The sequence below is a fragment of the Dasypus novemcinctus genome, chromosome 4, assembly GCF_030445035.2.
Source record: "Dasypus novemcinctus isolate mDasNov1 chromosome 4, mDasNov1.1.hap2, whole genome shotgun sequence".
NCBI lineage: Eukaryota > Metazoa > Chordata > Mammalia > Cingulata > Dasypodidae > Dasypus > Dasypus novemcinctus.
The window spans coordinates 15,347,191-15,491,369 of NC_080676.1; the positions used below are offsets into that span (position 1 = coordinate 15,347,191).

The window sequence follows — 144,179 nt, forward strand, 5'->3', positions numbered from 1 at the left end:
ATATTTAGTAACCATATATCTGATAGGAGACTAATATTCAGCATATATAAAGAAATCCTCTATCTCAAAAATGCAAAGACAACCCATTTAAAAAATGGGCAAGAGATATGAACAGACACTTCTTCAAAGAAGAAATATAAATGGCTAAAAAGCACATGAAAAGATGCTCAACATCACTAGCTATTAGGAAAATGCAAATCAAAACTACAATGAGATAACATTTTACACCTATTAGACTGGCAGCTATTAAAATAGCAAAGGACTACAAGTGTTAGAGAGGATGTGGAGGAATGGGAACCCTCATCCACTGCTGGAGGGAATGTAGAAGGATCCAGCCATTGTGGAGGGCAGTTTGGAAGTTCCTCAAAAAACTAGCTATAGATTTGCCATATGACCCAGCAATTCCACTGCTGCATATATACCCAGAAGAACTGAAAACAAGGACATAAACCAATATATGCAAACCAATGTTCATAGAAGCATTATTCACTATTGCCAAAACTTGGAATCAACCCAAATGCCCATCAACAGATGAATGGATAAACAAAATGTGATATATACATACAATGGAATACTACTCAGCTGTAAGAAGGAATACAGTGCTAACACACGGGAAAACATGGATGAATCTTAAGGATCTTATGTTGAGTGGAGCAAGCCAGTCATCAAAGATAAATACTACATGACCTCTCTGATATGATTTAAGCAAATCAGTCTGTCTCAGAGAGCTAGAGACTGGAAGATAGGCTTACAGGAAATAAGCAGGGAGAAGAAGGTTGTGAGCCAATGCCCATAGGGGCAAAATCTATGATGAAGTGGAGGCAAGTAGTTGTGCAGTGAAGGGATAAGACGGAGATCTAGGGATACTATTGGGTTGGGTTTTGTAGGCTTGAGGGGGGCTAGGGTTGGAAGAATGGGTCAGATGGTCCATGGAATTTGGGGGAGGGTTGAGGAGGAGCAGGTTTTATTGGGAGATTGTCTTGTATGTGGTTGAAATTATAATGTTGAGAAATCTCTTTAGCAAATATAAGAAGGAAGGGTTACTGGTTTAAGGTGTTTGATGGTGGTCATCTGGCATAGGGTGCACGTAGGCAGATTTCTAATGAATATGTGAGTGCTCATCTTTTCATAGCATGTTATATCAGTGGGTGGAGACCCATACAATGAGTGGGAAGGTATTGTACCCCCCATCCTTGGAAGGCCTGATGTTCTCAAAGAGAGGGGAAGGTGTCTCTGGAGAACATGGGTGGCTCCCAATGGAGGAAGACAGACTAGTATGAGCCCCCAGCATTGTTACAAGTATCTATGAATCTTGTCCTTCAAGCAGTGAAGCTTGGTTGTCACTGTGGGCACCGAGGGGATGGGGAGAGAGGAATAGAGTAGATGGAAAAGGGGGTAACTGGCGGGGCAATGGAGATGTTCTGCATGATTGTGCAATGATGGATACAGTCTATGTTAAATTTCACCAAAAATTTATAAAAGTGTACAGTCTAAAATGTAAACCAGAATGTAAATCATAATGTAACCATGGTTAGTAGCTCCATTTCACTATTTGTACATCAGTTGCAGCAAATGTAACATCCAGATGTAAAAAGATCATTGCAGGGAGCAGGGGGAAAAAGAGGGGGATGTTGGGCATTTAAGAGTCCCTTACATTCTATATGGGACTTTACTGTGACCTAAAACTTCCTTGAAGATAATTTTTAAAAATGATGTAAGATTCTGAGGAAGAAATGGAAGAGATTGCCTTGTCATTGCACATACAGGGCAACACCTATTACACTGATTGAAGGCAAAATGTAAAAAAAAAAATTTTAATGATTATTTCATTTTTTTTTTTTAAGATTTATTTATTTAATTCCCCCCCTCCCCCGGTTGTCTGTTCTCTGTGTCTATTTGCTGCATCTTGTTTCTTCGTCTGCTTCTGTTGTCGTCAGCGGCATGGAAAGTGTGGGCGGCGCCATTCCTGGGCAGGCTGCACTTTTCTTTTGCCCTGGGCGGCTCTCCTTACGGGTGCACTCCTTGCGCGTGGGGCTCCCCTCCACAGGGGACACCCCTGCGTGGCAGGGCACTCCTTGCGCGCATCAGCACTGCACATGGGCCAGCTCCACACGGATCAAGGAGGCCCGGGGTTTGAACCGGGGACCTCCCATGTGGTAGATGGACGCCCTAACCACTGGGCCAAGTCCGTTTCCCTCATTTTTTTAATACCCCAATTTATTTTTTACTTTATTTTGGTTTTTCTACATTATTACATATTTTATTTCTAATCTTTAAACCTATCATTACTATTGCATTTTCCTATTAGTTGAATTTGGCAATATATTAGGCTTAATTTTTTAAGAAATTTTTGATCACAGAGGGGTTTGACTATGGCAGGGGAGGACCATTGGTGTGGGGGGTCATTGATGGGGGATGCATGGGTGGGAGGGAGTTCACCAGGGCCCACATATAGGGTATATAGATATGTTCAGATGCTTGTTGGGACTTGGAGTTGTCCTGAATGATATTGCAGGGTCAGCTACAGGACATTATATAACCTGCCAAAACCCACTGAATGGATTGGGAGAGCATGTAAACTACAATATAAACTATAATCCATGCTGTGTAGCAGTGCTCCAAAATGAATTCATCAAATGCAATAAATGTATGACATACGGAGGAAAGAAGATGTTGATGTGGAAGGAGTGGGGGGTGTGGGGAGTGGGGTATATGGGAGCCTCTTATATTTTTTAATGTTACATTTTGTGTGATCTTGTATCTTTAAAAATAAGATAATAAAAAATTTTTAAGAATTAAAAAATGAATTATAGTTATATAACATTCCTGAGACTGCCATAATCACAAAAGGTGAGAATTAAAATATGGATATAAATATTGAAAATAACTTTGTTGTGCAATGTTTAAAAACATATAAAATGATACATTAAATATTCATGTAATCTGCATCTATTTGAGGAAATGAAACTTTACTATATGATGCTTTTTTCAATGAAAGTTTCAAATTAAATATTGAGGTAGTGACTGATTCCTTAATTTTTCAATGGGTGAATGTCCTATACTTATAGAATTTTGCTACAACTCCTTGTTAAAAAGTGTTTCATAGCATGAATATATTTCTTTCTCTTTCTATCAAAAATATTTTATACATGTATAACCAACATGATTTCAGACAATAAAGCAATACCTAGCTACTTTATGAAAGCCCTCTAAGACTTCTAGAAGCAAAAGATTTTGTGGTTGCAGGTCAAATAACTTTTATGCACACAATATAGAAAGGAAATATTCTAAGTTGAATGATAATCTTGTTAAGAATGTTTCTTAGTGACATGGAAATACAAAATGTTATATAGAGTAAAATTTAAAAGTTTGCTTACGAAATAATTTAAATATTTTCCAAAACTTCTCATGAAGAGGTGATATGGAACCTCTGGCTCTTTAAAAGTTCCTCTAGTTTGATGTTAGTCCATGTGGCTTTAATGAATATGCAAGTTTGTATTACCAGCCTACATACCGTGTGTACTGTGGGACTCTACTTTGTGGTTCTACCTGATAGTCTTGTGATAGATGGAGTAAGATAATAAAATTTATGCATACAATGGTTGTATAATGGAGCCACTACATCTTGAAACTAATTATGTAAAACAATATGACTAACACATTTCCTAGATAGTACATCGTTTATAGCTGCATTTGTTTATTCAGAAATCTTTCAGCATTTTTAAATTGTTTTAAACCTGAATTGTGTATAGCATATACATTTGCAACTAGCAGAAGTAAGTTTTCATTAATCTAAACCTAATCCAATATCTTTCCTGCTTTAGGAATCCTCTCTCTGTTAAGATAATTAAGAGAGAGTTAATACTCAACGGCATATCAAACAAGAAGCCCAGATCAAAATGAGCTGTGGGGACCTGGGCTGATGTAATGAGCTTAAATCCTGATGCAGGAGAGACGGTCCACACAGCATTTGCTATTTCGTTTAACCTTTATATAATTTGAGAAAATACATCATGAAAATAGATAAAAGTCTAGGTTCCAGATTTGACTAAGAAACTGAAATGCATATTCCAGTTGTAAAATAACCACGTGCATGACCTGAAGGTCTATAGTAAAGCAATATTGAAATAGAGGTAATTGTAGATGCTTAGAGCACTAATTGCATGAGTTATCATTAAGACAATCTAAGTCAATATTGTACTGTTTGTTAATTGTTGCTGAGACTTCCACATGTCCACCTATACAAGGAATCATATGTGGCTTTTTATGGGGTCATTTAAAGAAAGTTCGATTTTGGTATTGTGACAATGTGAAGAGGTTGTCATTGATTATGAGGCCCAGGCTTTAAATTGGGTTTCCCTGAATCATCACAAGGTTTGGCTAATAGAGTATGAATCACTGATGATGTCACTAATCTCTTTGTGCATTCCAGCAATAAAATATTTAGCTTGTTTTATAAGGGTATAACTCATTGTGAAAAAATAAGATAATTCAATCACAATATACAAGGTCAGCTTTTGTTACTTGAGATTGCCCCTCTTCCAGCAAGTGCTCATCACAGAGCATCTTCTCTGATCCCTTGAGCCTCTGAAACCCTGCAGGCCCAGAGCTACACCTAGGCCTTCCACTGCTTTGCCAGTCTGAACACTAACTCCAACTAGCCGCCCCTATGAGAACATTTTTAATCAAACTGAATTATAAGTTAAGTTGTCACAGCATTATCGATGTTTTCCCAGAATTTTCTGAGCTAAGTCACCAGGGTAGAGCCCGAAGCATATTTTTAAAGTTACATCAGTGAAATTCTGTTTTCAGGAACTTTTGATGCTAGTTTCACAGAGACATTTTTTATCAAGTGTGAGTTTCAAATCTTAAAAATGGTATAACTCTTACTCTATCCTTTTAAGTCATGTGTTGCATTTGAAATAGTCACTGCTTTTAATCAATAATTAACTTGCAAGGAGAATATGGTTAGTGACTTTTCTAAATAGGAAAAAAATCCTTTAATTTTTGAATTTTAACTTGAAGTTGTCTAAATCTAAGAAATTATTATTAACATTTTTCTGACAACCTTTTCTTAATTTTTTGCTTCTCTCATGAGCTAAGCAGGATCTGAATAGACAACAGTCAACAAGAACAACAACAAACTGTTAAAAATATTACATGTTAACTTAAATAATATATTTTATGAGAATAACTGTATTTCCAAAACAAAAAAAAATAGTAATAAGAGTGGCAGGTTTGCAAATCTCTTTAATACCCAGCTTAATAGAATACAGTCGGGTTTTCATATATTGTATACTTAATCTATTGTGATATGCTTCTTCTGTTTGGTTGAAAGTATATGAAGAAAACATGGTCTTGTACAACTATGTAATAGGAAAAGAGAGAAGTATTTCAATAACCTTTTCAGGTAATTATGGATATCCTTTTTGCGACCACATCAAAATTTGTAAGTTGTAGTATCTTAAAGTGTGGGAGGAAGGGCGCCCGGCTTGCCACAGTAGCAAACGGTGCGGCAAGAGGTGATACCGCCTCTGCCCACTGGGCCTAGATAAGGTGACCACGCCTGACTAGGCCTTTGCTGCTAGCGGCTGGCCGGCGCTGCCTTCCCCCTTTCTATCTCCCGCCTAGCCCAACATCCGGCCAGCTCTCACTCCCCCTTTCCCCTCCCCTATTCCAAACCTCTCAGCCAGCCCTCTGCCTAGCAACCGCTTACAATCACCTATCAGGAAGCAGTACCCGCCCGCACCTATCAAATCCCTCCACGCAGTCCCTAACCCTATAAAGCTGTGTCCCCTTCCGCAATAAACCGGACTTGCGCACAGACCTGGTCTCCGCGGCTTTCTTCCTCCCCTTGCCGTGCGTCCTCTACGCCTGAGAGCCCCTCTGAGGCTGTCTGCCGTAGCCTCAGACGCCACTGCGGTCTAGCCTGACCCTCCAGAACCCCCCGTCAGCGTCGGGGTTAAACAAACCCCAGCCGCAACTGGCGCCCAACGTGGTAGCGGTTCAAGTCCGGTCCGGCGTGACCGCTGCCTCACCCCCGTGGGACCTCGCTCCCACCCCTTCGCCCCGCTCTCAAGGTAAGGACCCCGGTTATCGGCCCCCGGCAAAAAAATGGGCGGGCGTCTATCTTCCCGCCAAGCGCCGCAAGTCAGAGCGCTTGCTGGCCTACTAGCCTGTCACCAATGTAAAGTTTCGGGCAGGCAACTCCAGGCTTACTGGGATCTACTGGTCCCCTTCAACCCCTGGCTTTCTACTGCCAATCTCTCGGACCCTGATACCTATCTGAAATTGGCCCCGCCTATCAACAAGGCCAGCCACAAGCCCGAAAATCCACACAAGCTTATAAGGTAATCAACTCTGTTCCAGCAAACGCCCGCCCACCCTTTTCACAACTCCTCAAGCTCCCTACTATCTACATGACAATGTAGCTCTGGGCTAGTAAAGGCTAATAATAGTTAATCCACTGGTATGAGAGAAAAACATGGCAACATTGGTGTTCTGTTTTATTTCCATGCTAATTCTAATTGGACTTCTTTAACCAAGATATTAAAATTAGTACAAAAATTTTATCAAGGTTTAAAAAGAAATTTTCAGTTTTAAATCAATAGTTTACTCCTGAACTTCAAGTCTCACTATAGTCTTACAGTAATTATCCAAAAATGTGTGCTAATGGTCTGCCTAACTGCTGCTCGGGTTATTTTAGCTGATTGCTGATAACTGATAGGAATGTTTCCGAGCACAAGCTTGCATGTTACAGGCAACATGGATTCCAGAGGAAATCTTAATAAGAACTTAAAAGCAGCTATACCAAGAAAGTAAGAATTATGAGTTAATTGTAAACTGTATGTTTCTGTTACTGTGTTGTGATTGTTCTGTGTTTGTCTGTTCGTTCAATGTCAGTGTATATTTTGATACCTCCGGATGGTAAATATAAATTAATAAAAATTTATAAAAGAGCTCTATACAAATGGCCAAAAATTAAATAAGCGCTTATATTAATACTTAAGTTTATTATATCAATACATGAGCTTAAATGTTAATAAAATATCTACAATAATAGAAATCGTAAGTCTTGATTGACAAGATTAACTGTACGTGTTCATAAAAGGTTGTTCTTGCCCAGATTAAAATGAATAACTTATTTTTCTTCACAGGATAATATAAAGAATGTAAAGCTTAAATGAATATTAAAAAAGGTTAAAAGTTTGTGAAAATGCTAACTGAAATGTAATAAGTTTTGCAAAAAGGCGTATTTTGTCCTAAAGTAAAATAGCTAATTTTTCATGAACTCTTGAAACTTAATTTGCAGATGGCAAGCTGTAAAAGGTATTGTGATAACTTTAAGTAAGGGAATGTGTTCTATAAACATAAAATTTGTCTTCAATAGTCTATATGGTTATAAATAAAAGGTTTAATAAAGCATTGTTTACATTAAAGTATTAAATGGCTAATTCCAAAAGGTCATTCTTAAATATATATAAAACTGAATTGATGATGATAATAATAAAAGGTAATTTTATAACAGGAAAGATTGGCAGCAACCAGCCTTCCCTGCCAACTTGCTTCTAGGAAACTGTTTCTAATATTGCATGTTACTAAGTATTTAAAGAAAAGTTCATTATTTTAACAAGCTTGTTTAATGTTCACAGTATTGTTATAAGAGGTTTGCTTGATAACTTTGATGTAGGCTATATGGAATGTGTTTTTATTATTAAGGAAACAGAAGATGATTTTGTCCTGAGATAAAATGATTGATTATTGGAAAGAGTAGAGTGTGGGACAAAACCTGACTGAATACTGAAAGTGCAGAAGGTTGGTGGAAAAGGAATTTTTACAGTTAAAGTTAAATAAAATTTAATGGGTCTATCTATAAAATTTTACAGGCTTTAGTGTTGGGTAGTATGCTGATGCAAAGTTGAAAATTTTTGTTCTTTCTCAAGGCCTCTCACCATTAATCTGTTTTAGTAAAAGTTCTTATCCTCAGTCAGTATACAAAGAGAGTCTGTCTTATGTTTCTTGTGCTTATCGTTTCCTCGATGTTCCAAGAAAGAAAGCTTTATCTCTTAAAGGAACATAACGTTCAAAACTGCTTTCTCAAGACCTAATCCTGAACAGTGGCCTTTTGTTCCAAACTAATTATAAGAGATTTGTTCTTTTACCTTGAAAGAAAAATTAAAGTAATAATTAAGTTCATTTAATATGTTATAAGCTAAATAAAGGTGTTTTACAGTGTTATAAAATTAACAACTTTTTCTTCCCTTAAACCCTCTATTAATTAAAGTCATATGGATAAAAAGTTTCTATGAATGCTTAAAAGTGTATAAAGTTACCAATATTTCAGCATAATATTAAAGAAAAGTACAATATGGTTAATTATAGTTTTAATTATTATAAAAGAGTATATGTCACAAAAACAACCCCTTACCATAGATTAAAGTAACAACACTAGTATGCAGCAATCCCAAATACTGCTAGTTTGTTGCAAAAAGTTAAAGTCCAGCTGTATGGCTATCACTTTGTTTTAAAACTTCCTAAGACTTTCTTTAATGTCTTCTTGAACAAATCAAGCCAGCTGCATTCCTTTATCTGTAAAGAACCCAACAATAAACTTTTGCAGTGCTTTTCAAGGCTATGTGCATAGCCCAACCATCTTGTACAGTATTTACTAATAGTAATAGTAATGAAAAAGCAGCATAAAAAAAAAAAAACAGCATGTGTTACTTTCCAAAAAGAACAGGTTTAGCCAACTCCTTATTCATCTGCTCAATGCACAGAGCTTTGAGCCATCATTAAAGTTTTACAAATGTTTTAAGAGTCCTTGAATATTGTCTCTGATTCTGAATATGTATGCCTTACTGATAAGCACACCACTGCCCTTTTCTCCGAAAACCCCCGTGCTCAAATTCTTCTAGAAATCTTCCACGGGACCTTTAACTGCCATTACCCCCCCCCACACAAGTTGCTCCAGGGCCTCACAAGGCTCCCCCTCTCCCCACTATACCACCCTTTCCCTGGCTCCAAGCCTCTCTCCAACTCCACTACTGTCTTCACGGACGCCTCTAAGACCAAGTTTGCTTATATTGCCTACTCTCCCAGCCGTGACTTGCCAACCATTTACTGCCAAACCCATCCCGGATCGGTTCAGGTGGGCGAGCTACTAGCCATCCTCACTGCCTTCCAACACCACGGCAATGAGCCCGTCAACATCTTCACTGATAGTCAGTATGCCCTGCAAGTTTGTTCAGTTATTGCCCACGCTGTTTTCTTTCCACGTGACACGCCCATTGATCAAGCACTCCGTGCCTTGCAGCGAGAGCTCGAGCTCCACACACAGCCATGGTACATTTCTCATATTCACAGCCATTCAGGGCTACCCGGGCCTCTGCTGCCGACCAAACCGTCTCCACCCATACAATAGCCACTGTTGGAGACTTGGTCAATCAAGCCAAACTTCTCCATTCTAAGTTCCACTTTTCAGCAGCCTCACTTCAACGTCTTTTGCCGGGCCTCCCCAAGGAAACGTGCAAGCATTTGGTGCGCGCCTGTAAAACATACGCCCCCTTCTTGCCGCTTGGACCGTTGCAGCCACAAGGGGTCAACCCCCGCGGCCTCAAGCCAAACTCCCAATGGCAAATAGACGTCACCCATGTGCCATCATTTGGGCGCCTCAAGTATGTCCATGTCACAGTCGACACCTTTTCTCACCTTTGCTATGCTGTCCCCTTACCGGGAGAAACAGCCAAGCATTGCATTAAAGCATTGCGGCAAGCCATCTTATTCATGGGGGTTCCTTGGGATGTTAAAACCAATAATAGGCCTAGGTATCGCAGCTCCTCATTCGCTGCATTTCTCCAGCTCTACAACATTACTCACCACTTCGGCATTCCATACAACCCCCAGGGGCAGGCTATAGTAGAATGCATCCACCGCCAGCTCAAAGTGCAAATTCAATAAGAGAAGGATCTACGCCCACATAGTCAACCAGGCGACATTATCACTGCCTGCCTCATTCACATAAACCTCCTCTCCTTTGATAAAAACGGTCTTTCCCCCCTCCATAAGCATTGGGGCCCCTCCTACGCACCAACAGTTGCCCCGATGGTGTTTTGGAAGGACCCAGAAACAAACAATTGGCAGGGACCCAGTCCCCTTCTCACCCAAGGCAGAGGGTTTGCTTGTGTCTTTCCAGAAAATGCCTCCCAGCCGCTCTGGATCCCCGGGAGAAACGTCAAACCCGCCACCGGCCAGCAGCAGGTTCCAACGACGGATGATGAGAGCACTCGCCCATCGGATGGAGAGGCTAAATATGGCCGCAGATCTAGCTCATGACACCCTCCTCCTTGGACAGCTAGTACAGCTTGCTGTCCGCGCCTTAGCTTCAAACAAAAAACCTAAAAATCTACACTCTCTCCTGCTTTTCATGTTAGCTCTGCTCCCCTCCACTACGGACCAGGCTAGTATAAGCCATCGGCCCTTTAACTGGACACTCTCTCTTTGGCAGCAGGAAAAGCTCCTCGCTAATAACATTACTGCGGGTGCTCCCTCCTTCACAGTGCACATATGTAATCTTGCCAACCTTCCTGTCATCAGTTCCCTTGTAAACGTTACACACAAGACTCACCGGTGTTGATACAGCTCACTTACAGGCCTTGATGGCCCCTATAATCATGAAGTCTCAGGCTTCTATATTTGTCCTTCCACGGCCAGAGGCTGCTATGACCCAGCGCACTATTACTGCCCCTCCTGGGGGTGCAAAACCATAGCCCACGGATGGTCGGGAGCTCCCAATAGGGACCCCTACCTCTCCCTTTCTTTTAAGGATAAAAGTCACAGGAGCAGCATTAAGCCCTACTGGAGCAGCATTACGCTCACTGTCAAAAACCCTAAAAATGCAGGCTGGCTACAGGGCCACACCTGGGGAGCCCGACTTTACATGAGCAACTATGATTACGGTGCCTTTTTCATTATAAAGAAAAATTCAATCCGCACACAATCCGCCGCCATGGGCCCAAATCAAGTTCTCAATCCTCCCCACACACGGCCTCCCCCTCCTCCCTCTGTTTCTCCTTCTCCTCCCGCTACCACCTTAAATCCTTCCATCACTAGGTATCCTCCCCACCGCCAAACCCTGCCACCCCCCAACCCTCTTGTAGCCCTCCTCAACGCATCATTTATCTCCTTAAACTTATCCCAGCCCAACCTTACACAACGTTGCTGGCTCTGCTTCTCCGCCGCGGCTCCCTTCTATGAAGCCATAGCTACCAACAGCGCCTATCGCGCCTCCCCAGACTCCACTGGTACCTCTTGCAATTGGAACCAAACAAAAAGAGGACTCACCCTCTGATCAGTTTCCCAGACTGGACTCTGTATAATAAAAATCAGCGGCAAAGTTCTCCCCTCCATGCAGTCCCTCTGCAGCCTAACTCACACCCCTAATGCAGCCGCTAAGTTCCTAATTCCCCCTAATAATACCAAATGGCTATGTTCTTCCTCCAGCCTCACTCCATGTCTCAATGTTCAAACCCTTAACTCCACCAGCGACACCTGTGTGCTCATACTCATTGCCCCCCCCCCCCCCCCCCCCGCATTCTCTTTTATACTGATAACCAATTCTTTGACTCTTGGCAGCACTTCAGCTCCCCGCAGCATGAGCAGAAACAGGAAGTCTTCACCGCCATCACAATTGCCACCCTTCTAGGTCTTGCCGGCGCAGCCACTGGAGCTGCAGCTCTCAGCCTCCAAGATAATTCCTTTTCAACCCTTAGGCAAGCTGTCGATGCAGACATCGCCCTCCTTGAGACTTCCATGGCCCACCTTGAAACATCTCTCAACTCCCTGTCCGAGGTCGTTCTCCAAAACCACAGGGGCCTAAACCTCCTCCTCCTAAAAGAGGGGGGCTCTGCGCAGCATTAGGAGAAAAATGCTGCTTCTATGCTAACCACTCTGGCCTCATTCAAGATAACCTTGCACAAGTTAGGGAGGGCCTCCACAAGAGAAAGCAGGAACGTGAAGCCGAATGGTCTTTCTCTTGGGGGCTGCCCAATGGAATCCTTTCTTACTTTCTCCCCTTTCTAGGCCTGCTCCTCACCCTTGTCCTCCTATTAGCCCTAGGACTTTGGGTCATCAGGCGAATTGTCCGGCTCGTCAAAGATCAAATTAACACTGTTCTCAGTAAACCCATTCAAGTCCAGTACCAGCAAATCCACACCACCGAAGAAGAGGCGTCGAGAGTCTCCACCTACCATCTCCCCCTCTGAATGGCCAGCCGCCCTGCAGCGCGCTCAAGCTCCAAGCCCCTTACCTATGCCCCTTCTCACCGCCCATCCTAACCCCTTACCTTTACCCTTTCCCCTCCCCCGCCCTGTTTATCTAAGGCCGCCAACATTCCATCGAGGCGCTGGACTGGTTAGCCAATGACGGGCAACGGGATCGGCCCGCCAGTCAACCTAAGGCAGGAACACGGCCTTTTGCTGCCACGCTTCCCCATGACGGGTAAGACTGGCCACCTGTGTGGCACGGGCATTGCCCGGCTGGGCGCAATCCCGACCTAAGACAGGCACAGTCCCCCTCCCTCCTCAAATCAAGCTTTTCGGAGGAGCTTAATAAAAACAAAGGGGGAAATGTGGGAGGAAGGGCGTCCGGCTTGTCACAGTAGCAAACGGTGCGGCAAGAAGTGATACCGCCTCTGCCCACTGGGCCTAGATAAGGTGACCACGCCTGACTAGGCCTTTGCTGCTAGCGGCTGGCCGGCGCTGCCCTCCCCCTTTCTATCTCCCGCCTAGCCCAACATCCGGCCAGCTCTCACTCCCCCTTTCCCCTCCCCTATTCCAAACCTCTCAGCCAGCCCTCTGCCTAGCAACCGCTTACAATCACCTATCAGGAAGCAGTACCCGCCCGCACCTATCAAATCCCTCCACGCAGTCCCTAACCCTATAAAGCTGTGTCCCCTTCCACAATAAACCGGACTTGCGCACAGACCTGGTCTCCGCGGCTTTCTTCCTCCCCTTGCCGTGCGTCCTCCACTCCTGAGAGCCCCTCTGAGGCTGTCTGCCGCAGCCTCAGACGCCGCTGCGGTCTAGCCTGATCCCTCCAGACCCCCCCGTCAGCGTCGGGGTTAAACAAACCCCAGCCGCATTAAAGATTAATTGCAATGTGGAATCTAACATGTTATCAATGACTTTTTAGTACTCTATTTACTACATTCCATGCTGTATCTTGCACTTTGCATGGATTTTTTACCAATATATGATTTTGTACATGGTACATTGGACATTTACAATATATTGGTTCCTGCATTAAACAAGTTTTCCAAAGATACAGTGGAAACTTCCCCGTACACTAATGAGAGACTGAGAATGAAAAAAAAGGCAAACAACAACAACAGAAAACAAATACCACAAACTACTTAATATTATTCAAAAATAATTTTGACTTTGTGGAACTTGGTGTGCATAGCATAGTGTAGTGGTTAAGAGAGCAGGATCCAGGGCCCATCCCCTGGTTATGAATACAGCTCTTCCCACACTGGGAAAAATTGTGCATCCTTTTATTATGGGGTAATAGAATACCTGTATCACTAGGACTCCTGTTATATTGAAATGGCATAACAAACGTAACATATAGAACAGAGTCAATCACCAAGGATTATAGTTCTTTCTGCATTTCCTTTGGCTCCTAATGTTCTTCTGTGTTTGCAATTGACATCCCTGCTCTCTATTTTTATATTGTTTCCTCTGACATTCAGGGCATGTGAGGCTCTAGGTCCTGACTAAAATTTTCTTCAGAGATTAAGATCATCAGCTAAATCCAAATTGGAGGGTCAGGAAACAGCTGATGCACGCTTTGTAGAAAGAGAGTTTTGTAGAATTTGGGAGCTAGAGGAAATGAGTCTGTATATTCCAGGAAGCCAAAAGTTTCAGAAATGAAGGATATGACCTATTAAGAAATGGATATGTCTTACTAAGAGGAGTTTCTGTTCTTAGGTGTTCCTTAGTCATCTCTGTAATAGGAAGCAAAGTTTCTCCTTCATGCTGCTTGGGTTGATGGAACATTTTGTAAAAGTATCTCTTTAGCCTGGGACAGTGGTTCTGTTTGCTTCTCAGGCCCTAGAAAAATAGCTGACCTCAGCCCTTTGCAAGGAGAAGTCTGGCTCAGGGAACAGATGTGACTCAAGCGGTTGAGCACACACCCACCACATGGGAGGTTCCAGGTTTGGTTCCTGATGCCTTGATGCCTCCTGAAAAAGGAAAAGCAAACAACAAGCAAAACAAATGAAAAGGCCAACTCAGGGAAGCTGATGTGGCTCAGTGGTTGAGCTCTGGCTTCCTACATATGAGGTCCCAGGTTCAATCTCTGGCCCTGGTAGCTCAAAAAAAAAAAAAGAAGAAGAAGTCTGGTTCAAGCTGGGTTCTGGTTTCCTGTACTGATTACTATTGCTGTGTAACAAATCACCCCAAAATTGAGCAGGGCAGCTTAAAACAAACATTTTGTTGAGTTCACAGATTCTGTACCTCAGGAATTCAGACAGGGTGGAGTAGAAAGACCTGGACTCTGTTCCTTGGTGTCTGGGACCACCGCTGGGAAGCTTCACAGGCTGCAGGAGAAACTTGACAGAGCTGGAATCATCCGAGGCCTCATTCATTCATATGTCTGGGCTCAGCGCCTACACATGGCCTTCCCAAACGGATTGAGTTGACTCATACCATGGTAGTCTTTACGTGGTCAGACTTTTTACATGGCAGTTTAGAGCTACAAGCACTATTGTTCCAGAACACGGGATAGAAACTGCATTCTTCTCCTGTTTGCTGCAGTTAGTGCTGCTCTTTCTTCAACCTGCCCACAGCTCACTAGCCATGGCAAGAAGAGGCAGTCATGGTCTGCGGGTGGCAATGACTTCCAGTGGTGCTGCTTTCAGGTCCAGGGGGTCATCAACAAGATCATGGCCAAAGAATGAAAACCACCTTTATTCTAGGAGAGAATATAGTACTTTCAGGACCTTTCAATGTTGACTATTTTAAAAGTCTAGAAATTGAGGGAGCTGGTACAGCTCAGTGGTTGAGCACCTGCTCCACATATTCAAGGCCCTGGGTTCAATCGCTGGTACCTCCTAAGAGAAACAGTCTATAAATTTAGGGAGGAAAATCAAGAAAATTAGGTGGTTACTCAAACAGAATGCTGGTCATTTCTATTATCTAAAAATGATAAAGACAACTAATCATGAGAAATAAGTGAATGGGATAAAGGAGAGAAAGATATAACTTGAAAGATGAATATGGACAATTTCAAGATCTATTTAGAAATACAGAATTATGGGCCTCTGTATTGAAGTCAGTAGACCTTATGGTAGAAGCAAGGTCAGACAGATTTTTGCAAACCCTCACGCATATAATATAAATTCCATTTCAATAAATAGTGATCATGAAACACATCTTTATTCAGATAATCTGAGAATTAACCTGTGGCATTTAAAAATCAAAGACAGATGTTTTAACATCACAGACATTAAACAGGTCGACATGGAAGAGCTGAAGGAAGAGGTTGCCACAGCCACATTCTACCCACACCAATGCAACCTGTTTGTCTAAAGCAGCAGGCTTTGTGGGATGGGCTCTTCAGCCCTGTATACGGACTTTCAAAGTGTTCTGAAGAACCTGAAGAGCCCAGCAGTGGGTCTTCCTTTTCAGAAATAATTTCTTCCATATCTGATGTGAAATGTAGTCATGGTGCTTGGTACATGATAACCCTAGACAATGAAAGCGCGGGATCTCAACATGACAGCGGGCAGTGAAGGGTACCAGATTCATGAATGTCATCCAAGCAAGCTCTGCTCTTTGCATGAAAACGACAGCATCTTTGACAAGTTTGAATATTGCCTGTTGCTGGAACTGTTCTGATAATGCTATTATGACTGGATCCTACAACTTCTGTAGAAAATTTGATAGAAATAACAGAGACGGATGTTACACTGGAAGATTCAAGAGAGAGCAGCAAACATCCAGCCAGCTTAAAGGCTGGAAAATATGGTCAGGTGGTAAGAGAAAGAAAGAGGAGGTTACTGTTGTCGTGCTGGACTTTGTAAGAAGATTCCTCACACAACCTGGTACCTCCTGAAGAAAATTATTGCTGTAGCTACAACCAATAATTTGTATGTATTCTAGGACAAAATCAACTAGAGGCTATTTGGAGACCAAGTCTTATCTTGCACAGGTAAGCCCAGTTGTTTTTTCTGTGGGAGAAAATGCATGTATCCTCCTCTCTGTTCAGAACACTGAGGACCCAGGAGAGCTGCTGGCCTCGACTGGCATCCATGGCGTGGTTCTGTCTTCAGTGGGTGTCACTGCTCATGGGAACAATCAACCAGAAGCAGAAGCCATGGAAAGTGCTCAATAAAGGCCATTATTTATAAAAATATATTTACTTAAGTCTGAGACTTCCTTTCCAGTTTAGAGACCAAAAAATTAACCTTCAGTAGGAAAGTCAAATATAACATTTCTCTCTTTCTCTCCAAATTTTTCCTTCTTTCTCTGCTGTCATATTTGGGTCTTCACACATCTGTCCACACCCTCCCTGTCCTTTCTCTGCTACCATGGATGACAAGGGATCTGAGAGGGCCTGCTGGGATAATCCCTTAAAAAAAAACAACCTATAGGAAGGGTGTTTAAATCTGAAAAAGAAATCAACTGCATTGCCCTTTATGGCCCAGCTTTGTAAGTCACAGTGTCATTCCCACCGTACTCAATGGATTGACACAGCCACAGTCAGGCAGTCAGGACTCAAGGGGAGGGGGCGAGGCCCCATCCCTCAGTAGGAGGAGTGTCAAAGAACTTTGTTCCCGAGTTTTAAAATCCCCAGTGTTCCAGACAAGGAAACCATTCCTTATAGCATCTGTTAAAAAACAGTCTATTTACTCTCATTTTACTTACCTCAGTTTTGGAAATGTCTGAAAATGCTCAAGTATACTCTACCTAATAATAATTTTGATCTTTCCATCTGAGATAGTGTTTTAGTTTGTCAAAGGGATGCTAATGCAAAGTACCAGAAATGTGTTGGCTTTTATAAAGGGGATTTGTTTGAGGTAAATGCTTGTAGTTTCAAGACCATAGAAAGTCTAAATTGAGGCACCATCAAAGTCAACTGCCACGTGTTGAAATAAGGTGGTCTCTGACCTCTGCCCAGGTGTCAGCCTTTCTCTCTGAGCTCACCACCTCCTCTTGAGCTGCTCTGAGGGCCAAGCCTCTTGGGGTTCCATGCTTAAGTGACCAATTCCCTAGTTCGCTCTCTTACATGGCAGGATCTTCCTTTTCCTGTGTCTCTCTGTGTCTTTGCATCCCCCTTTATATCAGACCCAGCAAGGGGTGGAGACTTAACCTGAGTCCCACCTCACTGACATAGCCTATTCAAAAGTCCTAAAGGGATCTTATCAGTAATCTAATCGAGTGAAAGTAGTAAGCCCCTCAACTGAGTTTATAGCACTCAAGGGGTGCCACACCCAGAGGAATAGATTAGATTGCAAACCTCCTCTTTCTCTTTTGGGGATTCATAAAATAATCCCCTCAAATTGCCACAGATAGAAAATCATAAATAATTTTAAGTAATCTTAATATTTCACCTTCTGAGTGGCATCTCACAACTCAGAAATATATGAAACATGTAACATGCCAATAAAGAGAAACTGTCATTACATTTGAAATTGGAGTATGACCTTCCAAACTATTGTAAATTTAAAGTTGGGGATTTCCCGATCATTATGGAGAGAGCATATTTCAGTTATGACTTAGAGACTGGGTCACTCTTATATCAGCTTGCATTGATTGACGTACCAAACTCTTAAATCTTTCTTAAATATCTTTTAAAAATATTGTTTAAGAATGTTCTTAAACTTTTAAACAGCAGAGAAGCTCTTGGAAAATCCATCAGTGGGTTCTATATATTCTTGGCATGAGGGATTGTCTTGCAATAAGAGCATATCCAGGGCCTCCTGACTCGTGTGGTAAGCTGGCCCATGCACAGTGCTGCCGTGTTCAAGGAGTGCCCTGCCACGCAGGGGCAGCCCACGTGCAAGAAGTGCCCCGCAAGGAGAGCCACGCCGCATGGAAAAAGTGTAGCCCTCCCAGGAGTGCTGCCACATACAAGGAGAGCTGACACAGCAAGATGACGCAATAAAGAGACACAGTTTCCCAGTGCTGCCTGATAATGCTAGCAGACGCAGAACCCACAGTGAATGGACACAGAGAGCAGAGAACTGGGGAGAAGGCGAGAGAAATAAATAAAATAAATCTTAAAAAAAAAAAAAAAGGACCGTCTATAACATCTATAACTGGCACATCACAGCAACCAGGTGTCAGGAGAGGGAAGTGAGCACAGGACTGAGGATGCCATATGGGAAAGCAAAGGAAGAAGGGGTGACCGAGCACCTCAGAGTCACTAGGAATACTGTTGGGACCTACTGTTTAATTTCTTCGGCACTTGGAATTTTGTGGTTGACCTGTCCCAGCAGAGGTCCAAGAACATGTTAGTTAAATTATGCTAATACGGTGAAAAGTTGTCTTTTCAATTCTGGATTTTATACAGACACTTACCCAGTTCTCTATGTTCAGAGGGGCACAAATATTTTACTGTGAATTAAAGATATTATTTTTCTAGCATTTGAATATCACAAAATACAATTCGTTAAATCCTAATTTTATCTCATTCATAACTTCTATAACATGTGAAGTTGATCTTAAAAGAAGAAAAGAATAGTATCTGGAAATTGATCAGGGAGTTTTAGGCATAGTTACAGGTGGGAAAATGTAAATAAAAATTCAAAGAGTTTGACCGTGATAATACGTAGTATTTAAAAATGCAATTCATGTTCTGATTAGTATAGTTTTTGCATTTGGGAATCATACAATAATCCATATTTCTCTATTATTTGTACAATGTGTGTAACAGGAAAGGCTGTATCTTGGAGCACAAAGTAATTATCAATTAAAAGTTTTTTCATAACAAAAAAACCCAACAGTCTAATCCTGTGAACTTGGTCTCTGGAATGAGCCGCCAACAGAAGCAATGAAAGTGTTCAGAGCCCAGTGAGGCAGCGGCAGACTTGGACAGTTTGGGGACTTGGTTGGACTGGGCATCAGAAGGATCAAAGGTTCTTCAGGAGCCTTGGAGAAGGTGCTATATGGTGCATTGTGGGACACAGGCTCAAGAACAACAGAAACTGTCATCAAATGACAACTTACTACTTTTGCAGCCCAGCACAAAGGGTCCAAAAGAGAAGGGGAAGAGACACCATTGTGGCTGGTCTCCAGAGGAGACTAACTGCTGGGGTCAGGGTTGGTGGATGGCAGCTTTGCCCAGCCAACTTCCAAGGCAAGTCTATGCTTCTGCGGTTGAGGTATTTACACAATCAGGGGGAGGCGGTCCTACCACTGAGAAGCCCTGCCCTGATAAGCACTGGTGCTGCTTGCTCCTGGTCCAGGTTTAAGATCTGGTCAGGCTTTTTCACTAGATCTAGTGATCTAGTCTCCCCGAGGCTGTTAAATGTAAACATATTGAAACAGCTCCACCCAATAGAAAAGGTGGCATGGATGAGAGGAGGGGAGGGCTATGAGGAAAATGGGAAAATACAGTAGAAGTAAATTACATAAAATACGTATAATTCAACCATCCAGAAGTAACCAGAATTTATGTTTCAATGTATTTCTTTTAGTGTTGTGCCTGCACACATGTGAGTGAGAATGTTTGTGGTTTATGTGTGGAGTGTGTGTGTATGATAAGCAACATTGTGACCATTCAATGAAACAGTTTTGTTATTGTGACCATTCAATGAAACACTTTTATTTTTGTCTTTCAACCCCAAAATTAGCTTGCATTTTAGTGTAAATCTATTCTAAAGAGATTTACATTTCAGCTTTATTCACTTCTGGCGTGTTGGCTGAAGTTGGCCTTCACAGAGTTTCTTTGTGCCTAAGTCTTCCTGGGTCAGTGCCACCTGCCTGCCACTGAGTTTTGTTTTTAAAAATTTACCAAGTTTGGGAAGCAGATGTGGCTCAACTGATAGAGCATCTGCCTACCATATAGGAGGTCCAGGATTCAAACCCAGGGTCTCCTGACCCATTGCAGCTGGCTCACGCACAGTGCTGATGTGCACAAGGAGTGCCATGCCATACAGGGGTGTCCCCCACGTAGGGTAGCCCCACATGCAAGGAGTGCACCCCACAAGGAGAGCTACCCTGCATGAAAAAAGCACAGCCTGCCCAGGAGTGGCACCACACACCGAGAGCTGGCACAGCAAGATGACACAACAAAACGAGACACAGATTCCCAGCGCCGCCGAGAATGAAAGCGGACACAGAAGAATGCACAGTGAATAGACACAAGAGAGCAGACAAGGGTGGGGGTGGGGGGTGGGAAGGGGAGAGAAATAAATAAATAAATAAATCTTAAAAAAATTTTTTCTTTACCAAGTTGGAGAGGTCTTCTCAATGTCTAAATGAACAAAGTAACTAATTACTTCTGTCTATAAACCTAAAGGCCAAAGCTCGGTTATAATAACGCTTCTGCCCTGTGAACCAGTCCCTGCCATCTTCTGTCAATGTGCCACTCCTTGTGCAGTAGCAAAGCAGCAAAGAATACAAGGAAAAGTTACTATAATCAACCATCAGTCATCATTTATAGAAACTATTGACATGTCCGCAGATTGCCCGTTTGTCCACTGGAGAGTACCTCTTGCTTTCTCCTTGGAACAAATGTCAGAAATAATGTAATGGATTCTTCTCCCCTCAGCTGGGAATTTTACCTAACTGCAACTGGAAAAGAGGCCAACAAACATATCCCTTGGCTCCTATGCCTACTTCTGAGACATCTGTAGGATTCTGTTAGGAATCTCTCTTGGCAGATCCTCTTTGTCAGAATCCAACTCCCTAACTCCGACCACTTCATGGGGCCTAAGCAGGAAGCCTCTGCAGACCAAATTGTTGAGGAAAAAATTATTCCCAGATCTATACCCTAGGGCAAAGCTACAGCCAAGAGTAAAATGTATCCTGCTAACGGCCTTAGAAGAGCACAAAAACAAAACAAAACAAAACAGGGAGACAGGTGGAATATGCAACATGTCAGATTTTTAAACAAAAATTAACTTTTTTTCTTATGACCAATTGATACTTCCTAATAGCATTGTCTCCTTTAAAGTAGTCATCACAGCTAGAGACACAATTATTCAATGGTGCAGTTCCTACCCACACCCTCTTCACTCCTCTTTTGAAATTATCTTTACAGAGGTCATCATAATGCTTTGCTTATATTCAATGGCATGCTTTGCTTATATTCAATGGCATCAATTCCAAATTTATTTAGTCCCTGTTCTTGTTAGTCATTGTTGCAGGCAGTGAGGACATAGTGGTAAACATGAGTGGCAAATCCCCTGCCATCTTAGAATTTACTTTAAAAAAACAACAACTGATAAATAATATTCCTGATGGCTTTAAGTGCTGAGAAGAAGGAGAAAGTCACTTGGGGGAATGGAAATATTTTAGATAGTCAGGGCCTGCCTTTCTGAGGAAGTGACATACGAAGAGAAGGAATTAACTACCTTATTAATTAAGCTACCTTATTAAGTAACAATCTAGTAAATCTTCTAGAAGGTAGATTTGAGATAAGTGAGTGAATGTGGTAAGTGATGCTACTGAGTTACAGAGTTTATGGCGCAAACTGCATTTTGTGGTTTGGGGATTGATTTCCAAAAGATGATTTCCAAAACTGCTTGAGCAAAGGAGGTCTTAGAAGATCCCCTGAGGCTGGCCTCACCCCAGCTGTACTGTTACTAAGAGGAAATACTGTGCTAACAATGCATGTATGTGGGGAGCCATGGTAATGGACCACAGGGGATCTCAGCGAGCGTGCGCGAGGCACACCGCTCACCTTATGAACGGAGAGACCATGCCTGTCAACATGGCGACCGTCCCTCTCTTCTTCCTCTTCCTTGTTCTTCTTCCACTATAATCTCCTGGGCAAAAAGCGTCGCGCCTGCGCAGTACTACTCCAGGGCCACAATCGGCGTGAAGATGAATACACTGTCATACCTCTTTGCCTAGTTCTATGACAGCAAGTAATGCTCAAGCTGATTTATTAGTAGGGTGTTTACAAAGTGCTCATGATTACCATGCTCTCTTGTCCCCCCAGTTCCCACTCCCTTTTTCAGGTCTTGGTTCGATTGGCCCGTGGGACGGGTCACATGTATATGTGAGGGCAGTTAAGCTTGCAAACAATTTACTTTCTCTGGGAATTGAACATGAATTGTGTGTGGGTAGATGATATGGTTTTACACTGTTTTTAAATTTATTTTCTTTCCTTTTTCTTTTTCCTTTGTTTGGTTAGATATGCTGTACAAACTTAAGTATACTTCAGCCTAGAGCCTGTCTGAATGATGACATATTCAAACTTAGAGGAGGATGAAGTAACAAAGCCTCATAGAGATCTAGAAACATGGTTTCTTATTCATAAAGAGGACTTTAACTTATCTAGACATATGGAAACATGGCATCCATACACATTTTTTCCATTTCATTTACTTTACCACTCAGTTTTTGAGGATCTTCCCGTAAGTTTCTGACTCAACTTTCATTGCAGATGACTTAATCTTCCATCTAACCAAAGAGAGGGAACATGATAATTTAACAAATCCGCGATCCCTGGGTAGGATGCCAGGAGCCTCAAAAGGGATTAGTTTTGTGGGTTGGCGCTTTTCATCTTTTCTTTGTCTTTAGAAAATCAGTGTTTACATATGGCCTGCTAACTAGGCATGTCTTTTATCCCTTGAGGGTATTTCTGGGTCAGTTTGCTTTGCTAGCTCGTAAGAGACTGTGGAAAAGCCCGGCTTAGCTACCTTGTATTGAGCAAACCAAGTTCAGTTCCCATTCTTCCTTCTTTTATTTTACCTGGTAAAAAAGCTAATGTTTGGATAGTTCAATTTTACCCAACTATATTATCTCATTTTAATTCTCATAATAAAGCTGTGCAAACCAAGGCAGGAATTGCCCACTTAATTTTGCAGATGGAGAAGAAAAGGAGCAAGGGCTTAATTTCTAGCCTAATATCACTTAGCAAGAGCAGCGGCTGGACTCAATCCACAGGCTGCCCCAGCACGTCTACTACATCCTTTCTAATCCATTACAATTCCTCTGCAGGAAACATCCACTACTTACCACATAACCACTTTCCCACTCCTAACTAAATATTAGACACATAAAATGTAAGCATCTGTTTTTCTCTGGTATATATCAGTATTGACAATTAGTGTGGTTAATGGAGTTTACTATTTGGCAGAGGTTAAAAGTCTTATTTCTCTTCAGGAGACCCTTGACACTAGGAGGCTTTATGGTTTATGTATGAAACTGACACTGAAGCAGCAGTCAGGAGATAAATTTACCTGAATTCCTAATTTTTAATTCAACAGATTAGCTGTATCCTAAAGCTTACATTCCCACATGAAAGCAAGATGATACAGAGAGAAAGTTTCAAAATAGTTCTACAAACTCACATACACACTCCCAGACAAACCCTGGCCAGCCCATCTGTGGTTCACTTGATTTAGAACTTTTTTCTGTGGTCCAAAAAAGAAATTAGTCAAACAGCAAAAACTGAAAGTAGGTTTAATCGGTGGAAAGCAGGGAAACTCGAGGGCAGGGCTGGGAGACATGGGAACAGAGTTTTGGAGTTATTTATTTTGTTGAGTGGGGGAATCCAAAAAAAGAAGCTGAGCCAGTTATAAAGCCTAAGATGACTGGGGAAGGGAGATGAATAAACACTTTTACAACATTTTATTAGGTATTAACCTCTCTACTTCCTCCTCAAGTATTCCATCTCCTTAAAGCTCCTTTGCTTACAGTGAAGAATTACATTAATCTTCAGTGATTTTGGGGAGTATCACTTGCATTTCATGTGTAGGGCTGCCAGATTTAACAAATAAAAACACAGAAAGCCCAAGTAAATTTGAGTTTTAGATAAGCAACGAATGTTTGTTTTTATATAAGCCATTCTCAAATATTGCATGAAACACACTTTTATTAAAAAGTTATATCTGAAATTCATATCTAACTTGTACCCTGTATTACATCTGGTAGCACTGTTCATTTGGCTCAGACATAGATAAAAACAACAAAGTTTACTTTTTTGGATTTCATGCACATTGGAGGAACGCTTACTGGAGGCCTTCAGACAATAGCATCTCTTCCCAGCTTCACCTGCACGTTGGAATTCCTGAGGAACTCCTGATTTTGAGGTAGCTGCTCTGGGATTCTTTGGGGGCATAGGAAATTTTCAAGGCATTGCTGGTGGCACTAATGTGCGACAGGGAGGAAATGGTGGCTAATAATCCAAACAAGTGGTTCTAAACCTGCACTGCATTTAACAAACACCTCGGCAGGGGGGAGTTGGGGAGGGAGGTTGACTTTCAAAAAACACCCATGCCCTGCTGCCACCCCAGAGCAATGAAATCAATTTCTGAAGGTCAGGCCCCTACTTTTCTCTTATGAAAAACTTCATAGTAAATGTTAATGTGTTGGCAGGATAAGAAGCAGTAAATTCTAAGCTAAAATTAACATCTAATACAGATTCAACCATCAGAAACTTTTAAGTTTATCTTCAATTTTTAAAATTATGAAATTAATATTTATTATACTAAATTCAAACAATGCAGAAATATCTTAAATAAAGATGAACTTCCCCAATTCTACGTGCCAGAGGCATCCAGTCTTAGAAACTTTATCCGTGTCTTTCATTTCTCAAGCATATTTTTTAACTTCCTGTTTTTATATTTTTTTCACCTCCCACCTAATGGCTTTATTATCATTACTATTATTTTTCTCTGCATGCGGTAACATATATGCAGCACAAAATTTCCCAGTCCAACCAACTTTGAGCATACATGTTCCTTTTCAGATTGTCCATTTATGGTGTTCAGTAACACTACTGAATTTTGCATGTTGGTTTTGTATGTCCCTACTTTTCTGAGTTCATTTATTAGCTCTAATAGTGATGTGGGCTATGGGTGAGAGGCTCTTTGTCTCTTCAGAGATAACCTTAACCTAGGCTGCCTGTCCTGACTTGTGGGTGTGGGATGGTGAGAGGCTGCTGTCCTGCCCTTGGTGACCGTAGCAACGACTCCAGTCCCAGGAAACAGTTTATCAATGCAAAGTCCATAAACTTTAAATATTCAGGGAAAATGCAAACCAAATGGGCTAAAAGCTTATCTAGAATGTATGAAGTCCATGCTAAAAGCTTACCTTGGATGTGGAAGATATATGCTAATTCAAGCCTATTGAGAACTGAAACAAAAGGACCATTTGGCCTTTCCTCTCTGTATAAAAGGGACTCAAAAATCTTGTTCCAGGCTCGGAATTGAAACAGAAAGCTCCCGAATTTGGCCAGCTGTCAATAAACCATTTTTCCTTCTCAAAATCATTCCTGAGTCCTGGCCTCTCTATACGCAAATAATTGAACCTCTCTCAAATTCTACAACAGTAGCTTGTCAATTCTTTGGGATTTTCTACATGTAGAACCAGGTCATCTGCAGATAGAGGTAGTTTTACTTTCTCCTCTCCAAATTAGATACCTTTTATTTCTTTTTCTTGCATAATTGCTCTAGTCAGAATTTCCAGTATACTGTTGAACAGCAGTGATAAAAGTGGCATCCTGGTCTTAGTGGGGAAAGCTTTCAGGCTTTCATTGTTGAGTGTAATGTTGTGTGTTTTTTCATACATGCTTTTTATCACATTGAGGAAGTTTCTCCATTTTGTTTTAACTTCTTATTAAAAATTTTTTCAAACAAATACAATAGGGAGAATTTTATACTGAAGCCCCCTGAATCCTTTATTCAGCTTCAACAAATATCAATATATGAGAAGACAAATTCTTTTAACATTTTAAAAGTGAGCCTTAATTTATATACAGTAATGTGTACAAATCTTAAGTGAGCTGGCCAATTTTTTTCAGTATTATGCTGACTCATGCATACATGACCAGATGTATACAGAAAACTTCTTTCTCCCAGAATGTTGCCTTCTGAGTCAACCACAGAGGTGACTAACCACTATTCTAACTTCTATCACTATAGATTACTTTGCCTGATCTTGAACTTCATATAAACGGAATTATCCAGTATGTTTTTTTTTTTTTTTTTCCCAGTTTGGCTTGTTTTATACAAGATAATCTGTTTGCTTTTGGGGGCTATTGTGAATGCAGTAGCTATGAAAATTTCCTTTAGTAAACATAGTGTCTTAATTAGCCTGAGCTGCTATCAGAACCACACAATGGGTTGGTTTAAACAATGGCAATATATTGCCTCATGGTTTGCTGAGAAATTTGTGTGGATTATTGGACTCCACTCTGCTTGCATGTGCTTAAAAATTATTTAGGACTTCAGAAAAATTTGAGAGTGGGCTTTTGCATATTTTATTACTTAAAATATCAGTGTTATAAAAGATGCTGCATTAAAATGTTTTAAATCTCTGCTAAAAACTGGAATAAAAAAGGAACAGATATATGAAATTTTAGTTCTGCTTTTATAAGTAATTCTCAATGTAATTTTGTACACATGGACTGGACCTCTCTCAGTTTCCTCATCTGTATATTAAAGCTAAGAGTAGGAAGTCCTTAACACTCCCGATAAGTATAAAATCCTTTTATTCTATTCATTGAAACTTATAAATTAGTACTGAAATATTTTTGCCTGAAATAAATGGGCATATTTTAGTAAAGAAATCCATGAGCTGATGCTGCCCTCTATTGTAGACTGTTTTATTCAGTTTTTTGACCTAGAGGGAAAAAGACTGCAAAACTAGATAAATACTTTGTTATTCTAATTACTTTTCTCTCACTTTCCTTATTGGCCTACTTCTGCATAATCAAGACTTTCTAAAGCTGCCTAACTTCTGTTTGCTTCCATACATTATAAAGAAAAAAATTAAAACTCAAATTATGTTTAGCAGCAAATCATCTGAACAAATGTTGTTTCAAAATTTTCAAGAAAAAGATTGTTTTCTATAAATTCCTCCAAAACATTTATCTGTGTCCAAATTGCAGAACAGCTTCCACCATATTAAATGAATGTCTTTAACCTTCAACACAGTATTATAAACATTAAATTTATTTTCAAAGACTCTGGAATTCAATAATGTGATGATGAAAATGTCGTATATGTCCTCTCAATAGAAAACAAAATATTTAGTTACAACTTAGAGCCAATAACTAGTATTAATTTCTAATTTCAAAACTATTTTAATTGTTTTGTTTGTTAAAGCATTTTCTCCTGTGTATTTCAAACAAAAAAATTGTGTGTAGTTTTAACAAATATGTTATTTCCATTTCTGGCAATATTGCAAACTAGATAATCTTGAAACTCTTGCTGTAAAACACCTAGAAAGTCTGGCTATTTGTATTTATTTATAAATAAAAGCTATTTAAAGGCAAAGCTGAGCTCTGAGGAAAGGAAAATAATTCTGTAGAGGTTAAAAGAAAAAAAAAGGAACAATCTGAGGCAACAATCTGAGTGTTTAGCATAGACGGGCTTTGTTTGGCTTCCCAGAAGGAAGGCTGTCACCACTTTTCATTAGCAAGGTGATTTGATTACAGCAAGCAGGAGGCCTTGGGCCTAAGCAAGGTGGAGTATTGGAACAGAGATGTCCAGTAAAGGTAACACCCTCAGAAGGACACACTGCAGGATAAAAGGTAAATCGGAAAAAAAATCACCCATTGGTAAACAGAAATTAAAGGAAAGCCTGACTGTTTTGAGTTGTTTTAGAGGCAGGAAAAATTGTTCACTGAGAACTCATAATCGAGATCTGTCCTAATTGTTTTGGAGTTCATATAAATAGTCAAGCACTACTTAGAAAACATACCAGGTGGTTTTCAGTTGGTGACACCACTGGAGCATCAGCAGAAGCAAAACAAACCACTCTGGAGAGAGCACATCCTCAGATAAGACCTGGCTGGAGCCTCATGGGTTTCCTAGCCATAACCCTAGACACATGAGGTAGTATGCCATCATTTCCATTTCTGTTCCTCTGTATTTCTGTACTAACAAAAACAAAAAAAACCAAGTATCACAACAAGGTCAAAGGTGCACATGGCATAGTGGCTTAGGGTGCAGTCTTTGGACCCAGCTTCACATAAAGGCTTTGAGGACTTGTATCTAGCTGGGTGACCTTGTGAGAGATACCTAACCTCAGTTTTCTCATTTGAAAATGGGAATTATAGTAGTAATCCATCTCAAATGAGTATTATGAGAGTTAAGTGAATTTATACATGGAAAGAAAGTATAACAAGAACCGTGCCTGGAATATAGGCAGCCCTAAATTGATCTCATTCTCTCTCTCTCACTCTCTGACTCAATCTCGAGGAATACCTAGCAACAACACATTTCCAAATTTTATAATTTTACATGACTAGCTCCTTTGAGAAGCAGCAGCACTGAGAAAGATCAAGCAAACAAAATGGGCAACGATTAAGTCATCTAATTACAATGCATGCTTTAGAATTACTTGTTTTTAGCTATTCCTTTTTTTAAAGATTTATTTATTTCTCTCCCCTTCTCCCCATTGTCTGCTCTGTGTCCATTTGCTGTGTATTCTTCTTGCATTCTTGTCATGTGACCTGGGAAAGTGTCATTTTTTTATTGCATGATCTTGCTGCGTCAGGTCTCCATATGTGTGGCGCCACTCCTGAGTGGGCTGTGCTTTTTCGCGTGGGGTGGCTTTCTTTGCGGGGTGCACTCCTTGTGCATGGGGCACCCCTATGTGGGCGACACCCTTGCATGGCACAGCACTCCTTGCGTGCATCAGCACTGCATGTGGACCAGCTCACCACAGGGGTCAAGAGGCCCTAGGTACTGAACACTGGACCTCCTATATGGTAGGCGGATGTTCTGTCAGTAGAACCACAACCACTTCCCTTTAGTTATTCTTATAAGCAGATGCCCCATTCTCATCATAGCTGACCTCACCCACCCCAGGAAACACTCAGCACCAGCCTACTCTGCGTAACCGTAACTGGGAAACAGGGTTAGGGCAGTTCGCTGCCTCATCAGCTTTCCAACTGGAACCTTGAGACTGGCCAGCTCTACAAGCTCTTCTATTAGCTAAATTCCACTGTCACTCTTCCAGATTTCAATGTGTCTCACCCTTGTTCCAACCCTTGTTTTCCTCCATTACAATTATAGCAGGGGGAAGAAATTCCTTAGTACCACAACTCTTTCTTACTCTCCCCTTTTGATAAACTTTATTTTTTTCTCTACACAATGTGATTGACATTTACCTCCTTATGCAGCTATGAGAATCAAGTAATACACTCTTTCACATAAGGTAATTTCCATTTGTATTATAGCATTAATACTTCAGCTTTTTGCTACAATTATATATTACTTGGTTTATACTTGATAATGGATAGAGGACTATTTCACCTTCTGTTTCTCAAACATATATTTTTTATATTATATTACACATATTATGACTTTCACTCAATTATTTATTCAACACACATACATGAGCATCTTAGATGTACCAGAAACTGTATGCCGGGCTCTAGGTGTACGGGAATAAATACTCAACCCTTGCTTTACTTGATGAAAAATGTAGTAAATTGACCTTTCCATTGCATTCACCATATATTTAGCTGAAAGACATGATTGTAGAATACTTCATACCTCAAGGAGTGCCAGGAAGTTCACCTGGGAGAATGACACAATATTCCAAGTGTAATTGTCTGATTCAAAGGGACAAAGATGTATTCTACAGCACTGGAGATGGTGCTAGTAATTTGCCTCTACTGAATTGTCAACAGCCCATTGAACTCATTTCCATCATGATCCTCAAGGATGTGGATTTTGTTGGCTAGCCTGTCTCATCCACTAGACTGAGAACCTCTAGAAGCAGTAACTGGGTATTTTGCATCTTTGTATTCCCCTCTGTATTCAAAAATAGTGCAATGCTTCAATTTAGTAGCTGTTCAGTAAAGTACATATTGATAGAATGAAGTACTTGAGTGGATAGTGAAACTTTTTTGCTACTATAATTAATATTTTAAAAATATATCCACTTGCTATATTTGTATTCATTTACCAGATACTGATTGAATGCCTATGGTGTACTGTGTTCTTCACCTGCTAAGTGTTATCATGTAGCATACAATTCTGGCTAACTTTGACCATACTTGGAAGGTATCAGTTTGTTTTTTCTCTTTTCTCAGATTTACAATTTAAAAGGCCTACTGACAAATGGTAAAGACATTCTGTATAGGTCAACCAAGTTATGGGGAAAGATCCATTCTAGACATTAGCTATCATTACCCAGGGGTAAATTTGATACTAGTTTATTAACCCCAACCTATCATGCTTGCATGATTCAATATAAAATTAACCATGAACATTGGGTGAAAAAGACTGAAGAGTAGCTAGCTGTTAAGTTCCAGTAGGGGCAGGATGTCATATCTTGGAATCACTTTGCCTATTCTGTATTTTGACTTAATTTAACATCCAGTTGTTGGAAAATTAAGGTAGTGAATTAGTCTAGATAATCAGCTTTTTATAGTTTCTGGAAAATCTGTTCATTAAAGACATTAAAAAAATGCATCCTTCACTCACAGAAATTGCAAGATATACTGAAACTGAGGTTCATAGTCGATACTTAAATGCATCTTAAATAGGTAATTTAATAATAAAAATTTATAAATAACTTCGGTATATCAGAAAGCAATTCACTACTATACGACACTACAGAAATGGCATTATTTATATTAAATTTAAATAGGAAACCAAGACCCCTGAATAAGCTTGATAAGAAATTACTTCAGAAATTCCTTTCAAGAAAAGTATTCAGGTTCAATTACATGTCAAAAAATAGAAGTCTTTTACTATTAATCAATTATATTTATTTAAAAGCCAAAAACTATATGATGTAACATGAAAACGCACAAACACCAGAAAATAGCTTGCTTGTTTTTAATCATCCTGATCAATTTTGCACATAGAAATACATCACAATACAAAGTATACTATAAAAATATAAGACATTATTTCTAAATAAATGATAATCATAATGGTAATAGATATGTTAATACCACAAAAACTTGAAACAGACATTTTAAATGTCATGTCCCATGTGAAATACAGTTTTATTTAATGTTATTGCAGCAGGTTTTGAGTGGAGGCAAGTAAAAATGAAAAGTTCATATAGCTAAACTTTCTGAATACTATTTGTCTTATTTTCTACATAAAATGTCAGACATCATTACAGGAAATAATATATAGGTCTAAGATTGCAATTGCATTTTCAAATATAAGGCAGAATTAGTTAAATCGACTGCTTTTAAATTTTTGTGGACATTAATAGCAGCATGTAAAAATGAACATTACAACAAAGTAACACTTTTACCATGAAAGGATGAATATAATAAAAAATGAGGCACATTCACTTTAAAAGAACTGTGAGCTAAGGCCCCCATCTCAGTAAAAACACATCTAAAAACACTTAGACATTTTTATTTAACTGAGAGCAGAATACATTTCTATTCCACATATTGGCCAAATTGAAAGAATACAGTCAATGTCCAGATAGAAAACTAAAGTGCAACAGAGGTAAGCTGAGTAATTAGAGTATATTCACTTATACACTATGACTTTCATTAATTACTGCAAACAAGCACAACTGATGTGGTTCTTTGTAGCCATTTGACCCTATACAATCTTTACTGATGGAGGTGGATTACAGAGAAGTAGCAAGCTTGTGTGTTTTATCATTTTCTTTGGGTAGATACAGGTTTTCCTACCATGTAAATAAAAAGCAGTAAGGCACTAACAAGCAATGCCAGAACTTGTAGCTTCACTTTTATAAAGTAACACAAAATGTCACATTTCAAAATATGAAAACAACATTTTAACTCTTGCCATTAGAAAAGCTTGGTGATTATCTGGGGTCTTCTTGGGGAAAAAAAATCTCCTCCTCTTTACACCAAATGAGATACAAAGATTCAACAGGCAATCACAGAGACTAGGACAAGCTTCTTATTTTATACATAAGGCATCTGTGATCAAAAGAGGTTAAATGTATTAAATGCAAGTTTCTTGTAAGGGCACTGAGGTTCCTAAGCTACTCAGAGATCTTGTTTGACTGTGGCCTGGGTCAGCTCTTTTCCCAAAAGCCTGATCCTATTTTCATTTATAGACAGCTCTTGATTGTCAATAATAAAGAAAGAAAAGTACAAACCGTAGAGTAAAAAAAATAATAATACATCTTATCTTGTAGAAGAGTCGAAGTTCCTACCGAAAGTTGGCAGAACGAGGCTTTGATTCCTGCGCACAATTTTTCTTGCACAATAAAAAATAACCTGTCTGCCTTTCTGTTTTTCATAATGAAGAAATCATTATTATCATCTGGAACTAAGAATTTGCCTTTGGTAATAGGACATGTTCATGGGGAGGGGAAGGTATGAGAAAGTTCACATAGAAACTACATTACTCTATCTCCCAATAAAGATTGCTCTAAGAAGCCAATCTTTTTACTACCAATCAATATAAGAGCTCTGGGATTCATTTTCCCATATCACACGTTTCCAGTGTTTTCAAACCTATGGAGTCTACGTTTACTTAGTTAATGAGTCATAGGTTTTTCAGATACCAAATAGACCCTCACTAAATTAAAGAGCACATTTAGATTGTGTTCTTGCACTCACAATCTCAGCCTTTCAAAGCCAACACTCAATAGAAGTAATCTGCAAGCAGAGAAATGTACTTGCAAATAATTGAGTGTTGACTCTAAGCCCAATTCAGCTTTTCTAAAATACTTTTTATTAACCAGAATTGCTGATTTCCTGTGTTGGTCTAGTTTGATGAACGTCGGTGTGAAGATCTTTCGAAATACATGAAGTCCTGGAATTGAAAACAAAATTACATAAACGTTGTCAATGCAGAAAACTGCTAATCGTTTTTATTAATAGGAAGTTTTTAAAAGCTTTGTAATTTATATTTACTTTTACAGGGAAACTTGACTAGAGTAAAATAATTTTTAAAAGAGTGAACAAATTTAAAGAAATACTAAAAGATTATTGAAATCAACAGGAGATTTGCGTAACTATATTTATGTAAAGTAATATATTTTAAGTATATTTAAAATAATGTATGTAATATTGTAATACTGAAGTGGAGGTCATTTATTTGATGGCAATTTGTAAAACAGAAAAGTACCACAAAAACAAAACATGTGTTTATTGTTAGTATTATATAAAAGTTCAGAATATTATTCTTTATAGTTTATCAGGGGATCTCCTAGTTCATTAAAAAAAAAAATACATCTAACAGAATCTTTAAGAGGACCTAATATGAAGAGCAGCAATTACAAGCTTGGAAATGTTGGTAGTTAATAAAAGAGCCATTTCAGATACCATTTAATTATATTATCATTGTTAAAAGGATGAAAAATTTGATAATCAAGTATTAAATATTCTAAATTTATTATTTTAATTCTGTATTTTAGATAAATATTATCAATGTTATTTATGCACTTTACCTAGGAATATTGACCCTATCTGTCAGGAAAAGGCCAACGCATTTTTACCTAACAAACTAATCTAAGGAAAGTATAACACTAAGGAGTACACTGGAAGTTGACAGGCAGCAAGGAGGATGGAAAGGACATTAGCTTTGGCGTTATTTTATTTCATTAATATATCAAAGGACAGGCATTTTTAAGCAGTGAGAGTGAGAAATAACATGCAGTGAAGACAGGTGCTGTCCACTGTGTACGCAGTATGTCCCAAGCACTCTGCTGGCCACTTTTCACATAGGAGAGCTAATTTCCACAACCCCGAGGACAGAGAGGGTTACACGTGTTAAACACTTTGCAAAAGTCACAGAATGAGTTTGTGGAACTGCCAGAAGGCGTTGTAGTTCCGAAGCTTATTTATTCCCTTTCTGGTACACTATACTGACTCTCAACAGAAAGAAAAGTTCTCTCAGTATAACTCAAAAGTGAGAGGCTTACAATGAGGAAGCAAGCTCCAAAAATCATGGCCTTCATCTTCACGTCCAGGTCTAGGGGGAAGTGGATGTCGAAGTGGTCAGCGTCTGCCATGGCTGACAGCAAGCCATTCCACTTCCTGACGATGCTGCCCACACCGGTTACGCCATCCAGGGATGTGACCTGGGGAGACGAGAATGTCCCGTTACCACATTGTTTGATTCTATTTAGGAGGTGTTTACAAGGAAACAGCATAAATGAAGGGCTGGAAACAAATTCGGTAGCTACGTAATTTCAAATGAGGAAATTCAGTTAAGTGACTTGCCCCTGGTGAATACCTGAGCTGGGGGATGACCCGCGATGCTCAGGCTGGTGTGCTTTCTTCATCCTCAGTGAGGCATGAGAGGGAGCTTGCTGCAGGAGGCATGATTTAAATGGTCTCTTTAATGTCTCACTGTGGAAAAGGGTTGGGATTGGTGACAGGGATTGAGTCTCTTCCAGTCTAGAGAGTCACATGAGCAAAAAAGCAGGGAGAAATGGAACTGTCACCTCACAATCTCCATGCATCACTCTGCAAAAATTCTTTAAAGTATCTGAGGACACCGAAAGGCTTCAGCTTCTGGAATGGAAGCCTCGGCACCTGCCGCAGGGCAGACGCCTACATGCTGACGCTGATGTTTACTGTGATGGGAGTGATTCTCCCTATCCCTAGGCTTATCTGGATCATCTTTTTCTTTACAATGGCCTTTTATTAAATGAGCAGTATCTGAGGATTTAGTAAAATAAAATGAGAACTAGGAAATGTTTATTGGATATTATAGGAAATATCTGAATGTGCAGTTGTATTAATAGTACACGATGTGTCTTGCTGGGTGCAATGCGTTCAAAAAGGAACCTTTAAGAAGTAGAGGAAATATTACTAGAAATTTCTTTTTTCAGATTTGGGATAATAAATATTTCTAGAAATTTCTTTTTTCAGATTTGGGATAATAAGGTATCAATTTATAGCCACTGAGATAGGGCAAACCCGAACCTTTTTTCTTTTTTCCTGAAAATGCTATAAGATGACTTAATATGCATTTTATTAATGTTATCAGATTGCCCTTTTTCTTGAGTACATAAACAGATTTCTATCTGGCAAGTAGGCAATTTGCATTATCTCAGGAGAGCTCTGTAGGTTGTATGACAAAGTACTGGGCAGTTAGATTATTTAGGACCTGTATTTCCACACTGAAAATTTTTTGGAAAAAAAATGGTAAATTAAATGCACCTAAGTATAGAATAAATGGATTTGTTTAGGCTGTTTACTCTCAAAAGGTAAAATGTTCTGGAAAGTTTCTTACTCTTTTTATTTTTAATCAAGCAATGAAATCATGAAAAATGAGCTTACATTTTGGAAAAGATCAAGCAATCCACTAACAATAACTTGAAAAGTATTGGATATCAACTGGTTAACAAACATTTCGTCATACAACCGTGTTCGTTTATAAGTGATTTTACAAACCTCATTCCATTCACATGAAAAAACGTCTAAAACCAGATCATTCCTAGGTTTGTTAGCACTATAAAGAAAACACTGTAAGCATGCTTTCAACATTGGGCTACCTCAAAAACAGAATCTGAACCACAGCCATAGGTTAAGCACGGCCCACGCACGCTCAACACATTTTCTTTCTTCTCGTTTTGGATGCTGTAAATGGCCCTGCAGAGGTTCCAGTGTTCCGCCACAAAGCCAATGGTTACGCCAGGAGGACACTGCACTTCCAGCTGCAAATGAAGCAGTGACAGAGCACAGGCTGTTACACACATCATTTACATACACCCAGATACATACACAGCCTAGATGTGTTCTCAAAGCAGGCCAGGACTAGGGGAATTTTTTTTTCTGGAGACAGTCCTCCATGGGCTTCTCTCACTCCTACATGTCTCACTGGGTTTGCCAGAAATGCAAGGTCCTGACCACTTTTTACCCAGGCCATTCCTGACAGTTGTGTTTGCAGCAAGCAACCTTAAGGGATGAAGCCCTGTTTCCTTTTAGGACAACAGAGAAGGCTTCTTACTGCTTGGCATGAAAGTGGTAGATTCTCCCAACTGTGATGCTGCATACATATCATCTGCCTGGCCTCCATGTCGACCCCCTAGGACCTGGGAGAGGGGAGAAGGGGACACAATGAGGGGAACTGATGCAAACATGCTGCTGCTCATGCTCCTTGCTGTGCTTTTAATAAAGTCTCTTGTCTCTGATCTAAAAGATCTGACAGAATTCCTGAAACAGCAACAGGTTAACTTACCATCTTTTAAGTTAGGTAAAACTCAAATCTTAGTAGCAACAATCTTAACAGAAAACAGAAGAGAACAGAAAATCCCATGTCATGAAACTAAAAGTGCATGTGAACATGCAATTAAGCCATTTTGAGAATTATTTTAAAATATTGTGGACTAGCCTTTTTTACCTTATCTTTAAAATATTCCTTTCTAAAGAACTCGGAGCTTCTTACTAATAATGACAAAAGGGTTAGAAAGATTAAATTATTTGGTATAAGCCCAAAGTAAAAATTCTCGTAATTATTTCTATGGTTTCATATCCACTTTCCAAAGAATTTTGTGTCTTCTAGTGTCACCATGAAGCAGGACCACTCGGCTTCATGGGTTGTCAAATCCACCTGCTACTATTCATAATACATTCATACATGCACATTTGATAGCTTCCTGGAGCTGGGTTCTCATATGAGTTTAGGTTTAAGAAATTAAAAATAATGACTTTACAAAAGTCACTTAATTTTTAAAAATCCATCCTATGATATGGTATTTAACCACACAATTGATTGAACTATTGACACGTACAACTTGGATGAATCACAAGGAAATTACACTGACTGAAAAAAGCCAATTCTAAAAGGTCATCGACTATATGAATTCATTTATATGATATTCTTGCAATGTGATTAGATTAGTGGTTTCCCGGGGTCAAGGACTGGGGTGGGGACAGAGATAGGGAAGTGGGCATGGTTTTAGAGGGGGATCCTGGTGATGATGGAACTGCTCTGTATCTGGATTGTGTTGGCAGATACAAGTATGCATATCCACACCATACAAGGGCACAGAACTAAAAACAAAAACAAAAACAAAACACACTCATGAGTACAAGGAACACTAAAAAAACAATCCAGATAACACTGGGGGACAAAAGTTCCATATATTGGAATAAGGTTGTAAATTTGATTTGCTTTACCGTATCCTGGCTTCCTGTAATCCTGCAGGCTTCACTTATAGAATCTGAGCCATTATTATGAAGAAAAATACCTACTATATCCAAAAGGAATATGGACTAGAGGTGAAGAAATATCTCAAATATAAGGCTATTATTATAAAAGCAGTAATGAAAGAGGATATCTAGGAAAAGTAATTAACATTCATTGAGCACTGTACCATTTGCCAGGTATTGTTCTAAGCCATTGACATTTATTTACTACTTACTTCTCGAAACAATCTTATGAGATACTTTCTATATTATCACCATTTTGCAGGTGAGAAACCAGGGCACAAAGAGGGTTGTAAGTAAGATGAGTAGATGGTGGTACTTTATATATCATTTATCTATTGCAGTAATCCTATGGGCTTTTGCTGTGCAGGTTTTATGAATAGGAACACTAATGTTCAAAGAGATTAAGTAAATTATTTCAATTTAAGCATGAAGCATATCTGCAATTCAAACTCTCATTGATCCCTGTATAAAACTGCTTTTCTTTTCAGCAAAGAACCTTCCCAGAGCTGTGCAGGTTACTGAAGAGTAACCAAACTGCAACTCAGCACTTCTGCATTCTAGGTCTAGCATTGTTACTTACCAAGGTTGAGACTCCTGTGAGACAATCTTTCTGAGCTTTTATTTTTATGTCTGGAAAGTTGTGGGTTGTGATAGGTCAAAGTAATTAAAATCCCTTCCAATTCTAAGAGCATCTGATTATATTTAGCAATGCCTTTCTGGTGATATGCGGATGTAGCAGTTTGATATTATTTTATGAATCCCAAAAAGACTATGTTTTAAAAGTAATCAATTCCTATGGGTGTGATACCCTTTGATTGCAATACATTTGGTTGAGGATCCTTTAATTAGATGACTTGATAAGATCGATTTAGGGCTTTTGATTGGACTACTTCAGTGAGGCATGACTCAGGTTGAATCTCCACAGCCTTGCTATGTCTGATAAAAATAGAAGCACAAGAGTGGATGTGGCTTAAGCAGTTGAGCTCCTGCTTTCCACACAGGAGGTCCCGGGTTTGATTCCTAGTGCCTCCTGAAAGAACAAAAAATGAACAACTCAGGAAAGCTGATGTGGCTCAGTGGTTGAGTGCCAGCTTCCCGTATTTGAGGTCTGGGGTTCAATCCCTGGCCCCTGGTCCCTCAAAAAAAAGGGGGGGGGGGTAGGGAGACACAGACAGATGAAAAAGGGAGCTGACATGTTTGATCCTGCCATGCAAGAGAGAAAAGACTCCAGTTTTGCCACAGCTGAGCTGCAAGGAGAAATGAGCTATGCCTAACAGCTTATAGCTGAACTTAGGAAGAAAGCAGAGCTGCCGAGATTGAGAGAGGAGGCCTGGTAAGAGGCCCTATGCCTGGCTGCTGACAGTGAGCTCCAGGAGCTGGGCTCCGAGAGGTGAGCCTGGACGGGAAGGCAGAGATGGGCAGCAGTCTTTGCCACGTGGCAGCTGACTTTGGTGAGAAAGCTTCTTTGCTGGTGTTTTCATTTGGACATTTCAGAGACCTTGAAGCTGTAAACTTTTACCCCAAGTAAATCCCCTTTATAAAAGCCAACCCATTTCTGTTACTTTGCACTGGCAGCCCTTAGGCAAACCAAAACAGCAGACATACTCAGATAAATGTGCAGGACTCTTGTCAGTATCCATAAATCAAATCAGTCGACAAAACTAATAAAGCAGCAGTCATTGACTAAACGTCTAATCTGTGCTTGACCCACTGACTAGTACTCGAAGAGCCTGAGCACATAAAAAGCCCTCTGTGATTTTCCTTAGGTGAGAAGATTTGGTTTCTCCCCCATCACCAACTTCTTTTATGCTGAATGGCAGAGCCAGAGAAAATTCCCTCCTGCATAGTTTCGTAGGGAACACAGTCAGGCCCTGACGAGCTGGGTTAAAATGACGCAGTGAATTAGACGTCAGCCTCTGACCTCCTGCCTGGCTGAGGGACAGCAGAAGCAACAGCAGGTGCATCTGAAGGGCCGCTGCATGGTGATGACTTCTCGGCCCAGGCAGTCGGTGACGCGGAGGACGAAAGGCCTTAGGGTCTTGTAGGCGTTCCTGGTAAAGTCGTCCGTGTCCTCGTTTACAACGTAAACCATCTGGTTGGAGTTGTTTTTAACATCGTATCTATTATTAGTTTCAAAGCCTGTGAACACTGAAAAAATAAAAACAAGAAAACTATCTTCAATTAGAAGCCGTTAGAAAAGACCTCAAGAAGTCCTTGTGCAGCATTTCTTAAGAACTTAAGGTAAAAGAGCTGTTCAAAAATTCCAGGTAAAATTAATATAATTAATCAGGAATCAAAATACTTCACAATCTCCCTTAGTAGCTGAGTAATTTCGAAATTTTAAAACACTTATTTTAAGAAGCGCGGTATGAAATGATTGTCAAATTTTGCACATGAATGGCAGACCGAAACTATTTTCCAGACTACTGGAATTCAGAAAATTTTATAAGACTGTTTTGATGAAAATTATACTTTGGACCATGAATTAATCAGGTCATGAAATATGTTAAGAATAATCAGGGTTATTATTCATTGCAAATTAAACAAAGGAAGAAGGAAAGTTAAAGGCCCAATGTGAAGGCCAAAACGGATGTTGAGAACTGGTACTATGGGGGCTAGTAATCTTATACTGAGCAACCAAAAACAGGCTTCATGTTTACAGTGCATCTTATGTCCAAAGCAAGAGCACTGGACTGCAGATTAGTAAATCTAGCTTCTAGGCCCCTGACTAGCTGCTAACTAGGGCACTCCTTGCTAACTCATTTAGTCCTTTTTTTATCTATGAAAGGTGAACATGGAAGAAGAGCGGTGTATAAATGTACTGAGGTTGACCAGATTAAGAATAAAAGTGACTACATGATATAAATATGTAAAAGGTAAAATATAAGATTATATTATACAGAATTATACAAAATATACAAAATAATTCCCTTTATTACTTTCTTGGAAAGAGGTAATAGAGGGCAGTTCTTTTTCCTCTTTGAACCACTAAAAATGATCAATATAAAGAAGCAACTAGATAATATACAATGCAAAATTTTCACTGAACACCATACAAAATACTGCTGAGAACTACAAAATTATACATACTTTCCAGAGGCTCAAAATGCTGGAGAACGTGTATGTTGTCCAACTGTTGAGATAGAAAAAAGCAGTTAGAAGAGATCTAAATAACAGAATTAAATAAAATTAGCAACAGAAAAGAAGTTGATGATATAGGTATTGTACTCTATCACCTCATACTAAAAATATCCCTTTAAAATTGAACAGAATCAATTATAACTACTTGATCAAGTGAAGTTAGCTCATCTGTATGTTGTCAGATGGTTAATAGACCAGCTGCTCAGTGTTTCTTCCAGTCCCACTGTAAGAGACTCAAATAGTTGCCTATGCCAGGAAATCATCTACTTGCTACAGTAACAGCATCTGTAAGAATGTGCTTTTATGTAGTCTGTTCCTAATTCATTCCCTACTCAACAGCCTCTCTGCACACCCACAGACAAGTTACTCAGTACGGTTTTACACGGTTTTATAAGGACCAGTAACAGAGGACGCACACAGAAGTGGCCCAGTTTATTTATATTATTTCACAGGTGCATCTGGGAAAAGCTAACACACTGACTTCCACTCACTTGAGCTACTAATATCAAGTGTTCCCCAGGTACACATTTTGATAAGGGGAGGGTCTAATAGGGCAGCAGGCATCTGAATGGAATTAGAGGAAAGGAGAAGAAAAATTCTAGGATGGGACACCATGGAAAGGGATGTTGGAAATACCAAGAGATAACTTCTATCTTAATATTACTTAGGTATCACTCCCAAGATAGAAAGTTTGACTTGCCCATTATCTGAGAACATTCTAGCAAAAGGAAGAAATCTTTTCTGAAGATAGACAATTTTATATCATACTTCTAGAAGATTACGTTATTCCTAATCCCTGAGCATGGAACATTGACTGAAAGGCCTGATTTACCTAAATATTTGTTGCATAATGAATGAAAAATACATAGGAAATGACTAAAATTGAAAATGACTTAACTGGATATGAATATTTTGTGGCAAGATTGATTAAAGGCAGTTAGAGTTAAGGACAAAATCCATGCTTGATTAAAGACTTTTTTCTGGTATGAAAACACAATCAGGTAAGGAGGTCTAACATGTCTTACACAGTCTCCAAAGTGGCTGTAAAATGGTTTGCCATCCCTTTAACAAATTCCAGGAAATGAAAATCTAGGACTAAAGGCTGAAAATCTGTACTACTTGGTAAAAGTGTACACTGCTGAGCATAACATCCTAAAGAAATGAAGCCCTTTCATGTGGAAAATGCTTGCCCAGTAAGGTACTATGGCTGTTAAAGAGCAGTTTTTTGAGGAGCTGGTGAAGTCCATGGCAAAGCCAAAACTTGTAGTAACCATATAATCCTGCTACATTGGACCCTAAGAGGTCCTGACAGTCCTCATGAGGCTCCATGCCACTTGCACATGGTATCTCAAAAGGACTAGGGCAGATAAATGAAATGGTTGGCTACATATCTTCCACTCACATCTAAGAAGGTGTTTCAACTAATAACATCCAAACAGCTAGCACCCATTGAGAGGGTCCTCAGTGCCAGGAACATAAGGTACTTTACAAATTTTATCTCATTAACAATTCTCACGACAACCTGAGAAGGCAACTTTTGCTAGTACTACTTTATAGATGCTTAAATAGAAGCACAGAGTGGTTAAGAAAGTTAGTCAAAGTCCTGAAATTAGTAGGGGAGAGATCCAGAATTCAAAACCAGGTCTGTCTGGCTCCATACCTGTGTTTTGTCTCTAATTTTGTTTATTTTTTATTTTTTAACTCAAAAACATTCCTGTAAGGGATAATAAAACCCATAAAATATCTTCATTTAACCTCTTTCAGAGTAATAGGAGAAATTGAACAACTATTTTTTAAGATTTACACAAACAATGTTAAAGCTATACTTTGTCACAAGTGAGATACATGACTCCGGAAGATCTTACAGCCCAACACGCATCCATGATAGCTTTTCTTCTTTTCCGATTGTTTTAACTTTACTCAACAGAACATCTTGAATGGCTTAAATTACAACAAACATCCTCTTCCCACTAAAAACACCCTTCTTTGTTCTCCCTCCACATTTCTGAAATATGTCCCAGGACTCTTATAGTCTCCCAAACGAGACACCCCTCATCATCGGCCCATCTCCTCTATCTTCCTCTAGCCAGCCTTTTGTCACTTCTTTCCAGAGTCCCCCAGTCTTACCCAATTTCAGTATAATTTGGATTTGCATGGAATACCTGAGTTAAGCACTCCAGACCAGGTGGGCAGTTTGGCATAGGAGCTGGCCCTGGCATCCACATTGTTGGTGCGGGCTGATTTGGCATAGGGTATTTGCCAGGCTGATACTGGACAGGACGGACACCACTAGCTGGCTGGTGCAAGGGGAAGGTACTGGGCTGGTGTGGACTGTAGTATCCCACAGGCAAGACTCCTGGGTAGCCTGCAGATGGAAGGACAGCTGTTCCAGGGGGCCCTGTAGTTAAAAACAGATGAAAGTATTATATATTATTAAAATGATAATATACAGGAACGTAACATGACTTTTCATGTGGAGATGATATCGGTCACATGACAGCTTCTTAAAAATAATAAAAGGTTATATATTCTGAGAGAATGTCATGTACCCAAAATATATTAGTGGGATTTCCAGATTAAGTCATTGACTTCTCTTAAAACTTATAAGATAGTTACCCCCATTTTCAGAAGTTCAGACACCAAGTTTGAAATGTTGAATAACTTGTTAGCGTCTTTCTGCCTTAGGTTATTTCTCTTTTAGGTATAATAATATACCTACCTTATTAGGTTTGTATTAGTCAGCCAAAGGGGTGCTGACGCAAAATACCAGAAATTGGTTGGTTTTTATAAAGGGTATTTGTTTGGGGTAGGAGCTTACAGATACCAGGCCATAAAGCATACGTTACTTCCCTCACCAAAGTCTATTTGGAGCAAGACGGCTGATGACGTCTGCAAGGGTTCAGGCTTCCTGGGTTCCCATGTTCCTGGGGCTTGCTTTTCTCTGGGTTCAAGGTTCCTTTCTTCCTGGGGCTGGCTTCTCTTTCCTCTTCGTGCTGACTTCCTGGGGCTCCAGCTTAAGTCTTAGCATCAAACTCAACTCTGTTCTCTGCCATCCCTTTTATCTGTGAGTCCCCACCATGCCCTAATCATAACTCAATCATGCCCAGGTACAGATGAGTGTACAAGCATAATCCAATATTTCTTTTTGGAATTAATCAATAATATCAAACTGCTACAAGGTTGTTGTGGTATTGGCACAAGGCCTGGCATATAACTAGCCCTGTAAATTCTTGTTATTAAGTTTTTTTATTATTATTAAGATCACAAAGATCGAAAAGTCTACTTAACTTTAAAGGGGTTCTTTTAATGACTGAACTACACTGCCTTTGATTCAATCACTTGTTTGTACCTTCATTATCTAATTCTCAGATTGTTTACCAATCTTGACATTAATTACATTCAATTTCTTAATCTTATAACCTCCAACATTTCTCTACTCCTACCCTACCTCCAACCAGGGATCTTATGAATTTTGACTTGTCATTATAAATCATGATCAAGGGAATCAGATTTCCTTAAAGAGACACAACATTATAAGAAGGATATTTATAAAATTAATTAGTATGTGACAAAAATGAATTCCACAATCAACTGGAATTTATTCTAGGTATGTAAGGCTGGTTCAACATTTGGAAACCAATTAATGTAACCTATCACATCAACAGGCTAAGGAAGAAAAATCATGTTAATATCAATAAATATAGAAAGCATCTGATGAAATACAATATCCATTCAGGATAAATAAAAAATACAACAACAACAAAGCCTCAACAAACAATGAATATAAGGGAACTTCTTCAACGTGATAAAGTCTACCCACAAAGAAATTTACCGCTAACATCACACTTAATGGTGAAAAACTAGATACTTTCCCCCTAAGACCTAAAAAAGGACAATTCACCACTCTTATTCAACATTTTACTTGAAATATTAGCTGTGCAATAAAACAAGATAGGGAAAAAGAGTTGGAAAGAATAAATAAAACTCTCTTTGTCCACAGATAGCATGATTATCTCTGTAGAACATCACAAAGAATCAACAGAAACAACACAAGAGAACACCTGGAATTAATAAGTGATTATAGCAAGGATATGGAATATAAGGTTTATATACTGTTCTGATACAGTGTTTTGTGAACTGTAGATCCATCAGTGGCTGTGAAACCAATTTACAATGCACAATTGTAAAATTTAAACAATAAAATAGATTAGAATAGAATAAAATAGAATAGAAAATATACAACTCTAGCTGGATTGAGTATTGCTTGGTGAAATTTTTATTAGGTTGGTGCAAAAGTAATTGTGGTTTTACATTTCCAAATTTCCTGTTTGATGTTGGCATATATTCTTAAATAAATGTGGTTATGTTATACATCATTTGAATGTGCATTTCTTTATGTTTTTTGCTAATGACTTGTTACTTGCTGTTTATTTTATATTTATTTTTAGACTATGGAAATGTTACACAAAAAGCAAATTTGAGTGATTTTCTTATTTGAGCTCAAAATGCATCGGAAAGCAGCTGAGACAATTCGCAACATCAACAATGCATTTGGCCCAGGAACTGCTAACAAACGTGCCCTGCATTGGTGGTTCAAGAAGTTTTGCAAAGGAGACGAAAGCTTTGAAGATGAGAAGCGTAGTGGCTGGGCTTCGGAAGTTGACAGCGACCAATTGAGAGCAATCACCAAAGCTGATCTTCTTAAACTACACAAGAAGTTGCCAAAGAACTCGTAGTTGACTATTCTATGGTCGTTTGGCATTTGAAGCAAATTGGAATGGTGAAAAAGCTCGATAAGTGGGTGCTTCAAGAGCTGACAGAAAATTTTAAAAATCATTGTTTTGAAGGTCTGTCTTCTCTTATTCTACACAAGAATGAACCATTTCTTGATCCGACCGTGACATGTGACGAAAAGTGATTTTATACAACTGATGACTAGCTCAGTGGTTGGACTGAGAAGAAGCTCCAAAGTATTTCCCAAAGCCAAATTTGCACCAAAAAAAGGTAATGGTCGCTGTTTGGTATTCTGCTGTCAGTCTGATCCACTACAGCGTTCTGAATCCCAGTGAAATGATTAAGTCTGAGAAGTATGCTCAGCAAATCAATGAGATGCACTAAAAACTGCAATGCCTGCAGCTGGCATTGGTCAACAGAAAGGGCCCACTTCTTCTCCATGACAATACCTGACTGCAGGTTGCACAACCAACGCTTCAAAAGTTGAATGAATTGGGCTATGAAGTTTTGCCTCATCCGCCATATTCACCTGACCTCTCGCCAACTGACTACCACTTTTTTAAGCATCCCAACAACTTTTTATGGGGAAAATGCTTCCACAACCAGCAGGATGCAGAAAATGCTTTCCAAGAGTTCATCAAATCCTGAAGCACATATTTTTACAATATGGGAATAAGCAAACTTATTTCTTGTTGGCAAAAATATGTTGATTGTAATGGTGCCTATGTTTATCAATAAAGGTGTGTCTGGCCTAGTTATGATGATTTAAAATTCATGGTCCAAAACTGCAATTTGTTTTGCACCAACCTAGTTAAGTATAAATATATATATATACAGACATATATACACCTTTTACTGAGGGCCATAGTAGAATGTCATCAAGGATGTTTGAAAGACACTTCTTTAAAGAATCTTTTATTTAAACAAAGTAAAGAAAGCAAAGTTTGTATTCTGGAATGGAGAAGATAGAGACAATGTTATAAAACTACTGTGCATAATAACATAAAAGTTTATATTCGCCATGATTGGAGCAGCTACTCTCCAGATCCCCTCTTTTCTTTCTGAAAATTACTTTGTATTTGGAATGGTGTATGATATGTGCATGTGTCTTCTTGTATGTCTGCTCAAAATGTACTGGGCTGTTGGTCCAGATGACAGCTGAAAGGTGTTGGAGGTCAAGATTCACCTCATGTCTGGGTAAGCATGCTACAGGGACAAGACTGGGATAGCAGAAGCCCAACTTGAGCTGTAATGCTGAAGCCCAACAGGTGGCTTGATGTGTCTCTAAATAAACCAGGCTTTGGGTACTGTGGGTCTGGGGGAGTAGGGAATCTGGTGTTTTTTAATAATCAAATATCAATACCAAAGGGCAAAGGTTGGTATCTCCTGAAAAGTGTGGACAGTCTCACCAGCAGGTTGATCTCTGAAAATGTTCCTCCTACAGAAAGAACTAAAAACCCAGGAGAGTAGGTAAGGTTATTATGCCCTCTTCCAGAGTCCTCAAAGAATGGATCTAGGAAACCAAGAAGATCTAGAAGGAACTCCTGTTAGGGGAAGCTATGGTTGACTATGAAAAAAAGAAAAGGTAATAATGACAAATGCTTGCTATGTCCCAGGCACCATTATAACTACTTTACAAGTGTTAAGTTTTATAGTCTTTACATCAACCCTACTTGAAAGATACAATTATTATCCTTAATGCACATAAGAGGAAACTAAGGCATAAGTAATTGCTGATGATCACTAGTTAGTATGTGATATAATTAGAACTCCAGCATGCTGAAGGAAAGGTACTCTAAACTAAATTAGGCTAATACACTCCTAGATCAGAGGCTATAAAGAAGTGCACCCAAGGGATTCCACTGAGAAACCTGGGCCTGTATTTTAGAAGAGCAACTATAGCTAATAGATGATTTTAATTCCCTAAGTTCTATACCTACCAGGAGACATCACAGTACATCAAGTAGAACACTGGCCTCAGGACTGTAAGAGGTGACCAGCAGAGGGGCAAATCAGTGCTCTGGAGTTGTCTGATGATGAGAAAGCCAGCTACTGCCAAGAGGACCTGAGGAACATGAGGTCAGTCCCCGGGAACCCAGAAGTCCTCTGTGGTGAGAACTGGAGCAAAAACGGCACTTTCTGCAGGGCAACTTGGATACAGATTCTAAGTCCTATGATTTGGGCATTAAAGGGAAGAATGGGCTTTGAAGTCTGGGACATTTTAGTTACTCAAAAAGCTCCCCAGTCATGAAAGCCATGAGTTATGAAACTATTTCTCCCAATGCTATCTGAAAACATGACTATGAGATAAATCCAAAACTCCTTTATCTATGCAACATTCCTCAAGCCCATTTCATGGACCAGCTGCTGAGTTTGCTGCTAGGGACAGAAAGATGTACAAACACATGCCTGACCCTCAAGAACATCTGGTTCTGTGGAGGATACACAGATTCAAAAGTGAAAGATAATGGTTATCGTTAAGCTAATAAATGGTATTATCATAGATGGACGTAGTGTCTTAAAGAAGAGGGGCACCTCTCCTAGGCAGAATAGGCAGCCCATGATGGACGGGCCTAGAGAGTCTTCGAGGCCACATTAGACCCAGCCATCAGCCACATGAGGGGTAACAGTTTTCCAGGGAGAAAGGTCAGAATGAACCAACACTCAGAGGAGGCTCAGTCCTGCAGAAGTAAGGGCTAGAAAAAAGGTGGTGAGGAGTACGGATGAAGAAGACTGTACTCTGTGCAAAGAACTTGAACTTTATGCCAATACACTGGAAAGTGGAGAGATTAGATTTAAATTTAGAACTGTAGTGGGTGCAAAAGGTTAGCTTAGGTAAGAGATACATGCAAGGAAGGCAAGGATGTTTGTGCTGAAAGAAGTGGGAAGGGGAGAAATGATAATATACACTGAGGAGACAGCAGTGTATCTGTGATGGATTGGTTATGAGGAGAGACTCAAGTTTCTGACTGAGACTCCTGTAAATCTCCAGAGCAGAGAGAGAATACAGGGTAAATGTCTGCGAGCAAGCTGACAAAGTTGGATTGAGGACTGCTGAGCTTGAGAGTTCTGCGGTCACCTGAGAGATGTGATCTGTAAGTAGTTGGAAATAAAAGTTTAGAGAAAAGAATGTGAATATGGGATTCATAAGTGGTTTAAAGTAAATGAAACCATAGGTATTTGTAGGTTCATTTAGAGTATATAAAAGGAGAAGTGAATGGGGGGGTGGTGAGGGGAGGAGAGAGGGCAGGGTCCAGGAAAGGGGAGGGCAAAGAACACTGGGAAATATCACAATTTTTTTTTTAGAGGCACCTGGGAATGAACCCAGGACCTCGTATGTGGGAAGCAGACACTCATCCACTGAGCCACGTCCGCTCTCTGAGGAATACCAGTTTTTAAGGGAGGGGACATAGAGCCCTTGCGAAAGACTGAGAGTAAGGAGAGAGACTAAAGGAAAAATGATAGCATGAAAGAAACAATATCAAATTAGAGCTTGGTGAATAAAAAGGGTCTAAAATCTTTAGAAAAATGGAGGAAACTGTGTTAAATTTGTCATGTAGAATATACTTTAATTCCTTTGAGGACTGTGTTTATGAGTACCCAAATTAGACTGGAAATAAGAAACCCTTCCCTCCTTTTTTAACTATTACTACAAACAGCAATGCAACTAAAACATACAAATAATCTTAAGAGTAATAATTTTTCTATCATTTCAGCAAGTTGATATCTAATTCTTGTGATATTAACTGAAAAATTTTAACAATTTGAGGATTAATGCATCAGTCAGAAAATTACAATTTAGATTATGGGGCTATTCATTTTGGAGATTATATTTCCACTGAAAACTATATACTTATATGTGATTGAATGACTTTTGTTATTAGTATATATTATCCAGAGATGTTAACAGAAGTGAAGAAAAAAACATGATCAAATTACATGTGGGAAACCAGTATAATACACTTCCTTTTGAGCTTTGAAATGGCCATTAAGGGTTATGATCAGTTCTGCAGGATAACAAAGGAAAACATGTTTATCTATAGTATCTGAATTTTAATAAAGAACTCTGTTATTGAGCATTGTCCTAACAATACCAGTGTGAGAAATACTGGCTTAATAGATTTGTGTTGTCTTTGTTATTGTGAATATTATCATCTTTTTTTTTCTTTCAAGAAATCATGCCATTTTCTTGGTAAATAGACTACATATCACAAAGGTTTCTTTATTAACTATTCTTTTAAACATATTTAGAGCAAAGTTGTTTTCTGTGGGATCCTACATCCAGCACTATAATACAAATGAGAGTTATATAATTGAATTTAGGGAAATTAATTAAAGCCAAATATTTCAAGCACAGACATTCCTTAATATGAATTACAAGAACACAATTAGCGTCTCTCATCAAAAATAAGTACATAGTCTGGCCACTAGATGGCGCCCACAGTGAATTTTTTGGCTCGGCAATATAAGGTTTTTCAACATATCTAGTCATTTCACTTGAAGGATCTTTCTTGCTTTTTTTTTTTTTCTTTGACATAGAGAGAAATAAAATAAACGCATTCCTGGACCAGCAGAACATGATTTTTAGCTAGAGTCTGCTTCTTAGAAATGGAAGAGTTTCTGTTCTTATCACAGTGGAATCCAGGTTCTTGGATATAGAGTGATCAGTGAATATGATGGAGATCGTGTTGAAAGGCACTGAAGTAACAGAGAGTAATGGTCAGAAACAGCTTCATTATAATTTAAGTTTGTCAACACCTTGGATTTAGACGTTGAGCCAATAATGAAGGGTTATACTAGGTCATACCCACATAACATGCCTACGCACGAGTGAAAGAAGAAAAGGGAGTGCTGCTGTTTTCAGAAAACTGCAGGGGTGGAGGTTACTTGAGTTCCATAGACCACATGACTAGGGCCAAAACAACCACTGTGACATCATCCTGGGGAGAGCGGAGTTTCTTTTGCCCTTTCAGAGGCTAATCTAATGATTTCTACCTCTAAATAAACATTTAAATATATACCTAAAGAAACATTACTATGTCACTCATCATGCCCTAAGTCCTTAAAATGTATTTAAATAAAATGCTGATTAAAACTGTTTTCTCGGTCAAAAGTGTTTTTAATTATTTTTTCATTTTCCATGTTGCCTCATTGCTTTCTAAAAAGGCTACAATAATTCAAATTTCCACTAACAATGTATAATAATATTCATTTTCCTGAAAACCCCCCAGTAGTGTATTTGGACTTAAAAAGAATATTTGTCAGAACCACAAGCTCCTTCAGCAGCACTCAGGACAGGGTATCACGAGTGTTCTGGACCTCTGCTGACATTTGTCCCTTACATGCCCCACACCAGGCCTTTCATGACCTTAGGCTTTGAACAGGTTTTTCTTTGTCAGGCTGCTCCCTTTCCCACTTTCATTTGATCAGGAAACTCCTTGTCATGCCCGCCAAAACTTCATTTCCTCAGATAAGGATTCCTTCAGTTCCTGGGCAGAGTGAGTTATTCTGTATCCTGGGCCCTTTACAACATTTCATTTTCTTCACATTTCCGTGAGACTGCAGAGATTGCCATCAGTATTTGTACAACTCCCAACTCCAGGAGTCTATAAATCCTTTGACGGCAGGAATCTGTTCTAATTGATACCTAGGAAACGAACTGGCAACCAGTAGGTGTTCAATACTTTTTACCGAGTAACTCTATTCATTCATTAATTTAGAAAGCAACATTAACCCTTAGCATATATTTCTAGAGGACGGGGAAGATCCTTTCTGAATATTTAACCTACCTGGCACAACATGGGAATTGTAGTCCGGAAGGTCATTGTGTCTTGGATCTGATGACTTTATCTGGTTTTCTGTTTCACCTGGAGATGGCTGAGGGGCTGTGGGGATTACACCTTGAAGGGAGAAAGCAGACCGGATTGACAAAGGCAATGATGATGACCACTGAATGCACTCATTTTTTAAATTGTTAGTATGCATCAACACACATGACCAATTTGAAATACAATATTACACTGTTTACAAATCATATATAATACATTATGTATGATATATTAGGCATCAACCTATTTATACACTGGGTGAATTTTGAGGATGAACACAGGCTAATAAGCTGAGTATGAAATTCCATTGTCCTTGTGAACAAAGCAATAAGCTGTCATACTAGTATTTTAGCTGACCTGATGCCAGCACTTATCTATATAAATTTCTTCCACAGTAGGAAAAATTAGTTTTCCTATTATATATGATGAAGAATACAATCATATACAGAGTGAATCTATTTTTTCCTTCTAATTCCATTTGGACAGTACCTGTATCTAAATAAATTCAAAATAAATACCATAATTATAAAATGTATAAAAAGCACTGGTGCCACATGCAACTAAATTAGAGATGATTTTGTCCATTTCACCAGTGACCTCTGTTTCACTGTATTTCACTCTCACTACCGTAGAGGTGTTGAGGCCACTTTTCCTGTTGGTATACACTGTCCTCTGACTGAGACTAGGTGAATTTCTCCCTGGACTCATATAAGGCATAGTTCAGCATCTCCTAAAGAACTGAGGATTTTCATCTCATAGAAAACAAAAACGTCCATATAGCAGTTGCTAGAAAATGCAGGACCATCTTTTCAAACATCCTCCATCAAGGCTGTCACAGCAGGCTTTTTATTACCACTACCTCTTTTTACATTTCTTACTTTACTAGCCTTATTTTTCCTTCACCTATTTTTTCCTATATATGTTAAAGCTCTTTCAGAACATGTGTGTTAATATAAACCCCTTTCAAACAATTTCTGCCAAAAATAGTTAGACAGGAATGTATACTAAAGGCTACATTTATATTCTCCCAGCACTAAATAATAGAAACAACTTCAAAATGAAATAAGCTGAGTGAATTTTTTCAAAAATGCCCATGCAAGTTTTATTAATAAAACAGTGCCAAGTAAAACCAGTCAAACAATTAAAGTTTCTTTATATTCTCTAAAATATTACAGAAAAGTTTGTGTTTCAATAAAAATGTATCATTTTAGAACAGGCAGCTAGCTATCAGCAACTGCGCAGTTAATTGTTTCGTGAATAAATGTTAAAAGAGACTAAGAGACTATCTCTACTGCCCTGAAACTCCTTTTTCTTTTTATAAAGAGAACTATTAAAAATGAATGACAAACTTTGAGTTAAAAAAAACTATTAAAACATTCTATATTTAATTTCAATTTTATAAAAGAGTTAAAAAAACTATTAAAACATTCTATCATTTCAATTTTATAATAGATTATAAGAAGATGCACATGAAACAAATACAATATTTGTTTCAGTACATGTCTTTAAATGACAGACTTATAAATACATAAAAAACTGTATTATAAACAGTTTCTAAATGTTGCCTGTAAGAAATTAGGCAAAGTTTACCATAAGTAATAAACGATTCCAAGTATTCAAGTTGTTTATATAGCTGCACCAGCATGGCAGTAAACTTTTGCCTAACAACAAAAACAAAAACAACCAACCAAACAAAAAACCTTTGTAATTTGCTGCAAAATAGAGCCAAAAAAAAGTGTATAAACTTGATGGAATCACAATGAAGTGAAAATAAATGTATGGCACTTAATGTTTAGAAAAGTAGAGCTCTGCTATTTTGCTTGATTCTTTGGACACAGCATGATTTAACAAAATAAAAACTCATTAAATAATTCTGAAATCCATCGGTTAGTGGTATCATTCAAAACACTGCAAATAATTGGCCACTCAGTGTATCATTTTCCACAAAAGGATGCATTTTATTTTCATTAATGTAGATGGAGTACTATTTCTTCAGTAATACTCAGCAAGAATTGTTAAGGGGCCAAAAATAAACTCTGAATTCAAAAAAAAAACACACAAAAAACACTGAAAACACAAAATCCAAATCCAAAGCCGCAAACAAAGATTCTGCATTGGCACACTGGTAATAAAACACACATCCACAACTCATTTTAAAAACTCCTGTGAAAACCATTCCTTGCATGCTTACTGTAGGTGCATATTTAAATTCAATCGCTTACCAATATCTTCTGTAGGCCAAAAAGAAACAGAAAATCCACATGAAAAAAAAAAGTTTCTCTTCCTTAAGGATTTTTTTTTCCTGAAACTGAATTTGAAGGGAAAGAGGAGTCTACAAGCCAAGAAAACCTGTCTTCATTGTCATTGTCACTGAAGTCATCATCTTTGTCATCACCTTCCCTAAGACATGGTGTGTCTACCCTGGAGCCACTGTACTGAGACCTGTTGGCCAACATGTCATCTGCACCACTGGTCAAGCCACCGGCAGGAAGCCTTGTGCCATTTGAAGACGAACCTGATGATGTGACAAACACACTGCTGAATGATCCCTGAGTCATTTCTGTCACACAAGGTTCCAGAGATTTAAATACCAAATTTCTTGCCATTTTAAGGTCTTTGTTGTACAGCTTCCTGATTCTAGTCCACAAGCCATTCTCTTTCCCTTTACTACTTCTATGTCATCGTGGATTTCAACTGTGTTGTCAAAATTCAACAGATACTCAAATGTGTCTTTAGAAATACTGCAGTCCATCTGTTTTCTTGCTGCGTTCACGATGATGAACGGGAGGTGGATGACGGAGTCAGAGGGAGGGGGCCGGGTGGCTTGCTGCTCCACTTGGCAGTTTCTCTGCACATAAGTTCTTGAAGTTGAGACCATTTGTTTTATTCTTTCAAGTCTTCTCTCTCTCTCTACCTCTAATTCTGACATTCCTGATCAAGTTAGTAGGCAGACCGATCCATGTAATTTCTTTCTGTTCCTTAGAAATAATGTTCATGGCCATTAAGACATGTAAGGCATCAGAGACCCATCAGCTTACATTTTCCCGGTCATAACCTGATTCATTTGGTAAAATGTGGTTATCAGCAGCACTGAACTCTGCAACCAACTCATCTGCTCCTTTGTCATATGAAGTGGTTCCTTTCCTCTGAACCTTCTCACAAACTTTCATTGGAAAATGCCTCAGACTCCTGCCATTCTTCTCTCCTTGATTTCCTAGCAGACCAAGGTGATGGCGTGAAGCCTGGTTCCGTGACACAAAGTGCGTGTTAGGGGTGTATGGACTTTCTACCAGTATCGTATTTGGTGCTGCAGGTCTCTGAGATATACTGACATGGGACTGTTCAAAGGTTTTTGGCAAGAGTTGCTTTTCAAGCATATTTAATGTATAAGGTTGACCAGCTGCTAATAATACCACACTTTTTCCAGGACTAAGATTCTGATCTATAAAGACTTTTAGTTTTCCATTGGCTTCAATTAGACCAGCATCTTTTGCCATGTTACTAGAGCTGTGAAATCAGTTCTACGTATGTTCACTCTCCAGAGAAGAAACGATGATGTTTACTTTGTACAAGAAGTGTTGAGCTGGTGTCACGGTGACATGCAGCCATGAGTAGCCCCATAGAGACTGGCCCAAAGTATCAATTTCTCCCCACATGCTCCTGAATGTACTTTTTTTTTAATTTTTAAAGATGTATTTATTTCTCCCCACTCCCTCACTGTTTGCACTTGTTGTGTGTCTGTCTTCCTTGTTTCTTTAGGAAGCACCAGGAACTGAACCTGGGACCTCCAATGTGGAATCTCCCAGAGGCACCTAATTGCTTGAGCCACCTCCATTCCCTGCTTTGTTGAGTCCCTTATTATGTTTTTCTTCTTGTGTCTCTTGTTGCATCAGTTTGCCACACGTGCCCATCGTGCCAGCTCACTCCCTTCTTTAGGAGGCACCAGGGACCTCCCATGTGGTAGGTGGGAGCTTAATTGCTCGAGCCACACCCGCTTCCCCTGATTGTACTTTTTAAGAAAAGCAAACACACAATTCACATTTGAAACAAAGGAGATTCAAATTTGTTCACAAAAGACTTACCTGACATTTTGAAGAAGTCCAATCAATTCTGAAAAATAAAACAGAAATGACTCAAAAATATATTTATATATTCATTTTATTATTATGATCTATTAAAACATGTTACAAGCTTTGGAATTATTTTGCCTCAAATTATAATTATTAATTCCTTCACTAATTCAACATACTATGAGTACCTGTTACATACCAAGTACTGTTGTGGATGCTAAGAACACAACAGTGAACCCGACTGCCAAGGTGCCACCCTGCTGGAGCTTATATTCTAGAGGGGTGAGACTGAAAGGAAAGATGTCAACAAATATATAAGGTTAAATTCAAGAGTACAGTTATAAAAAAAGGAAAAGTTTTAAAAATAACATGCAAGGGGAGGGCCAGGAGGATCAGAGAAAGTCTCTCTAAGTGGGTGACATTTGAGCTATCTGAACTATAAGGAGGCAGTTCACTAATATTTTGAGAAGAGAATTTCAGGAATACAAGAAAGTGAATGCAAAGGCCCAGAGATGGGAATGAGCTTGGAATATTCACGGAAGAGAAAGAGGTCAGATGTGACTGGGACAGAGTAAAGAGAACAGAGGTTAAGAGACAGAGATCAGATCATATTTGGAGGCCAGTAGCAAGTTGTTTGGAATTTGTTATAATTACAGTTGCAAAGTTTTTGGAGCCTCTTAATCAGTGGGGTGATTGGATCTGATTTGTATCTTTCAACAGGGAGAGCCAGAGCAGAAACAGGAGCAGTGAGGGACCAGCTGTGGTAGCTAATCCAGGAGAAAGCTCATGTTAACTGAAATTAGGGAGGAGACATTGGGGAAGCTTGGACAAAGTCAGATGCACGACGTAGTTTGGAAGCAGAATCTACAGGAGTTGACAGACTGAGGAAAAGAGAGAGGTCAAGGGCAGATCTCAGTTTTTCACCCAGGGAAACCTAGTTGATGGTGATGCCACTAACTGAACTAGAGAGAAAAGGAGGTATGGAAGGGGAATGGTGGGAATAGAGGAGAGCAGGAATCGAGGTTCACCTGGGACGCATTACATTTAAGACGCCCAAAAGAGACAAGCTAAATATTTAAACTGTAGATACGTATAGGCAAATATTGTGAGAATAATCAGGGAAGGAAATAAAAAGTTGAGATGGGATTTGAAACAATAGTTTATTGGAAGGGGAAGAGAGGTAGTGGGTTCAATAAGTGGGTTACAAAAAACAGGTTATCAGCAGAAAAAATGATTTTAGAATTTCAGAGTTGTGGCTGATGACAAGTAACAAGGAAACCACCACCACCAAACAAATCTAATTTGCTGAATGCATATCAAGTGTCAGGCAAAGGGGCAATTTCCAATCATAACAGCTCTCTAAGATACATATTTTTATCCACATTTTACAGATGGGAAATGGGTTCAGAGAGATAAAGTAATTTAATTGTACAGCTTAGTAAACAACCGACACAGCTAAAGTCAAATATTTCTGATTGCAAAGTCCATGTTCTTTCCACTATGTCATCCTGCTTATCAGAGTATAAAATGCAGTCATTTTTGTTGTTCAAGTGGACTGGAAAGCCACCAGTGCAGAGTAGATTAAGGAAGCACGAGAATACTGTATGAGACATTGCTATGGATACTGAGTTGACCCAATGAAAGTCACCATGGCATAAGCATTTGTAGTTTTCCAGCTGAAAGAACTGTCTTGCCAAAAGGACCAACTGGGCTTGGATCATCTCCACTCCACCTCTTGAGCCTGAGTTACTTGTACAGTAGCCTTTGCATGTCAACAGATAAAAAGGTATGCTAGAGCAAACCAAAAAGCTGGACCCAATCCAGGGTCAAAGTATTTCAACAAAATGGTGCTTATGATAAGAATCCCTGCTGCTTAGGAAAACAAACACACCTTTCTGAAATGTTAAATCCTGGACACTCCTAGATTTATGACATGGAGCAACTCTTGCATGTGTAAACAGAGGATAAGTACAAGATCTTGAAACCAGTGACCATATTAAAAAAAAAAATGTTAAAAATCCTAAATGTCCATTAACAATAGACTGGATAAATGAATTGTGGTATATGCACATGATGGAATAAGATACTTTTCTTATTACTAAATGAACAAACTATAGCCACACATAACAAAAGAGATGACTCTCAAAAATACAACATTGAGCAAAAAGAAAGAAAAAAACCCACAAGTTCCTAGAGAACACATTATAATATGATTCCAATTAAGACTGTTAAAAGTAGGAAAACTAATGAAAGTGGTTTTGACAGATATCTACATGAGGGTGTTTTAGTTTCCTAGGCTGCATAGGACAATTATTCAAGAAAAACAGAAATAAAAGGAATCCAGATTGGAAATGGAATAAAATTGCCTCGTTCACAGAAGTAAAATATAATTTTGCATATATAAATTCCTAAGGAATCCACTAAAAAAAATTAGAACTAATAAACAAGTTCAGCAATGTGGCAGAACACAAATCCAACATGCAAAAATTTATTTTTTTTCTATACACTAGCAATGAACAATTCATGAAAACAATTCAATTTACAATTAAATAAAAAAGAATAAAACAGGTATAAATTTAACAAAAGAAGTGTAAACCTTGTGTGCAGAAAAGTCACTAAGGATCTAAATAAAAAGAAAGATATGCCAAATTTATGAATCAAAAAACTAATATGGCTAAGAAGGTAATACTTCCAAATTTGATCTATAGATTCACTGCAATCCCTATTAAAATCCCAGTTCCTTTTTCTCAGAAATTGACATGTCAATTATATGGAAATGCTAAGGATCTAGAATAGCTAAAGCAATCTTGAAAAAGAACAAATATGGAGGACTTATACTTCCTGATTTTAAAACTCACTAAAAGTTTACAGTAATCAAAACAGTGCAATACTGACATGAAGAAGATACACAGACCAAAAGATAGAATTGAGAATCCAGAAAAAATGTTCACACTTTCAGTCAAATGAATTTCAAAGAGGGTGCCAAGACTATTCAATGGGGACGGAATAGTGGTTTAAACAAATGGCTGGACATTTCTATCTATACCTACGTACAAAAGAATGTATTTGGACTCCTACCTTACCCAACAAAATAATTCAAAATGGGTCAGACATATAAGTGTAAAAGGAAAAACTAAAAAATTCCTAGAAGAAAACATTTAATACCTTGGATTAGGCAATGGTTTCACAGAGATGACACCACAGCATAACCAACAAAAGAAAGGGGAATTCATCAAATTTAAAATGTTTGTGCTTTAAAATACACCATCAAGAAAGTGAAAAGAAAATCCAAAGAATGGGAAAAAATATTTGCAAACCATATCTGACAAAGTGCTTCTATCCAGCACATATAAAAACACAACTCAATAATAAAGACAAATACCCCAAATAAGAAATGGCCAAATGATTTGAATAGACATTTTTCCAAAGAAGGTATAGGAATGAGTAGTCAATAAGCACATTTAAAAAAATCATTAAAGAAATGCAAATGCAAAGTGCAATGAGATATTCTTCACAACTACTAGCATGGCTATAATCAGAAAAGATAGACAATAGCGAATGTAAGCTAAGATGTGGAGCTGCTTAAATGCTCATTCAGTGCTAGTGGGAACTTAAAATGATACAGTACTTTGGAAAACTGACTAGCAGTTTTTCAAATAATTAACCATATAGTTACCATATGACACAGCGCTTCTACTCCTAGGTATATAACCAAGAGAAGAGAAAACATGTCCACGCAAAAACATGTTCAAAACAGCATTACTCACAATAGCTAAAAAAGTGTAAACCACCCACAGCATTATTCATAATAGCTAAAAAGTATAACCACATGAACTGATGAATGGATAAAAATGTGATGTATTCATACAATGGAGTATTATTCAATAATAAAAAGAATGAAGTACTGATATGTATTATAACCTGGATGAACCTTGAAAACATTATTCTAAGTGAAAGAAGCCATTCACAAACCAACAACTTTGCATGATTCCATTTATGCGAACTATCCCACATAGTCAAATCTATAGTGCACAAAGCAAATCAGTGGTTGCGAGGGGCTGGAACAGGGCGACTGGCATGGAGCATGACCACTAATGCGTATGGCATTTCTTTCTGGAATCATGGCATTTTTCTAAATCCAGATTGTTTTAATGGTCACACAACTTGATGAATATACTAAAAAACTATTAAATGGGTAAATTTTTAAAATTATATATATACAAAGTTGTTTACAAAAAGGGTGAAGCAGTTATACTACTATTCCAGGACAACACTTTAGGGCAAAGAAAATTAAGGAGAGATACCACTTAAAAATAAGAGTCAATTATCAAAGAAGACATAACAATCTTAAATGTGACAGCGCCTAACAACACATTGTCAAAATAGATAAAATAAAAACAGAACAGATGGGAGAAACAGACAAGTACACAATTACAGTTGGAGTCTTTAATACTTTCACAGTAATCCAAAGAACCATGAGAGATAATTAGCAAGAATATTGAAGAATTGACCTTTATCATCAACCAACACTTACATTTACAGAACATTCCACTGACAATATCAGAATACCCATTCTTTTCAATAAATGGAAACTTCACCCAGATAGACAGTATTCTTTGTCATAAAACAAAGCTTAAAAACTACAAATCTGAAATCATACAAAGCTTATTTTCTCACCACAAGGCAATTTTAGATAGGAATAACTGAAGAACAAGAAAATATCCAAAAACACTTAGAAATGAAATAACAATCTCCTAAATAATCTCTATGTGAAAGAGAAACTCTCAAAGGAAATTAGAAACTCTCTAGGAGTATGCATATTTTCCAAGGGTCTTACCAAATCAAAGGAATGCATACAGCAATTTTCTTGAGATTGATATGTGATAATGGTTGTACTCCCACTACAGTTAATGTAATTTCTTAGGATAAGTGAAAGATTTACTTTACCAAATTTATTCTCTGTTTGCAAACTCATTGATTTATATTGTTCATCTAAATTTAGAGAACCATTACAAATTTTAACAGAGATTTCCTTCCCACCTTAAATTTTGTGATTACACTACAGTAAGTTTATCAGTCAGGGCTGGACAATGTGTTTTGATAAAATACGGCTACTGTGATGACCAAACATTAAGAGTCCAATTGGGGTCAACTTTTCGTGTAGCTATGAACTTTCTTGCAAAAGCATAGCACACATAGTCTAGAGTAAGGCCTTCACATATGTATCATAAAGATATTGCAATGTGAACTGTAGTAGGTCCCCCCAAACTGCCCTCATCCCTTTCAATAAAGTCACTGTCTGTTCAAATACACATATTATTCCTTCCTTGGATAATGGCCCATCTCTGCCATGAGAACTCAATCTTGGGGAAATATTGTTTTTAAATAGAGGAATTAATATGTTTTCTACTGTACACATTTAGTTATTCCAATTCAGAAATATACAGCATTTACAAAAGTAATGATTCCAAAACTCTATGAAATTATTTTAAAAGCCCGGGACAAAATTAAACTTTCAGATGCTTTCATACAAAAAAAAATCCATTAAAAATAGTTTAAAATTATCTAAACCTCTAACATTAAAATACAAAAATAACCAAACTGAAATAAAAATTAATGTCTTCTATAAGCAAGTTTAAAAGAGGTATTTGGATCAAGTTGTTCAAGATACTTTTTTTTTTAAGATTTATTTTATTTCTCTTCCCTCACCCCCCATTCCCTCACCCCCCATTGTCTACTCTCTGTGTCCATTCGTTGTGTGTTCTTCTGCGTCTGCTTGTGTTATCTGGTGGCACTGGGATTTGTTGCGTCATCTTGCTGTATCAGCTCTCTGTGTGTGGCGCCACTCCTGGGCAGGCTGCGCTTTTTTCACATAGGGCGACTTCCCTTGTGGGGTGCACTCCTTGGGACACCCCTATGCGGTTGCCCCTGAATGGCAGGGCACTCCTTGTACACTGCAGCACTGTGCATGGGCCAGCTTACCACACAGGTCGGGAGGCCCTGGGGATTGAACCCTGGACCCTCCATATGGTAGACAGACACTCTATCAGTTGAGCCACATCCACTTCCCTCAAGATACTTCTTAAGCAAACATATATTCTCAGAGTATGGCATTAAAAGTCATTTTTTTCCTCCTTTTTACATTTGTTAAATTTTATTCAGTGTTATTTGATGTATTAGAAATATCTAAAAGGTATGATTGATAGGATATACAGTATTCCTACAATGGATTTTCCTAAACATCAGCTTACCTCCCAAACTCTTTTATCTATTTGATGAAAATATTTAAACAAATTTAGTCCTTTTCCTACCTTCTTAAATATTTAAATATTTTTGAAAATATTTGAGAAAGTGAAATTAACCAAATAAATTACAAAACAATCATAGCTAGGATTCTTCTTTTGACACTGTAAAAATTACAATTTATCACATTGAAACTGAATAAAAGCCATGCAAGCATTTTATAAAAAGAGCTTCAAACATGCATACAATACAGACATGTAAATAACCAAACCACCACTTCAACAGGGATGCTTTTCATGTTATTCCTCAGGCCTTTTTCACATCCCACTTCTGCCTCTGAATATATGTGAGCTAAATGTATGTAAACAAATTGGCTAAAATCCAGGGATTTTGTTTTCTCTTCCAGTCATTCAATAAAATTTACACTAATTGATTTCCAAAGTTCCTTCTTGCACAAATATCCCATAGGTCAGCAATCAAATATGTTGATTCTCAAGGAAGAGAGGTAAGGGTACAAGAGAAAATTGGAACCACAGGTATACCTTGGAGATACTGCAGATTCAGTTCCAGACCACCAAAACAAAGCAAAGAATGCAATAAAGTGAATCACACATATAAATATTGTTTTTCTACTATAGTGTAGTCTATTAAGTGTGCAATAGGATTATGTCTAAAAAACAATGTATATACCTTAATTAAAAAGATATATTTGCATATCAATGTTCATAACAGCATTATTCAGAATTGCTAAAACATGAAAACAACCTAAATGTCTGCCAGTTGATGATTGGATAAACAAGACGTGGTATATTCACAGAATGGAGTATTATTCAGCTCTAAGAAGATACTGATTGGGGAAGCACATGACAACATACAAGAACCATGAGTATATTATATTGAGTGAAATAAGCCAGACATGAAAGGATGAATATTGTATGGTTTCACTGATATGAACTAAATACAATGAGTAGTCTTACGGAGTTGGACTATGATGTATAGGTTGGAGGGAGATGGAATTTGGGATGGGAAGGGGTAAATGATGCTGGATGTACATAGAATGTTTAATAAAGTCAAGTGTAAATATGTGGTAATGTTTGGATTTGACGGTAAACATAATGAATGTAACAAACACTGTTGATGTATGCCTGTAATTGTGGCTGAAACAAGTAGTTTAGGAGACTAATGTTAGTTGGTGGACAGCTGGAGGATAATGTACAGAGTATAACAATGATTTTGGCAGTAGATGACAATTCAAGTTAATAATATAAATACAGGAATGTTCTTCTACAAAGTGTTAGGAATATGGTGATACATAGGGAAAATATAACTAATGTAATTTATATAAAATGTAAGTTAACAATGACATTGTAATGTTTTTTTTTTGTAACAAAAGCAAAACTGGTACTATATTAATGCTAATGGTAAAAAAAAGGATATGGGGTTTGGTTTTATGAACTATGAATATGATTAAGTATTTTTTTCTGTTCTTCATTTTTTTCAGTAATAAGGAGAACTTGACTATGTCATTTAACTAATCTGTTTATCTGTGCATCTTTCTGAACACTTGAGGAACAAATGAATTAGTATTTGGAATTGGATGAGATAAAACTGCCTGGACAGAACTTTTTAGGAGTAATGCTTCCATAACTTGTTGAGCTGCCTTTTTCTGTTGTTTCCATTTTTTCTGAATTTGAAAGTTATTTAAAAATACTTTATTGATTAAAAAGTGCTAACAATCATCTGAGCCTTCAGTGTGTCATCATCTTTTCACTGATGGAGGGTTTTTTCTTCATGTTGATAACTGCTTACCACTGAGGTTGGTGGCTGGTGAGGCTGTCATGGCTGTGGCAAATTTTTAAAATAAGATGAAGTTTGTCCCATCAATTGACTCTTCCTTTCACAAAAGATTTCTCTGTAGCATGTGATGCTATTTGATAGCATTTTACCCCCAGAAGAACTTCTTTCAAAATTGGAGTCAATCCCCTGAAAACCTGCCACTGCGTTAGCAACTAATTTGATGTAACATTCTAAATCCTTTGTTGTTATTTCAACAATGTTCACAGTATCACCACCAGGAGGAGATTTCATCTCAAGAAACCACTTTATTTGCTCATTCATAAGAAGCAATTCCTGATTTGATCAAATTTATCATGAGACTGTAGCAATTCAGTCACATCTTCAGGCTCCACTTCTAATTCCAGTTCACTAGCTATTTCCACCACATCTGCAATTCTTTCCTACACTAAAGTCTTGAATCCCTCAAACTTATCCATGAGGGATGGAATCAACTTCTTCCAAACTCCTGTTAATGTTGATATTTTGACCAGTAATTAGGAATGATCTTAACGGTGTCTGGAATTGTGAATCCTTTCCAGAAGGATTGCCCAGATCCATCAGAGGAATTGCTATCGATGGCATCCACAGTCTTATGAAATGCATTTCTTAAACAAGTCTTGAAAATCTAAATAGGGCCTTGTCCCATGGGATGCAGAATGAATGTTGCCTTAGCAAGTATGAAAATAACATTCATTTCATTACACATCTCTATTAGAGCTCCTGGCTGACCAAGCGCATTGTCAATAAGCAGCAATATTTTGAAAGGAATCTTTTTTTTCCTGAGCGGTAGGTCTCAACAGTGGCTTATAATTTTGGTAAATGGTCCTGTAAACAGATGGGCTGTCATCCAGGCTTTGTTGTTCCAGTTATGGAGCACAGGCAGGCAGAGTCGATTAGCATAAATCTTAAGGGCCCTAGGATTTTTCAGAATGTTAAGCGAGCAATGGCTTTAACTTAAAGTCACCAGCTGCATTAGCCCCTAAAATAAGAGTCCACCTGTCCTTGGAAGCTTTAAAGCCAAACATTGACTTTTCTCTAGCTAGGAAAGACCTAGTTGGCATCTTCTTTCAATAGAAGGCTCTTTTGTCTACAGCCACCTTTATCAGTTATCTTACATTTCTGATAACCTGCTACAGCTTCTACATCAGCACTTGCTTCACCTTGCACTTTTATGTTATAGAGACTGGTTTTTTTCCTTAAATCTCATGAATCAATCTCCGCTAGATTCAAACTTTCTTTCTACAGTATCCTTACCTCTCTCAGCCTTAAAAGAATTGAAGGGAGTTAGGGCCTTGCTCTGGATTAGGCTCTGTTTATTAAGGAATACTGTGCCTGGTTTGATCTTCAATCCAGACCTCTAAACTTTCCCCATGTCAGCCATAAGGCCATCTTGCTTTCTTGTCATTCATGTGTTCACTTTTAATTTCCTTCAAGAACTTTTCCTCTGCATTCACAATGTGGCTGTTTGGTGCAAGAGGGCTACAACATTTACTGATGAAGGTCAACATCTTATATGGATGGAGCTCCTGGTGTCCCCGAACAATTAGAATAGCAACATCAAAGATCACCATAACAGATATAATAATAATAACGAAAAAGTTTGAAATACTGTGAGAATTACCTAAATGTGAAGGAGACACAAAGGAAACACCTGCTTTTGGAAAAACGGCACTGATAGACCTGCTCAACACAGGGTTGCAACAAACCTTCAATTTGTAAAACGATGCATTATCTATGAAGTACAATGAAGCGAAACACAATAAAGCAAGCTACGCCTGTATTCTGAAGACGCATTAGGTCATATCAAAATGTCTAGAGCATTGCTTCTCAAAACTGAATTGGCATGAGAATCACCTGGGGGGCTTGTTAAAACACAGATTGCTGATCCTCTCCCCCAGAGTGTATGATTCGATATGTCTGAGGTAAAGTCTAAAAACATCCATTTCTAACAAAGTTCCAGGAAATGCACATGACGCTGGCTCAGGGATTACACTTTGAGAACCACTGGTGAAGGGGACTTCCTTTCCTATATTTATGAGGTTTGGAGACATTTCCCAGATGATTCCAATATACCCTCCTTCAAATACAGCTTTATAATATCCCTCCCCCACTCAAATAAAAATCCATCTGCTAAAGGAACCAAGTCTTAGTAAACTCAACATAACACTTAATCTAAATTTTCCCTCAAAACTCATTTGCAAGCCAAGTAAATTTCCTGTATATCAAATTCCAAGAGCAATCTAAATACGCTGTAAGAAATATTTGTTTTAAGGGATATATTACTGAAAACTGCATTCCCAAGGAAAGAATATAGGAAACAGCAGTAATTAGAAACTATCTAAACTGTAGCAAAATGGCTAAGTAAAGACATGATTGTGAAACCTTCTTTTAAAAAGTATGCTCACAAATAGACTTGTAAAAATCATTAAATATTTTAAGTGGATATTTAGTTTAAAAAAGTAAAAATTTAGGAATTTCTATAATTAAGGAACAATTGCTTTTGTAATCTGTATAAAGATGGAAAATAAAATACATAAGGAAACAGAACTGATGATGCAATCTCCTGTAGTGAATCAGAAAGCCCTGATTTCACCCAAGGTAAAAGGTTTGCACACACCCTTCCACGTTCAATTCTCCTTATAGACTGTAAACCAAAGTCTTAAGTCGACTCTAAGGTGCACTGTGTTGATAAATGGATTTCTTAGTCACCAGGGAACTGGATACTTGAGTAGGTTCAATATGAATTGAGCAAAGTTCAATGATTGTGGAGAATTCAGTCATTCTTGTTCCACAGCCTGGCATCTAAATAGGTTTCAGTTACATGCACTGGAATTAGAAAAACCATTCTACTGAAGAAGAAAAAACAATTAAAGAAGCTTTGCACCAGTATGTATGACAAATCACAGTGTGTTACTATGGGATAAAATATGTAGTAGAGATGTCTCAGAGACACAGAATCATTATTAGACCCGTACATGTAATACATATTCACTTAGTTATATATGCATGAACTCAATCCTACTTTTAAAAAGAGAAAAAGAGTGATTTTCATTATGAACAAATAAAATTTTGGCAAAATCTAAACAATCTATTATTCTTGTTGTAATTGATGTAAATATAGTTGTTATTTTATTGATGCCATGACTTACTTCCACAGGGTTGTAATGTAGCCGATTTCCTTTTCAGCAAATGTTAAGGACCTTAGAGGTTGGCTATTTGGCTTTATTTTACAACAAAAGCATGAGAATGAATGGGAACAAAGTGATAATCACAGTACATAAATATATTTTGTTAAATATATTAAGGTATTTTAAGTGGCTTGAAGAGAATATCAAGACTTTGGATTTTAGCTTTTAGGGGGAAAATGTCTTTGTTACTTGGAGTATAACAAATATCAGAAGAACAATTGTTCTCATGATGTTTATATAATATATTTAAGGAAATATTGGAAGATTACCAGATAAGGCCTTATTGTGTCTTTATCTGACTAGTCTTCTGGTATTAACAACTGTAATAAAACAGGAGGTCATGTGATCTATAATTCATTCTTTCTGATAAGAAAACTTAGAACAACAAACATTTTAGGAATAGGTATTAACCAACAAATACAGCACAAACAAAAAATTCCATCAGTAACAAAGTACTTGTATCATGAAAACTGAGGATCCCTCTCACCCCAATCCCCACTTCCCATTTCCAAAGGTAACTACTGACAACAGATTTTTTGTGTGCGTCTTCCAAGAGACCTTCTATAAAGCATACTCAAACTAATATGGGTATCTTATAATACAATTGGCACTCTTCTATAAATGTTCCTGTAGCTGTTGTTTTCACTTCTTAAAATGTCATGTTGAATATATTTCAGTTCATATAAACCTTGTGCTTTTTAATAGCTGAACCGTAATATATTTAACAGCCACCTGGTAGAAATTTAAATTCTTTCAAAATTTCTATTACGAACAATGCTGAAATCAATTTATATATACTTTTGTGTGTACGTGGAGTATATTCCTGGAAGCAAAATTGCTAGATCAAAGTTTTGAATATGTTCATTTTGATCGATATTGTCAAATTGCACTCCATAAGAAATGAATGATTTGTACTCCCCACCATAACTAGTGGCCTTCCTAAACAGTGTTTTATCAAAATATTTATCATTGGCAATCTCATAGATAAAAAATTTGTGATCTTATTTTGCATATTTCTTATAACAGGTTTGAGGAATTGCGATACATTTGAAAGTCATTTGTATATCCTTTTCTGTGAACTACCTCTATCCTTTGCCCAAGTTTTTGTTTGATAGTGTTTTTTATTTTTTTATGTGAAGGTTATTAGAACTTTTATTAAGTTAGTTTAAAAAATGTCAGTTGTTTTTATTGCAATTTTATCATTGAATGTTTTATGTTTCATAGTCCAATTTTAGGATAACGTTTTCCTTTTTAAAGGCCAGTGTATTTCCTTAATAGTAAAGGATGAGAAATATAAAATTAAATTTTTGTTCAATGCTGGTGAAATATAAGGAGAATGAACATTCTTGTATTTTCCTTTATAAAACAGTTAACAGGTTGTGAAATACCTCAGGCAACTCCTTTCACTTCTGTGCCTACAATAAACATCATGCAATTAGTATTAGGGAAAGAGATAAAAGGAAAGGATTTTTAAAGGAAGTGGCTTAAAGGGGACTTTCAAAAAGTAAGAAAATGAAGACAACAAGTTGGCAGTAAAATGAAAGCCTTGTGGAAGAAAGTTCTATAGTGAATGGCAACTAATATAGCCAGGAAAGAATTTTTTGTATAAATTATTGACCACAAACATGCTAGGGATCTTTATTACTTCTATTATAATAACATCATCATTTCCTTATAAATGTCCATATCTTATAAAAATATGGAAGAGCACCTGAATATACATAATGATATGCTCAGTCTTCATTCCTATAGCCTTTTTATGTACATCCTTGTATATATAATTATTATATTAAAGGTATCCATATATATATATTTCAACTTGTTTTTTTTGTTTTTCCTTATAAAAATGCACTTTGAACATTTTTCCATATTAGGACATTTAAAGGTAACAAAAGAATTTAATTATATATTATTCCACCTTATGGATTTACCGTAAATTATGTAACCAAATTCCAATCAATGGTTATAGAATTGTTTCCAATTTTTATATATTACAAACAACCTTACTGTGTACACCTTTGAACACAGAATTTTATTTTTACACTAGGAAGCAGGCTTTGCAGGATAAATTCTAATAACATTTCCTTCCTCATGCTGTCAACAACATTGTGTGTTATCAAATTCTTGAGATCAGTAAAATTGGCAAAACATGACCTTATTTTAGTTTGTTTTTCTCTGATAGTTAGTGGGCCTGGAATTTCACTGTGCTTATCATTTGCATTTCTCTTGTCGTAAATTGATTCTCTTTATCCTTAAACTGGGTTGCTGATTTTAAAAGTCATTTCTGGGAAGCAGATTTGGCTCATGCCATTGTGCTCCTGTCTACCACACAGGAGGTCCCTGATTCAATTCCCGGTACATACTGGAGAAGACAAGCAAGACAGTGGACAGGCCTGACAAGCTGACACAACAAGGCCATGTAACAAAGAAATACAGAGAGGAAAGACAATTAGAGACACCACAAAGCAGGGAACTGAGGTGGCTCAGGCAATTGAGTGCCTCTCTCCCACATGGGAGGCCTCAAGTTTGGTTGCTGGTGCCTCCTGAGCAGACAGGGAGCAGAAAGCGAGATGCAAACAACAAGATTGGGAGGCGGGCAGAGATAAATAATGTAGTCTCAATGAGTTCTAGATTTTTATATCATGCTGAAAAATGCACAAATATTCATTTAGATTTGTTTCTCTTAAGTTTCACAAATTTATATTTAAAGTAGTAAACTATCTAGACCACATTCGTGTGTTCAGAGTAAGAAGTTGTAGCTTTATTAATTTTTCAAATAAATAATAAATAAGCTATTAAATGTACCTTTTCTCACCACCCCCTGATTTAAAATGTTTACTTTACCACTTGACAGCTTTCCTTTTATTCTTGGGCCTCATTCTCTTCAGTTACATTGATTTGTCTGGTCTTAGGTCTATTGCATTGTCTTTTAATTACTATAGCTTTGTAGTACTTATTATCTAGCAAAGCTCTCTTACTCTACTACATTTTTAAATTGAAACCATCCCAGCTCTTCTCAAGTGTTTGTTCTTCCATATGAGCCAATTAGTTCAGAGACAAAAAGAAACAAAGTTTGTTAGGATTGTATTTAATTTACAGATTCTTATATTAGAAAAGACGCCGATTTTTACTCTATTTTCAACAATATGTTTTCACACATACATTTAATATATTTTCATATATGTCCCTATGAGCATTTTCCCTTCTGGCAGAGAGTTTCATAACTTTTCTAAATATAAACTTTTAAAAATAGGTCTTTAAATTTTGTGCTACTTTTAGCCAAACTGAATAGTACATTTTGTCTAAAAGTAACACAAAATTTGTATAGTTTATGTATAGAATATATATTGATATCCATAAGTTAAGACTGAATGCATTTGGTCACTTCATTCTTTCATTATTCCTAACAATTTTTGTTTCCTGTGGATATTCAAGGTAGGCAATCATATATGTAAAAAGTAATAATTTTGTTTATTTTCTAATCAGAATGCTAATTTGTTTTTCTGTCTAATTTCACTTGCTGCACAGTTAACTGTCACAGAGTGTGATGATGGGCAATCTTGTCTTTTAACGATGCTAGTAGATTCACTATTAAGCATGATGCCCAATGGATGGATGGATGGAAGTCATCTATCTACTCCTAGTATGGTTCCATGCAATTGAAACTACTACATCTTCAATACTCTATCAAGAAGGTGGAAAATCAACCTCAGTGCACGGTATCTTCATCTACTTGTTTTGTTGACTCCTATTTTCAACATGTGATCTAAATTCAAACTCTCAGCTCTGGAAATGCAGACGTTATTTAATTTTATAGAAGCAAAGCAAGTACCCCCTCCTCCCCCAAGCAAATTACATCCCCCAGTTTGCCCGAACTGACGTGAGAAACTACTTCTCCTCCGTCACCCTCCCACGCCCCAAGCGCGTGAAGAAGTTATCCAAACGCCTTCACCTCCGAGTCGGCCTCAGCAGCGTCCGTGAAGAGTTCACGGAGGGAAATGCCTGGGACAGAATTAAGAGCAGCCAAGTGAGGAGGGGCCTTCCCGACCGGCGAGGCTGGGACGTGAACGCGCCGGCGGGGGCTGCGCGGGGCGTCGCGCCTTCCTCGCGGGGCAGCCGCCGCGCCGCGCGCTTCAGGCCACCCAGAACAAGCCTCCCCCAGCGCACGCCGTCCCCGCGGGGCCACGACCGCGGACGTGGGCGCCCGGGCGGCCCCGGCCCTGAGGCACCCGACGCCCCGCGCCCGGGTGGAGAGGAGCGCGCTACAGCCCCGCCGCGGCTCCTGCGCAGACGCACGCGGAACGCGCGGAACCGCTGCCACCACCTGAGGATGCCGCTCGGCGGCGGGACGAGACCTGCGGGCCCGGGACGCGACCCGCGCGTCCTCCAGTCCCGCCGCCCCGCACTCTTCCTGCCCAGACTTTCCCCGAGACTTTCGCGCCGCCGCCGCGTCCCCACTCACCGCCAGCCCCGCCGTGCGCTCGCCCCCGGCGACGCGGGAGCCCGGGTCTAAGGGTATCCGAGGAGAAAGGCGACCGAGGCAGCGGCGGGGGAAGGCAGAAAGAGGAGGAGGAGTTTCCAAATTAAAAACAAGCTTGCGGAGAGGAGGGAGAGGCGCGGGGAACGGGGTCAGGCACCAGCACCCCGCGCTCCCCGGCGCGCCTCCCAGGGCGCGTGCGCGGCCCTGCGTTTGCATCCCGCCCAGTTTTTGCTTAGAAAACAGCTGGCCCTGGGGTGGATTATCCAGGAAGGGGTGGGGCACCGGGGCAGGCGGCGTATAAATGGGGGGAAAAGGGGGTGTGGGGGGGGCGGGGAAGAGAATGACAAAGGAAAACAAGTTGCCACCACCCTAATAAGAGGTGAATGAAAAAGATAAGAGAAAGTCCATCCAAGGTTGCCCCTAATTAGAGAGAAGCAGGTCTGGCTGTAAGGAAGAGTTTTGCTTACAGAGGGATTTATGATCATGGAAACAATAAAGAAAACCACTCTTTCCGCAAGAGCCGTTTAAATTTGCATTCGCGCCCACCCCTAGACCCTTGGCATGGAGAATTGGCCTTGGTGGTGCAATACTGGCGGGAAAGTCTCAGGCAGGGAGCCCAGACATTTGTTTTCTTTTCTACAGCATTGAAGGAGGCCAGTTTGATTTAAGAATGGGCAAGGGAAGATCGCTAGGAAGGAGGAGAGGGGGGAGAAGAAAAATACAACTTACTAATTAGCGTTGTTAGGCATAACTATAATACTTCTTTCAAACTAATGACATTAGGGTTGGGGGATAGTCCACGGAGAGGAGCCAATGCACTGCAGGTAGTGGGGGAATCTGAATATTCCCTAACCTTATAAACTCTTAGAGGGAGACAGAAGTAAATTAGATTAAGCTCTGAGGAGAATTTGGCGGGGCTTCACTGTGGGAGAAGTTTGGGTTGAAGAAGTCATATGGGAGTGGAGTTCTGGAATTTTCCATTTCCCTTTGTATGCTAGCTATTTACGAACATGCGTGAGAAGAGATTTTAAAAATTCAAATTGTTTCTCTCCACAGAAATTGCACAGATTTCTCAAATGTAGAAATAGTATTTTACTGAAAGCACAGAGCAAATCGGTGCCAAAGCTACAGCAAACTATAATAGTATTTGTTAGCTTTGTTTTTAATTCACAAAGTGGGCCAAGATGCTGAGCTTAGGAATACAACTCTCTGCAATGGCCACAAGAAAGATGACAGAAAATGCAAGAGCACACGTATCCTGTAAATCATACTACTTCGGGGCAAGCTTTCTGAAAATGTCTCAGATGCCCCACGTCACAGATTTTGACTAGGAGAGCAGAGGTTTACACACACATCTTTCTAAAATTCCTGATCTAATGATGTTTTAACTACTTCATGGTCTCCTAACTGGATTTTGTCTAAGTTCTTGACTTTGCTGCAGAAATGAATTTTAAGAGCAGGTCTGGTGAGTTAGGCCAGTAATTTATGAAGGCAGGGAGGAAAGAGAAATGGGAGAAATTAACAGATCCTAGGTCCCAGATAGAGAGGAAGGGGCTGAAAAGTGATAAAGTGGGCTGATTTACAGTCTTCAATTTCCCCTTATAGATTATAAATGCCCATGTTTTACTTGCATGGTAACCATGACAGGGGAAAAACAGTGAGAGCAGGGCACAGGGGGCAGGAACGGGCACACGGACTGGTACTGGTTCAGGCGCCGGGACAGGATGAAGGCAGGGGAGGAAGAGAGAGGGAGAGGTCTTTCTGCTAGCTTTTCCACCCCTTTGCAAAGGTCATGGGAAGACTCCCAGCTGTTTGCCATTTTGATTGATTACCCACCCATCAGTCCCCCAGGAGGACCCAATGATAAGGTCCCAGGAGAATATCCAGGCTTCTCCTGGCTTCTGGAGGAAATCTTCTGAATAGCAGACTCTTGTGAGGTCTTCCAGCAGCCATCTCTGGTGGGGGGTGGCGGGTACCGAATGACATGGACTTCACGCCAGGTCCCAGATCCATCTATTATTCCCTATTTTACTAGTTTGCTTCAGTCTGACAAATTCACTGTTTTTTTCCTGTTCCATTAGAATTGTTCTGTTGCTTTTTCACTATATCTCTCTCTTTCCATTATATTTCTTTTTACTGTTTGCTCTTGTGTTATCAGAATCCATTTTTAGTTAATATTTTACCATGTCTTGTAAAATGAAGAAATTGGAACAATACTTGTTTCCTCAATCCTATGTGCCATCATCGTTATATGTTTTACACATATGTTATAAACTACAGAATACAATGTTATAATTTTCACTTAAATAGCCAGTTGTCTTTTAATGTAATTTAGAAAGAGAGATTTTACATTTGCCCACATATCCAATTTCATGTACTCATTTTTCCTGTAGATCTGAGTTTTCGCTAGCATCTCTTCCCTTCAGGCTAAAGAATATCTTTTAGTATTTCTTGTAGCATAGAACATCTAGAGATAAATTTCTCTCAGCTTTTTTTTTTTCAATCTGAAAATATTTTCATTTTGCCTGCATTTTTGAATGTTACCTTTACTGAATATAGAACTCTCATGGGATGGATTTTTCTTTTATTCCATAACACTTTAAAAATATTTTCTTTTATTGCTGTTTTTATCTGATGAGCAGTAGGCCTTTATTCTTATTGTTTTCAAGATCTCTTTATATTTGTTTTTTACAGTTGGATTATGATATATGATTTTCTTTCTATTCATCCTCCTTAGGATTCTTTGAGCTTCATCCATATGGAAGTTGATTTTCCTTTCCCTTTTTTTTTTTTAACAAATTTGAAACATTTTCAGCCATTATTACTTTAAATTTCTTCTCTGCCCCATTCGCTCTCTTCTTTACTTCTTGAAATTTCAATAAATATAAAAAAATAATAAATAAATAAATAAATAAATAATGTTAGACCTTATGATATCATTCCACAGCTCACCAAGCTTTATTCACTTTTCTTCAGTCTTTTTCTGAATTTGGTTATTTCTATGGATCTCTCTTCAAAATTTACTGACACTTATTTCAACCTATTGTTGAGACTGTCCAGTGAATTTTCCATTACACAAATTATACTTTACAATTCTTTTATTTTTCTTTAGTTCTTTTGTACATCTTCCTTGGCTTTTCATTTGAGTTCTTGACTATATTTATAATAGCTGTTTTACTATTATTTTCTGCAAAGTTCAGTTTTGTTCCATCTCAGAATCTTTTTCTATGTGCTATTTTATTCTTTGACAGTAAGTCAATATCCTGTTTTATTAAGGTATATATATTTTTATTGTGTACAGGACATTGTGAACAATATGTTGTAGAGATTATGGTTATTGCCTTCTTCTAAACAGCAATGATCATTCTCTGACAGTCTGTTGAAGGCTGGCAACTAACTTTTGGAGCTTTTAATGTTAAACTTTTGTTAAGGCAGGTCTATCAAGTGCCTAAAGAGTTTAACAAGCTCCTCCATACTTGGCAGTATTCAAAGTCCAAATTCAAGGAGGGCAGCAACGCCCCATGCTTTCAGCTATTAACTTTCTGGTGATATCACCGGAGTCTCCCTCACATAGTCATGGTTCAAGAATCAGCCAAGGATTTGAGGGCTGTTTATACACAGATATTGATATTATTTCCTTTCTGGGATTGCCCTCAATTTACAGCTCTGGCAGCCTGACATCTCTTCACTGACATGACAAGTCAATGTGACTGAAGTTTTCTGCTTGAATTCTGGCTGCCCTGAATTTAAGGAGTGGACAATACTCACCCACAAGAGACCAGTTCTACAAACATGGCTCTCACTCAGGTTCTGTATTTCTCTTTTTGAAAGAATCAAATTCTCTCTAGTTTCTGCTGGCTTTTGACTGCTCTCCAGTGCCTTCAAAGATTGCTGTTATGTTTTGTCCAGGGTTGATTATTGTTATCAGCACAAGGATTATTCCAATATGAGCTAATTTACCATAAACTCATAATTTTTTAAAGCAGTTGATTTCTAGGTAGGTCAAATGATTAGAAAACTCTTAATTAAACCAAAACCTGCATCCTTTGTTGTTTCCTGATTCTATTCATTGTATACTAGAGAAATTATTATAATTATTGGTATTTTGTAGATGAACCTTTATTTCCTGACCTCAGCTTTTTAGTCCAACAAGTTCTATGTATAAGGGATAAGGGAAAAGGAAAATGGAAAACAAAGAAACTTAACAAAAGTGCACACAAAGATGTGAAGAATGGGAGCAGGCTGAAGGTGGGATGGAGGGAAAAAAGCCTGGTGGGAAGGAGGCTTTTCCCAGCAGAAGTAATAGTCTCATGGTTATATCAGCAAACAATGTAAGGTGAATCGCTAATTCTCAAGACTGCCTTGAAAATTTTTGGACTCAAAGCATTCCATGGCTTCAACAGTGTTATTACATTTCTCACCTATACCAAAATGATAAACTAGGTTTCCAAGCAATCAGTGATAGAAGAGTATTTGGATGGTGGGAAACATTTCTATTTGTTTGCATCCTTAAATATGAACCAGATGCCAGCAACAATGTGCTTCAGGGCTAAGTTTCTCATTTTCAGATTTCTCCTCACGAAATGATTTGACACAAATGTTATTATGATGCACAAAGTAGTTTCTTCCATTACATCCTATAATGGAAGTTTTCTGCTATCTTTGGAACCATGTCTGCTGAATTAGGGCTAATTTAGTAAAGTCTCACCTAGGAACTCATTCGATAGCAATTTAGGAACACAATCTGGCTAGCCATGTTTAGCGGATATCATCAAATCAGTTCCTTTAAAGCCTCAAATAAGGCGTCTGTCTGGACAGCTGATTTTTTATCTTAGAAACAGAAACACATTGTGCCTGTTTAATTTTACCTTCTTCATTAGATTTATTTAGCTCCTCAACCTTGTGGCTCACTATATGAAGCATACTGTATTAAAATAGTTAATCGAAATCTGTATTCTGTTAACTAATCACGTCGGGTTTTTTCCTTGGATTTTGTCATATGAAAGTTTATAATCTTGTTTTTGTTTCTTTTTGCATCTGTATTCATATCATTTATACAAATTTTGTGTCAAATAAAGAATTCCAGAGGTCACATCTAGAGACTAAACTGCTGGAAGACAAGAGTTCAACAACCAATATTTTCTGTAATTGCTCAACCAGCTGAAAAAATCCACCTATACTGTCCTGTATTTAATCCACTTTTTTCCCTTGCACACAGTGTAAGAAAACCCTTGTGCTAAATGTGTGTTAAAATGATGTCCATCATGGAATGATTTATCTACAATACCAGTCAGAGAAGGGAAATGTGTCTATGTTATGAGATTTGATCTTTGATAATAAATAATTTGTTAATGTTGCTCTCCACTCCATTTCCTAAATGCTAAAAAACTATTCAAAAATTTTTACCATACAATGTGCCTGACTTTGACATCGGTGCTTATGCTAGTTTGAAGCTGCTCATATCCCAGAAAATCATTTTCTTGAACCTAACCCGTTCCTGTAGGTGTGAAACCATTGTAAGTTTTTGATGAGTTGAGTTCAGTTAAGGTGTAGTCCACCTCAGTCACAGTGGGTCTTAATCCTATTCCTGGAGTCCTTTCTAAGCAGAATGAAATTAAGACAGAGAGAGCCACAAGAAGCAGAGCCAAGGAGAGATAGGAGGGACCAGGAACACCACTCTAGAAGTTTGCCACAGGGCTACTGAAGCAAAGCACCAGAAATGGCTTGTCTTTTACAAAGGGGTGATATTTGGGGTAAAAGATTACAGTTCTGAGACCTTGAAATGTCCAAAGCAAGACACCATTAGAGATGCTTTCTTACCAAAGTCAGCTACTGTTGATCCTGGTGTCCTGCTACATGGCACTCAGGCATATGGCAGAGGTCGTCTTCTCAGCCTTGAGCTGTTCATGGGCTCAAGTCCTCGGGGACCTCTTTCTGTGTCTCTCTGCTCTGCTGGTTCCAGACTCCAGGACCTCTCTCATCCTCTCAGGGCTTCTGTTTTCCTGTAGTCCTCTCTCTCACATGACATGATCAATATGGCGGCTTCCTTTCTCTGTGTGTTCCTCTCTCTGTCCATTTATATAAAGCTCCAGAAGAGGGCCAAGCCCAACTTGAGTCATGCCTCACAGGAATGAACGAGTTCAGTAACATAATCGTTTTCTTTTTGGAATTCATAAAATAAATGCAAATCGCCACAACTGCTGTGTGCCCTGCCATGTGACAAGCTAAGGACCAAGGATCACTGGCAGCCAGAATGCCAGTCTTTGGGAAGAAAGCATTGCCTTGATGACACCTTGATTTGTACTTTCTTCTAGATTCAAAACTGTGAACTAATAAATTCTGATGGTTCAACTCCACCCATTTCATGATATTTGCTTGAGCAGCCTAAAAAAACTCTGTGTGTGTATAAGTGGGTGTGCATGCATGCATGTCTAATTTCTACAGCACAATATTGTTTTTTTTTTTTATTTTTGAGAATTGGGATAGAGGCTGCATTTCCATAGTTTCCTTGGTCCTCTCCTATTCTACGATGTTGAAAAGATAATTGACAACAGGGATTTTGAAAATATGTATTTGTGTTATTTTGTGAGCATGGAGGAAATTTTATTGATTCTAAAAACAAACTAATTTTTACAATCTGGATCAAATTGTCTTTGAACTCAAATAATATGCAGATAAAGTATGTAAAAGAGTGACTACAATGTTTAGGGAACAAATGGAAATCTAATTAAAATAATTTAAACATGACCTCAGTGGGGCTGAAATAGAAATGATTGGTTAAAAAGAAAAAAGGGCATTAAATCTTTCTGAAGGAAAGTTGCGTCAGAAAAAGATGAGTATATGTTTTTAAAAAATGTGTATGTATACATATGGATATATATAACATACACATTTGTATGTGTATAGCAGATATATATAATAATAGTATGAGCATAGAGAAATAATGGAAAGACAAATCACTGCTATGAATATAGGCTATCTGGCAAGGGTAGAAAGATGGAAAAAATGAAAAAAAACTGTTGCTTAGAGAGGTTAAAATAATTTGACCAGTTCCACACTGCTAACAGATGACAGGATTGAGATTTGTACCAGTCTTTCTTGAATCTAAAGATGCTTATCAGAAACTTAGTCCTAATAGTTATGGTATAGAATTCTACATTGAAAGGGAGATTAAGAAAGTGTTTCTTGAAGTTTAATTATATTACATTTTCTTTTTCTCCTTTCACATAACATATTAAATAACTTCTCCATCCATCTAGATATATTTATATACTTATTCATAGTTTTGTCTAACAATGTTTTATTTATTAATGCTTTTTCTTAGGTTCTCTTCGGACTGGATAGTACTTATTAGTGTATTTATGTGTGTCTATGAAATATATTAAAATACTTAAAAGCTAGAGTATTTATATTTTCTTCACTATTGTCTAGACCATATGACAATTATATGTCTGTGCATTTCTGCAAAATCCCAAAATGCTTAATGAAGTGCAACAAAAATTTGAGGAACCAGGAAATTTTTTAAGTCTGTACTTCCAAAAGCAAAAAGGAGAAAATAAAGTGTTTCTTGAAGTCAAGAATATAATTTAACTATATACAAATAAGAAGGGTATTACAAATTCAACGTCTATACATAGCAGCCACAAACATCACAATCTCCACAATTACAATGAAATCGAGTTTTCTGATTCTCTAGTAAGAGTGTGTATGTTATGACTAAAGTCCTAAAAGTTGACTATTGTCCTTAAATGTAGATAAACAATTAACTTATTAACAGAGTCTGTTTTATAGTGTCTCTATTCAATGTGAATTATTTGTTGATTTAAAAAATTTTGACTTAGATATACTGACATTTAATGAATATATTCAGGAATGTGGATTCTCTGGTAAGTTGCTGGGCTTGGAAAATCATGAACTTTAAAAAATTTACTGAAGTATTATAATTAAGAATGATATCTAAGGAAAAACAATTCCATTTTCCATCCTAGTGCTCACAAGTTCCTCTCAAATATAAGGCTCATGGTATCGCTTCCTCATTAAAGTTCTATAAAGAAGACAGCAATTTTCAGGGAAACTATAACTTCTAGCCTGGAAACTTAAGCCATATTATTCTTGTCCCCGCTTAATTTACTCATGTTTTACATGTCCTAGGCTATGCTAAATATATAATGTATATAATTTCACTTTTGCAATGTGTTGGTTCATGACATTGCACTCTCATAAACATTCCCACTGCCTTATCTCCAGTTCTTTTTCCTCTAGCTACATCCTATGCATTCTCACAAACTCATCCCAAATATCACCCCTTTCGGAAATCCCTCCTTGACTTCCCCATACTGATTACTGATGACTTTGTTCCATTTTCTGAACGAGGTGCTGTAGATTCAGGGATAAAAATGACAACCAAGGTCTCTGTTCTCACAGACCTGCAATCTAGTCAAGTGGGAACCAAAGAACAGTAAACAAAGGGATGGCACAGTAATTTCAGAGCATGATGAGTAGTTTGGAAGCAACAAAACAAAGTGATATGATAGAGCCACGGAGAGATGGGGCTACTTTACAAGGTGTTCGGGCAGTTGGTCTTTGGAGGAAGTAAGATTCATGATCAAAGATTAGAAGGACTCGGCTGTGCAAACCACATGGCCTTTACAAGTGTTCCAGGAAGAGAACAAGTTTCTGTGGGGGGAATGACATTGCATAATGAAACAAAACAAAAAGCCAGTATTGTTGGCGCAAGAAAGAGAGGCATGAGAATAAAGTGAGGGAAAAGGTCCTGATCAAATTCTTTATGTACATGACCCAGGAGACCTTAGTAAAGCATCTGGATTGTATTCAATCATGTGCTGTAAATGTTTAACCCCTGGGGACAGGCCCCTGATTTGAAGCATTTGCTGATTAGCACAGTGTACCTACTTTTACCATGAGCATTCTGATGCTGCTAACATAAATTAACCGAATATGAAGATGTGAAGAGATGTGCACAATTAGCTTGTGAGCTACTGTGAGCTGGCTCCAGCATACCACTGAATATATAAGAGGAGTTACATGCCGTGAGAGTAATTTAGTCAGGGAGCAAATTCACTTACTTTGTTTTTTGAAAATATCCTATAGTACGGATTTTAGGGAGACAAGGCAAGGGTGAAGGCAGAAGGCCAAGTTAGGAACACATTGAAATAGTTTGGATTACAGGAGATGGTTTGTGTTGGGTTTGTGACAGAGAAAATAAAGTGCAAGGAGGGAGAGCCATCAGAACTTAATCAGGGATTAGATGTGAGAGGAAATGGAAAGAGAGGAATCAGGGATGAAACTAAGTTTTGGGGGTTTGTGGTTTATATCTTTTTTATCCTAACCAGAGGCTGTAAGTGGGTTGGGGAGTTTGCAAAGATACTGAATATTCAAAGATTCATATGTATAGCAAGTTTCATTTTTTGACTGATACATTATATATATTTTTATTTTCAAAGGGATATAGATACCATATATTACTATTTTAAATATGTAATCTATAATTATAATTAAGTCTCAATTTATTCAAAAGCATTATTAATGTCAAATAGCTATATCCTTTCCACCAAAAATGCACTAAACATTGTTGGTTTTATAGATACTTAATCTATATTATTTTTCTTCCTAGTATTAATTACTACATGACATTATTTTATATATTTATTAACTAATCAATTTATTTTTTGCTTCCCACACTAGAAAGCATGTTTCTTGAGGGCTGGGATATATATGTATATTTTTTATTATATTTTTTAAAAAGATACATAGATCACACAAAATGTTACATTAAAAAATATAAAAGGTTACCATATACCTCAGTCCTCACACCCCCCACTCCTCCCACATCGGCATCTTCTTTCATTAGTGTGGTACATTCATTGATTTGATGAGTACGTTTAGGAGCATTGCTACACAGCATGGATTATGTTGTAGTTTACACTCTTTCCCTATTCATTCAGTGGATTATAGCAGGATATATAATGTCCTACATCTGTCCCTGCAATATCATTGAGGACAACTCCAAGTCGGCAGGGATATATTTTGTTCACTGTTCTATCCCCATTATTAGAACAGTGCCTGAAAAATAGTAGGCATTCAATAAGTGATACATTTTTGATGAAATATTACTTGGCTTTAAAAGAGATTATATATACTGATAGGGAGTGAGGTCCATGCACACAAAAAAATCAAGATGCGCAAGAATGAATTTAATAAGAAAAACTTAAAAAGGCAAGAAAGATTAGATGGTAGGTAGGCAGGTAGGTTGGGAAGAGCTAGAATGAGTGTGAGAGAGAGAAATGAGAGAGATGCTTAGTCTTCCATGCACTGAACATATTCATAAGATTATACAAGAAAGAAAGTGAATGCCTCTGAGAAGACTAAAGAGAGTGGGATACTTTATTTTTACCCTATGTGCGTATTTTTAAAACATTTTCTACCACTTGGCATGTATTATAAAGAGTCATATTAGAGGGTTTAAAATTTAGATACTACAGTAAATCAATCATTCTGTAATAAGTATGCACCATCTCTTTTTGGTTTTGGTAGTTTAGCTAGACTGTTTTAAAGAAGAAATCAGGGCTAAGTCTGCAAAAGCAAATGTTACAATCCACGATGGGTTGTGATCGACTTCTTCACTCTTTCCATTGCTTTCCACAGATTGATTCCGTTTCTGCAGGCTCCCTGGGTATTCTCCTCCTGGCCATGTGCTGTGTTTGCCCTCAGAGTGTATGCTTAGATATTCCCAAGATGATATTCTGTTCTGCAGATTGTTTTGAAATTGTTATTAAAGTATGTACCTTTTAAATTGAGTTTGTTTATGTAATATTTTATAATCAATACATATTTCACCTATATGTTCTGAAATGTTATCATTTTTACACTGTAGTGGGACAGAACACAATTAAAAAAGATGATAATAATTTCAACTGTGTATGCAGGAAGCTTTGAAACAAAGAAGAAACTAGAACTGGAAAACTAACAAAGTTGAGTGCTAAATGTATGCAGCTAACAATATCAGCTAGGGTTTAGAACTCAAAATGTTAACAAATTCAGCCTTCAGAACTCTGATGGAGATGCACATCAGTTCACATTTCTGCTGTCATTTCATTTAACAGATAGTTTTAAAGTGTCAACTCTGAGCCATATGGTTGGGTTTCTTGGGCATCAAAATGAGGGATGATTAGTGAAATAGTGGCCCATTTGGCAGGACAAATCCTTAAAAAAAACTATTTGACTCTGTCAAACAAATGGGACAAGTTACAACTTGTCTAGGTAGGTAAAGACAAAATCTGGTTTTCTTTGCTACTTTTGGTGCTTGACCCTGCTATCTCTGCCTTCATTGCTTTGCTAATGGACGTGGTCCAGAGAAGGAAGATTTTTGCCGGTGTCCCTGACACAATGATAGCCTTCCATGAACATTGGAAAAGTGTTCACCTTGGCCTCATTTGGGGCACAGCCAACCACACTAGTCACCACCAAGGTGCAGATTAGCAACTCCCAATAAGATCCCCGCTTTAGAAACGAATGGCTGTCGCCATAAAGAGCAATGCCTGCTAGAAGAAGGACTACAGCACTTCATGTGCAGCTTCAGCCCCTGAGACCTTGTGAGAATCTGGCACCCTGTTTAGTGCTGCTGATACAAAGGACCAGAAATTGTTGACTTTTTAACGGAGGTTGATTTGGGGTAAAAGCTTATAGTTGGCCATGAAATGTCCAAATCGAGGCATCAGCAGAGATCCTTTCTCATCAGAGTCAGCTACTGGTGATCCCGGTGGTGTTGCCGCATGGTGAGGTAGGATGGCCAATGGTCTCTGCGGAGGTCTCTGCCTTTCCTTCCAGAATCGTCCATCTCTTGGAGCTCAGCTGGGAGCAACCAGGCATAGGGTTTTTTTTTTTTTTTTTAAAGATTTATTTATTTATTTAATTTCCCCCCCCCTCCCCTGGTTGTCTGTTCTTGGTGTCCATTTGCTGCGTCTTGTTTCTTTGTCCGCTTCTGTTGTGGTCAGCGGCACGGGAAGTGTGGGTGGTGTCATTCCTGGGCAGGCTGCTCTTTCTTTTCACGCTGGGCGGCTTTCCTCACGGGCGCACTCCTTGCGCGTGGGGCTCCCCCACGCGGGGGACACCCTTGCGTGGCACGGCACTCCTTGCGCGCATCAGCACTGCACATGGGCCAGCTCCACACGGATCAAGGAGGCCCGGGGTTTGAACCGCGGACCTCCCATGTGGTAGACGGACGCCCTAACCACTGGGCCAAAGTCCGTTTCCCCAGGCATAGGGTTTTTGACTTTCATGGGCCTCAGCTCTTTGAGCCTCTCAGGGGCTTCTGTTTTCCTGCAGCACCCTCTCTCACATTTCAGAAACAAATATGCCAGCTCCCTTTTCCCTCTGTCTGTCTCTCTGTGTGTCTGTTTATATCAGATCCAGCAAGGGGGCAGAGGCTCAACCTGAGTCACGCCTCACTGATGTAGAGCAATCGAAAGTCCTAAATCAATCTTATCAAGTAATCTAAATCAAATGCAATCAAGGCATATCACACCCAGGGGAATAGATTCGTTTGCAGACATAATCTTTCTCCTTTTGGGATTCATAAAATAATCTCAAATTGCCATACACTCCTTGACCAATAAGTCTAATTACCATATCTGGAGAAACTATGAAAAAGTAAGAAAGTCTTCCAATTACTACACATACCTTTACTTAAGAAGCATTAACTGGATTTGAAGCATTTCTGCTTAAAAAGGTAGGCATAAATCTTTTTTCCACAAACCAGAATAATTATTCTCCTCCTCACTTTAGGTTGAAATTAACTAAATCACGAGAAGAGCAAACAGCATCAGGGCCTATAAAGAGAGCATCCCTATATGGAGATATTGTCACGTAACATAGACTTTGGATTTACATAGTACTGAGTTCGCATTTTAACTCTATCACTGTGTGAAAGTGAGAAAATTATTTCTCTTTCCAGAATCTCATTACCTGGATTTATATATATGGTGCTATAATACATTTTCACAAGTTTGTTTTAAAGTTTAGATGGATTTTTTTTTTTAATGTGGTTAGGATTTGGCATGGAATTTGGGAAAATGTTATACAGTGTTTTTCTAGTTTTAGAGAGGATAAATCATCCCAGGATGGGGTGGAGCTGGAGTCAGGTAGCTACATGCTTTTCACTGTAGCACAATACCTTTAAGAGAAGGAAAGCTAAGTGTAAGGCCATAAGGTAAACAAGTCTTAGGAAAACAAGTAAGTCATATGAGAGTAAATTAATAGTGGTGGAAGAAAATTGCAAATAAGCAAATACCTCTGCCGTGCAAATTACTCTCATTATATATTTATTAGCCTTAATTCGCAAGTCTGACCAATAACCATTTAGTTATTAAAATAATTCCCTGGAGAAGGAGTGAGTGTCCAGTGGCTGTTGGGCAAAACATCTTGTAGTAGGGAAACAACCACTAAAAGGCATAGTCTCTATTCTTGAGATAGTCCTGGCTCTGCTCTGGAATATGGCATCCTTGAAAAGGCTCAGATTTCAAGTCAAAGGGATTTCCTTTCTTCTTGGCCCCTCTGCTTCCCTCTCACAGAATCTTTGGATAAGTCCCATTCTAGGATGATGAACTTGTCCTGGTTTGCCCAGGACTTTCCAATTTTAGCACAGAAAATCCTCCATCCCAGGACCTTCCTCAGTCCTGGGCAAACTGAATGGTTGATAGCCCACAACTACTTTTGAGTTTCAGTCTTCCATTGCTGTAAAAAATTGTATAAGAACTGCTGTAAAACAATCTTATAACTTACATCAACAGCAGTTTTGCAAGAAATAAATGAGAAAATGATCATGGATTTGTTTTAAGAACTACAAACACAGCAACAATAGGAATGTTTGATATTTATAAGTGGTTACTATTTGCTAGACATCATGCTAAGTAAATCACATGCATTATTTCATTTTGTCTTCCCAGGACTGTTAGGAAGTACATTTTCTGATCACCCCCGATTTACAGTGAGGAAATGGAAGCACAGAGATTAAAACCTGCCCAAGGTCATATGGCTGTTCCATGGTAGAGCTAAGATCTCAGGCCAGGCTGTATAGCTATAGAGCCTGGACACTTACTCAGAATATTCTCCATCATTTGTTCTCAACACTGGCTGTGAGTTAGAACCATCTGGATTCTACTAACTGTGTTACCTTAAACAAGTCATCTAACTGCTCTTGGACTCAGTGTGTTTGTCTATGCAATGGAGAAAATAATACCTTCCCTTTCCACCCCCTTATATTTTGAAGTTCAGTAAGATAAAGCATGTGAAAATTTTACGAATGCTGAATATTCTAAAACTCAGTATTATATGTTCCGTGACTAAGACTGCAGGAGTGTAAGTTTTCAATGAATGAAATTGAAGGAAGCTTTGAGACTCAGAAGTAAGGGGAGTATTGGAGACAGCAGAAGAAACGTGCAATCTGTAGCACTTTATTTCCTGTCCTTTTGATTAGGAGGCTGATGTTGACCCCGAGCAGGCTAGCCTAGGTGAGTTTATGTTGTTTCATCTTCACTGTCAGCTAAGAAATGGTTCACCTTGATTGAGAAAAGCTTTCAAAGCAGCATTCCATTGATGATTTACAACCATCTCACCTGTGCTCAGACTTTAGCTTAAGGCTAAATCTAAATGCTGTCTGTTATTATGGTTGAAATCAGGAGAAAACTTTAGCTATATTCAATGAAAGGCAAGGAGTAATGCTAGGATAATGGAAATGTCCTGGCTGAGTTTCTGACCACAGAGTTACTAAAGCAAGGTAGAAATATCTGTGAAATATTAGAGGATCTGTTTAAATAGCTGAGTTACTTAACTCAGGTTCTGGTTAAATCTAGAACTTCACAGTGCTTTAATACTAGATCCAAATGTAGCCATGATTTCTAAGAACCAATTATACTAGTAATATACCTATATTTTAGTAATTGAAATTTATCAATTTCATGTGATAAGGTTCATCACAAATATTTTCTGATTTGAGAAGTCCTAAATAAAGCACAAATATTAAATGCTGAAAATAGGTATTATCTGAAATAGATGTGCAATTGCTCTGCCCTTTCATTATTTATCTGCCTACAGATAGATTTTGGCAGAATTCTTAAAATGCTCTTATCTGCTCTGGTCACATTGTAACATAAAAAAGTTCAAAAACTATATTTTCATTACAGTTTGTAATAATAAAACAATGTTATTTATTAATGAACAAGATATGGATCACCATATAGCCCAACACTGTTTTTATGTATCATTAATAGAATTGCTAATAGCTGTATAAAACTCCATGATGACATTAAAATGATGAATTAAAAGTCTCCCATTTAAAACTTTTTAAAAAAAACTAAGAGTCAATGATTATACCAATTCCTTTTGACCTATACCATCTTTCCTTAACAATGCCAATTTATAGATGAGTAAACTTAAACTGTGAGAAGTTAAATAAACTCATGAGTTGAATATTATTGAATGAGTTTATGAAAGTTGTTGCAGGGATTCAATCCAGATTCTCTTACTTTAAGTCCAATGTATTTTTTTTCAGTGCATATTTTGTTATATTTTTCTGACAATGTGTTATTAAAAATGTTGCACATTACAAACCGTTCTTAAAACAGATGAGGATTATTTTTAAAATTTGGTAATTTATAAATACTTGTTTATTAGGGAGACCTGAAAATTTTTAAATAAGGCATGTTGGAATTGTTGTTCAAAGAGTTTAAGAGAGCACTGGGAGGTGATAGCAGAGTAAAATTTTATTATTTGAAAACATTTACAGGAACCAAGTTTCCTACAATTAACTCTATATAATATTACCAAGAATATTCAACTACAATTATAGAGAATACATATTTGTAAAATCAGATTACTGCAATTAAAAAACATAACACAGTAACTTATGGCTCCATTTGAATACAATGTTCTGTTCAGTGTCCACTGTCAATGCAGTATTGGTTAATGAAAAACAGAAATGGCCTTAATGGACACTGGCTCTATTTTGAAGACTCCAATTATTATTGTAGAGACAGCTATTTCTCCCTTCAGTTTGGCCAGTGTGTGTCTTATTTATCTTGGGGCATTCAGGTTAGGTGCATAAATATTTAGTATAGTCATTTCTTCTTGGTGAATTGCCCCTTTTATTACTATCTAATGACCTTCTTCATCCCTTATAACAGTTATGCATTTGAAATCTATTTTGTCTGGTATTAATATCACTACTCCAGCTCTTTTTTTGGTTACTATTCATCCAATGCATTTTTAACAACATAAAGTGAGCTCCACTAAAAATAAAAACAAAAATTAAGAAGTGAACTGTAAACAGTTCATGAATAATACTAAACAAAAAATTATATAGAAAATCTGAATAAGTCAGTCAACGCCATGCACAGCATTAGTCATCTCATGTGGCTACCAAATAAATTGATGCAAACCTGATTTGCACTAGTAGATATACAGTGCTCGAGCAAGAAAAGACAGTGTTGTTATACTCTGCATTGATGAGAATATATGGGGAAGATCATGGTTGATTCTTGAGGTCTCATTTTGAATAGGATTTTAGAAAATAAAATGTCTTTAAGAATAGTCAATTGCCATAAGAAAACACCTGAAAATGGCTTCACTTGGAAAACAGCTAAAACTGGGGATATCTCACCCTAAAAACGAAGACTTAGGGTGGGACAGTTAGTTATTTTGAAGAATTTAAAGAGCTCTTTCTTAGAAGTGGCTTTGCATCTCAATGCAATAGAGATGAAAACAATGAATAGAATTTTGGGGGCTGTGGAGAGAGCAATAGGTTTCACTTGATATATCACTTTCTAATCATTACAATTATTCAAAAGTTTCAAAGGGGTTCTTCAAGTGCGCTCACAAAATGCCCTGTGTCAAGTATTCGTACAGAGAACTCAAGACCTGCAGCATCCCAGCCTAGCCCTCCGCAGTTTAACCTGAGAAGGGAACTTTTTAGTGCAGCAATAACGTCCAACACTTCATCCATGGAAATAGCTTCTCTGTGAAACCTGATGTTGATGACCATATTAAACTAAATCAACCCTGGTGGTTTCACATTTTTGAGGTTGGGGACAGGGTGTTCCCTCTCTTTTTTGAGAAATTCAAATTAAAATATTTCATCATTTCATAATGCTCTTTGGAGTTCGGCAGACAGACTGAAAGACGAAGGCTCAAAGTGACTTCAATTTAGAAGCTGTATCTTTAAGGGAGAGAGGGCACTAGAGCTAAAAATGTTAACTCTTGGCCAGCAGCATCCTGGTTGGGGAAAAGACAGACAACTGTTCCTGCAGGCACAGTCTCTCTGTTGAGAGCTGTAAGTCTAGAACTACTCTGCTTGTCTGTCTAAACAGGTTAACTGGAACTGAAGATTTTGTCACACAGTTTTACATCTTTGCAAATGCTCTGTGTCATTTAGGTTTAAAGAATTCCCCAGGTGAAAGGGTGGTTTTTGAAAATACTGAGTAGGTGTTAGGTTGCCTACATTTGGAGTCAGACAAGGCCATCTGACGTGTGTGTGTGTGTACACACACATTCATAAATGTCTTTCTCTGTAAAAGGAAAATATCAATAATGCTTACTACACTGATTGTTGTGAGAACGGTGGTAACCATGTATATAAAGAACAGGAACAGAAAGTTCAAAAAAATAGCTTTTGTTTTGATTCTATTTATACTGCTTGTTTCAAGCAAGTATGATGTCATAGTCCTGGAGAGCTCTGTGAAGGGCCTAGCTACAGTTTTTTTGTACACAGACAAGACTTTTTGGATTATTGGTTTCCCAACAATTTATTAATGTCTACAGTAAAGTACAGTGTATTGAACAATGTCTATTGTACAAACTTCATTGTAATAGATCAAATAATTTTAATAAATGCTATGTGTTGTGATATAGAAATAGCTTCCACTTTCATTTCATTTCTGACTATCTTTGTCATCTTATCTGGGATATGGCAAGTTGGGAATAAAGAGTACTTTGTGACATAAGATCAAGATAAATATCGTTATGGATTCTGAGCAGGGGCATTAGGAAAGGTAGTGAGTGACAGGCAGGTCCCGCCCTCTGTCACCAATTCCTGTGTGTTTGTTCTTCCTGAATCAAATGCATGCTGAGGCCCACAGGTGACTGACTGCGTGCACAAGTGACGTATTGGGAGCCACAGTGAGCCACGCATTCTTGGCTGTATGAATCCATGGAGGCCAGGGATTGCACAGTAAAGACAAGAAGAAATGGAAGCAGGCAGTGATCCTTCCCGCCCCATGTACTTTATAGTAGAATAGCAATATCCTAGAGCATCCAGAGGCTTTTGCCAGCTGCCTCAGAAAAGTACAGGCGACTTGCTTTTTTTTTTCCTACCAAAGTAGAAGCCAAAGAATTTACAATGACCTACTTAATCTGACAGCTCTGACCTCATCTCTTAATCATCTCTCACTCTTGCTTTTACTCCAGTCACACTGCCCTCTTTCTGTTTCTTGAACATCAGAGACATCCTTTCACTTTAGGACATGGAGAAGTGCTGCACTCTCTGTTTTTCTCAAATACTATGCAGTTTACTTATTTAAATTATTATATTTATGAATGTATTTATTAAATTTATTTTTTGCCTGTTCTAGGAAAGGGAACAGTAAAAGAAAGATCATGCACAATATGAAAAATTTGGAATTTAAGAATAAAATTAACAAGAAATGGATAAGCCCTTCATGAAGGACAATGAAATTTTAAAGGATGTTGTAAAATGTAGGAAATAAAAACAATGTTTTTACATGGGAAGATTCAAGATAAAAATACTGATACATCCAAAATCGATATATTGATATAATATATTAAAAATCTTAACTTAAAAAAAAGGTGATTTGAAACAATCTTCAGATATATAGGTCAAAAATAAATGCTCAAGAATATCTGAGGATGAGGGGGGTGTGTGGTATATGAAAACTTCTTATATTTTTAATGTAACATTTTCTGTGATCTATGTATCTTTAAAAAATAAAAGGCAATTAAAAAAGAATATTTGAGGAAATTGTTGGAAATATAATTTCAAATATAGCTAACAGAAACAAGGGTATTTAATGTTTGTTTTTACAATCATTCCATACATAAAATGATTTTCCAAACTATGTCCATTAGCTTTAAAAATCTAATTTCTTTCTCAGCAGTTCAGTGCTCTATACTCACAAATATAAATATGATAATAGATAAAATTTTTGCTAATATATTTTCTACTCTTTTTCAGCCTTCTTTGTGTATTTCTTCCCATCATAATTATACTGTGATTGATTTAATTAATTTATTTGAAGATTTTATTTTTATTTTTTTCTCTCCCCTTCCCCCCATTGTCTGCTCTCTGTGTCCACCGCTGTGTGTTCTTCTGCATCCGCTTGCATTGTCAGGCAGCACCAGGAAACTGCGTCTCTTTTTCATTGCATCATCTTGCTGCATCAGCTCTGTGTATGTGCGTTGCCACTCCTGGGTGGGCTGCGCTTTTTTTTTCACGTGGGGCAGCTCTCCTTGTGAGGCGCACTCCTTGTACGTGGGGCTCCCCTATGGGGGGGCACCCCTGCATGGCACAGCACTCCTTGCATGTGGCAGTGCTATATGTGGGCCAGCTTACAACATGGGTCAGGAGGCCATGGGTATTGAACCCTGGACCTTCCATATGGTAGGCGGATGCTCTATCAGTTGAGTCATGTCTGCTTCCCTTGATTGGTTTTAAATTTTAGGGACATAGTACTTTTGAAAAGAGGTTTGTCTATAGGTCCTAGATGTGAATAATGCAAAAATAATAGGGTACTTAAAAATAAGTCTGATTATTTCAAGTGCATATTTACAATTTGATTGCTTTCAATGTCTATATATATTTTTTCCTGTTTAAGTGTACCTTACCTGTGGTTTTAGTGCCTTCTGAATTAATGTTACAAAGAAAGAAACTTGGTCTATTCCCCATATGATGTTTCTAGTTAGATAGTTTTCTTCAGTCTCCCTAGTTGATCAATTCTTGTTTTGTTCATAGTGAAGATACTCTCAATATGTTTTCCTGATTGTGAAAATGATACATACATGTTATGAATATTCACACAACACAGGGGAGAGGGAATTGGTCTACTCCCTTTTTTCTGCCAGGTGAAAAACACACATGCACACAAACACAGACATGCGCTGCAGAACACAAGAGAAAGCACAATTCTTTTTTTTTTTTTTTTTTTAGGTATTAGGGGCTGGGAAAGCTTGTTTGTTTTCTTTTGTTTGTTTTCTTTAAGAGACACTGGGAACTGAACCTGGGACCTCCCATGTGGGAGGTGGGCGCTTAACTGCTTGAGCCACATCTGCTCCCCACAATTCATTCTTAATTTAAGGATAGTATTTATTAAAAGCAGAACATACAGGGCTGATCTGAGGATCTACAAAAGTTGAATATGGAGAACTGGTCAGGTTGGCGGCATTTCAATTTCCCAGCCAGCTGTGTGACTCATTTTGCCAAACACTGGCCTCTGGGCATATGGAAGCTTCCTCTGTGGATTGAGAATGTCTACCGTATACTATTTTGTCTTCCTCTTATTTTCCTTCTCTTTAGTCATGAAGGTAGCTCTGTCCTTTCCACTTCTCTTTGAAATATCTACCACTTGGTCTTAATATTTTACTCCCCCAAGATCTACATTCTTCACTCCTCTCTCTAGTCACCATCCAATCCCTTTCTCTTCTTCTCAGCTGAAAAACATAGTTTGTTATCACCAATTTATACTATCTTGTCTCCCAGTGATTTCTCTACATCATGGTCATGCAATCTGGCTTTCTTAACACTCCACATGGAAAAGATTCTGGCTTAGTTCATGACCTCTGCATTTTCAAATTTAGAAGAAACAATTTTGTCTTTATTTACTGACTTTCCATGGCTCTGTGCTCCATGCTCACACCCTCTTAGTTCTCATACTTTCGAAATTGTCTGCCTCTTTCAGAGCCTAACTTTCCCACATAACCCCTGAATGTTGATGTTCCCTAGGATGCATTACTTGGCATCTCCCTATTGGATAATCTCATCTCCTTTAAGGTTTTACATGACTACCCATATGTTCAAAATTCCCAAACCTCTAGTTCCCACACAGCTCTCTGTCCAGAGCTATAAATCTCACCTATCCAGCTGTCTATTGGACATTCCCATCTGGATATCATAATAACATGGCAAATTCAACAGGTTCAAAACAAAACAAGCCCAGACAAGCTCTCATATGTTCCCTGTCTTGATTGGTTGTACTCAGATTCACCTAGCCAGAAACTGGGAGTCTATTGTAGTGTACCCTCCCCTTAACTAACACACTTCTAAGCAACTGCTATATGCCATGTTGTATAGATATTGCTTCCCAGATTTTTCTTACTCGGTTTCCCTCTTTTTCTTCCTTATTACCCTTAGGGTACTTCAAACCATTTCCATCCTCTACATCAGGGGTTCTTAGCCTTTTTTGTTCCATGGATCCCTCTGCCTGTCAGGTGAAAACCGTGGACCCCTTACTAAGTCTACACTGTACTGTGTATTATTTAATAAACATATCATACCTGCACCAAGATGTCCCCACAAGAAAAATATTTTTTTGAATTTCATTCAAGCTCATGGACCCCTTGTTAAGAACTTGTGCTCTACACAATCACAATGATGTAACCAAAATACTGTGTGACCACATTAGCCCCCTGTTTAAATCCTTTGGTATCTCAATGACACGTGCAGGATAAAGCCCATTCATGGCCACCCTGCCTGTCCCTGCAGCCTCCTGACACTTCCTACCTCTGTGCTTCATGACCCCAACTGCTTACAAACTCTCCACACACCACTCTATTTGTCAGAGCCATTCCTTTGCTCACGTCTCTCCTCCTTCTGGAACCCCATCACTCACAACCCCCATTCTTAGTTTTTATTGGTATTACTCCTACTTCAGACTTGACTCAGACATTACTTCCAAAACTCCTATTCCTTATAGTATTCCTTAAACTCCTTTGGGGTAAATATGCTTTCTCTGGGGTCACTGAGCTTCTTCTTCTCATTGTCCTTGCCTACTATGTTATCATTAGCTTTGTTTATGTGTCTGTCTTTCCAAAAGACTCCGAGCTCCATGCAGGGGCAAAGACTATGTCCATGTTGGCATTTTTATAACCCAGTTCTTAGGACAGTGTCTGGGCCATGCTGTATTCAATAAACATTTCTTGAATTGGCAAATGTGTCTCCTGCATCAGGTCTTTGACTAGAAGTCTTGAATAGTCAGCTAGTGAGTGTCAACCAAATGGAAAAGTAGGCCAGGCACTGTGGCTAAGAGCATATTGTTTCTTTCATTTATCTGATTTTCATCTCCTTTTAAGTGTATTAAATTATATTAAAACAAAAGAACATTTAAAAATGCATTCTGAGAAATAACAACACCCTGAATATATCTTTGTTAAATTGTTTCGAAGTCAGTTGGTGTGGTAAGTCTTTTCTCCTCCACTGTGGTAAACAGCCAAAGAAATAGTTAAAACCATTACTTTATTTAACCATGTTTACATTTTCCCATTCTTTTCTCTTGCAGAGGTCTTTAACAAAATTGGAATATTCTTGTACATAGGAACAAGTATGATAACTATTGTTGCATCGACCACAAGTTAGTCTATGAGTATCAGCCAGGCGCTGTGCATGGACAAAAAAATCCATTACATGTTTAGTTTCCTTTTGAATATTTATTTATGTTCTGCTAGACCTGAGGCAAGTCATAAATGATTTGCATAAGTGATTTGCTCAGGTAAGTCATGAGGTGACTGAGCTTCATCCTGGTAAGAAAATGTGGACATGTGGTCAAGTTACAAAAAAAATATGTTTGGAAAAAGTGCAAAACAAGAACATTTTATAGGTAATGATAGACATGAAATATTTTATATGAATTGTACTGAATTAATAAAAACATAACTTTCTGATTTGTCTTTTATATACTTGGACTTTGAATATCTCAAAATAGAAAATATATTCCTCACTTTCAGATCAAGCAAAATAGTGTAATCTCTCTGCTCCTTTTAGATCTGTAATGTCTTGGTCTTAATATTTGTGACTGTGCTAGTAGCTGTGGTTGGAAGATGTGCTATTTCACTTACAGTTCTATAGATTCACAAAGATTTTTGTATTACCTTTAAGGATCTTTGGTGTGTACTAGGTACACAGATTCCTACCACATTTTCTCTTGATTTTTTATCTAGCCCAACAAAATGCTTTAAAAAATATTATTCACATACGACAAAATTCCCCCTTTTTAAAATATACAATTCTTTGATTTTGGTGTATCAAAAGAGTTGTGCAACTGTAACCACTGAGCAATAATAATGAGCCCAAAACCTGCAACACTCTGGTTGTCACAGCAATCCCTCCCTACTCAGATGCTCCTGGCATGCAAACTCTTAAATTCCATCTCCATCTGTTTCCTGACTTTTGATCCTTTTTTTCATTTAACATTTGTTTCTGCCCTGGAGACTTGGCATTTGTATCTTGTCTTTCTGGTTTCTGACAGCCTTTTAAAAGACTTTGACTTCGGCTTGTTTGCCAGCTCCCTCATTTCAGTTACCCGAGGGTTCTCCTGCTTTTGTTGTCCTTTACGAATCCACCCGTGGGTACAGCCCACCCCGTCACTCCAACCAGGCAACTGCTTCCCCTTGAGAGGGTCATTCACACATTTGCTGTTGATTTTTGGTTTTGGGGGCTTAGCCCTTGATGAAATTATGGCAACATGGATAATCTCAGATTCTCCCCTTTCTACAGAGCTTCTGAAACAGGAGATGAAGGGAAAATGTAGATTTCTTTTAAGATATATTTAGGGAATTGTGAATTGCTGCAAAGCCAAGCACATGAAGAGATGAGGTACATCTCAGTGAGGGACAGATGAATTGCCTGTGGCTCCTGATCCTAGATCCCCCTTCAAGGTTTCACATGGATACATAGTGGTGATTTTCAGCACAGGATGAACCCCTTCCTGGATAATAGGTTGGAAACAGGAAGTGCTGAGAGAGGATTTGTGCTTGTTGCTTTAATGGGCGGACACTGTGGGCATTGAGAGGGCAGGCACCAGGGATGTTAGACCTACTGCAATGTGAGGCACAAAGAAAGTTGGTTTGCTGGTCTTCTGCATGACTTTGAAAGCCTAATGAGAGTAAAGGAGGCATGGAAAATGAAACGTCATAAAGCGTTCATTGAGTGTGATAGATTGAGAACAATTGACTTATCCCAGCAGCTAGGTTTCTGCTGCCTTTGGCCTTCCCCCTGCCCTTGCAGACTTGGGCCACAGCCCCGGCTCTGCCTCCAGGGATGCCCTGCACACCAACCTGACCCCAGATGGGAGGTCCTTCTCTTGGCTTCCCTCGGGATAAACTGGTGAGGTGGCCCAGGAACAGTTATGGTTTGGCAGCTCTCCTAGCATTGGGAAATGGTTCCTGAGCCAGTATATGAGTTTTAGTATAGATAGAAGTTAAGAGTATGGGCTTATCTGGAACTGTTTAACAGTGTAACCCTGAAAAAGTCACCAATCTTTTTTCTGCCTCAGGTTCTTCCTCTGTAAAAAGGAGGAAGTGATAGTACATGTCCTAGTGGTTTGTTGTCAGATTAAATGTTTTAATAAATATAAAGTTCTTGCTAGGAGCTCTGATAAGTAATATATCAACTATTTTTATTCAGAAGCCTAAACCATTGATGATTTATCTTGGAATAGGAAGGACAAACGTGCCTCATCAATGCTGAGTAGATTAGTCAAAAAAAAATACAGATCTTGTTAAGATCAGTTTCCTCATTGAAATATGGCCATGTAAATTAAAACATCTGTTGTTTGACCAAGTGTTTTCCACTTGATGCAACTGACTTTTATGTTTCTTACGTATTCAGAAGAAATGAAAGCAAGGACGGGAACAGATATGTGCATACCGATGTTCATAGCTGCATTATTCACAATTGCTAAAAGATTGAAATAACCCAAGGGCCTGTCAACCGATAAATGGCAAAACAAAATGGGGTGTATCCATATGATGGAAGGCTATTCAGCTGTAAGAAGAAATGAACTGGAGAAGCACATGACAACATGGATGAACCTTGAGGACATGAAGTTGAGTGAAATAAGCCAGACACAAAAGGACAAATACTGTATGGTCTCACTGACATAAAATAAATAAGTAAATTTATGGAGTTGGACTACAGTATATAGGACAATAGGAAACAGAATGTGGGTTCATAATGCAGAGCTGATGCTGAATGTGTATAGAATGTTTAATAAAGTCCATTGTAAATTTGTGGTAATGAATGGAGTTGATGGAAAGCACATTATGAGTATAATAAACAGTGCTGATAAATAAATGTGACTGTGACTGAAAGGGGTAGTCTAGGAAAGTTAATGTTAATTGCAAGACAGCTAGAGGATAATCTAGAGATTGCATGCTGTAGGCATTTGGGTGGTAGATAAGGATCGTGGCTAATAATATAAATACAAAAATGTTCTTTTATGTGGTGTTGGTGACACATGGAAAAATATAACTAATATAACTTACGGAATGCAGTTAACAATAATATTGTAATATTTTTTGTAGCAAAGACCAAGAAGGTACTAAATCAATGCTAAAGGTAAAAAAAAAAGAATATGGGGTTAAGTTTTATGAGATATGAATATGATTAAGCATTTTTTCTTCATTTCCTTCGTTAACAATGAGACCTTGGTCATGCCATTTAATCAATCTGTAGTTATTTATGTATCTTTCTGAACCCTGAAGGAACAATTGAGTTTGTTTTTAGGATTAAATGAGGTAAATGTGCCAGGACAGAATTTTTTAGAGTAATTCTTCCATAATTTGTTAAGCTGCCTTTTTCTGTTACTTTTACTTTTGAAGTTCAATTACAGTTTAAAAAATATGTTTCTCACTTTTAAAATGAGATTAATAATACCTGTCCCTGTTACTGCACAATGATTTAAGGCTGATCTCACAAAAACTTGCAAATATCACATTAGGAGGAGGGAACTCACAGGCCGAGCATCAGCAGGAGAAGGCTTCTTTTGTTTCTGCAATATCTTGGAAAGGTACTCTTGGACCAGGGGCTGGCTGCTGGCAGAAGCTCTCTGCCCCCCTGCTGCTTTCTCTTTTTAAAGGGAAGTAGATATTTATTTGGGGAAATAGATATTTTGAGCTTTGGTGACATTTGTTTAATAATATACTGGAAAAAGCCAGCTGTCTGGCACATAGACACAATGAGGAAAGTCTCTGGAATACCCAGAGAGTGAGCTTCTCAGTAAAAAATCAGCAATCATTATTTTCACCACAAGAGCACAGGACATAATGTAAATAAATTGTGTTTTTTTTTTTTTAAATTTCAAAGCAAATTATATGAATCTACCTATGAAGAACAAATAGTAAAACAGAAATATTATAATGAAGGATACAATATGTGAAATACATAATGTGCATGATGCCATGTTCCTATTCTTAAGTAAATATTTACATATTAAAAACATCTGCTCTTAAAGGATTTTTTTATAATAGTGACTTTAACTTTTGGTTGGTAGCTCACAACTGGCATGAGGGAAGATATTGTTGACCAAAGAAAAAAAATTAAAAAAGAAAGCCAAAAGTTTGTTTTAATTCATGTAATTATTGCACTACAGCCAACAAGAAGATTTTAAAGCTAATAATTTGCATATATTCATTTCATAATACATTTAGCTATTTGTCGATTCACCAGAATAAAATTCACTTATGTAATTTATATGTGAGGTTGGAACTTAAAATGGATGTTTTAATATATGTAGCCACATTTTGATGAGTAAACTGAATAAAGTTTGTCCTAAATCCAATAGCCTTTGGGTAATAAAACTAGGATTCTGACCTGCATTCACTATATTCTAAACCTTGTGGTTTCTCATACTAAACAGAATCGGCTAGATTTACCTCACTTCAATACTTAGGAGTGATACTGCCCTCTGGCCAGGACGGCTTCCTAGGTCTGAGCGCGGGGCCTCACCTGTGATTTAATGTACTGCTATTCCCATCTTGAAATTCTTCATAAGTTTTGAACAAGGAACCCCACATTTTAAATTTACACTGGATCCCACAAATTTGTAGTGGGTCCTGCTTCTGGAAAAGATTTGGACAGGTCTTCAGTCTTCGTGTCTGTTCTAAGTACAACAAAACTTACAAAAATCAACAAGCAAAATTGTTCCTGAACATCCTTGGGCTGATTTTCATTACTGGTCAAACAGCTTCATTTCTCAGATTAGCTTTCTCTTCCTGTGTGAATGGTACTCAAAGTTACTGTGTTCAGAGAGTTGCTGAACTGCTCTCCACCCCTTATGATCCTTTCCGGAGTTCTCCAAAGGGAGGCGCCCAATGGGTCTTTCTCTTGCTACTGACAATGACCCTTCATTTGAGATGAGCAAATCTCTTAGCAAACCTGAAGGTTTGGAACAAATGTGACTTTCCTGCAGGGATACTTTGACCATTCTTGGGATTTACCTTTAAAATAACAAAGCTGTAAAATAGAGATGGAGGAAGGGAGGAAGAGATGGAGGGAGATATGCTATATGTTGTCTATAAACTTTGCCTCCTACCTAAAAAGAGTGTATTGCTCTCCCTTTGTGTTCCTATAGCATCTTAAATAAATATCTTTAATTTCCTTCATCACCTGATTGAGGTTTAAATGTGTTTCTTCCCGCCTACATTCCCTAAGTAATGAAACACTGCTTTGTTCATCTTTTTTATCTTTGGATGTCCAAAATTTAGCAAAAAGTTTGGTGAAGTATTTGTTGAAGTGAAAGGAAATGCCAAAATACCCTTTTTATTAGATGACTTTGGCAATTATATATTTCTATTACAATGATGTGTTTTTCAGCTGAGTTATATGAAACTTTGCAAAATTAAAACTTAATGAATCCCCAAAATAGATGTGTAAATGTTTCATTACCTAAAATTTCATTACACAATTAGTTTCTGCCTCTGGGTTTTATTTTCTCAATGCGATTTAGCTAATGTCTTAGCTAAGGAGAAAGTAAACTACTGATTAAATTAATGTCTTAACATAAGATAAAGAGAACTCCTATTAACATAAATCCTTCTTCAATAGAATTTGACAAAAACCACTGCTAATTACCCAGCCAATTGCAAATGTACTTGTCAGGAAGTAGTATCCTGAGGTTCTTTTGTCTCTTTCTTCATCTGATTTTCTTTTTCTGGGAATATGACACTTAAGATATAAAATAAAGCCTTTCTCATCAAGGACATGTGAATGAGGCCATCCTCCCTGGATGAGAGGAAAATTTTTCTAGGTTAAGGAATATACTTATTATTTTTTTAAAATTGTAATCAGTTTCACTGAGTTATAATTTACATGCAACAAATTGCACATAAAGTGTTCAATTTAATAAAGTTTGCCATATTTATATACCTCTGAAAGCATCATCATCCATCACCTCCAGGATTTTCCACATGCCCCATTGTAATCTCTCCTCCCTCCTTTCCCTGCAGCCAATGATCTCCATTCTGTCACTAAAATTAATTTGCATTTTCTTGAGTTTTATATAAAAGGAATTGTACTATTTTTCCCTTCAATTCTGTTTGTTTCATATATTTCAGGGCCCAACTTTTAGGTGCAATATGTTTTAACTGTTATATGTTCTTGTTGAATTGACTCTTTTGCCAATATATAGTGTCCTTTGTCTCTTGTAAGATTTTTAAATTTTTATATATTTTTTGGTACCAGCACTGGGGATTGAACCCAGGACTTCATATATGGGAATCTAACGTTCAAGCACTGAGCTAGATTGGCTCCCCCAGTTGGATTTTTCATTTGTTTGTTTGTTGTTTGTTTTATTTTTAGGAAATACTGGGGATCAAACCAGGGACTTTGTATGTGAGAAGCAGGCACTTAACTGCTTGAGCCACATTCGCTCCCAGAAGAGCTGGAAATTGAACCAGGTACCACATATGTGCAAGGCAGGAATTCCTCCACTGAGCTAAACTGTCTCCAAGGGTTTTCAATGTAGGGTCTATTTGCTGTTGCTTTTATAAGGGATTTATTTGGGGTAAAATCTTACAGTTACAAGGCTGTAAAATGTCCAACTCAGGCTGCTTTCTCACCAAAGTCAGCTGTCATGTGTTTAACCAAGATGGCAGGGGATCTCTGCCTTGTTTCTCCTTCCTTCTTCCTCTTTTTTTTCTCTTTTTACTTTTTTAAATGTTACATTAAAAAATATAAGAGGTACCCATAGACCCCCCACCCTCCTCATCCCACTCCTCCCACATCAACAACCTCTTTCATCATCGTGGGACATTCATTGCATTTGGTGAATACATATTGAGGCACTGCTGCACCACATCGATAATGGTTCACACTGTAGTTTACACTCTCCTCCACTCCACCCAGTGGGCCATGGCAGGACATACAATGACCAGCATCTGTCCCTGTAGTACCACCAGGACAACTCCAAGTCCTGAAAATGTCCCCCCATCATATGTCTTCTTCCCTCTCCCTACCCTCAGCAGCTACCGTGGCCACTTTCTCCACATCAATGCTACAATTTCTTCCATTACTAATCACAATAGTTCCATAGTAGAATATTGGTAAGTCCACTCTAATCCATACTCTATTCCTCCATCCTGTTGACCCTGGGATGGTTATGTCCACACTACCTCTATATTGAGAGGGGGCTTAGATTCCATATAGATAATGGACGCAATTCTCCTACTTGCAGTTGTAGGCACTCTTGGCTCCCTGGTGTGGTGACTGTCCTTCTTCACCTCCCTGTTAGCTGGCTGGGGTAAGTCTAATAAACCAGAGGGTAGGAGTTGCACGTCTGTTGAGGCTCAGGGCCTGGCTGTCACATGGACAATCTAGAGATTCAGGTCTCCTGAGTATACACCAACCCCAGCGTCAACCACAGGTCCAGTAAAGTGACAGAAAAGGCATGTATAGAAAGGTCACATCTGAGTCCAACTCCATCACACTCAGGAACACAAACTCCAAAGTGGGGCCAACTGACATGGCACAGAACTCCAGAGCCATCTGCCATAACCATAGAACCTGTGGGTCTCTGTAGCCCTCAGGAGAATCAGTCCCTGGGGTTGTATCTACTTTGGCTGTCTCTGGGACCCTGCTGAGGTGTGCATAAGTGCAACCCCTATGATGACCTCCCTCCTCTTTTTGCAGACTCATAGCCAAATAAACTCATTTGTCCTTTCCATTTCCCCCTTTTCTTCAAGGTCAAAAAGCAGTTTTTAACACCTGATATTACATGTAGGCTGAGATATTATGCTGGTCAAAGTTGACCCTTTTATTCAAGGTCTTTTTCTAGTTACATCATCAGCTGGTGCTTGGTAGTATTCTCTCAGCAACAGGGAGGTTCATCCCTGGGAGTCATGTCCCATGCTGGGGGGAAGGTAATGCATTTACATGCTGCGTTTGGCTTAGAGAGTGGTCACATTTGAGCAACATGGGGGCTTTCAGGAGGTAACTTTTAGGCACCCTGCAGCTCTAGGCCTAGTTCATATTTCAGGCACACAGGATCATGGTCATCAATATCAAGGGCTCATTGTTGGACCATCCTTCTTTATTGGTCTTTGCCATTGCACTTGGGGGATTGTTGCTGTTCCATTGGGGAATGTGATAGAGCCTCCCTGGCTAGGAACTCAGCACTCCTTCATTTTCGTTGTTTCGTTGTTTAACAATAACCACTATGAAAATATCCAAACACTTTTATGTACCCTGTATACATGACCTGGAGAACTCCCTGCCAACCGTGTGCTCCCCATCAATAACACCCCACACCAGTGTTCCTCCCCTGCCATAGTTGAACCTCTCTGTGGTCCAAAATTTCTTCAAAAATGAAGCCTAATATATTGCCAGGTTCTATTAATAGAAAAATGGAATATAGTGATGGGTTTAAAGGTTAGATATAGAATACATACTAATTTAGAAAAATTAAATAAAGGAAAAATAAATTGGGGTATCAAAAAATGAAAAAGTGAAAAAGCTTTGTTTTTGATGTTTTGCCTTTCATCACTGCAATAGGCGTTGCCCTGTATGTAGAGTGGCAAGGCAATTTCTTTCATTTCCTCCTCAGTGTCTACATCCTTTTTTTTTCTAATTATTAAGTTTGTCTTCATAAAAGTTTTAGATCACAGTAATTCACGTATACAATATACGGTACTCCCACATATCCAATATCAAACACTTTGTCCCTTCCCCAACAGTGATCTTTTTACATATTCATATTATATTTGCTGCAGCTGATGTACAGATATTGAAACAATAGCTTTCAAACATGGTTCTATTTGGGATTACATTATGGTTTATATTTTAGACTATACAATTTTCTAAATTTTAGTTATCTTATGTTTTACATTATGGTTTACATTTTAGCCTATAAACTTTTATACATTTTTGGTGTAATTTAACATGTCCTATATCCATCATTGCATGATCTTGTGGAACTCTTCCATTGCCCCACAGTTACACTGATTCCATCTATTCAATAACTCTTTCACTTTCCTTTTGGGGCCCACAGTGACAATCAATCTTCATTACTTGAAGGACCATAATCAGAGACACTTGCAACAATGTTGAGGACTTGACATACTTAACTGCCCTAATCCATTGGGAGCCACCAATTCTCTTGAGAGTTACAATTCCCTCTGTTTGAGTACATCAGTCCTCCCCAGGATGTGGGTATACCTTCACTCTCATTGTATGGGTCTCCACCCAATGATATAACTGACTACGACAAAATGAGCACTCACACACTCCCTAGAAGTCTGCCCTGTGTCAAATGCCCTCCTTCTTCCTCTTAAGGCTCTCTGGGCCAGCCAGCTTTTTCTGATCTCAGCTGTAGGCTGGCATAGGGCTAATATCAATCTGGCATGGGGCTCATTTCTTCCCAGGCTTTCGCAGGTGTTCAGCTACTCAGCTGCAAACTGTCAGGCAAATGGCTCAGCTCTCCCAGGGCTTTAGCTGTTTGAGCCTTCTCCTTTCTGCCTCATGGCAGGAAAAAAATGACCAAGTTCTCTCCTTTTCCATGTCTTCTTCAGTGCATTAAGGGGCAGGGACTCAATCTGAGTCATTCCCTACTGATGTGGTCAAATCAAAGCCCTAGTCTTGAGAGGTAATTTAACCAAGACATACATTCAAAGAGTATCACACCCAGAGGAATAGATTAGTTTACAAACATAATCTCTCTCTTTGGGATTCATAAATAATCTCAAACTGCCATACTGTGCATATATGTACTTAAAATAAAGGTGAATTCCCCCAATTCAACTTTTCAGAAATATTCCCTGTTAAACCTTGGTCTATACTTTTCATATTCCAAGCAAACATTTTTATACTATTTTTTGGAAAAATGTAAGTATACCAAAATAAAAGACAGTTGTAAAATAAAATCTTTTGTATCCCTTATAAAGTTTCAAAAAATCAATATATGGACTGACAAATTATTTTAGAACACTTTTTTATTGAATATAACTTACATATTGTAAAATGGGCAAATATTAAATGAGCAGGTCAAATATTGATTACAATATAATACATACACAACCAGATGGTTATAGGACATTTCTATCATCGCAGAATGTTCCCTTCTGTGCAGTCACAGTCAATACCTTCCAAATAGGTTACCAATATTCTAACTGATGTCACTATTAATTATTTTGTCGATTCCAACTGCATAAAACGGAACCATCCAGAGTGTATTTGAGTCTGGCGTCTTTTTTTAAAAAGATTTATTTATTTATTTATTTATTTATTTATTTATTTATTTATTTATTTATTACGCTACCCCTGCCCCCTGTTTGCTTTCTGTGTCCATTCACTGTTTCTTCCTCTGTGTCTGCTTGTCTTCTCTTTCAGGCAGCACCAGGAACTGATCCTGGGACTTTCTGGAGTGGGAGAGAGGTGCTCAATCTCTTGTTCTACCTCAGCTCCCTGGTCTGCTGTATCTCTTATTGTCTCTTCTCCGTGTCTCTTTTTGTTGCATCATCTTGCTACACCAGCTCTTTGCTTGGGCCAGCTTGCCATGGGGACCAGTACTCTTGTGTGGGCCAGCACTCTGCATGGGCCAGCTTGCCTTCACCTAGAGGCCCCAGGAATTGAACCCTGGGCCTCCCATATGGTAGACAGGAGCCCAATCACTTGAGCCACATCTGCTTCCTATGGTTTCTTTTATTAAAGGAAACCTCTGAGATGCTCTACAGTAGTCGTTTCTTCCTTTTTCATTGCTGTGTGATATTCCATTGTATGAAGATAATAGATTTAGTTTATCCATTATTCTATTGATGGCTGTGATACACATATGCAATTCCTTCTCTGGAAAATAAATCCAAGAGTATAAGTGCTGGATCATAAGGCAAATGTATGTTTATTTTTTTATAAGATATTTCCAAATGAATTTTCCAAAGTGTTTTACCATTTTATATGAATTCCAATTGCTCCACATCCCTGAAACACTTGATTTTCTTGGTCATCTTAATTGAACCATTCAGGGCAGGCAACATTTTGAAGTGGGTTAAAATATATCTTTGGCACTATTACCTGTGTCTTTCCCACCAAGCAACAACCTTGTGTGTTTTTCATCTCCCTATCTTTCCCACTCCAACAACCTCAGAGCAATTTACCACCAAAATAAGCCCTAAAATCTACTAAGATGTTAGGTTATAAAAGTGAGATAATAAACATAGAGCCAGCAAGCATTATCACTTTGCAAATGTATTTTTAAAATTGAAATAGTTGTCCACATTTAATATATCAGAAGATTTAACATAACATTCTGGAATGTTGGCTATTTTGAAGAAAAAGATAAAAGAAATAGCACCTGTAAACTAGTCATTAGCTCTATTTTAAAACTATTTGTGATTTTCTCCTCTTTTAGGAACATGGTAAGGTGTCATTTTACTAGTCATTTAAAGGTCCATATGACTTGCTTTGGCTGATGGATCATGTTTGCCAGTGAGCTGTATCCCTGTTGTGCAGAAACTTTAGAATGGGTCTGTGAGTTATGTTCACTTTCCCCTGCCACAGCAGTTAAGGAATCATGGGTTAACATGGAGTCTTTGCCAGCTTAGGGAGTCCTTGATTGATTACGTTGAGCAGAGGTGTCCTGGTGACTTGTGTCATACCAGGATTTAATTTCAAAAGGAGGAGAGTTTACACCAGACACAACAATGATTCCATTGAACTGGAAGTTAAGACTGCCACCTGGCCCCTTTGGGCTTCACATGCTTCTAAGTCTAAATATACTGGCTGGGGTGATTGATCCTGATTACCAAGGAGAAATAGGACTGCAACTGCACAATGGAGGTAAAGAAGAGTTTCCCTGGAATGCAGGAGATCCCTTAGGATGTTTGTTGGTACTTCCAAGCCCTATGGGTAAAGTCAACGGAAAACTGCAACAATCCAGTCCACGCAGGACTACCAATTGCCCAGAGACTTCAGAAATGAAAGTATGGGTCAACCCACCAAGCAAAGAACCACAGGCAGCTGAAGTGCTTGCTGAGGGGAAAGGGAATATGGAAAGGGTAGTTATGACCATGTGACCAGTTATAGAAGTGAAGACTATAATGGTTATGAATAGTTCTTCCTTGTTTTGTATGAGTATGTTTGTATATATATACATAATGCAAGTATCTTTGTTTCCTTCCCTATCTTATCCCCCTTATCCTATGATATAAGTTGTATTAGTTTCTTGTCATAGTATTTAAGCATAGGATATCATGTTTTGGGGTAAGTATTACTCAAGGATTGCACCCTTTTCTGAGTAAAGTTACTCTGTTTCTAATTGTATGCAGAAGAGTTGAGTATGGTTAGGTGAAAATATGAATGTTATTGTTTTTACTTACAGATTAATAATGGCATAGGTTGAGCAGTATGACTGGCGAGTTGACAAGGAGTGCATTGTGATGGCAATGTTCACGTAGCAACTTGTCCAGGTTAGGGTGTCCAGTTGTTTGGTCAAGCAAACACTGGCCTGATTATTATTATGAGTATATTTTATGGACTTAATCATTAGTAAATTAAATCAGTAATCTATGGCTGACTACATCTGCAATCAACTGAGGAGTTTGCCTTCAACAATGAGAGAATTCTCATCCAATCATTTGAAGGCTTTAAAAGGAGAATGAGGATTTCATCAGTCAGAAGACAAAACTTCCTTCTCTACTTCAGCCAGTCAGCTTCCCCTGGGAAATTTATTTAAAAGCCTCCATTGGACTTCCCAGCTTGCGGCCTCCCTCTAGAATTTGGACTTTCACATCCCCAGAATCGTGTGAGACAATTCTTACAAAAATCTAATAATATTTACATAATTTATATCTCTCCTTTTGGTACTTTCCTTAAAGAACCTTAAGTAATACAATTCATATCAGCAATAGTTCAGCATTCTTAAACCAAAATCACTGTTGATTTTTACTTCATAGGAAACCAAAGTTCCATAAGTGTATTGTTTCTTTCCTTATACCAGTTAGAAGAAAACGCAGGGCTCACTTTTCAGCTCTGCGCTACAAAGACAAGATGTTATTACAGGCTTTTTTTCACTGTTACCTCTTTTGTCAGACTTTACTATTCTGTCCTTTTTTTCTCATTACCTTATTTCCCCCACACATATTAAGTTATCTTTCTTTGATATGTACCAATGTCTATGTTAATCCTTCTTAAGCCAGTGATAAGTAATCAGGTATATTCATTTATAAATGAACAGATGTATTTATATTCTTCAAATGTTAAGCATAATAAACACAATTTTAAAATGAAATAAACTCTAGGTTTTATTAAGGAAAATAATCATGTAATTCACATTTGAAAATAAAGCAGGCTAGCATTTGTTCACAAAAATACCTACTGCTGATGTATTGGAGGACTTATATTTCCAAAAAATAAAACATTTTAATGCATTAATATAAATATTTTATGTAAACTCATATTAGTTATGTAGTTATTGTTATTTAGCAATCTATGTATAATATATATTTAGTTATATAGTTATTATTTAGTGATTGATATATATACATATAAAGTTTTGTCATTTATTTTAGCCTCCAGCTACCTTTCATTCATTACTTAACTGATTCAACAAATATTTACAAGGTCTATTATTTGTACTTGGCTCTCTCAAATACTGAGAATGTAGCAGAAACCAGACTGACAGATGTTCTCCCTGTTGGAGTTTATATTCTAGAGAAGCAAAATAAAAAAAATTTAAAAAACCACTCTGACAAATATTTAAGATTTACGTTTAGACAGAATAGCTATGGAGAAAACAGTGAAAGTTCTAAAGAAAAACATGGATGTAGAGTGCCAGGAGGGTGAGGAAATCTTTTATAAGAAGTTGGTATTTGAGGAATTTGAACTATGAAAAGTTTTGAAAGAGAGCTCCAGAAAGAGGATAGTTAGTGTAAAATCACCAAGATGAAATACACTTTGGAAATTTAAGGAAGAGAACAAGGGCAGGTGTGACTGGGTCATAGAGAATAAAGAGAATGGAGATAAGAGGTGTAGACAGAGGTCAGATCAAATTTGAAGAATATGCAAAAATTTGGAATTTTTTATAATTGCAGTTGAGAAGTTTGGGGAAGCTTTTAATGAATGGAGTGATGAGATGTAATTTATCCTTTACCTTGCATTGGGGAGGGTTAGTGGAAGCAGGAGTAGTGAGGGAGCAGCTGCAGTAACCCAGGAGAAAGCTGATGCTGACTGAGACTGGGGAGGTGACACTGGAGAGGGTAAGATGTGGTCAGATGCATGACATAGTTTGGAAGCAGAATCTACAGAAGTTGTTGAAGACTGAGGAAAAGAAAGGAACCAGGATGGGTCTCAGTTTTTTGGCAGGACAACGGAATTGATGGTGATGCCATTATCTGACCTAGAGAGGGAGACAGTCGGGGAGAAGGATGGAGGGGACTGTTGAGGGCAAGAATCAAAGTTCACATTGGGGCATATTATGTTTAAGAAGAGGAGAAAAATGGAGACAAGCTAAGCATTTCAGCTGAAAACACATACAGGCTAACCTTATGAGTCTGACTAGGGAAGAAGTTGAGAGGAGATTTGAAAAAAGGTTGTGTGTATGTGTGTGTGAGGAGGCATTTTTAGTGGATTCAAACAGACCAGGAGAAAAAAAAAGAGGTTTTCCTCAGAGAAAGGAACTTCAGAATTTCAGGATTTCGGGATTTCTGAATTCTGGGTGATGGCAAGTTGTATCAAGGAGAACACCATCAACAAAGGCTGTGATATACTGAATGCACAAATAGTGTCAGGCAGAAGGCCAATGCTTTGCATATATTATCTCTAGTCATAACAACATCTCTTTAAGATTCATAGTTTTTCTCCATTTTATAGATGGAAAACTGGATTCAGAGAGATTAAGTAACAATTGTATAGTTTAATAAATTATCAACCCTGCTAAAGTTAAGTATTTCTGGTTGTTGCATCTATGTTCCTTCCACTACATCATCCTGCCAGCAGAATATACATAGAGCTTGGTCACTTCTCTTGTTCAAGTAGAGCGGAAAGTCACCAGTGAAGAGTAAGTCAAAGGAGCTCAAGAACACCGTATGAGTCATTGCTATGGATACTGAGTCGACCCAGTGAAAGTCACCACAGCACAAGCCAGTATATATTTTCCCACTCTAAATGATTGTCTTACCACATTTGGCCAAATAGACCAAACAAGCCGGGACCATTTCCACTCTACCTAAGGAGCCCGAGTGACTTGTACAGTGTTCTTTGTGTCCCAAGAGGTAAAAAGGTACCTAAGACACACCAAAAAGCTGCACCTGATTTAGGGGGAGTTAAAGGAATTCAAGAAATTGGTCCTATTCCTTTAATGATATGAAGGCTGGTAATTAGGAAAACAAACACACCTTTCTGGAACCTTAAATCCTGTACATCCATAGGTTTATGACTTGGAACAGCTCTTGCACATGAGGATATGTACAAGAATTTCTTGAAACCACTATTCAAAATAAAAGAAACTAAAAACATTTCTAATGTCCATCAATGATAGACTGGAAAAATAAATAAATGATGGGATAGGATATTTTCCTATTAAATCAACAAACTATAGCCACACATATCAAAAGGGATGAATCTCACAAATACAACATAAATATAAGTTACCAGGGGATGGAGTGGGGATAGGGAATGGGAAGTTAAGTCTTAAAATGTATAGTGTTCCTATTTAGAATGATGGAGATGTTTTGATAATGGAAGCACAAAATTGTAAATGTCATTAAAACAGCAATGACATATATATATATATATATATATATATATATATATATATGAATGCAATTAAGAGGGGAAATGTCATACTGCATGTATGGTAACAATAAAAACTGTGAATTATACTTAATAGCACAATTATAAAATCATGCTATCATCAATTGCAGCATATGTTCCACACCAATGAGTGATGTTACTATTAGGGGAGAATATGGGAACCTTGTATTTTATGCATGACTGTTCTGTAGACTTGCAACTTCTCTAATAAAGAAAAAAATGCAAGAGTGAGCATAAAAAACAAGTACCTATAGAACAAATATAGTATGATTCAATTTAAGAATATTCAAAAGCAGTAAAACTAAAAAAAAAATTTATTTTTATTTTTATTTTTTACAAATACCTATATGAGAGAAAAACCTTAAAGAAAAGTTAGGGAATAAATAGCACAAAATTCAGTACATGGGTTTTATGTAGGGAAGGGGCAATGAGGAGCAAATGTTTAGGAGTGACCAAAAGAAACTCAAATTTCTGCTATGTTCTAGTTCCTAATCAGGATGGAACAGTGATGATAGGTTGTTATTCTTTAAATGATGCATATATATTAAATATGCATTTTTATATGTATGGCACTATTTAGCAATAACAAGACCCATTGGAAAATTACATATGGAATGTCACCTTTTTATAACTGGAGGTTTGTTGTTCCTTTCTAGGTTAAGTCTGGAGATGCTGAACAGTTAAGAAAACTCAATGGAAACTTAATTATCTGTCTATCTATTGATCGATTGATTGATCTACCATCTATCTAATCTATCCATTTACTTTGGCATTATTTCAACAACCAACGAATCTAGGTGAAGACATAGATTTGAAATTTTGTTCAAAGTAAAAAAGGTTAGGGGTAAAATACAAATCATGGACCCCAAAACTTAGTTTGTAGCTTTGAGGTATAATATTTTTGACAAGAGCACCAAGTGACACTTATAGTCAGTTATGTTTGAGCCTGATATACTAAATATTTTAAAATCATATAAATATTTTAAAATCATAATTATTTTTAAATAAGTATTTTTAAATCATAATTTTATTGACTACAAATATTCCATCAATTGCCATACCTTAACTCATTAAAAATATTTCATTATTATTTTCACTTTTTTAGTATTATGATGAAAGGTGTTAAATAGCTTTTTACATAAATATTTGAATGTGCCTCTGATTATTCCCTTAGAGCAAATTAATTTTAGTATGATTCTGGATCTATAGGTGAATATTTTTAGAATTAGTATTTTCTTTCTAGCAAGGATCTTTCGATTTTAACCCAAATAATATGGGTTGACCATCTCAACATTTAATTTTTAAAAAACATCTTTTCTAATATTTAATTCCTTAAATATAGAAAATAGTAATTATTCATATTTTTGACAGAAAACATTTAATTTACACTGGCTTAATAGATTTTAAAGAATCACTAATGCAAAATTATTACAGAAAATCAGGTAAAGCACGATATGTTATAACTTTCACCTCACATTAAAAGAGTTTCTGGGAATTGTGGGATGATAGTGACAGATTAGGCAGGCAGGGCTTAACTCGCACAAAAACAATAGAGGAAGAAACAAAAAGCTGTCAGAGAGATTTGCTTTGAGGACAGTGCTTCACAATTCCCAAGAGAGTAAGGGATAGAGAGATGAAGAACCTGAAACAAAAATATGAATTAGCAAACACGCAGGTAGTCAGGACGGGCTCCCCTCCCCTACCCCTCGAGATATTAAGCAGGGGTAAAATACTTGGCTTACTACAGCTGACTGAGAGGGAAACAGGCTTCTTCCTCCCTGTCAGCTATTACAAGAGAAAAGAGTTGTGGAATCAGGAGCCTTTTCTTCAGTAAATTTAGCTAGCAGAGCTCACTTTGCATTTCAGATCTGGCTAGACAAACACAAAAGAAAATGAAGATAGAAATAAACACCTTCATAGGATGGTGCACAGGCAACTCCCATCTCCCGGTCAGTCTGGAAATTGCATGGACAAAAATTGTTTTTTGGTTCTTTTTGTACACTAACTCCTGGGAAAAATACTGCACCTCATTAGTGAGTTCCTGGCATGATTTTGATAACTTTAGCTGGGAAATTTTAAAGACTTAAATTAATTGGAACCAAATATCAAAGAAGAAATTTGGAAAAGTAAACATAGGCAAAAGAAAGAAATTGGCCATCAGAGTAAATTCACCAGCATATTCAGGTATCTAGACATCAGCAAAAAGTTACAAACAATACTTGGAAACAGAAGAGATGGTCAAGCCAAATGAACAAAGCAAATATCCTGAAGAAATACAGGATTTAAGAAAGTCAATCACTGATAATCACTCAACTGTCCTAAATCAATTCAAATAATTGAAAGAAAATATGACTAAAGAGATAAAGAATATTAAGAAGACACTGGGGAGTGGCTTAGCTCAATGGTCGAGCACCTGCTTCCCATGTACAAGATCCCAGGTTCAATCCTCACTACCTCCTCAGAAAAACATAAAAACAAAACAAAATGAAATAAAATAAAGGCACTGTGTGAGCAAAAAGGACAACTTAACAGCCTGCAAAGAAAAGTAACAGAATTTATGGGAATGAAGGACCCGATGGATGAGATAAAAATATTAGAGTCACAAAAGAGCATATTTGAATTGCTCAAACACAGAATTAGTGATTTTGTAGACAGATCACCTGAACTGGAAAAGACAGGAGAACAGAGAGAGGAGAGAATGGAATAAAATGGAAAAGGGTCTCAGGGAATTCACAGACAACATGAAACTCAAAATCATATGCATTATTGGGGTCCCAGAAGGAGAAAAGAATAGAAAAGGGGAAGAAAATATATGAGGGAATAATGACCAAAAACTTTGCAACCATTATGAAAAACACAGACATCAGTATCAGTAAGGGCAATAACTCACCAACAGAATAAATCCTAATGCACCTATTCTGAGATGCCTGCTATTCAGAATGACAAATGTCAGAGGTAAAGAGAGAATTCTGCAAGTACCAAGAGACTAGCAAAGCATCACATACAAGGAAAACTCAATAAGATTAAGTGCTAACCTTTCATCAGAAACCATGGTAGTGAGGAAAAAGAGGTATGGTATGTTTAAGGTACTGAAAGAGAAAAACTTCCAGTCAAGAATTCTGTATCTGTCCTTCAAAAATAAGGGTGAGTTCAAAGTTTTCACAGACAAACAAAAAAATGATAGATCATCTTACCAAAAGACAAGAATTACAAGAGATACTAAAAGGAGTAATGCAGCCTGAAAGTAAAAAACAATGATGAGAGACTTGGAGAAGGTTGTAAAAATGAAGATTATTTAGAAGGGTAAATTAAAGGATAAAAAGACAGACAATAGTGTGATATGACAACTGAAAGCCAAAAGACAAAATGGATGAAGTAAGTAATGCCTTTACAGAATAATATTGAAAGTTAATGGATTTAACTCCCCAGTCAAAAGACATAGACTAATAAAATGGATAAAAAAATATGAGTCATCTATATGTTGTCTACAAGAAACTCCTCAGATGGGAGCCCACAACCAGGTTAAAAGTAAAGGTTGTAAAAAGATATTCCATGAAAATAGTAAACAAAAAAGGGACGAAGTGATGTTAATATTAGGCAAAATAGATTTTAAATGCAAAACTATTATAGGGGATGAAGAAGGTCATTATATATTAATAAAAGGGGAAAATTACCAAGAAGAAATAACTGTACTAAACACTTATGCACCTAACCTGACTGCCCCAAGATACATGAGGCACACATTGGCATAACCGAAGGGAGAACTAAATGTCTCCACAATAATAGTTGGAGACTTCAATACACCACTCTCAATATTGGAGAGAACATCTGCACAGAGGATAAAAAAAGAAACAGAGAGCTTGAATAATATGATAATGAACTAAACCTAACATATATCTATAGAGCATTGCACTCCAAAACAGTAGGATAAACGTACTTTTCAAGTGCGCATGGATCCTTCTCCAAGATAGATCAAATGTTGGGTCACAAGGCAAGTCTCAATAAATTTTAAAATATTGAAATTACACAGAACACTTTCTCTGGTCATAATGGAATCAAACTGGAAATCAATAATGGAGGGAAACAGGGAAAATTCATAAATACATGGAGATTAAACAACACTCTTAAATAATTATTGGGTCAAAGAAGAAATTGCAAGAGAATTCAGCAAATATCTTGAGACAAATGAAAATGAGAATACAACATATCAAAGCCTATGGGACACTGTAAATGCAATGCTGAGAGGGAAATTTATAGCCCTTAATGCTTACATTAAAAAAGAAGAGCTAAAATTGAAGATATAACTATATACCTGGAGAAACTAGAAAAAGAACAGCAATCTAAACCCAAATCAAGCTGAAGGAAAAAAATAGTAAAGATCAGAGTAGAAATAAATGAAATTGAGAACAAAAAACCAAAAGAGGTGGCGGACTTGGCCCAGTGGTTAGGGCGTCCGTCTACCACATGGGAGGTCCGTGGTTCAAACCCCGGGCCCATGTGCAGTACTGATGAGCGCAAGGAGTACCCTGCCACGCAGGGGTGTCCCCGTGTAGGGGAGCCCCACGCGCAAGGAGTGCGCCCCGTAAGGAGAGCCGCCCAGCGCGAAAGGAAGTACAGCCTGCCCAGGAATGGTGCCACACACATGGAGAACTGACACAAGATGAGCAACAAAAAGAAATACAGATTCCCGTGCCACTGACAACAACAGAAGTGGACAAAGAAGACGCAGCTAATAGACACAGAGAACAGACAACCAGGGCGGGGCGAGAAGAGGAGATAAATAAATAAATAAATAAATAAATCTTTAAAAAAAACAAACCCAATAGAATCAACAAAACCAAAGTTTGGTTCTTTGAGAAGATCAACAAAATTGATAAACCCTTAGACTGACAAAGAAATAAAAGAGAGAAGATGCAAATAAATAAAATCAGAAATAAGAGTATGAACATTACCTCTGACCCCTCAGAAATAAGGGAGATAATAAGAGGATACTATGAACAACTGTATGCCAAAAAGCTAAACAATGTAGATGAGATGGGCAAATTCCTAGAAACACAGGAGCTAACTACAAGAAATAGAAGAACTCAGCAAACCAATCACAAGTGAAGAGGTTGAAACAGTCATCAAAAACCTCGCCAAGATGAAAAGCCCAGGACCAGATAGCTTCACAGGTGAATTCTACCAATCATTCAAAGACAATCTAATACCAATCTTGCTCAAGCGCTCCCAAAATATTGAACAGGAAAGAATGCTACCAAACTCATTCTATGAAGTCAGCACTACCCTAATACTCAACAACAAAGATAGTATGATAAAAGAAAATTACAGAACATCTCTAATGAATAAAGATGCAAAAATCTTCAACAAAATACTTGCAAATCAAATCCAGAACACATTAAAAGAATTATACACCATGATCAAGTAGGTTTTGTCCCATGTATGCAAGGGTGGTTCAACACAAGAAAATCAATTAGTATAATAAACCACAATGATAAATTGAAGAAGAAAAATGACATGATCTTCTCAATCGATGCAAAAAAGGCATCTGACAAAATACAGCACTCTTTCTTGATAGACACACTCTGAAAGATAGGAACAGAAGAAAACTTTCTCAATATGGTCAATGCAGATATGAAAAACCTATAGCTAACACTGTATTCAATGGTGAAAGACTGAATGTTTTCCTGCTGAGATCAGGAACCGAACAAGGATGCCCACTGTCACCATTATTATTCAGTATTGTGCTGGAAGTTCTATCTAGCACAATTAGGCTAGACAAAGAAATAAAAGACACCCAAGTAGGAAAGAAAGAAGTAAAACTTTCACTATTCACTGATAACATGGTCCTATATCTAGAAAATTCTGAAAAATTCACAGCAAAGCTACTAGAATTAATAGACAAATTCAGCCAAGTGGCAGAATACAAGATTAATATGCAAAATCAATAATGTTTCTGTACACTACAGATGTGTAATCTGAGAAGGAAATTAGGGATAAAAATCCATTTATAGTAGTGACTAAAACAAAATCAAATATTTCGGAATTATCTTAATGAAGGATATAAGGAATCTGTATTCAGAAAACTGTAAAACTTTGCTAAAAGAAACTGAAGAAGACAAATAAATGGAGGGACATTCTGGGTTAGTGGATTGGATTCTACCCAAACTGATTTACAGATTCAATGAAATCCCAATAAAAATCCCAACAGCCTCTTTGGCAGAATAGAAAAGCCAATAATGAAATTTATTTGGAAGGGTAAGAGCCCCCAAACAACCAAAAATATCTTACAAAAGAAGATTGAACTTGAAGGGCTTTCACTTCCTGACTTTAAAGCGTGTTATTTAGCTACAGTGGTATAAAAACAGCATGGTGCTGGTTTAAAGACAGACAAATTGACTGAGGGAATTGAATTGAGATCTCATAAATAGATCCTCACAGCTACAGGCCAGTGATTTTTGACAAGGCTGTTAAGCCAACCCATGCTGGGAGAAATGGATAGCAATATCCAAAAGAAAGAAAGAAGACCCCTATCTTACACCTTATACAAAACTTAACTCAAAATGGATCAAGCACCTAAATATAAAAGCAGCAATTGTAAAATTCCTAAAAGGAAATGTAGGAAAACAACATCTAGTAGTAGGCAGTAGTTTCTAAAACCTTACACCCAAAGCACAAGTACTAAAAGAAAAATAGATAAATGGGACCTCCTCAAAATTCAACACTTTTGCACCTCAAAGACTTTGACAAAACAGTGAAAAGCAGCCTATTCAATGGGAGAAAATAATTGGCAATCATGGATCTGATAAGGGTTTAATATCCATGATATATAAAGAGATCATACAACTCAACAATAAAAAGACTAACCAATTAAAAAATGAGCCGAAGACTTGAAAAGAAAAATGTCCAAAGAAGAAACATCAATGGTGAAGAAAAACATGAAAAAATGTTCAACATCACTAGCAATTAAGGAAATGCAAATCAGGACAGCAATGAGATATCACTTCACACCTATTAAACTGGCTACTCACATGGGATAACATGGATTAATCTTGAAGACCTTATGTTAAGTGAAGTAAGCCAGGCACTGAAGGACAAATATTACATGACCTCACTGATATAAATTAAGCAAATTCAGCAAACTCACAGAGCTGGAGTCTGGAAGATAGATTTATAGGAGACAGAGAGGGAATAGAGGGTGGCAAGCCAATGCCCACACGGGCAAAATCTATGATAAGGTGGAAGGGTGTAGTTGTGCAGCAGATGAGCGTGACAGTGGTACAGTGTTGTGATTAGGTTCAGTGGTGCTGGTCTGTGAGGGGGAGTAGGGTGGCGGTTTGGGTTGGCTAACCATGGAACTGGGGTAGGGTCAGGGGGAGGAGCAGGTGAACTCTGGGAACTTGCAGGTCTGTGGTTAAAACTACAATGTTGGCAATGTTCTTTTGGCAAATACGGTAGGGGAGGGTTATGGTGCAGGATATTGGATGTGAGGGGGTATGTGGGACAGGGCACACCTGGAGCAAGGTTCTATGGAATATGTAAGTGTTCATTTTGTCATAGAGTGTTGTATCAGTGGGTGGAGACCCACACAATAAATCCTGGGGAGTCCTGCTATGTTCTCAGCTAGAGAGACAAGAATCCGTCAAGAACATAGGCAGTAGCTGATAAAAGAAAACAGACCAATATGTCAAACATAGTTACAAGTAACTATGAATCTTATTCTTCAAATTTTGAAACTTAGTGGTTATCATAGGCTCTGAGGGGTGGGAAAGGGAAAAATAGAATAGATGGAATTTAGGCAATTTTTAGGGCATTAGAATTGTTCAGCATGATTTTGCAATAATGGATACAGGCCACTTCAAATTTCATCAAAATCTGTAAAAGTATATGATCCAAAATATAAAACATAATATAAACCATTGAGCACGGTTACTAGCAATGATTCAATATTTGTACATTAATTGTAACAAATGTACCATTCACATGTAAAGTGTTATTAATGGAGGAGAGGGGAATGGAAGGTGGGTGTTGGGTATATGAGAATCGCTTGTATCCTCTATGTGACTTTTCTGTATCCTAAAGATTCTTCAGGGGAAGCAGATGTGGCTCAATTGATAGAGCATCCACCTATCATATGGAGGGTCCAGGGTTCAATACCCAGGGGCTCCTGACTCATGTGGTAAGCAGGCCCACGCACAGTGCTGCCATGTGTAAGGAGTGCCATGCCATGCAGGGGTACCCCTATGTACAGGAGCCCACATGCAAAGAGTGCCCCCCATAAGGAGAGTCGCCCCACATGAAAAAAGCACAGCCTGCCCAAGAGTAGTGCTGCACACGTGGAGAGCTGATGTAGCAAGATGACACAACAAAAAAGAGATGCAGTTTCCCTGTGCCACCTGACAATGCAAGTGGATGCAGAAGAACACACAACAAATGGACACAGACAGCAGACAATGTGGGGAAAGGGGAGAGAAATAAATAAAATAAATCTTTAAAATAAAAACGATTCTTTGAAGAAAAAATGAAAAGAATAAGACACTGGGGGAATATATGAAGAAAATGTCACTGAACATACAAGACAACAGATCTTACAGTGATGAAATACAATGTCTAAAAATTTTTAAAAATTATTTTATTATTTCACATTTTAGAAAAAATTTGAATTGTATTGGTTATTTTAAAAATTGTTTCATTTTCATATTAATTTTATTTGGTTAATTTGTTGGCTTTATTTTTGGAGAGGTTTAGGATCACAGAAGGGTCACAACAGTGACAGGGGAGGATCACTGGTGCAGTGTGTCACCGATGAACAGATGCACGGGAAGGGGTTCACTGGGGGCATGATTCTAAAGCATAAGTGTTCATGGAATTTGTTTTGGTAGGTGGAGATCCACACAATAACTAAAAGAATATTGAATTCCGATCCTAGCAAATTCTGCTAAACTCTGTAATAGGACAGCAAGAATCCCCTGAGTGCAAGGTCAGTGCCTAGTGAAGGAAGACAAACCATTATGCCAGGCCCTTGATACTGATGATTTTACTTATGAAACTTTTCTTGTGAAACTGAAACATATCCTAGTATTATATATTGTGTAAGAGTTACCTCCTGAAATCCTTCTTGCTCAAATGTGGCCTCTCTCTAAGCCAAACTCAGTGTGTAAATGTACCACCTACCCCAGTGTCAGACATGACTCCCAGGGATGAGCCTCCCTGGCACTGAGGGATTATTACCAAGTCCCAACTAGCAATTAATCTGGAAAAAGACTTTGACTGAAAGGGGGAAATATTAAATACAAATGAGTTTTTCTGGCTAAGAAGTTTCAAAGTGAGTTGTGAGGTCATTCCAGAGGTTATGCTTATGCAAGTCTCAGCAGGATCTCACCGACTGCCTCAGTAAACATTCCCTTAAATAGTGGAGCTCCTGAGGGCTCTAGAGACATCCAGAAACTATAAGCAAGGCAGACAGCTCAGGAATTCAGCACTCTGTTAGTGGGCCTTAGTTTGGAATTTATGTTCCCCAATGTAAGAGAGTTAGGCTCATTTATAGGTTTTCTATACATGGCTTTTCTCCCATGTGTAGAGAACCTATAATTAGCCCTATACTTGATAAATTTGTGTCCAAGAGACCTAAATCTTTGATCTGTCCATGTGTCAATTGATCCCTGAATTTCAGCAGAGTTGCCACACTTACTCTCCAATTCATTGGACTCACCCAGGACAATTAACAAGGAAATAAAGATGAACAACGCCCATTCCAAGGAACAATGTCTGCAACTGCAAGCAAGACAGTTCCGTCCATCCTCCCCATGAGATCTAAGCTCCTTTTCAGTTAGAAGCAGAGTGGGCATCAACATCCCCAAATCCTCAAGACTGGGGAATGAACAATGGACTAAAGTAGACGTTATTATTCTACTATAGACTTATTATTATTCTAGCATGGAAGGTCTCTTATCACTGATATAAAGGCAGTGGGCATCAGAGGTTCTGAGGGATAGGAGAGGGAAGAATAGGTACATTACGGGGATATTTTTGGGACATTGGAGTTGTCCTGCATGTTATTTCAGTGTCAGATACAGGTCATTATGTATTTTGTCATAACCTACAAAATTGTGTGGGACAGAGTGTAAACTATAATGTAAACTATAATCCATGGTAAGTATAAATGCTTAAATAGCTGTTCATTATTGTTACAAATGTACACATTAATGAGGATGTCATTGATGTGGAAAAGTGTGGGAGGGGGAGGAACTGGGGCATATGGGAATCTCCTATTTTTTATGTAACATTTATATAATTTAAAGCTTCTTTAAAAATAAAAAAATTAATAAAAAACTTGGAAAACTGTAAAAGTTGGAGAGGATGTGGAGAGATAGGAGCACTCATTCACTGTTTTTTTTTTTAAAGATTTATTTATTTATTTATTTATTTATTTATTTCTCTCCCCTTCCCCCCCCCCAAGTTGTCTGCTCTCTGTGTCCATTCTCTGTGTGTTCTTCTGTGACCACTTATCCTTATCAGCAGCACCAGGAATCTGTGTTTCTTTTTGTTGTGTCATTTTGTTGTGTCAGCTCTCCGTGTGTGTGGTGCCATTCCTGGGCAGGCTGCACTTTCTTTCATGCTGGGCGGCTCTCCTTACGGGGCACACTCCTTGCGTGTGGGGCTCCCTTATGCGGGGGACACCCCTGTGTGGCAGGGCACTCCTTGCACATATCAGCACTGCACATGGGCCAGCTGCACACAGGTCAAGGAGGCCCGGGCTTTGAACCGCGGACCTCCCATGTGGTAGATGGAGGCCCTAACCACTGGGCCAAGTCCACCACCTCATTCACTGTTGACTGGGAATGCAGAATTGTACAGCCACTGTGGTAGACTGTAGCTCCTAAGGAAGTTTAATATAGACTTGCTATGTGACCTGACAATACCATTGCTAGGTATATATCCAGAAGAATCACTGACATGAATAGACATCTGTATACCACTGTTCATAGCAGCATTATTCACAATAGTAAAAAATTGGAAACAATCCAGGTGACCATTAATTGATGAATGAATAAACAAATTGCCGTGTATACCTATGATGGAATATTATACATTTGTAAGAAGAAATGAAGTTGTGAAGCATATGACAACATGGATGAACCTTGAGGATATTATGTTGAGTGACACAAGCCAGACACAAAATGACAAATACTGTATAATTGAACTATTATGAACTAAACATGTTAGGTAAACTCACCGCATTAATAATTAGTATATAGGTCACCAGAAAATAGAAGGTGGGTAAAGAGTGGAAAGCTGAGGGTTACTCTGTGCAGAATTGGTTAAAAGGTTTTTTGTATATCTTTGGAAATGAATGGAAATGGTGAAAGCGCATCACGCTGTTAGTGACTAGCAAAGGTATTATGTGGGTATGACAGTAGTTGAAAGGGAAAGCATAAGGGCATTTATATTACTTGAAGGAAAGTTAAAAAATGTAACTGGTACTATATAACATAGTGCAACCGCATGTAAAATACGGGTGATATTGCATACATAAGACTGTTTTTACAAAATATAAATGTAAATAACTTACAGAGAAGGAAAACAATAGCAGTTATGTATGACAGGGAAAACCTAGAGATATTGAGAGGCGATGAATTTTGTTTGTTTGGCTTTTGTTTTTTAGCAGTAGTATTATTTTTACTGGAATAATGAAAGTGCTCTAAAAATCACTTAAGTGGTGAATGCACAGCTATGTGATTATACCATATACCTTTGATTATACACTTTGGGTGGATTTATATTTGATTAATACACATCAATAAAATCGATTTTTAAAAAAGAGTTTCTGATTCTTCCCTTTGTAAGTGACCCTATAAATCATCTGTCACTCATTCAAATATATAAAACTTTTTTATTCATTTCTTAAGCTGTGGCAAGATAGGAAAAAATGGAAATTTAATTGCTTTCTAGGCAAATAGTCCCCCAAATTGGAGTTTAAATTCAGCAAATGCAATGTGTTTCCATTTAGCTTGCTTCTGGATTGAACATTAAAATAGCTAGGTTATCATCTTCTGGAAGAGAGAAGCTCAAATTAACACACATTTTCCAGTGCAGGCTTAGGTCAATCGTTGCTAAGGAACAAATAAGTTAAATTGAATTTGACAGTATAATCAGAAATATGACCTCTTTTTAGATTTAGAGTCTAACTGCAGAGTTTGTGCAGTGAATACATTAGATTTATTTTGTGTTATATTTTTTAAAGCTTTTTCTTGTTTGTTTACATTTCCTAGGTTTATGTCAATGTATGAAGAAGCCTGGAATGCCCAAGAACTGATTATTATTTCCATGGCTAATGTTTCAAATCCAGAATTTGTTTATGTACTGTTGACGAACCCTTTCTATCCTTAAATTTTATTTAAGCAAAACATTTTAAAATACCTTCATAGTTTAAAAATTCCCATTTAATTTCATAAAAAGCTATATAGCGTAGGTGCTACAAGGGAGGTAGGAACCGAGGAATGGAGAGGTTAGTACCTGCTTGTTCCCAAGGTGAGACTTACCGTCATTTGACCCTGGGCAGTCTGGTTCCCCAACGGCTACAGCAGACTGAGGCTCCACGTGTGCTTTTGTTTCTGGACCTCAGCTGCCTGCCCTGTGGTATTCACCAGAACTAATCAATATTTACCTTTGAGAGAGGGTGGAGTGGGAAAAAAAGGACAGAACAATAAATACATTTTAATGAGCCACTTTTTTCTAGTCTGTGCAAAATGCAACAATTCTGGTGATAGGTTGGGTGGAATCAAAAAGCCTAAGTGACTAGTCCAAACATGATTTTCTTTGACTGAGAAATTTGTTTCATAGCGGGGCGGGCATGAACTTTGAGTTCTTTACAGCAATGACATAATTCGTCTATTTCATCTTAGCAGATGTTGTGCAGATTATAAATGGACTAATTCATATGCGACATTACCATGGATAAAAAAGAAGTTAACTGTAAATTTTAAACAGATTCTGTTTACATAATTTAGTACATAAAAAGTCTGCAGCAAGATTTCTCATGGTATCAACAAACTTCAGGAAAAACACGCTTTTCACCGGCTTCCCCAAACCTTCTCTCTGGGAGATTGGCCCAGGAGGAAAACAAGTTATGAAAAGGAGTGCTGGGTCTCTGCCATCCTATGAGGGCAAAGCAGAGCCACTGAGCCCGAATGAAGAGACCACTGTCCCTATTCTGTCTACGAGATGGTGTTGTAGGGTTCAGGGACAGAGGGGGAGAGGAGGTAGGCAAAGGTTGGGGCTGCCTCCTGGAAAAGAGAGAGCTAGAAAGAGAGAAAATTCACAGCAGTTACAGGAGTAAACAGTTTTGAAACGGCAAGACCCTTAAAGAAGATAAAATTTGGGTGGAAGTCCTTACTAGAAAGTAAGTTCCCCAAGGGAAGAGATTATTAACTTAAAAAAAAAATTTTTTTTTTCTCTTCTGTATTCTCAGTACATAGCACAGTGCCTGAGCTTGGTACCCAATAAATACATATTGTGTGAAGTATTTGGTGTGGTATGCTACGTGAAACCTTATGGTACATTCTTAAAGAAGCCTGCACTACAACCTGCATTATTCTTCTGTGGATCTGTAGCAGATTTGTGTTTTCTCTGAATATGGCTCTTTACCGACCCAGGATTTTGAAGGACCATGGGATTTACGTAGGTTGTGTGGATTAGTTTCTGTGGAAAAAAGGAAGCTGCATATTTTAAAATTCCTTTTGTTTAAGAGCTTTTGTTTAGTCAATTAATTCAGGTGAAAGACAGTTCCTCTGAATTCTTGTTCTTTTGCATTTATCTATATTTTTACATTGCTCTGCTCAAAGCATAAAGTTAAAAAAATAATTCTCTTTACTGTATATTAGCACCCTAACATTGCTATGTATAGATATCTGAACATATGCAATGATTTATAATACTAAACAACAGGGCAGGAAAAAATAGATAAAGCAGTCATAGTTCAAAATTCTTGAATAGAAAACTGTTGTTTCAAGCTAAAAGTCAGCTAACTTGAATGAAGTCAGCCCAAATTGGGACTTTTTTAAAAGGGGAAGATTTAAGTATTTTTTAGAGGAGTTTTAAAGTATTTTAAAAAGAGTTGCTGTGGTTACCTACTGATTACTTAAGACTCCAATGATGAGGAATTTCTTTGTTTATTCGGGTCTCAATTTTAGATATCAATTACTAAATATCTCTGAGATCTTAGGAACTTCCATATCTATTTTGAGGTAGATATCATGATTTTCATTGCAAAAATGAGGAAATTGAAACTCACAAAGTTTAAGTGACCCGTTCAAGGTCATGGTGCTAGTAAACTGGGGGAAACTGAGTTCATAATGTCACCATGGAAAGTCAGGTTAAGTGTTCTAGACAACAACCCTAGGGAAGCTTCACTTTTGGAACTTTGCTGTCCTCTCCCTCCCATGCAGCCCCTTGTGCTGCTTTCAAATAATCCAACACTATATCCTTCTATCAGATGAAAACCAGCCCTTCTTCTGCTGGGTTCCCTTCCACCTCCAGTTTTGTAAGGAAAATACAATGTAAGGAAAAATACTTTCCATTTAAAAATATACTTATAGTTTGGAGAGAAATTATCCATGAATCCAGAGATAAAAAATAATAGGTCATATATTCTGGTTCTGGGTAAAATGAAACAAGCCTACAACAACCTGTGTCTCTCACTGAATGAAATTAATTAATCTATATTTAATGAATGGGCAACTTTGTGAAGACCCTGATAATTAACTGTAGCAGACATGGTGAAAGACTGAGGGTACATTAAGCTGGAGTGACTTTCCCATTTTTCTTCCACTATCATCTAGTTGTGCTTTGAAGTGTGGGACTCCTAAAGTTCAGACAAAGTAGAAGAACTTAACAATTTTTCTTTTTCTTTTCTCCATCCTTTCAGGTATCAGAAAATCTCACTGTAAAAGAAAGAATGGAAGGCCCACAGGCACATAAATTCCAAGGGATGCAGTATTTCTTTGCTGTCAGAAAGGCAGTGTTCCGAAAACAGTGGGATGACCACTCTCTTTCTTTCTTTTTTTTTTTTAAATTTAATTTTATTCATTGTGTAAAAATATTACATTCAAAAAATATGAGGACACATTCGAGACCACCACCCCCACCCCACCACTCACCTCCCAGCAACACTCACTCCCATCATCATGACACATCCATTGCATTTGGTAAGTACATCTCTGGGCATCTCTGCACCTCATGATCAATGGTCCACATCATAGCCCATACTCTCCCACGTTCCATCCAGTGGGCCCTGGGAGGATTTACAATGTCTGGTGATTGCCCCTGAAGCACCATCCAGGGCAACTCCAAGTCCCAAAAATGCCTCCACATCTCATCTCTTCCTCCCATTCCCCATACCCATCAGGCACCATGGCCACTTTTCCCACACCAATGCCACCTTTTCTCTGTGGACCTTGGATTGGTTGTGTCCGTTGCACCTCTATGTCAAGAGGAGGCTCAGATTCCACATGGATACTGGATGCAATCCTCCTGCTTTCAGTTGTAGGCACTCTAGGCTCCATGGTGTGGTGGTTGTCCTTCAACTCCATCTTAGCTGAGTGGGGTGAGTCCAATAAATCAGAGTGTAGGAGCTGAAGTCTGTTGAGGCTCAGGGCCTGGCTATCATATTGTCAGTCCAGAGATTCAAATCCCCTAAATATATCTTAAACCCCAACACCAACTACAATTCCAGTAAAGTAGCATGAAAGTCTTGTGAAAAGAGATCCCATCTGAGTCCAGTTCCATCACGCAGAAACACCAGCTCCAAAGAAGGGCCATCTGACATGGCAGTGAACTCCATCTGCCATGACCATAGAACCCGTGGGTCTCTTTAGCCCTCAAAGGAACAAATACCTGGGGTTGTACTACTTTGTCTGTCTCTTAGACTCTGCTCAGTTGTGCATAAGGGCAATCCTTCTGACAACCTCCAGACTCTTTTTTAGAGACTCGTGGCCATATAAACTCATTTCTCCTTTCCATTTCCCCCTTATATTAGGTCAAACAGCATTTTAAAGTCATGTTATAATATGTAGACAGGGATATTCTGCTGATCCGCATTGAACCTTTAATTCAAGGTCATTTTCTAGTTGCATCATCAGTTGGTACCTGGTAGTGATCCCTCGGTGCCAGGGAGGCTCATCCCCAGGTGTCATGTCCCATGCTGGGGGGAAGGCATTGCATTTACATGCTGAGTTTGGCTTCGAGACTGGCCACATTTGAGTAACATGAAGGCTGTCAGGAGGAAATTCCTAGGCACAGTGCTGCTCTAGGCCTTGTTCTTATTTCAGGCATATAGGCTCACAAGCATAGTCATTAGTATCATGGTCTCTCTGTTGGACCCTCATTCCTTCCTGGTCCTTACCGTTGCACCTGGGGGACTGCTGCTGCTCCCCTAGGGACCAAGACAGAGCCCCCCTGGCCAGGAACCCAGTACCCCCCAGCTGTAGTTTTTAATTGTTGCCACTATGAGTATATCCAAACATTACCATGCACCCTGGACATATGCCCTGTATAGCTCCCTGTCAGACATATATCACCTGTCAATAGTATCCTATACCAGTATTCCTCCGCTGCCATTGTTGAACCACTCTGTGATCCAAACCTTCCTGAAAAGTGAAGCCCAATATAATGTCAGGATCCCTTACTAGTAAAATGGAATATAGCGACAGGTTTAAAGGTTAGATATAGAATATGTGTTGATTTGGAAAAATTCTACATCCTATCTTTTTCTTTTCTTTTTTCCTAATTATTGAACTTCTCTTCACAAGAGCCCTAGACCACAGTAATTCATATATACAATATACAGTAATCCCACACATCCACCATAAAACCTTTTCCCTTCCACAGCGATATTCTTATAACTTATTCATATCATATTTACTTAAACTGATGTACAGACTCTGAGACAATAGCTTTCAAACAAGGTGACATCTGTGCTTACATTGTGGTCCATACTTTAGGATATACAGTTTTCTAAATTTTTAGTTATCCTATGTTTTACATGGAGGGAGGGGCAGCATACGAACATAGGAGAGTGTCAGGTGTTGGTTGAGAGTAAAATGCTGAGAAAATCATATCAAAATATAATTAGGAGGGTTACCTGTTTAGGATGCTCGGAGGGGATGGTCTGATGCGGGATGGGCTCCTGGGGAATGTCTGAATGCTCATTTTGCCAGAGTGGGTTGTACCATTGGGTAGAGACCCAAGTAGTGAGAGTGGGGGTGGGCCCACATCCTGGGGAGGACTAATGCCATCAAATAGAGGGAACTGTATCTCTCGAGAGAAAGGGTGGCTCCCAGGGCATTAGGGCAGTTGAGCAAGTTAGGTCCTGAATACTGTTGCAAGTATCTCTGGACGTGGCTCCTCGGGAAATGGAAGTTGGCTGTCACTGTGGGCCCCAAGAGGAGGGGAAAATGGATGTTAAATGTGTGGAACCAAGGTAAATGTGGGGTAAGAGAGGAGTTTCGTGAGAGTACACAAGGATGGATATAAAACATATAATATTACACCATAAACATATAGGGGACCACTCTCTTTCTATCCGTTGTCCTCAGATGTGGATGAAGTGGGTAGTACATAGCAGAGCAGGATAAATAATGCCCTACTTTTCTGGCTGGAGAACCAAAAAGTGGAGCCCCAGGATTCTGGAAGTTTCCAGAAACATTGTGGAGCGGGAAAACCTTGGGAAAGTAATTAACAATAAAGTTGTTTATGAACTTGTAGGCTCACCCCTGAGCAATGAATGCATGACTCCAAACAGAAATATGTGACCCTAAAAAAGACTTTGAGAGCTGAAAATGGGAAGTTACTGCCCAGGTTCCAGCCTAGCAAATGGGTGGTACATGTAAGGCTGTTCTGAATACACTGCTGCAAAATTCTTTGAAAATGAAATTGACAGTGAAAGCACCACACACAAAAGTGTGACCTGAGCCCAAATGGGTCAATTGCCCACCAAAACACACCAAAAATATCAATTTTCTCTTTAGGATTTAAATGAGATCTGGAGTCTCATAAAATATTATTCAAAATTCAAGATACAATATAATATTACTTGATAATGAAGAACCAGTAAAACTTCAACTTGCATTAGAAAATAAAATCAAAAGGCATCAATGCCAAGATAATGCAAGATGTTGGAAACACTTGACAAGGATTTTAAAGAACTATTATAAAAATCCACCAAGAAGTAAGGATGAACACATTAGAAAAACTATCTAGATTAAAACATATCAGCAAATAATTAGAAGATATAAAGAGGAACTAAATAGAAATCTTGGAAATGAAATTTACAATAACCAAAATAAAACATTCACTGGCTGGCTCGATATCAGAATGGAGTTGACCTGGGGAAAAGTCAATGAATCTGAGGATAGTTCAATAGGAAATGTCCAGTCTGAATAACTGAGAGAAAAAAATATGGAGAAAGAAAAATGAATGAAGACTTAGGAACTTGTATGACAATACCAAAATATGGAACATTCATGTCATCAAATTCTCAGAGGGGGAGAAACAATGCAGTGCAGAAAAAATATATCATGAAATAATGGCTTAATATGTCATAATTTGGCAAAAGACAAACCTATAGATTCGTGAAGCTTGGTGAATAGAGAGAATAATTTAAAGATATTCACTCCCAGTCACATCATAATAAAATTGCTGTAAAATAAAAACTAAGATAAACTTTTAAAAAGCACTTAGAAAATACACAATAATTAGAGGAGAGTAATGATTCAAATGACTGTGGATTTCTCATCAGAAAACTACAGAACAACATGTATAAGGAGCTGTAAGGAAGAACTGCAAACTTAGTATTCTACGTCCAGTGAAAACATCCTTCAGGAAAGAAGGCAAAATAATGACATTCTGGCATTAATGAAACTAAAGCTTTGTTGCCTTCAGACCTACTCTAAAAATTGTTAAAGGAGTCTTCAGATCAAAGGAAATGAAATATCAGAAGGAACTTGAAACATAAGAATATGATAGAAGAGCAACAGAAATGGTAAGCATATCTGTAAATATATTATACTATTCTTTTCCTCTTACGTTATTTAAAATTGGTTTCACTGATGAAAGGAGAAAACACTGATCATACTGTTAATGCATGTAGATGTAATATAAAGACATCTTAAATAGATGAGGGTAATGGGACATATATGTACGTTTTGTTTTCTACCTTCCACTTGAAATGGCAGACTGTGAAAAGTTAAATATCCAGAAAGTCATAACAAAAATAAGCATTCAAAGAGATATAATTGAAATCACAGCAGATAAATTAAATAATTTAAAGAATTCTAATAAGGCATTAAATGAGGCACAGAAGAATGAAAAGAGGAAATAAGCAGAAAGCAAATATAAAATGGCAGACCTAAATCTAAACGTCAATAATTACATTAAATGTAGTGGGCTAAAAACATCAATTAAAAGACAGATTATCAGAATGCATACATGAATGTATTAAAAAGAACAAAACAAAAACAACCTGACCTGACATCATTCTCTCCAAACAAAACTCACTTCAAGTGTAGTGCTGTGATATAGGTAAGTTAAAAGAAAAGGATGGAAAAACAATATGCCATTCAAACAAAACAAACAAAAGAAGGTTGGTGTGGCTTTATCAATATCAGACAAAGTAGACTTCAGAGCAACAAAAATGACAAGGGATAAAGAAAGACATTATATAATGGTAAAAGAGTTAATTTACTAAGGAGATCTAACAGTCCTAAGAATGTATACATTTCACTACCAAGCTTTAAAATACATGAAGCAAAAACTAACAGAAGACAAGAAAATAAATGAGTTCATAATTATAGTTAAATACTTTAATACCTCTTTCCCAGTAATTGACAGAATTAATAGATAGAAAAGCAGCAAGAACTGAACAACATCCTTAACCATCATGGGGATCTATGAAACAGTCCAGCCAACTACATCAGGGCACAGTCTTTTCAAGTGCACACTAGATCATTCATCGCTATAGAGCATATCCTGGGCCATAAAACAAACCTTAACAAATTACAAAGGATTGAAATTACAAAATGTTTTTCTCTGACTACAAAAGAATTAAACCAGGATTCATTAACAGAAGGATAACAAGAAAACCTCTGAACACTTAGAAATAAAACAACTCATTTGTAAATAATCCATGGATTATAGAAGAAATGTCTTTTACTTTTGAGGAAATTTTATCCATTTTTTTCTTTCATTGCTTGTGTTTTGGTTGTAACACTTATGAAACCATTACCAACTTATAAGATCTCATAGATGCTTCCCTACATTATCTTCTAGGAGCTTTATGGTCTTGGCTCTTATATTTAGGTCTTTGATTCATCTGGAATTAATTTTTGTATGGGGTGAGAGATGGTGATCCCCTTTCATTCTTTTGGATATGGATTTCCAGTTCTCCAAGCACCATTTGTTAAAGAGACCTTTCTGTCCCAGTAGAGTGACCTTGATTGCCTTATCAAATATCAGTTGGCCGAATATGTGCAGGTCTATATTGAAGCTCAGTTCAGTTCCATTGGTCAATATATCTCTCCTTGTGCCAATACCATGAAGTTCTGACCACTGTAGATTTGTAGTATGCTTTAAAGTAAGGTAGCATGGTTTCTCCAATTTTGTTTTTCTTTTCCATGTTTTTGACTATTTGCAGCCCCTTGCCCTTCCAAATGAATTTGATAATTGACTTTTCCAGTTCAGTAAAATTGCTGTTGGAATTTTTGTTGGGATTGCATTGAATCTGTAAATCAATTCAGGTAGCATGGAAATATTAATGATATTTAATCTTTAATTCATGAACATAGAACATTCTTTCATTTACTTAGGTCATCTTTGATGTCCTTTAGCAATGCTGTGTAGTTTTCTGTGAACAAGTCCTTTAAATCCTTAGTTAAGTTTATTCCTAGATGTTTGATTCTTTTAATTGCTTTTGTAAATAGAATTTTTCTTTTTGATTTCCTCCTCAAATTGCCCATTATTAGTGCACAGAAAACTACTGAATTTTGCATGTTGATCTTATCCCATCACTTTATTGAACTTGTTTATCAGCTATAGAAAATTTGTTGTAGATTTTTCTGGACTTTCTATGTATAGGATCATGACATCTGAAAATATTGAAAGTTTTATTTCTTCCTTTCCAATTTGGATACAATTTATTTCTTTTTCTTGGTTAAGTGCTTGGGCACACACTTCTAATATAATGTTTAATATGAGTGGTGACAGTGGGCATCCTTGTCTTGTCCTAGATTTTAGAGGGAAAGACTTTAGCCATTCACTATTGAGTATGATATTAGCTGTGGGTATATGTATATGTGGGTATATATATATATGCACAGAAAGTTTTTTAATAATCCTGTCTTTTGAAGCATTTTTTATTGGGAAAGGATACTGTATTTTGTTGAATGCCTTTTCTGTGTTGATAGAGATAATCATGTGGTTTTTTCCTTCTATCTGTTAATGTGGTGTATTGCAAGAATTGATTTTCCTATGTTGAAACATCCTTGCATACCTGGGATAAAATCCACTTGATTATGACATGTAATTGGATTGACATGTGTTGAATTCTATTAGCAAGTATTTTGTTGAGGATTTTTGCATCTCATTTCATAATTATAATTACAGACCAATTTCTCTTATGAAATGAGATGCAAAAATCCTTTCTTTATGTGGCTTTGATATTAGAATGATGTTGGCATCATAGAATGAGTTAGGCAATGTTCCCTCTGGTTCGATTTTTTGGAAGAGTTGAAGTCAGGTTGATATTCTTTTTGGAATGACTGGTAGAATTCACTTGTGATGCCATCTAGTCATGGGCTATTCTTCAAAGTAGTTTGTCAAGTGGTGGGAATGTAGAATGGTGCAGCCACTGTGGAGGATGATTTGGCAGTTCCTCAGGAAACCAAGTATAGAAATGCCATATGATCTGGCAATTCTACTACTAGAAATATACCCAGAAGAATTGGAGGCAGAGACATGAACAAATATTTGTACTCCAATGTTCGTCACAGCTTTATTCACAATTGCCAAAAGTTGGAAGCAACCCAATTGTCCATTAACAGATGCATAGAAAAACAAAACGTGGTATATACATACAGTGGAATATTACTCAGCTATAATAAGGAATGAAGTATTGACACATGCAACGACATGGATGAATCTTAAAGATCATATATTGAGTGAAGTATGCCAATCACTAAAAGACAAATATTTCATGGTCTCACTGATATGAACTAAAGAAATTAAGCTGACTCACAGAGGTAGGGTCTGGAAGATAGATTACTAGGAGACAGAAAGGAAGCAGAGAGTGATGAGCTGATGCTCAATCTGGGCAGAATCTATGATAAGGTAGGGGGGTGGTTTGGCAATGGACAGGGGAGTTGGTGCAGCAATGTGAGTGAAGTCAGCAGTGCTGGAGTTTGAGTGTGTGAGGGTTTGGAAAGGAGGATTGGGCTATCCATGAAGCTGGGGGGAGGGCTGGAGAAAGAAACAGGTGAACTCTGGGAGATTGAGGGTTGTGGTTGAGTATACAATTGTGGGAGTGTACTTTTGGCAACTATGGCAGAGGAGCCTTAGAGGTGCAGGGTGTGGGTGGTGGGGGGACATGCGGGGAAGTGTGTACCTGGGGCGTGTGTCTATGGAATATGAATGTATTCATGTGGTCATAGGGTGTTATCTCAGGGGGTGGAGACCCACACCATAACCAATGAAATATTAAATTCCCATCCTGGAGAGTCCTGCTATATTTTCAAATATAGTGACAAGAATCTCTAGAGTACGTAGGCAGAGCCTAATAAAAGAAAACAGACCATTCACCAAACCCTCAATGTTAATGGTTGTACTTATGACACTTATTCTTGTAGAACTGAAACTTCTTAACAATATCTATTGCCTAAGAATTATCTCTCAAAAACCTCATTCTTACTCAAATGTAGCCTCTTTCTAAGCCAAATTCAGCAAATAAACTCAGTACTTCCCCTTGGCATACAACATAACTCCCTTGGATGGAGGAATTAATACCAAGTGGCAACCAACAATGTATTTGGAAAAAAGACCTTGACCAAAAGGGGAAACATTAAATACAAAAGAGTTTTTACAGCTAAGAGATTTCAAAGTGAGTTGGGAATTCATTCCAGAGGTTACACTTATGCCTGTCTCTGGCTGATCTTACTAACTGCCACAGTTAACAAAGCCTCAAACAGGGCTTCTCCCAAGGGCTCTAGCGACATCTGGGCACCATGGGCAAGGCCACAACCCCATGAAGTCAGTACCACATCAGTGGGCTTTACCTTGGAATACACGGTAACCTATTTCCCCAAATGCAACAGTTATACTTATTTATAATTTTTCTACATGATTCTTCTATACATTTTATTTGAACCTATGATTTGCACTATATTCATTAAATAACATGTTCCAGAGACTTCAATCTCTTTGCATTACCCATCCAAATTTAGAGAATCATTAAAATGTTAGATGACTTCCTCTTCTCTTAAAAAATGTGATTAGGTCGTGGTAGCTTTTCAGTGTAAGGATTGAAGTGTTGGATAGATTGTTGGCATAGCACATGGCTTTTTCCATGATTATATATTAGAATCCAGTTGCGATCAACTTTTCTCACATTGATGAGCTTTGCTGCAAAAGGATTTCTCAGTCTTGGTCAAGGACTTTCAGTATGAATTATGGTAGGACCAGAAAAATCCACCTTCCTTCACCTCTCAGTAAAGTTACTGTCTGTTCCAAAATATCCATAATTCCTTCCTTGAAGTGGGCCTATTTTATGCAACCAGAATCTAATATGGGAAAAATATTATTTTAAATTAAAGGAATTAAATAACTTTTCTATTGTGCACAATTATTTAAATAGAGAAACATATGTAAGGAATTATGAAGAACCAGAGAAATGATTCAAACAATCGGGGGCATGATCAAAGTTGAAGATTGTTTCTTCTTATTGGGAAAACTTTTTAAAAACTTACTGTTATATCACCTCCAAAATTAAAGTAATACCCAAATAATTGAGACAATAAAACTTAAATGAAAATTAACACAACACCTTCTATAGTCAAATTTAAAATAAGTATTTTGTTCTGATTTTTAAATTGTATCATGTTACTGAAGTTTTCTTAAAGCAAATATAATTATGAGATCATGGCATCAAAAAAACAAAACAAAAAAACATTTACTTTTGCTTTAGTTCAAACACTACTCAGGGTTTTTGACAAGGTAAAAAAAATTAAATGGCTGATTAATAGGATATTCAATGTTCCTATTAAGGATTTTCCAAATATTGGGTTACCTTCCCAAATTTTCATCCACTTTATGAAAATATATCCAGAATGTCTAGACATTTACCTACCTTCTTTAATGCTTAATGGTGTCCAAATGTTTCAGAAAAGGAAATTATTCTAATTTTATTATTAAACACTCATAGATGAATCTGTTCTGTGCCAGCAAAAAATTGCAAATTTTCAATCACATTGAAATTCAGGAAAAGTATGCAAATATTTCATAAAAGATCTTCAGAAATACAAGCAACACATATAGATAAGTAAATAACAGAAAAGCAATCACCTCAACAGTGTTATCGCTCAGGCCCTGTTCAAGTATGCTATCTGGTCTCTAATTATATTTGTGAATTTGAACAACTAATCAATTTCCAAAGTTCATTCCTACCTAAAAATTCTGTAGGTCAGCAAGTATATGATTTTCAAGGAGTGAGGTGTATCAGGGAAGTTTAAAACTATGCCAAATATGCTTTAGGGCATAGTACAATATCTAAAGCAGTTGTTCTCAGACTGCCTAGAGAATCACTTGCAGGTCCTGTTAAAACAGAGCTTACTGAACCCCACCAACTGGGTTTCTGATTCCATATGTCTGTGGTGAAACTAAGATTGTGCATTTTTATCAAGATCCCAGGTGAGGCTGCTGCTGCTGGTTCAGTAATTACTTTTTGAGAACTCCCTTTCCTAATTATACAAGGTTTAAAGATCTCAGGTGATTCTGGTATACCCTTTCTCCTTCAATTACAGCTCTATGACATCCTTCCCCCACCCAAATAAAAATCCCTGTATTTTAGGAACCATACCTTAATAAATAATCTCCACATATTCTTGCCAACCCAAGTTAAATTCCTTTATGACAAATTCCAAGAGAAATCCAAACTATGCTGTAAGATATTTTTTGTTTTAAGTGATAATTTGCTAAAAATTACATTCCCAGGGAAAGAAAATAGAATGGAAACATTAGTCATTAGAAACTACTAAATATTTAACATAATTATTCAGTAAATGCATTATAGTGGAAACCTTTGATAAGATATTATTGGCACCTTTAAATGTATGATTAAAAGTTTTGTAAAAGTCATAATATGTCTATAATACGCATAATTTAGTTTAGAACAAAGAATAAAAAACCTATATGAAAATGTTATAAAGTAAATATTCTTTCCTCTTCAAATTGTCTACAAAAAATTATTTAATAGTTTTATAATCTGAATATTAAAAAGACCTAGTAAAAGAAACAGAACTAACAATATACTTTCTTATAGTGAATTTGTAACTAAAAGAACTGAATTCATCAAAGATGAAAGGTTTATGCACACCCTGCCAAAGTTCAATTCTCTTTATATACTTTAAGCTAAATTCTTGTCTGCTGTGGTGTATGTGCTGATTAGTTTCATAGATTTCTTTGTTATAAGGAATTGGGATCGTTGAGTAGGTTCAGTAAGAGTTGACCAAAGTCCAATGACTGTGGAAAATTCAATCATTCCTGTTCCATAGCTGTCACATGGGTTGGAATGGGAGAAACCATACCCCCAAAAACAATTATAGAGGCATTGCACTAACATGATAAATCAAGATCCATTACTAAGGGATAAAACAGGTGTTAGAGATGTCCCGTAGATAGGCAGATTCCTACATTTTTACATCTGTGCAGGCAATATATATTCACCTAGCTATATCTTTGCATGAAGTAAATCCTATTTTTAAAAACTTGAGGAGTGATTTTCAGTCTGAAAAAATGTAATTCTGGCAAAATCTTATCGCTATTATCTTTGCTGTAATCAATATTTCTTATTTTATTCACACCAGGATTCCTTCCAAAGGGTATATGGTAGACTATTTCCTTTTCAGCAAATGTTAAGGACCTTGGAGGTTGGCTATTTGGCTTTACTTTACAACAAAAGCGTGAGACTGAATGGGAGCTTTTCTTCCCCACAGGATTGGAGGAGGCCAATACGATTTTGGAGTAAGCAATGGAGGAATGCCATGGAAAAGGAGAGAGGAGCAGGGTTGCCTATGCTCTCTGACATTGGAAGAAAATGCAATTGTTAATTAGTGTTGTTAGGCACAACCACTTCTTTGAAGCTAATGAGGTTCAGATCTGGGGTGGCCCATGGAGAGAAGCACAACACCCTGCTAGGCAGTGGGAGACCCTAAATGTCCTCCGACTTTACAAAGAATCAGAAATGGACAGAGAAGCAAATTAGATTGAGTTTTGGGGAGAACTTGGCAGTGTTTCACTGTGGGACAAGGTTGGATAGAAGAAAGCATATATGGAGTTCTGAATTTTTCTATTTGTCTTTTTATGCAGGCTATTTGTCCATATGTGTGCGAGAATGAATAAAAGAGGTTTATATATATATATATATTTTTTTTTTTTTCAGTAGAAATTACACAGGGCATTTCTAAAACACAGAAATAGTGTGTTTAGAGCACAAACACAAGAAACAGGCACCATGCTGTTGTGAACTAAACCAAAGTCTTTCTAAAAGTCATTATCTGATGATGTTCCAACTTGAACATTTCCAATGATAATTGCATTACTTTTTAAAAAAACTAATTCATTTCACTTGCTCTTTTAGCTATATCTTTTTGTATTATTATTACTTTATTGGTTACTGTTATACTATCTTAACCTACTTACTGTTACTATTTTACTACATCAACAAAATTAAGAAATTTGCAAAGGTACATTTCAGTTCCTCAAGTCTTTGTACCATTGTTGTGATATGTTTTACATGTACAAAATTATAAACTCCACAATACATTATAATTTTTGTTTAAGCAGTCAGTTGCCTTTTGCAGAAATTAAGAAAAGAAAGAAAAGATAACATTTGTATTTACTGCTATATATACAATTTCATGTGCTTTCCATTCTTCCCTGGGGATGTAAGTTTATCTAGTGCACATCTCTTCAGGTCAATGAATTTCTTTTTGCATATCTTGTAGTGTAGCACTGCTGGTGACAAATTCTCTCAGCTTTTATTTTACTGAAAATATCTTGATTATGATTTCATTTTTGAAGATCATGTTTACTATACACAGGATTCTGAGTTGGCAGGTTTTTCTTTCTGTTATCCAGTTCTTTGAAGATATCATTTCTTATACTTTAATTTTAATTTTTAATACTGAGAAGTAGGCCATCATTCTTACCACTGCTTTTAAGATGATCATTTTATCTCTGTCTTCTCTGCGATGAGACTACAGTGTGTAATTTTCTTTGTATTTATCCTGATTATGATTCACTGAGCTTCATGGATATGTGGCTGATAATTTTTTTGCCAAATTTGTTTAAATTTCAGACATTATTCTTTAAAATTTTTTCTCTGTCCCATTCTTTCTCTTATTTCCTTCTAAGAATCCAATTAAATATATGCTAGAATTCTTGACATTGTGTGCCCTAGGTCACTGAGGTTGTGTCATTTTTCATTCCTTTTTCTCTTTTCTTAAAATTGGATAATTTCTACAGACTTCTCTTCACATTTACTTTTTATTTCTTTCTTCTATTAAACCCATTTAGTGATTTTTCTGTGTCTGGTATTATATTTTTTAATCCTAGTATTTCTCTTTGGCTCTTTTATTGCAGTTTTCATGTTCCTGATGAAATTCCCCATATATGTATTTATTATGGACATCTTTCTCTTTAAGTTCCTGAACATATTTATTTATACTATTCTAAAATCCATGCCTGCTTATTCAACATCACCTTGGATTTGTTTCTGTGGACCTTTTTATTTATTTTTTGATGATGGATCACAATTCCTGTTGACTTAGAAGGTATATTGGCACATGTATATGATTAAATATTGTTTGACATTAAAGGTAGATGATATGTACTGACTTGAAAAAATTTCCAATCTGTCCAAAGAAAGCAAGATGCAGAATAGTGAATATACTAAGTAAAATAGAAAAGAAATAGATGAGATAGATAGGCAGAAAGATAGATAGATAGATAGATAGGTAGATAGACAAATAGATACATAGATAGATATATAGAGAGACAGATAAATGCTTGTCTATGCACTGATATATTTATAAGAATACTTATTAAAATAAGTGAATGACTAAGGAGGACACTAGTGAGAAAGGTATAGTTTTCACTTTATGCCTTCATGTATTTTTATGACAGTTTTATAAGATACAATTCACATACAATACAATTCAGTATTTAAAGTGTACAATTCAATTGCTTTTAGTATGCCCACAGAATTGTGCACCATCACAACAATCAATTTTAGAACAATTTCATTACCTTCAAAAGAAACCCCATAGTCTTTGCTGTCACCTTCCATTCTTCCCCTCCCTCGGTCATAGGGAACTACTTGTCAACTTTCTGTCTCTGTGGATTTGTCTATTCTAAATGCTTCATATAAATGGATTTCTATAATATATGGTCCTTTGTCACTGGCTTTTTTCACTTAGCATGTTTTCTAGGCTCATGCACGTTATAGTGTGTATCAGTATTTTTTCTTATTGCTGATTAGTATTGCATTGTAAGGATATGCCACATTTTATTTATTCCTTCATGAATTGAAGGGCATTTTTAAATAATCTACCATGTGCATTTATGTTGTCCTTTTATAACTGCACCCACCTCCCTATTGCTGTCCCACACGCACTCCCCATTCTAATCCTGGAATCCACTAACCTTCTTTCCATTCATAAAATTATGATAAGTTTTCAGAAAATTAAATGTCAGGGTTATAGGAAAATTAAATAGGAATATCAGGGGGCTGGGGGTAGGCATTGATACATTTTTAAAGTTCCCCAAGAAATTCTTATGTGCAACTAGAGTTGAGAAGCTCTGCTGTATTCCTCCTATTTTCCAGAGACTGGCCTGAATTCTTGGTCCATTATTGACAAACTGTGTACCCTTGAGCAAGTCATTTAAGTTCTCTTAGCCTCAGTATTTTTGTCTATACCATAGTGAAAACAAAATCTTCCTTATTCATACCGTAGTGTTAAGATTCCAGTAAAACCAAGCGTATGGAAATTTTATTAATGTTCTAAAACTATACTCTAAAACCCAGCATTATATTTTTCATGAGTAAAAATTCAGGAGTACTAATGAATGAAGTTTTGAGTCTCAAAAGTGAGGAGTATATTGGATATAAAAGAAGAAACACTAATGGGACTTGTAGCATTTTGGACTTTTTGTTTTGTCTTATTTCATGTCTTTCTGATTAAAAGGCTAATATTAATGCTGCGCAAGCGAGCCTGGCTATATGGTTTTATCTTCAGTATCAGCTGACAAACAGTTCATCTTCAGTGAGAAATTGTTTAAAAGCAACATATTCTGTGATTTAAACCATCTCAGGTTAAGCTTAATGACATTATTTGGCTAATCTAAATGCTGTCATCACTATTTATAGCTGAAATCAAAGGTAAGCCTTCCCAACTACATTTAATGAAAGTCAGGAGGAAATACTTGAATAATGGAAATTTTCTGGCCGAGTTTCTGACCATAAGCAGATTTCCTAAAATAATATACACAACTGTGACATATTAGGGGATCTGTTTCAATAAATGATTAAATAGCCAGTTGGGTTCTAGTTGTGTCTTGAATATCATGGTGATTTAATTCTTACTCCAAATATTGCTATAATTTCCAAGGATCAGTTATGCAAGTCATATACTTAGATTTCAGTAACTAAAATTTAACTGTTACATTGGGAAAGAGTTGATCACAAACATCTTCTGACTTGAGAATTTACACACAAGTATTAAATATTAAATGCAGGAAAGAGGTTTTAATCTAAAACAGACATGCAATAGTTTTGCTCTTTCATGATATATGGACACACAGACACTTGTAGGCAGAATTCCTAAGAAAGGCCTTATCAGCTCTGACCATTTTCTAATATATAAATTCTCAAAAACATGTGATCATTACAGTTTGCCAAAAATGAAATTTTACTTCTTGATGAACAAGACATGAATCACTTCTCCAAGGCCAATTGTTTTAGTTTATGTATCTCTAATCATATTAAGTATTCTTTCCAAAGAGCTAACTACTTTTAGCATAGAAATATTATAGTTGAGAAACACACAATATAAAATTTAATTAATGAAAACCTCTCATTTAAGTTTAAAAACTAATTAGTAATCATAAGGGTCTTTATGAATTCCTTTTGAAATATGTCATCTTTACTCAAAATTCTGAAATTACAGGTGAGTGAACTAAAACTGTGAGGCAGTAGTTTTATTTTTTAATGTTGTTAAATTAGTTCATGAATGTTTTTGCAGTAATTCAATCCAGATTTTCTGACTTTAAATCCAATACCCTTTACACTACAACTTGTGACCTGAAACACTCCTTTTAGCATTGCCTGAAGGGTAAACCCAGTGGTGAGAAACTCCCTCAGATTTTGTTTATCTGGGAATATCTTAATTCTTTCTCTCACCCCGAAAAGGAGTTGCCCCAAACAGTCTTTTCCAGGTGGAGCAAGGCGGGGACCCACAAAGGGGTGCTGGCCGCCTCCGCAGTGCCCTGGGCAGGGGAAAAAGGAGGGGCCAGGGAAGATACCAGGACCTTCTCCTATGGCTCTTTTAATCAGTGTTTTTTCGATTCAGCATTTGCCCAGTAAATGCAGCATTTGAACAGTTTTCCACAGGTTTGAGGAGTCTCCTCCTTTGTACAGGGTGAATCAGAACAGTGGCTGTCTTCAGAGCTGGGCCCCGGTGGGCTGAAGTAGCTCATCAAAAGCAGGGATCAGACTTCACACCCCCGGGTCTTGGGGAAATAGATCTTTATATCCCACCCTCGCACCAGCAAGATGCACCGGGGCTGGGGCTGGGTATTTCACAGCTGCTTGCTCTGAAGTTGCTGGATGAGCACTGGTAGCTTCTGCATGAGGAGAGCATTTCACCAGTATTTACCATGATTTAGTCAGCCTCTTCCCTCCACTCCTCCCTGGATGCTGCAGTGTTGTACTAGATTCTGGAGCTTCCAAATAGTTGATTCAGACATTCCTGCCCCTTTAATAGTTGTTCCAGTGGAAAGTCTGATCCTGGAGCTTCCTGCTCTGCCAGCTTCCAACAATGCTCTCCTCACCTTAGTGGCCTGCATTTTTGAAAAAGGTTTCTTGTGGATGCCAGAGAATTGATGCCAATGTAATCTACATTAGTAGGTGTCCAGGATCCATGCAAGGCCACATGGTTTACTGTACTGCACATTGCTGAGCATGCGAATCTGGAATATCAGGTTTAGTTCCAGGGGACTCATTTGAATGGGATTTTGGAAAAATGAAAATGTCTTAAAGAAGGTGTATCACAGTGAGAAAGCATCTGAAAATGCCTTTATTTGAAAAACAACTAAAACTGGGGATATTTAGCTCAGAAAATTAAAAAAAAAATTAAGGTGGAGGATGAGTGGGAAAATTGTCTTGACGTGTTTGTAGGAACTAATGTTTAAAAGTGTCTGTGTCTAAATGCATTAGTGCTGCAAAGAAGGAATAAAATTTTCAGGGGCAGGACAAGCACTTTTCACTTGATAAGATAGCAGATTCTAATTATTTTAGTTATTTAAAGATTTTAAAGGGGTACATCATGCACAGTCACAAAGTGCTGCATGCCAATTAAATGTACAGAGGGCTCAAGAACTGCATGGACCCTGCCTAACCCTCAGCAGTTTAACCTGAGAAGGGAATATTAGAGAGGCTCACTTCTCAGTGCAAGAGATGACATCCATATTTTAATGGAAATAGCTTGTCTACAAATACTGATGATGATGATAACAATGTAAAATCTTTGCCAAGTTGGAGATACTGCATTTACTCTCTTGTTCTCACTCACTCTCTTCTGAGAAATCTTCTGAATTGTGAAGGTGGAAATGACGAAAACTAGATATAAATATAGATATGGTTCTGGAGCAGGGGACTTCAGGGATGGTGGTGATGGAAAGGTAGCTCCCACCCTCTACTACCAATTCATTTGCGTCTGTTTCTCCTGAGTCAAAGGCATGTTGAAATCCATAGGTGACTGGGTTTAAGTCAAGAACTGTGTTCCACCATGGCTACAGTATGAACAACTGATGCCAAACAATACAGTCTTGGATTAGATGAGTCAGTGGTAGTCAGTCTGGGCTTGCATAGTAGAGCAAAGAACTTGACTTTCCTGCTCCTATGATCAAGAGCATTTCATTACAGTTGGGGGTTGAGAGACTTCCTCCAGCTGCCTCAGAAAGAGAAAAGCTTTCCTGATTTTATGCCATCATAGGCCTCTGGTTGGGGATTGAATCATGTTCTCCACAAAAGGCATTTTCAGGCCTCAGGCCCTGGCCCTGTGGACATGAACCCATTTGTAAATAGGACATTTTCAAGTTGTCCAAACTGATGAGGGTGGGCCTTAATCCAATACAGCTGAAGTCCTTTTAAGCAAAGGAAATTTGACATGAAGGAGGAAGCCATGAGGAGTAGCCAGAAAATGGAGGTTAACAGAACTCAGAAGAGAAAGGAGAAGGTGCCACCATGCTAAATGACATGTGATAGAAAAGTCAAGGAACCCCAAATGTTGCTGCCTCTCGCCACCCCTCCTCCCCTTTCCAGCCGTCGCTATCTTTCCTGCCAGTCCCGCCCATATTGCCAACGTACAATCTGCCCTCTTCCCCGGTAACTGCTTACCTCGGGGGCTATCCACCAGCTTCAGCCTGTCCACTACTGCCCCGTAGCTAGCCCTCCCTCCATCTTACTCCTCCCTCTACCCAAACCTTTATAACTAAGTGTACTTCCGCAATAAAGCAGACCTGTTCTTGCGCTCAAGCGGTCTCCGTGGTTTTTCCCCAACCGCGCGTCCCCCACGCCTGGAGAACCGGTGCTCTCTCTTGGGGCACCGCCCGCCGGTGGTTTGGCAGGAGCAAGCCTCCCCGACTCTTGGGCCTGAGCGAGGGTGAGACCCTCACGCTCAGCTACATTTTGGCGCCCAACGTGGAAGCTCCTCCCCCGGCCCCTCTCTGCTGCTGCTGCTGCTGTGAATCGGACGGCCCATCCTCTTCTCCAGGTAGGGACCCCTCGCCGTCGTCCTGTCTCTATTTCAACATGGGCGCCTCTCTATCTACGCGTCAGGCGCCGCAAGTCAGGGCCCTCGCCGCCCTGCTCGACACCAATGGAGTCCGCGTTTCCCTGCGGCAACTCCAAAAATACTGGGACCTTCTGCTCCCCTTTAATCTGTGGCTCGCCACTTGCCAACTCTGGAGCCCGGACACATACTCGCGACTCATAGATCGAGTCGCCTCTGCAATGGAGCATGAAAAACGCTCCTTCCCGCCAGGCCTCTTACCCGTTCTCGTCGCCATCCGCGCCTGTCTCCTCGGTGCCCTATCCGAGACTATTTATGAGGCTTCTCCCAAGCAGCCTCTAGACTGTGATCCCAATGAGTCCGCCAACACTGACTAGAGGTCTGACCAACTTGCGGCCGCCCTCGAGCGTGAGCCCCCCCGTCCGAGCTCCCCGCGGCACACAGAGACCGCTCCTGCGGCTCCCCAAAATGGCGAACTTCCACCTTCTTCCTCCACCTCTGCCCAAAATGGCGCACTTCTGGCTTCTTCTTCACCGGGACCGGAGCCCGCCGGCGGGAACAAAGGCGCTTCTTCCCGCCTTTACCTGCCTCTTCCTGTCCTGTCAGCATCCGGCTCCGCCCCGGAAACTGTACGGTTGCCATCTTCTGCTAAACCGGAAATTTCCCCCGTGCCATTTTGTTCACAACCGGATGCAGTTACTCCGCCATCTCGGCCGGCGCCCAGAAGTGACGCAGTTACTCCGCCATCTTGGCCGGCGCCCGGAAGTGACGCGGCCTCCCCGCCATCTTGGCCCGGAAGTGCCCCGCCGCCATTTTGTTGTCGTCAAAATGCTGCCCGGCCGCCATTTTCTCACTTATTCTCCGCTTATCCCTCGCCACCACCGTATGGCAGTAGCCCTCCACCTACTCCTAGCGAGGCACCCTCTCATACCCCCCAGCTTTACCCACTAAATCTGCAGCCTACGCCGCAACGACCTCAAACTTGGCTGCCCTTCACAGCGGAAGAAGTTAAGACCCTCCGCAAAGCTGTTAAAGAAGATGGAGTCGGCAGCCCTTATGTAACGCAGCTCCTTGAAGAGCTGGCAACTCAACTCGTTCTCCCATACGACTGGATTTCCCTAGCCCGCACCATCTTAATGCCAGGTCAATTTCTTGAATGGCAAGCTCACTACCAAGCAGCCGTTGACCGGCAGGTAGTAGAAAATGCCCAAGCTGGCGTCTTAGATCCACCTGATGCGTATACGGGGATCAACAACTACGCGGACCCTCGTCCATATCTACACATTGACCCAGGATTTTGGCACCGGGTAAAATTCCTCGTCCACCGGTCCTTTTCTCTGGTCTCCACCAAGCAGCCCACCAAGCTCGCACAACTGCTTCAAGACTCCAATGAAACTTTCCCAGCCTTCGTCGCCCGCGTCCTGGAAGCTTGCCAGCGAAAAATTTCTAGTGAAGACGCTCAGTTCGCACTCGCCAAAGAGCTCATCATAGATGGATGCCTTGCGCCCTTCCGGGCTGTGGTCCTCCCCATACGTGATAAAGATATCCACGAATGGGTTCTCGCCTGCCGCGATGTTGACCTGCAAATCAAAACGCTCACTGCTGCCTTTGCTTCTGCCATGGCCGTTTCATCTACTCCCACCTCCGTCTGCTTTCGGTGCGGTCAGTCCGGCCATTTCGTCCACGAGTGCCCTCAGCCAGGCCCAGCACCCCTTTCCGCCCTGCCACCGCGAAGACCGAGAGGCCCTTCTACGCCGTG

The 144,179-nt window shown here is 38.1% G+C and overlaps 1 protein-coding gene, 1 long non-coding RNA gene and 2 pseudogenes across 3 annotated transcripts; 2 read left to right on the forward strand and 2 right to left on the reverse strand.

The window, feature by feature from the left end:
- Positions 1-5,717: 5,717 nt before the first annotated feature.
- LOC131278174 (uncharacterized) lies at positions 5,718-12,978 on the forward strand. The gene is made up of 2 exons (XR_009185428.2): positions 5,718-6,080; positions 12,079-12,978. It is a non-coding gene; the product is annotated as an uncharacterized lncRNA (long non-coding RNA).
- Positions 12,979-14,855: 1,877 nt separating this feature from the next.
- On the forward strand, positions 14,856-16,175 carry LOC101418627 (serine/threonine-protein phosphatase 2A 55 kDa regulatory subunit B delta isoform pseudogene; annotated as a pseudogene).
- Positions 16,176-30,886: 14,711 nt separating this feature from the next.
- Positions 30,887-76,658, reverse strand: PLSCR4 (phospholipid scramblase 4). Of its 2 annotated transcripts, none has more exons than XM_058295125.2 (9): positions 76,598-76,658; positions 55,043-55,070; positions 50,922-51,032; positions 42,561-42,796; positions 40,348-40,390; positions 39,179-39,405; positions 35,598-35,759; positions 34,017-34,175; positions 30,887-32,905 (listed from the first exon to the last, which is right to left on the reverse strand). In XM_058295125.2, the coding sequence occupies exons 2-9, from the start codon at positions 55,047-55,049 to the stop codon at positions 32,858-32,860; spliced, it is 993 nt and encodes a 330-aa protein (XP_058151108.1). In that variant the 5' UTR covers positions 55,050-55,070; positions 76,598-76,658; the 3' UTR covers positions 30,887-32,857. The 2 variants fall into 2 exon arrangements, with proteins under 2 accessions (XP_058151108.1, XP_058151107.1); XM_058295124.2 differs by lacking the exon at positions 76,598-76,658 and adding an exon at positions 70,760-71,052.
- LOC101419510 (transcription factor Dp-1 pseudogene) lies at positions 53,183-54,596 on the reverse strand (annotated as a pseudogene).
- Positions 76,659-144,179: the final 67,521 nt, after the last annotated feature.

Coding starts and splice junctions, on each gene's coding strand:
- PLSCR4 (XM_058295125.2), bottom strand. Junction 39,406..40,347: donor GCATTTTGAGCCTCTGGAAA/GTATGTATAATT, acceptor TTATTTTTTCAG/TGTTCACAGGCTTTGAAACT. Junction 32,906..34,016: donor TTGGAGCTTGCTTCCTCATT/GTAAGCCTCTCA, acceptor TTTCAATTCCAG/GACTTCATGTATTTCGAAAG.